The sequence below is a fragment of the Micromys minutus genome (assembly GCF_963924665.1).
Source record: "Micromys minutus genome assembly, chromosome: 19".
Taxonomy (NCBI): domain Eukaryota; kingdom Metazoa; phylum Chordata; class Mammalia; order Rodentia; family Muridae; genus Micromys; species Micromys minutus.
The window spans coordinates 38,905,986-39,049,732 of record NC_137954.1 but is presented as its reverse complement, the minus strand read 5'-3'; the positions used below and the strand labels follow the sequence as shown (position 1 = coordinate 39,049,732).

Sequence of the window (143,747 nt, the reverse complement as noted above, 5' to 3'; positions counted from 1 at the left end):
CTATTTCAATTTTCCCCTGCCTCCAAGTGCAGTCCCATTGTCCTGATCTCGAGTCATGGGTGCACCTGCGCAGCTCGCACAGTGGGAGTGGCTAATCTCGGGGGCGGGGGGCAGGAGTAAGTCAGGTGCTAGTCACAAGACCAGGCCGGAGTCCCAAGCATTTTCTTGGGACTGCCGCTACACCTGCTCTCCACAGTTCCTCTTTAGTGGAAGACATGGGCAGGATTCTGCCTGCCTTATTTCTTCCCAGAACACAATCAAACAGTATCCTCTTTATCCTTACAGAGTCAGCAGTCAGGATGATGGGACCCCCAATCTACAGCATCCTGCTCAGTCTGCCATCTTGGTGGAAATGGAGGCTCATGTCCCTGATAGGCTTTCATTCATGATTTGGTATCTGTGGCTCATCCTGTCTTACAACTCCTAAGTAAGTTTCTCAAGTTTAAACATCTGACCCTGGGTATAGTGGCATGCCCGGGTACTTTGTTGGCTGAGGTAGGAGGACTGTTGATCCCAAAAGTTTAATCTGGGAACATAATGAGACCCTGGAGAGAGGTGTGTGGCAGAGGGTGGGAGGAGGAGTGAGGGAAGGAGAGAGAAGAAGGGGAGGAGGAGGGAAGAAACACTTTGTAACATACAAATTTCTGGCCTCTCTTTATTTCTCTCTCTTGCTCACCGTCTCTGTCTCCTCCCTCTCCCTCTTGCTCTCTCACTCTCTCTTTTGCATGACAGGCTTAGGGCATTGTGACTTCCTTGTTGTGATTGGGTGACCATGACCTAGCTCACAGTGCCTTCCACATTTTCCTGCAGCCTCTGCTGCTGCTCCCCACTGGTTTCTGGAAACATCTGGACTTGCTGAACTCAGCCACTTACCTCGAGAGCTCTGGCTATCTCACAGCTGTTCCCTTCAGGACAGGCTAACCCGTGACTCATTTTGCAATTTGCCTTATCTGAAAGCCCAATCTATTTGCTTATAACTTTGACATGGATTCCTCAGAAGCAGGGTCCTATTCTGCATGTTTCCTCAATAGCAGCTGCAAAGCTAAGCACTTGGATTGCCTAGAAAAGCTTCCTGTGACACAAAATCAAACATCCTATGCCTACAACCTCAAAGACTGAATGCATTCTCCTCCTGTCTTAGTTAGGGTTTCAGTGCTGGGGAGAGACATCATGACCACAGCAACTCTTACAAAGGAAAATATTTCATTGGAGCTGGCTCACAGTTAGGAGGTTTAGTTCATTATTATCATGGTGGGAAGCACAGCAGTGTGCAATCAGACATGGTGCTAGAGGAACAGCAGAGAGTTCTACATCCAGACTGGCAAACAGCAGGAAGGAAGACTGCGTGCCATTAAGCCTGGCTTGAGCTTCTGAGAACCTAAAGGTCACACCCTAGTGACATATTTCCTCCAACCATGCCACACCTCCTATAGGTGGCAGCCATTTCTATTCCAATCACCACACCTTCCATTACAGCACTGACCTACTGGTACTTAGGGTGGTTACCAAAGTTACTGATCCTGTCTCATTGCCTTTGGTCGCTCCCTCAAGCACCCTGCCTGCCTTCCAATAGTCCCAGGTTACAGGTTCTGCTGAGCCAGGCTGTTTTCTAAGAGACATGGGTATACTCAGAGCATGAAGCATGACCTTCACTGTGCCTACCTCTTGTCCTTCCTGTCTCAGCCCTTCAGCACCTTCTTGGACTCAGTACTTCCCTGGGCTGCTTAAACTTGCTCAGGCTGCTAGTTGATTGTATAGACATTTCATAATCAGCCAAACTCAGAGGTGTGCATCCATAGATGGGGTGTGTGGTATGAGGCAGGTACATGATGGAAGAGAGAGGCATGGGTAAAGCTAGGATTCTTCTGTGTCCCACAAGGTTTGGGCTGCTGTCCCATTAACTCTTGTGGTTTCTCCTTTCAGTTAACCCATCACTCAATTAACCTAATCATGCTATTCCAACAGAGGCAGACATTGGGATAATAATGGACTGACTGTGTTCTTTGTTCTGTGGTCTAGAAACCTGACTGGGAGTGGGGAGGGAACAAAGAAAGAACACACACACACACACACACACACACACACACACACACACACTGTGTAAACACTGATGGAGCAACACCAATGTGGCACAAAATCCCCGGAACTTTCTTGTTTATTATGTACAGCACATGGGGAGGAGTTAGCCATTGTCAGCAGGAGATGTCTGTAGGTGCTGTTTCAGGCTGTAAACTCCTGAGGAGGGGAAAGCTAACATTGGTAGTTTTTGCACATACTAATCAATCCATTATTTATAAACACTTGGACCAGAGAAAGACTTCAGCAATTCTTGAGCTCAACCCGTATGGCTCTGCTAATCACTCATGGGTCTGAGACACAGGGTGCTTAACATGTTCACATCCATTTTGGCAATACACACTCACAACTCCCTTGGCTTTCCACTTGTCTTAGTCAGGGTTTTTAGTCCTGCACAAACATCATGACCAAGAAGCAAGTTGGGAAGGAAAGGGTTTATTCAGCTTACACTTCCATATAGCTGTTCATCACCAAAGGAAGTCAGGGCTGGAACCCAAGCAGATCAGGAAGCAGGAGCTGATGCAGAGGCCATGGAGGGATGTTACTTACTGGCTTGCTTCCCATGACTTGTTCAGCTTTCTTTCTTATAGAACCCAGGTCTACCAGCCCAGGGATGGCACCACCCACAATAAGCTGGCCCCTCCCCCCTTGATCACTAGTTGAGAAAATGCCTTACAGCTGGATCTCAGCATTTCCCCAACTGAGGCTCCTTTCTCTGTGATAACTCCAGCTTGTGTCAAGTTGACACAAAATTAGCCAGTACACCACATAACTACCATCATGCAGACATTGACCAAGCATCTATCAGTAGCCTGGCAACCCACTTTATCCTTTCTGATCAGAAGAACACCGAGGAAGCTAACGTGACCACTGATTTTATAGATGAGAAAAGTAATATATAGGGAAACATGACAAAGGCGCATGGCTGGAAAGTGATGGAGTCAGTGTCCATATCCAGGCACATTAGCCTTCATGTCCTTGCCCCATATGGCTTGGGACATCTGATCCTGAGTCATTTCCTGTGCCTTTGGCCTGTTAATCCCGTTTCCTTCCACCTTCACTTATAGGTCAAGTGTCTTGTTGTTCTTGGATTTCTTTCTCTGCCTTTGCTCTAGTATTGGGTCCCTGAATCAGGCCTCATGTTGTTAAGAAAAAAAAAAGTGCACCAGTCGACCTGCCCACAGTGACCAACTGTGCCACCCACAATGACACTGTGTGTTCTCCTTAACTAGGTGGGAAGCATGGCCCTCAGACAAGTCTCTCACACATAGCAGCCTCCACCCTTGAGTGGAATGAATTCCTTTCCCGTCAGCCAACACCACAGAAATTGGGAAGGAAGATGGGAAGCTGGTATTCTGAGGTTACTAAACTTTTATTTTTCTCTGGCTGAGCAATACTGAATCTTAGAGTCAGAAAGTCCCTGGGTCTTATGTGGTCCCCAGGCTCAGTCTAGCAGGCAAAGGTAGGAGACAATCCTGCCTGTTCTGGCTTTATTTCTATTGCTGTGATGAAATGTTCTGACAGAAAGCAACTTAGGAGAAAAAGCTTACACTTCCACCATTGGTGACTTTACATTGGCAGGAGCTTAGATCAAGTCAAGTCACATCCATTATCAAGAGCTGAAGGAAAAGACATACATCCCTGCCTGCCTACTCACTTATTTTCAGCTAGATTTCTTCTTTCTTTACTATTTGTGATAACCTGACTAGGGGATGGTGCTACCCACCATGGACATTCCCACAGAACAAGATGGTAACTTCTTATTAAGATTTTTTCCCAAGTGATTCTACATTGTATCAAGTTGACAGAACTAACAAGCACACTGCCTTCCAGAAGAGGGTGCTCCAGCGCCTACTCTCACCTATAATGTGTGAGGGTATTGCTTGTGCTCAATATTACTGGCTATACCTCTGTTTGGGAAGTAAGAAGCAGATAATAGACAGATTAGGGCAACCCAAGAGTAAACAAGGTCTCATGTCTAAGGACTCCCATAGTCAAGTGAATGAAATGTGAGTAGAAATGATGTTTTACTTCTCAACAGAGACTTAAACTCTCTGTCTCTCACGCCTCTTTATCTTTCTTCTCTCAGACTGACTTTGAATTCCACAATTTAAAAATATTAATAGCTATGGGTGGCAGAGGCTACTGGCTGCTCGAGGCTGTATGGATTGTATGGAAGGATGGTCCCAGTGAATCACAATTCCTGATGCTCCAGCCATAAACCAGACATTATGATAAGGTTAAGAAAAAAATCGACATGGTTCGTCTTTTCGTTAGTGGTTTTCCTTGAATTCTCTCCTCTGTGGATAAAAGTAGAGGCAACAGCCAGCATAGGTCAATTGCTGTTTGGGACCAAGCACTGTCCCTTGGGCACTGTATAGTCTACCGTTTAATAACATCGTGGGCAACAGCACAAGTAAGGACTGTTTGCGGGCGCGGTGACCAAGGCTCGGAGATGGTGAATGTCTTATCCGAGAATCCTGTGGCCTTGGCATTCACAGTCAGCTCAAGCCAGCTCTCTCTATTTACCTGCTCCTGGGAACCCATCCCAAGTTCTACTCGTTGAGGTGGGGGTACAGAGGAACAAGAGAGAATCCCTTGTTTTATTCATGAGCATTGATTTCCCACCGAAGCAATGATTTGTATGATATAGAAGGACGGGGAATAGGGAAAATGATGTCTTCAGTTCCTTGTGTATTGTAGAAAGCTATCAATGGGTTAAGTTTACCTCCAGTGAGCAGTTTCTACAGGAAAATTCATCCCAAATTCCAAACAATCACCTTGGAAACAGCTCTGGAATGGAGCCTGTGTGTAAATCAGAACATGTGTAACTGTGAAATCTGGTCATTGTGAACACACATCCAGTGGGGCTATTTTCCCTCACTCTTGCTTTCTCGCACCTCTCTCTGCATTGTGCTGCATAAAGAGACCTCTGCTTCCTGTTCTAGTAAGCTGGCAAACTCCCTCCCCCAGCCCTGCACACATTTTTGTAACTACCCCCGAGAGGCTTCCTTCATCAAGTAAGGAAAATCGAATTCTGTTTTCCTAAGTGACGGGATGTGTTTATCCAGGGACTCCAAGTGGGCTCCAGCACATGGCCAGATGGTTCCAGATAAATTCAGCAGAACGCCAGGCGCCGGCCCCAGGGCCCTCCACAACCATGTGACTCACTGCAGGCCGGTGCCAAAGACGTGCACTGAGTGTCCTGCCCATGCTGGGCTGCACATAGGGTACACACAGGCTTCTGCTCCTTGGCTGCCGTAGGTGGTGCTGAGGCGGGGGGGAAAAGGGAGGGTGTGTTCTTGCTGGAACTGTAATCCACCCTCCCAGCCCAATGTGAGTCACATCTATTTTTAGCTTACCACTCACCCAGGTGGGCCAGGTTCCTTGCTAACTGCTCTAAATTTTGCATCTTTATCTTCTACATGGAGTGACTGATAGGCTTTGGTGCCTGTATTTTAGCACATGTGCCTCTGGTAAAGGGGAAATTAGCTTTTGGGGACCCAGGGAACTTATGACAGGGACATCTGCTGATGGCTTTGGGAGCCTGTTGAGCCCATGGGCTGAGGGGCAGGGATGGCAACCAGGACCATGCCTGTCACTATGGCCCGTGTGCTGTGCTTGGGTAGACATGACTGATGGGTCTTGATACCCTCTCACTGGCTTGGACATTACTTTGGGGAAAGGTCATTGGTTGGTAACCACTTCTGTCTCTGAAACTGTGTGAGGTGGATGTGGTCAGGGTAGCTCTACACTGCCCTCTGTTCTCCTGGGTTGATGGGCATCATGTATGATTTACCTAATATAGAAAATTTACTCAGATCTTTTCATGGCCATTTTGTCCAGAATGTGCCAGATTTTCTCAAATTAAACCAGGGCCAGGCCTGCTTAGTATTTGCATGTGAGACTTCATTCAACCGGCTGGCTTGACTTCACTTGTTTTCTCCTTCTCCTCTTCCTTCTTCTCATCTTCTTCTTCCTCCTTTTTCTTCCTCCTCCTCTTTATTCCTTTTCTTCTTCTTTCTCTCCTTTCTCCCATTCCTCTTCCTTCACTTCCTCTTTTTCTTCTTTCTCTTTACTCCTATTCCTCTTCTTCCTTCTTCTCATCTTCTTCTCCTTTTTCCTATTCTTCCCCCTCTTGCTCCTTTTCTTCTTTTTCCTCATACTTCTCCTATTTCTCTTCTTGGTCCTCTTCCTTCTCCCCTTTTCTGCCTCCTCTTCTTCCTCCTTCTTTTCTTCCTCTTCTTTCTTCTCCCTTTCTTCTTACTCCTCCTCTTTCTCTTCTTACTCTTGGTCATTCTCCTCTTTCTTTTTCCCTTCTTCCTCCTTGTCCTCTTCATCTTCTTCCATCTTATCCCCATTCTTTCTGCTCTTCCTTTTCCTCCTTCTTTTCTTCTCCCTCTTCCTCTTCCTCCTCCTCCTTTTTGAGATATGGTTTTATGTATTTCATACTAGCCTCCATGGCTTTGGCCTTCTGGTCCCCCTCCTTGAACCTCCTGAGTGTTAGGATTGGAGGTATACACTACCATACCTGGTTTAATGCTGCAGTGTGGATGGAACCAGGGATTTTTGCTAAGCAAGCACTCTACTAAGAAAATTACGTCCTCATACCTTGACCAACTAGTTTAGTAGAATGGATAGATAATCTAACTTGGAATTCCCTAGACTCAGGAGAAAAAGTGAGTTTAAGTCAAGCATTTGGGAAGTAGTCTTGGGAAGAACCTAGCTGGAGCAGCAAGACATGTGAATAAGCAAGTGGCCACTGTGACCTCGCTGGGGACCTCTTGGTGACAAAGGTATTCTGTGAAGTTGTCAAGGGATAGTTAATGGATTGTTTGCTTTCTGGTTCTGGCCTGTTACTGACTGATAGATGCTCGGGGATCCTTAATACCCTACATCTTTGTCTGACCAGCTTGCCAACTGTGTGATCCGGACTAGAGAAGCCCTTAGGCTTAAAACTTCAGGCTCTTCATCAGGGATAGAGGGAAAGGAAAGAGTGGGTTCTGGGGCTATTCTCACAACCTCATGTCTAGCAACTAGCTGAGGAGAGAACCCCTGGCCTGGCTCTACCCCTGCTCTTTGATGTTGTACTAGACATACTGTGCAACTTCTCTGACAGCTGTGGTCCCTGTTCAGGATTGTCCTCTAAGGGCTTGCTACGGAGTGACATGAGGTAATGTCTATGAAAGGCTGAGTGAATCTCAGATGTCTTGGGAAGTCTGTGCTATTGGCCCCTTTCCCTCATTTTTCTCCCTCTCAGCCTTTTCCTCCTCTTCCTTTCTCTCCCTTTCTCCTCATTTCCTCTTTTCTTCCTCTGTCCCTCCTTCCATCCCTCTGTCCCTCCCTCCCTTCCTTCCCTTCTCCTTTCCTCTGAATACAGGAGAAATCTGAGTCTTTTCTTGGGGTTCTATGCATCATTAATAAAACAATTTAAGAATGGACTCAAACAGGACAATTTTATTAGAGTTTAAAGGAAACCATCTGTATCTGAGGCAACATGCAGAGAGAAATGGAGGAGAGAGGAAGAACGCCATGCCATTGAAATTGAATGGAAGAAAGACACATGGCAGACGAGACAGCCACATGGTGCAGAGGAGACCTTTAGAGAAATAGAGGAAATCCAAATGTTGGGAAAACCAATGTATTAAGTAAAGTATGCTTAGAAAAGAGATAGAAAAGTCTCTGAATGATACAGAAGAGCAAGCAGACTGCGGGTGGGATTCTGGGAAGGACAAGTATGGTATCTAATGAAAGGACTAATTATTCTATCTATTTAGTATGGCTGAAGGCGAAATTATCTTCCCTAAGGTGGTCCTTTGTCCAAGTGAACATCCAGATGTACTAGGCTGTTTTGTCTCTACTCAGGCCAGAGATTCAACTGTAGTGACCAGAAATATTTTACTCTAACTTACATAGACTTTGTCTCCTTTCTTTCCCTCCCCTCTCCTCCCCTCCCCTTCTTCTCCATGTCCTCCATATAATTCCAGGAAATCACTGACTTCATCTCTCCCTTTCCATTCAGCTACATGGAGCCATATGACCAGGTTGTTCCAGTAGAGGATTTCTTCTTGGCCACAGTAACTGGTTCAGAAGGGGCACATGACCCTTGCAGAGCCAAACAGTCTTTTTTGAGATTGATCTATTGGCCTAGGAGGTAAAACCTAAAATAAGAGTTTACTGTGTTGTATTAGAGAGAGGAGTCTTCCTGGAGGGTATATCAAGGAGTTAGGCAGGCATGTGCATGCATGTGTGTGCGCATGTGTGTGCACGCGCACACACACACACAGAAAGAGAGAAATATATATATATATACACACATATAGAGACAGAGACAGATGAAGAGAGACAGAGGCAGAGACAGATGGAGAGATACAGAGCAAGAGAATGGGCAAACCAGTAGATCCTCTTCACTGTGTCCCTGGACACACAGTTATTACATGTAGTGGTTAGTGTGTGTGTGTGTGTGTGTGTGTGTGTGTATGTGTGTATGTGTGTGTGTGTGTATGTGTGCGTACTCACACACACACACACACACACACACACACACACACACACACACGTACCCATGTACACTCATGTCCGTTGAACGAGGGAACCTTCACTGACAAATTGTTTCTATTAGATTGGCCTGAAGGTAAGTCTGTGGGGGCATTTTCTTGATTAATGATTAATACAGGAGGGCCCAATGCACTGTGGGTAATACCACCTCTGGACAGGTGGTCCTGGGTTATATAAGAAGATAGCTGAAAAAAATTCATTGGGAGTGTGGTGATTTGAATGAGAATGGCCCTAGGGGCTCATGTATTTGAATACTTGGGTTCTTGTTGGTGGGACTGCTTGGGAAGGATTAGGAGGTGTGGTCCTGTTGGAGAAGGTGTGTCACTGGGGGTTTGCTTTGAGATTTCCAGTTAGCTTTCTCTCTGTCTTGTGCTTGTGGATCAGCTATAAGTTCTCAGCCACTGCTCCAGCATCATGGCTGCCTGCTGCCATGTTTGCCACTATGGTGGTCATGGACTCTAACCCGCTGTAACTGTAAGCCCTCAATAGACTCTTCCATAAATTGCTTTGGTCACTGTATATTTTCACAGCAATAAAAATGTAAACAAGCCAGGGAGCAAGCTATTAAATAGCTTTCCTCCATGGCCTTCGCTATGGTTCCTTTTTTTAGGTTCCTGCCCTGACTTCCCTTCATGGTGGACCATAGAGTGTAATAAGCCCTTTTCTTTTCTTTTAAGTTGTGTTGGGTCATGGTATTCATCAAAACAACAGACAGCAGACTCAGATCCTACAACAGTGCTGTCTGAGGAGGATGTTCTTGCTCTGTGAATGGCTTTGTTTTAACCAGACAATGGATTTCTCTCATCTGTAGTAGGAAGCTGGACACACACATATTTGAAAGGCCTAGTGAGTGGTTGTGTGGGTTACATTTGTATATTCAAAGGATCTGAAAGCATCTACCAGATGAAATTGCCCAGGAACAGCAGGAACTTCTTTGCCACCAGCCTACCAGAAGCCCCTCTTCCACCACTAAGGAGCCCTCTATACCTAGTCTCTGCCAGGATTATTCAAATCACTCAACACATCTCTACACCTCCACTACTGAAGAGCCTGGAGCTGCTCAGGCTGACTGCTATTCCATATTGGCTGTAGTCAGAACACACTGGTCACTGTAGTAAAAGTTGGATATTCTTGTTTCCTTCCCAAGTCACATAAATGTGCAGTCTAGATGCCCAGATGTTGGATAGGCTCAGCAAACCTCTCTGGTGTCTTGTCATCTTTATGGTGTATATAATATTTGCTCTTTTCTACATTCATTTTAGGACCAGTCAGCCCCTTTCCAACCTTTGAGCTTCTTGACATTCCAAAGTCAAGGTCAAAGTTTAGCCAGTGATCCCTCACCCTTTCTTGTCATTGTCCCACAGGGATACAAGAGACACAGTAGGGCAGAGGGTGAAGGTTGGCTTCTTCCTCTGGGCCCAGTAAGTACTCTGAAGGTGAGAAAAAAAGCTACCCCGAGGCTGCTGAAGAAGATAACTTGTCTCTACTCAGCTCCTGAACACTGGGGGAGGAGCCATATTGTCCCTTAAGAGCTTTATGTGCACTGCCAGTTTGCAGATGTTTCCCAGCTGTTTTTCATTATCTGCAGGGGACTGAAGAGGAAGTGGGCGTCTGCAGCATTGGGGGGCGGGCAACACATTGCTTCAGAATCAGGACAGGCTTCTTTGAGGACATAAGGACTCAGATCCCAAGAGAGGGGTCAGAAAACACAAGGGAAGGGGGGTTGACATTAGACCATGTGGCCTGACAGGGAACTCATGTACATCTTCCCTTAGCACTGTCTGCAGGCTCTCTTGTCCTTTCCTTCACCTCACCATGGGCCCTGCAGCCCCTCCCCCCAGCAAAGGTCTTGCACCTCGATTGTGGCAGTGTGTGTGGGTTCAGACAGCTTTGACTGATCTGGGTGGCTTGTATAGGGCAAGCCACCAGGAGAAAAAATAGTCTGGGGCTGCAAATGGTTATGGCAAGCCTAGGGGAGTTGAACTTTCTTTGACAGACCCAAGACTCTTGTGGCCCAGCACACAGCTAGAGCTCCACACTCTTTAGTAATGCTTTCGCAGCTTGCCAGAATGAGGGTGAACCTGGGCTGGACCTGCAGAAGCCATCTATGGAGGAAGAGGAGAAGGTAGGGAAATGTACAGGCAGAAAAGGAATCGAAGCTTAAGCTTCATCTTATAACATATGACTCCAAACAGGTTGTATCATCAGATGTAGAACTTAAGCCCCTGGAACCCAGAACAAGATAAAGAGCTGGACACTAAGACACACTCAGCTGTTCTGTCATTGCTTATGTGTGGGTCCCACCCTCTGGTAGAGCCTTGCTGAGGGTGGTCTTTGCCTGTTCACTCCCTTCTCCCAGGACATGGAGCAGATCTAGAACGTAGTGGCATCATGAACACAGGTGAACAAATGGGCTGGAAGCCACTCAGGAGTGTGTGAGGCTCTGGCATTAGGGGAAGAGACTTGGTTATTGTGGACCTGAAGGTGGGGATGGAGTCTGGGTTAGTGAAAGCTTAGAGAAGCTGATGAGACCCACAGGCCTTGCTTTGCAATAAGCAAAGACCCACAATGGCACGCCTCTGTCCTTCTGCAACCTTGCCTTTAGCCACCCACCTGGCGGCATGGCAGAGGCTTTGGCAGCAACAGCAGAGCAGGAAGGAAGCACCAGCATTTTCTGAAAAGACTTTTTCATGGTCTTTGACGGAACTGTAAGGTAGGGGCTTTCTCTGTGGAGGTTGAGAATGTCAAAGAGGTTTCTCCCAGGCTCCCTAAGGACAGGCAACAAAGTGGCTGAGCCCAGGTCTCAGAGGAGGAGGAGAAAGAAAAAGAGGAGGAGGGCACACAAAGGCTGTGCACAACAGGGAGGTCAGTGGTCCAGCTGGGGTGGGGGGAGCAGAAGGAAAGGGAAGGCTAGAAAGGGAGGAGGAGAGTGAGGGAGAATGGAAGGTGAGGGCAGAGAGGAAAGAAGGGAAGGAGGATGAGGTTGAAAGGAGGGGAGGACGAAGGAAGGGGTAGGGGAAGGAAAAGGAGAAAGAGGGGGAAGGTAGAGAAATGGATGAAAAGGAGGGGAGTGATGGTGAGGAAAGAAAGAGAAGAGGGGGAAGAGGAAGAGGAAGGGATGGAGGAGGGAGAGGAAAGGGTAGGGAGAGGGGGTGTGAGAAGGGAAAGAGGAAGTAGGGTAATGGATAGAGAGGAGGGAAAGGACAGGGAGGAGGAAGAGGATGAAAAGGAAGGGGGAGGGGGGAAAAGAAGGGAGGGAGGAGATGAGGGGGAGGAGTTGGGAGGGAGCAGATGAGGGGAGGAGTTGGGAGGGAGGGCAGGTACAGGTCTCTGCCTGCCCTGCTCTCCAGCCACAGGGTTCCACAGATCAGACTTGTGTCCAGTCTGTCCTGGTGGGAAGGAAAATAACAAGGAACAGTTGAATAAATAGAACTTCTACTCAGCGATGGACCGCAGAGATCATATTTTCCATCTTGGCATGCTGAGGGCGCCTCTCTTCACATTGTAAAATGTATTTCTTTGAGACTGTCATACATGTATACATTGTGTTTTGATCAAATCCACACCATTTCCCTTCTCTCCAACTCCTCTCCCGACCGCTCCTCCCTCTCTCCGTCTTAACCTCATGGGTTCTTTCTTTTAACCCAGAGAGTCCATTAGGTGCTATGCGTGTGTGTGTGTGTGTGTGTGTGTGTGTGTGTGTGTGTGTGTGTGTGTGTTTTGTGTGCATGCTTAGTGGATGAGTGCATGTATGAGTGTGTATGTGTATGTACTGGGTATATGTGTATATGTGTGAGGTGGGTGGATAGCTGTGTGAATGTGAGTGTGTGTTGTGAATGGGTGGGTGGGTAATTGGCTGTGTGAGTGAGCATCCTCCAGAGGGAGAACCTGTCAGGGACTGCCTCCCTTAAGGAGACTCCTCCACCTCCACCCCTAACCTCTGTAGCCATCAACCCCTCACTTAGGAGTAAAACTTTCCTGGGCCCTCTTCTAGCCTTCCAGGGATCTGGTCTGGTCAAGAACCATCCAGGGACCAAAAGAAGCACTAGTGCTCCACAGACATGGAAGTTCAGAGGAGAGCCTGGCTCCTTGTCCAGCTTCAGCACTGTGTAGACTCTTTGGTGAGTGATGGATGCAATCACCATGACTACGAGAGTCAGTTGTCCATCACTCCTGGGAGATGTATAAGAACTAACACGTGAAGGGTTATTTTTGGCCCCACATTTTGTAGGTTACAATCCAAGATCAGACAGGCCCACAGCGTCAGGCTTCTGGAACTTTCTGGATGAGAATAGTGGGGTTATGACAGAGCAGACGGCTTACCTCATGGCCATGAAGAAGAGAGAGAGGAAGTGACCAGAGTGTCACAGTTGCCTTTAAGGGCAGGTCCTCAGTGACCCAAGACCTCACACCACCCCATCTCCTAAAAGCTCCACCACCTCCTGGCAGCATTGCACTGAGGACCAGGCCTCACCACACAGGCCTTTGAGGACGTTAGCCAAACTCTGGCTTTTTCCCTCACTTGAAGTCCAGCATCACAGAGTTGGAACCTCAGTATCACTGAGTTGCTAAGAAGACTTTCTCTTTGGTCAGGATGTCCTGAAGAGAGGGGTTTGCTCTGACCTAAAGTCCCTCTCTCAGCTTCATCACCTGCCTAAGCAATGTCCCATGACAGCGAAGCTCAACATGTCCAGGAGGGAGACGGCTGGCTATCTTCAGGAGTGGGATGTTTTCATGGAAAGGAGAGCATGTTTCTTTTGAAGCAGGGGTGCAGAAGGAGCCAGAGTCAGCTGCCTGTGCCATGCCAGTTAAGGTGGACTCAGATAGGCTTGAGGCTTTACATGGTAGGAAACTTGAACTGGTTTGTTCACAGCTGTGCCCTCTGGGCCCAGAGCATCTCATCTGCTCTTGGGAATCGGGGAAGTAGGGAGACAGAACACTCACTGTGCCAGCCTCTGGTTCCAAGGTAATTTTGCTAATGAGAGATGAGGGGGTTATAGAAACACCTTACAATTGGCTCAGATTTGGGGGTCAGTTTCCTACCACTCCCAGGTTTCCTGGCCCACCTCTTAGCTCTGAGGTCCTCCCCTACCTCACAGGAAGGTATGAGAATGATGAGGCAAGCTTGGAGACTGTCTATTAGGGGCGCATCTAGGAAAACAACTGATGGTCCTGACTATTGTGTTTCTCCTGGGAGGCTGGATCTGGGCATCTATCAGCAGGCAGGTTCCTGCACTCTATCTCAAATGCCCACGACCACTACCTTCTCTTTTCTTAGGAGAATTCAAATATGTGTCTTGGTGGAAAAGATGGCAGTGCTAACAATACCTCAGGTAAGATCTGGGAGGCAGGGTCTCCTGGGAAACAGCAGGGAGACTTCAAGGAGTACCAGATGCAGAGGCGCAGGAGCAGAGGAGAATCAGAAAGGCCTAAGGCAGCACCAGTAGGTTCAGGCAAATCTCCCTCTGCCCTGTATGCGTTTTGAGGTCATGGCAGCCACACCATCAACCACCTGTTAACAGGCAAGCACTTCCTGGTTCTCTGTCATTTGGAGTATCTGTGCCTTTCTGAAACAATACAGATACTGAGGCATCATGAAATCATTGGGCTTTATTACTGTGGGTAGCAGATACATTAGATAGATTTTTTTTTTTTTTTTTGTCCAGATCAATCTGCTTTTTTTCTTTATTTTGTCCTAGGGTAAAGAAAGCCATGGTTCTGGTGTTGTTTCGAATGCTGCAATAAAATAGCCCACTTATGAGAAGAAATTTTATTTCAGCTCACAATTCCAGATGGCAGTCCATCATTGCTGTTGGCTTATAGACAGTTCTGCTAGACTCCTCCCAGTGACCTAGCAACAGTTACATCACCACCTACTGCTATTATTTCCTGTGCTATTGCCAGGTATGTGGTCAGGCAGTGTCTAAGAGGGCTGGTCACTCCTCCAGCCCCTTCCTTCTCTCTCCCCCACCCCTGCCTCCCCTCCCCTGCCATGTGTTCCTGGCTGGCCTTTCTTTCTGCCCTTCTCTATTCCTGCTTTCTCTGGTCTCGTGACTCTGTCTACCTCTACCCCTTCTCCAAGTCCTGGTTCCCCTTCCCCCACAATAAACCTCTCTTATACTAGATCTGTCACATGGCATGACTCCTCGGGGGGACACCTTGGAATGGGCCCAGGAGGTCCCCCACTTACCTCTGTCACCACTGCCACATTGTATTTCACAACAACTGTGGGGACACTGGTAAATGTTGGCCAATCCAGAGAGGAACTTTAAACAGCTGGTCCTATCACATCCACCATGGAGAATAGAGAGGACGAATGCATGTGTGCTCGCTTGCTTGCTTGTGCTTGGCTTGATCTCTCTAGCCTTATACCGCCTACTGCTCCATGCCTAGGGAATAGTGTCGCCCACACTGTGCTGAGTCATTCCACATTGTTTAGTTAGGACAACCTTGTCCAGACTTTTCCACAGGCCAACCCAACGGAGACAATCTGTTGTTGAGAAAATCTGTCGTTGAATCATCTTCCTAGGCCATTCTAGGTTGTGTCAAGGTGACCTTTAAAGCTGACCTTCATAGACACTGTGGCCAGAACATTTGTATCATTCTCAAGGCCACACGTTGAAACTCCAGCCCCTCAGACACGTAGAGGGGTGATTAGGGGAGGAGATGAGGTCATCAGTGCCCTCACAGTCCTAGAGGAGTTCAGGTTTCCTCTCTCCTAACCAGGATAGGGTGGGAATGAGCCATATGTCTGTGAACCAGGAAGCCTCTCTCAACTGGCACTAAAACTGCTGGCGACCAGACCGTGGACTTTTAGTTCTCATTGTTTCTGATCCACCCAGCTTTGATTGTGTGAGGCAGCCTTAATGAGCTACGGTAAGAGCTCTGGCTGTGCATCTGTGTAATCCATCTTAGCCGCACTTTGAGGCCGCTGGCAGCAACCTTCACAGACTTTGAACATTCTTTCAGTACAGCTGAATTCTGCACTGTTAGCTCAAAATCAGGGTGCATGATTCCTGTCACATCTCTTTTAGACACCAGTAATTAAGGAAGTATTTGACTTGGAAAGCTTAGCAGAGACAAAAAAAATAATCCAAACTTTTAGGAAATCATGAAGTTGCATGAAGTTGGCCTGGCCTTAGAGTTGCTCATGGGGCACTGTGTGACTTTTAGTTTCTGAGAGACTGAGGCACTCCCTTCCTCAGTGAAGTATTCGGGCTACCCGAGTTTCTCTGTATGTTCACTTACAAGCTAAGAAAACATGGACGCTTGACAGGACAGTTGGTCTTAGACATTAATCCCGTGTACCCTACATGGCTCGCCAGCATCTTTGTACCCTGGCAGCTACAACTGTATTGCTCTTGGCAAGTGCCATTCTATTCTATTTAAAGGTGTCAAAAGTTTGATTGTGCTCGAAAAAATTATCACAGCCCCAGTCTCTCTGAGGCCCCCTTCAACCTCAGCCTGGTTTAATTTCTCACCAGCTATATCAGGTAACCTTGGCCTGGTAAGTGTGGGTTCTTACCAAACCCCAAACCAAACAAACATGCAATTTTGTGTATTACAGATCCTTGAGCAGCAAGAATAAAGCTGAGAGTATCTGTCTATATGGGTTCAGATGGCCCTTCTCTTAGCAAGTGCATATGACTACTTGATTTAAAAAGTTTTATTTTCAATTATGTGTATGGCAGCGCAGTGTGGGAGGAGGTTGGAAGAAGGCGTCAGATTCTCAGGAGCTGCAGTTATAGGTGGTTTTGGGTTTCCCAATGTGGATGCTGGGACTCAAACTCAGGTCCTTTTCAAGAGCAGCATGTGCTCTAGATTGCAGAGCCATCCCTTTTGTCCCTTTGAATTGGGTTTTAAAAACACAAACGCATGCTTTCTTGTGTGGTATCAATCAAGCAAAAATCTGGTTGTTTCATATTCTAACACGATGAGTTAAGATTTCCAGGGTTTTGCTGTGATACACCCTATTTTTAATTTTTAAGACAAGCCAATAATTTGACACTTTTCCTTTTATTTATCCTTTCCCACTGGCGACTGAGCCCAGAGCTTCACTCAGGGGGTGTACCACTGAGCTTGATCCCCAGTCTCATTCATTCTTCATTTCACGGATACCCGAGTACTGTGTGTATCTGGGTCTTGAAGAAATGCCTTCTGGGTAAGGAGACAGCTGGTCCAGGGGACACAGGCTGCAGGAAGAAGACCATTTCTTCAGTAGCAGGTACTCTGAGGTGCTGTGATGTCACTGGGGTAGGGAAAGCTTCCGTGGGGAGGTTCTTCAAGTGGACCTATATGAGCAAAATGGGGGAGGTTTGGAGCCAGGCTAAGACCTAGAGAGCAGCAGCAGTGGATGAAGGAGCAGGTATGGGAGCTGTCCACACACACTGCCTGCTCTGGGGAACATCAGTTGCTAAGGGATTACTTACTGTTCCTTGGGACGTCCAGCTGGCTTCTCTAAGGTCACACTTCTTGAGAACTGTTTCTAGCCCAGAGTGACTGTGTATGGGGTCCAGTCCCTAGCTACTTCCTGTGAACCGTGGGCTTCTCTAATGTAAAAATGGCCGGAGGACTTCTGTCTTGGAACTGTGCTAGAGCCCATCCTCCTCCCACCCAGTGCTTCTCCCCCACCTCTGCTTACCCCTTAGCACCCCCCTCCCACCCCGACCTGGCTAGGTATCATACCCAGTGGTGCTGTGGGCTCTCTTTGGCCCCTACCCCTCTCCCCTTTGTCCTTCTTGGCTTCCCCAACCCTGGTGTATTGCTTGCCCAACTCAACTCTTTTGGCTTCAGCTTGTATAGGATCAGAACCAAGAAGCCAATTGCAGCTAAATGCATATTGAGCAAGTGTCCTGTGGCCATACATGCCAGTTGTTCTCAGGCGGGGGACAACTGATCTCTGTCCAAATCCCAGGGCTTACTGAGAGGTGACTGTTAAATTCTACATGTACTTTGAGTCTTACTGTTATATGGCACCCAAGGGGACCTTCTTTCTGCTTTTCTACTATTTTCCCTTCCCTCCCCTCCCCTCCCTTTTCCTACCACCACCTCCCCCTTCCATCCTTTCCTGTCCCTACCCCTCCTTCCTTTCTCACCCCTCCCTTCCCTTGCTCTCCTTTCCCTGCAATCACTTTCATTCCCCCCTCCCTCTTTCTGGCAGAGAACCCTGCTCTAGGGTTTCTCTTTGTGTGTCTTCTGCCCACACTGGTTTCCTGGAACAGGTACTTTCTTGGGAGAGAACGTGCACTCCCTGAATGTCCCTAAATACCTTTGTTCCACTTCAGCTGCCTTGCAACACTGTAGCAACTGTACTCAAAGGAACATCTGTGGATACTTGAACTGAGAAATCGGGACTGGGTGTTGCTCAATATGTAGTCAAAATGTAGTCGTTCCTCCAGACAAAGAATGGGATCCATATGATGGTGGGTCAGTGGTATTTAAGACGTGAAGCGTGGTGAGAGAAGGCACTGGAATGGGTGCTGGGCCCCAACCAGGATCTGCCTACCTGTCCTCTTTCTCTCTCAGGCTCCACAAGGACACCATCTGCTTCCGGGCCCTTCTCAGAGTAGGGGTGGTGATGACCAGAGCCTTTCAAGGAGGCAAGTAGCAAGAAGCCTGCACTCAAGGAGCATCAGGTTACAGGGGTGGGATAGCAGGAGCCGGAGCTGTGATTGAACTCAGAATCTACGTTCAGGGCGAACTGTGCCTATTTTCTGCCTGCCCATGCAGGCTAGCTTGGTGTTGCTCAGGCTCAAATCCTTTTCTTCTGCTCATCACTGGTCCTTGGAATGCCATCACGTCAGAACCACTGTCTGCCCAACACTGGCTCTCATGGCTGGCAGGTTACCCAGAGTTCTCTCTTCAAGGCCAATTGTGGGGCATGTTGAAGCTGCTGTGCTACGAGCCTGGGCAGAAGCCCAGAGCTGGGTGTCTGTGCCGTCCCCCAGGGTTGCAAAAATCCTCTGTGGCTGGTAGAAATGGCTGCTTTTGTGGCCGGAGACTGGTGTGAATGGACACAGGAGTATGTGGCTGCTCGGGTGTGGCATCACCGACCCTGATTATTCGGAGAGAAAAGTGCAACTCCAACCGCAGCTGGTGTGTGAAGAGGTCTAAGAGAATGGGCGAATCGAGGGAGCATTCTAGAAAGTTGCTTTATGGATCTGAAAATCTGAACTCTGTTTGAATGTGCTCCTTCCTCTCTGAGGCCACCACTTCCGTGCCCACCTGTGTCGCTGGAGATGCAGAGTTGTTACAAGTTAGTCAATTCATTGTTCACAAGCTTGGGGAATCCAGACAAGTGTGCGGCAAGGCTTTGACCACAGAGATCTTTTAGATTGATTCCCAGTTAACAGTATCAAATGCATACATGTTTTATTAACAATAATTAAACAGTAGTGATGTCTTCATAGGGTGTGGTGGTAAATGAACCCCAGGTGTCCCTTCTCTCACCGCAGGGGACAGGAGGAGGCTCAGCAAAGGCTAGAGACTGATGTTTTCTAGACCGTCTCTTTTCCTCTGAGATCTCACTCTAGCCCAGACTGACCCTGTAGCCCAGGTTGGCCTTGAACTCATGGAGAGCCACCCACCCCTTTTATCCTAGCTGCTGCTTTACAGGAGTGAACTACCATACCTGACTTTTAGATTGTTATCTGTTTGTCTGCTTTTCGCCCATCTTTATCTGTTATGGCATCTTACTATAGATCAGGCTAGCCTTGAACTCACAGACACATGCTTGCTCCTGGCTTCTGAGCACTACAGTTAAAGGCATGCTCCATAATGTCTTTATTCTAAGGCTCTACGTGAGTTCTAGGGACTTGAACTCAAGTCTTTGTGCTTTACCAGCAGAATCAACTCTTAGCCCAAATCTTTAGCTCATTAACTCAAGTTCTTTACTTCCAGACAGTTCTGTGCTAGTTCTTTCCCAATACCCGACCCCCACCCCTTGAGGCTTTAGAGGTTCTTTATTTTGTCTTTTCGTTATATACTCTTTTTATCTTTGCTCTGCTTTCTCAGAGATTTTATTAGCTGTGTTTATTCTTACTGTTGGCTTTAACTTGAATTCTTTATTGATTGACTTGGCCTTTAAAGTGAATGTTAAAATAATGGTAAAATTATGGGATGGTAAGATGGCTCAGCAGGTAAAGGTGCTTTCCTGTGCAAGTCCGAGTCTGATCCTTGGAACCCACACAAACATAGAAGGAGCTAATTCTATAAAGTTGTCCTCTGACCTCTATCTACACAAGTACAAGTACTAGCTCCATCCCACCCCCCCCTCTCTCACACACACACACCAATAAACAAACCAAAACATCACCATCACCATTGACTATAGTTTTGAGCCTCGGGGTGGTTGTGGGATGGTCCCTGAACATGGCTGGTTTGGGCTGCGCTGTAGTGACCTGGAGGCTATTCGTTGTGCTCACCAGGGACCAGCAGAAGATGGTTTCTGAGGTTGTTTTCTTTGTTTCTGAGGCTGTTTTCTTTGGGGCTAGCTGATTTTTCTAGAAAATGGCTATCTCCCTGCCTCTGTGACCAAGGCCTTGCCACTGGCATCCTGGGCTAGAGGGTAGGACTGGTGTTCTGTGTCCAGTGTCCATGACTTCTTTCCTCTTTGGTTCTTGGCTGGCCTCTCTGGAACTGCTCCCTGCTAGGTCTCTGTACCTTTGCCTGTTGTGTATTGCTTTTCCCTGGGAATAAACGACTCATGTTCTTGTAGCAGGGGCGTGGAGCCTGGTGGAGGCTCCTTGTTAGACTGTGCCGCTCCCTGGTTCTGGGAACTCCAGGTTGTTGCCTGGGTGGAGGAAGCATCAGTGCTTCCATGAGTCTTCCTGGGTGCTGTGGCAACCACAAAGCTACTCATAAAGTCCTTCCCCTAGGGCCTTATGTCCCCAAACTTTCTGTGCCCCTCTCATGTCTTGCCCCCAAGTTGTGATTTTAGGCTGTAAATACCTCCAGATGTTGCTGGACTGGGATGTTTAGGTTTTTATTTTCCTGATGTCTTTGCAAAGCGTGGGGGTTCTTTCTAAAGTGATGGAAATGGGAGAGTGTTTCCCCCTCCAGGTTCTTAAACTTGACGCTCCTCTATATATTTTCCTTTGAGTTTAAAATGTAAAAATAAAGTGTAACAGGGCACTTGTTCCCCTGGAACTCCTTCCTACTTGGAAGAATCGTATTGGGCTCCAGTCTGGCAGTAAAGTCCAAAATCATCAGGGCCTTTCTTCTCCCACCCCAAGCCATGCCATGCCCTGTGATGTTGAGATCAAGGGCAGCCTGATATGAACTCAGAGGAGACAGGGCCTCAGTCAGTTCATGTTCCACTGTATGGTTGGTTCCAACTTGCAGGGGTTGCAACCTGCACATCACAAATGACCAAGGACACAGGCAGCTCACTTGAAGAATCAGTAGTGTCAGCCAGGTTCCAGCTGCTTCATGGCATTCCCAATCATCCTGGAAGCAAATCTCCGCACATGCGTGTGATAGAGCGTGGAGACCAGGACAGACGCAAACTTCCCTTCCCTTCAATGCTCTGGCATCTTGAACCGAATGAAAAGGAGGAAGTAACCTGGGCAAAGGCATTCATCTTCCCAGCATCCTGACTGTGGCTGCAATGTGACCAGCTGTGTGCCACTCCTGCCGGCATGTCTCTTCCTCTGTGATGGCCTGTGTGACCCAGATATGTCAGCCAAACACACCCATAAGCTGCTTTTGTCAGGTGTTTTATTGCAGCAGCAAGAAATATAATCAGTACAGTGTCTAATGCAGTGTGCCTCCCTGGGCCATTGGGACTGCACTCAAGCCAGTGGCCCCCCTCTTGTTGAGATTTCTTCCAGGGGTGGGTTTCTCCGAGTGTCCAGTAATGATTAAATCCAAGCTTGGTGGCTGAAGTTAGCAGAAATGTGTTTTCCAGAGTCTGGGAGGCCAGAGCTTTGAGGTCAAGGGTTTGAAGGGCCATGTCATTTCACAAGCTGCTTCTGTTTGCACGTGGCTGCTTCCTCTAACTGTCTGTCTTCTAATTCTTATTTATTTTAGAAAGTTTACTGTAGTCTTATGTATATGAATGTGTGTCTGAATGTATGTACACAACGTGAGCCCCTGGGGGCTGGAAGAGAGCATCAAATCCCCTGGAGCTGGAGTGACAGATCGCTGTGAGCCTCCAGGAGCATGCTGGGAACTGTACCCTAGTCCTCTTTAAGGTCAGCAAGTGCCCTTAATTGCTGGGCCATCTCTCTAGCTGCTTCATGCTTTGATTTCTTATGAGGACCTTATTTACTGGCTTTAGGAGTCAAGCAATCCAAGACAATCTGTCTCAGAATTCTTCTTTGTATCTATGGAGACCCTTCTATTTTATTTTGTTACAAAATAAGCCCATATTCTGTGATTCAGGGGAGTCGAGCCTGGGCATGTGTTTTGGGATCACTCCTGGCACACCCCTCCTTCCTACCTAAACATCTGTGGGATGAGTGCTCTGCAGCACCATAATATGTCTGTATATGCTCCATGCCACCAAAGGGAGGGACAATAACCTGCAGGGAGGAGCAGGCATTTAATAATCTGTATTCATTTGAAAGGCAAAGGCAAGGTGCAGTAAGATGGCTCTGTAGATGGGGGAGCTACTCAAAGGTCCCCAATTTCTGATCCCTTAATTTATGAATTTTTTTCTCTGTATAATGACATTTGTAACACAGACTCAATAGAAACTGAACCTCAGACTTTGATGTTGGCTTTTCCATGAGCTAACGGCACGTGGTCTGATCTGGTGTTTCTAAGCAAAGGCCATGAACACAGATGAATTAATTTAGTGAACACAGTGGGTAGACTATGTGGCTAAAGGAGCGTGTTCAGTAGGTTAGAGTACTAAGTATATTTTTCACACCTGCTATTTTTGAGTGAAGGTATGTTAGGGGATTGGAATCAATTGTAAGTTGGGTAATATCTGTATTTATGTTCCATGTAGTAGAGAGTGGGTACCACAGCCAAGAAGCTTCTGATGGACCCACACCTACAACCTCTGTTTATGCTCTCTACCAATGCCCGAATCACATTCCCAGCTTACAGATCTTGACATTGGATTTTCTCCCAGTTGGACTGAGATTCTTCTGAAGTTGACCAGTTGTTCTTCCTGACCTCCTGCTAAAATTGACCCTAAACCATCCCTGGAACAGCCAGAGAGCCTGGTAATAAATCAGGGCCTCATTGCTCATCTCAGGTGAGCATTTTGAGATTTGAAAGCCATATTTCAAAGAAAAGGCCAGTGTGATACATTTAGACAATGTCACCACTCAGAAAGGACCATTGTAAGGGGTGGGGCTACTTAAATTATACCAGTGAAAACACACCAGACACTAAAGGCACTGCTAAAAATAAGACAGCAAAGAAACTGGATGCAGGAAAGTGGTAGAGGGAGAAGGAGCCAGAAGAGCTGCATCTGTCCTCAGAAGGGCTAGCATGTTCTGTTTGGAGCCTGTTGCCTAGTGAAATTCCATAACGGGAGTGTCATTTCTACTGGATTCTGACTTGTCCAAAACCCTCCAGAGACCAAAGCTTTGTGCTATTTTAATATATAGGTCAACGGAAAACAGTCGGAAATCTGGTAATTGGTTAAACTTTTACTTGACCAGACTCTTACTTGAACAGACACATTTATAATCTAGTTAATATTTTAATAAATAATACCAAGAGTGGCCGAAAATGTAAGTCTGGATATCTGGGGGCCAGAGAAGAGAAGCAGAGAGGTCAGAAACCTGGCACTGGGGGGAACCTGTGAGTGCTCCTCTGGTCTCCCTCTTTCTTGCTGGCAAACAGGTGCCAGACACAGGCCTGTTTTCCATTTTCCAGACCCCAGCTCTTCTCTCTGGGGGAAGGTCACAACTAAAGAGCTGCAGGATGCATTTGTTTCAAAGAACACTTCCTGTGACATCTGAAAGTCACAGTTTACACTAAAGTGAGATGTTGGGCTATTCTCTCCGGCAATGCTGCAATTCTGTTGCCTGGACCAGCAGAGTGTTGGACTGTTCTATTTGGGACCTTAATGTTCCCAACTTTATCTAATGACAAGGGAGAGGCTTCTGGAGAAAAGTGAGTCCAGAGTGGAGACCTGTCAACCTCAGAGTTGCCTATCTATAGGGAAGAGTTACAGATGTGTAAACATAAATATGTATATACACATATACATCATACACACAGACAACATGCACACACACACACACACACACACACACAGGTAGCTGGAAAGTGTGTATGGCTGGAGGAGTAGCTTTAGATGTCATACGGACCCATTAAAAATGAGAAGAAAAACTGCTGACTCTCTAGGCCCCCTGGTTAGTCAGACAACGATGCTCTGGCTAAGGGAGGAGGGACATGCCCATCTCTGGACTATAGCACCTTGTATATATGCCTAAAGACTCCCAGAGTTCCAGAACATTACAAGACACCCACTTCATCTCCCTCAGAGAGAAAACATTCCAATAAAAACTACTCAGAATTGGTTCCTGAGAATGTTGACTCCGGATACAGTCTCTTACCTCGAAGAGAGTAACAGTTTATCCCAGAGGGAAATTTGTGTGAGCATAGCCAGAAACACAGGTTTAGGTTTCCCTAAGTACTGTGTTCCGACATGGAAGAAGTTTCATGAGCTTGTATAGAACCAGAGCAAAGAAAGTCACAAACCAAGGAACTTTCCCAATACACTGGTGGACACATGAAGTAGGAGGTTGCAGTGGAGAGATCCCAGCTAGAGGTTTCAGATGCTGGCTGATGACACCATAGCCCTCTGACTGGTGGAGAACAGGGCTTTGCTAAATAATAAATTCTAAAGTTCTTTCAGTTTAACGGGGTGTTGGGTTTGACACAGAGGTGGGCAAAAGGGCAAGGCAGACCAGGGTAAGTTGCAAGCAGCTAGGTCCTGGACCTACAGTGTTCAAACTCTACAGCACTGAAGTTCGAGTCAGTCAGTTAGCTTTTGCAGACAGCTCCTCTTTCCAGGAACTCCCATAATTTATATGCTGTATTTAAAAGTCAATCAATTAATATACAACTTTGGATCTTTCTTTTCCAAAGTGATGAGAGATTCCTTACAATAGGTATACGGCCTGTTTCTACAGACAGCCATTAAAGTAATTAAAAAAGAGTGATCTGCTGGAAAAATACCCGGGGTGGGTCGGGAGAAAGGCACTTAGAATTAGGAGGGGGTAATTGCTTTTGAAAGTTAGGAAGATTCTTGTCTGGACCATCAGTCTGTAAAAAAAATGGCCTCTGTTAGGTATGTTTTACAGCCTGGCCTGAACAATGCTGAAAGACTGGGATTGAGAACTGAAACCCAGGAAGGTCAAGTACCTGACCTGATAACCTATGCAGCTGGGGTTTGCTTCAGACCTCTGGCTCACCTTCTCTTCAGTCTAGAAACAGAGCCAGTGGCAGGCTCCTGCAGATGGCTGATTCAGTGGTTGACATTGGTAATGGGGGAGAGTCACACAAGAGGGTAGAGAGTGTGGAAGGGGTTCGTGTTGGGTGCAGCTGAGAGGCTCTAGAGCACACATTGAGATGCCCCGCACTCAACTTTTGCCAGCCGTGGGTGCTGGGCTCCTTTCTGGGGAGATGTCTCTATTGCTCAAGGATTGACTTCTGAGACAGGTGCTAAGATGGGCCTTCTCATCAGTAGTCGGAGCTTCTGAGAGATGGAGTCTCTTGGCTTGAAAGAGGATCATAGGGGTGGAAGGAGATAGTGGTGCGGTTGTACAAACTCTTGGTCTTAACCACAATGAAGAGTTGTAACGTGTCCCAGACTCAATAGCTCTAAGCTTAGTCAGAACAGTCCTTCAGTGAGATTCAGTGAGTGGGCATCTCTGTACAGGGTACAAGGACGGATTCGTTTTCTTGGGAGAGTGAAGGTGACAGCAGGTACAATGCTGTCCTAAGAATCTGAAAACCTTTCCCCACACACTGAGAACCATGTGCGTTTGATTGTGATTTGTATCCTTCCCGACAGGGTCTAGTAGTAGTGGTAGCTCACTCACAGGAGTAGCTTGGTTGTTGGAAAGAAAGAAGCAATGATACAACCAGGCTAATGGCCTGGCAATATATCTCATCAGGGGAAGATTATCTGATCCATCTCAGTGTCTCCAGGAAACGGGGCTGCAGTCTACCTTGCATTTCTCTCAAAATCTTGGCAGCAGATCTGACACATGCTTTGCATACCTTCCAAATACTAGCTAGCTAAAGATTAAAGCTGTGCAGGTGAGAAGAGGTGGGGTAATTTTGAGGTTCCCAGTGACCCTGCCCACGGTTGGAGAGGTGACTGAGGAAACGCTGAGATGAGGAGGAGGCTCACCCAGGGTGACAGTTGCTGTTTACAGCTTCTTGGCCATCCGTAACTGAAGGCAATGGAAAAAGCCCTTCACTGGTGCTTATAAACCATGACTCAGTGACCTCTCTCAGTAATGGCCTGACTGAGTATCTCATTTACTTTACCTGAGGGAAGGCTGAGGTGGCAGCTGGAACAGGACACTCTGGTGCCAGTTCCTATGAATGACTGTTGGGCACGCCTAATTGACCCCCACTCCCTGTCTGTGGCTACAGTATGAGGGTGGGATGTGAGCCTGGCTCTCCCCAGTTACTCACTGCTATGTCATCCACCCATACAACTTCAGATGGTCCTTTGTTACAGGACAGCTTCCGTAGGGCGTCCTCTCTCCAGAACCAATTATTTTTGTCACCATTGCTTCCTGTGGGGGATCACCTCTCACAGCACATAGAGAGGCTTCTCCTGGGAGCACCACATGGACCCTGGCAAGAGGCACTCCCCTTGTCCAAGGTGCTGAGGAGACAACGGTGAAAGCCGTTCTACACTAAAACCAGCATGAGTGGCTCTGGCATCACATAGCTCTATATGAGACATGTCTGCTAGAGCACTCTGTGGTGTGTAAAACAGTACTACTTACTCTGTTGGTACCCATGGTAACCTTGTGAAACCAGCAGGATAGGTGTTATTCACATTTGACCATAAAGGGTGCTCAGGAGTAGGAGGCCAGGGTCATATTCAAGCCCCTTCCTGGGCACGCATGTGCCTGTCTTGCACTTGCTCCGTGCTTCTCCACTGCTTGGTGATGAACACAGATAGCCTGTGTCCTTTCATTTTTCTGTCCTACTTTATCTCACTGTATTCTCCTTCTGGGCCTCTTAGTACGGTGTGACTATGCATTTATGTGTCCCTATTGATTTTCCTTTCTCAGACAAAGTGTGCAGATGATATCTTTTACTGCATGACCTTTCATTTCTGGATTCTATCACTCAACATGAGGTTTTTAGGGGAGGTTGGAGAAGAAAGGGTTTATTTTGCTTTCACTTCCACATCATAGTTCATCACTGAAGTGAGTCAGGGTAGCAACTAAGGCAGGAACTTAGAGGCAGGAACTGAAACAGTAGCCCTGGAGGAGTGCTGCTTACTGGCTTGCTCGGCATGAAGTTTTCAAAATCCATCCAAGTTGTAGGATTTTCTTTCTTATAGATGATTATGATCATATAACTGTCATATTTCATTTATGTACTTATCACTGAAAAAATTTTAATTTATATTATGTATGTGTATGTGTGTGTATGGTGTCCTAGATAGTGTTAAATGTCAACTTGCCGCAGTCTAGAACCAAATGAAAACAGGAATCTCAAACCAGTAATTGATTATCTTTATCAAGTTGTCTGTGGTGGATTGTTTCAATGATTAATTGATATGAACAGGGCAGCCCACTGTAGGCAGCACCATTCCCTAGAAAGGTGCTCTTTGGCTATGTGATCTTTCACTAGGCCTGAGATGGTAAGTGTTCCTTTATAGTTCATCCTTCAGTTCTGCCTTGAGTTCCTGTCCTGACTTCCCCTAGAGATGGACTGTGAGCCAGAAGGATAAACCAGATAAACCCTTTCCTCCCCAAGTTGCTTTTGGTTAGTGTTTTATCACAGCAACAAAAATGTAAGTAGGATAGTTTGCATACACACTTTTCATGGCACATGTGTGGAGGTCAGAGAACAACCTGAGGGAGTTGGTCCTCTCCACCATATGAGTTCCTGAGACAGAACTCAGGTTGTCGGCATTGACCAGAAGCACCTTTCCTGGCTGAACCATCTTGCTGGAACTTCACTTACTGTCTGATAGACATTTATGTTGCTTCCACCTTTTGGCTGTTAGTAATACCGCTACTATGAGCATTTGTATACAAGCCTCTGGACATACACAAAACATTCTATGTACACATCTCTTGGGTGTGTAGGAATGGGGTTGCTGAAATATGGTAACTAGCTTAGTTGGTTAAGGAGCCTCTGGGCCAGTTTTTGAATGGTCTGCACTGTCTTCTGTTTTCACCACAGGATTATGAGTTCCACTTTCCCCATTTCTCACCAGTGCTTAGTGTCTGAGTCAACCTAGTGAGTGTAAAGTGGTACCTCACTGGGAGTTGCTATGCTACTCTGATGCCTGCCCAGAGCATACTCTTCTGCACCCATCGCCCATTGGCTTATCTTCTTTGGGCAATGCCTATTCATTTACCTTTTACACTTCTTAAATTAGGTTACTTTTTGTTGCTGAATTTTAAGAGTTCTTGATGTATTTTTGCTTTAAATTCCTTTTCATACATATGAATTTTACACACACCATCTCCTTTTAAGGTTTATTTATTTATTTTTTGAAAAAAAATTGAAGAATACTAGATTTGAAATTTGATGAAATCTAATTCACACTTTTTCTTTTGTTTTTGTCTTCAGTGTGTGTGTGTGTGTGTGTGTGTGTGTGTGTGTGTGTGTGTGTGTGTGTGTGTGTCACATGTAAGTCACATTGGCCACTTAGGGTCTCTTGTATCTGTATGACTTTTAAATCAGCTTGTCAATTTCTACAAAGAAGCCAGCTTTTTCCTTCTTTCTGTAGACCTACATTCATGATAGTTAGGTCTTGCACCTATGAGGCATGCTCAAGCTGACAACAGAAGTTCAGAAATCCAGCTGCTGTGGAGCAAAGTGGAGGGTGTGGCAGGAGGAGACAGACTCCAGGGTGCTTGCTTTGGTTGGGTGTCCCCTACTCGGATGTGGGCAGATTAAAAGCACCGATACCTTCCAGAGTTCAACAGGCCTGCTTCATATCCTTTGAGAACATTCTCACCAAGGTGGGGGCAAGACTCTTTTGGGGCTAGTGAGAGGGAAAAATTTTGCTTTCAGTCCTGAATGTATTCTGTCTTAATTTTTCATACATCTAGCTTGGACTTCTTGGATGCTTATTATTTTGGAGGCTTCTGATTTCAAACAACTTCCTGAAAACCAAGGCAGAATTAAAACTCTTCAGATCTTGGGATGTGAGCCAAGGACTGGTTATGGGATATGCCCCAGAGTCACTTAGATGAGGAGGATGACAAAAGAGACCAGCAGAGGTTGATTTGCTTAACAAAGAAACAGTCTCACAATGAAATATTCCTCTAATAAAGAGCTAAGCAGTAAAAGGTGACCATGCTTGGAGGCTGGAAGGGCAGAGAAGAACTCAGTGCTCTTTACAGGATGTTTTTACTTCTGCTAGTTCATTTTAAATGTTAATATGTAACCTGTAATCATCTGAGAAGAGATTCTTAGTTAAGGAATTGCCTAGATCATACTGACCTGTGAAGATGTCTGTGGTGAATTATCTTCATTGTTAATCGAAATAAGTCTCTCCAGCCCTCCATGGGTGGTGCCATTCCCTAGGCATGTATTCTTCAACTATATAAGGGAAGCATACGCCTCCCTGCCAGCCAGTAAGTAGCACCTCCCATGGCTCCTACTATGTTTCTTTGGCTGTGAAGTAATTTGCTTGGTCAGAGATGGGATGTCAAGCAGGCCTGCTTTCAAGTTCCCACCTTGATTTCCTTCAATGATAAACTATAACCTTGAATTGTGAGGGAAATAATTTCTTCCCTTAAATTGTTTTGTGTCAGGTTGTTTTATCATACCAGCAGAAGTGAAACTAGAATAGTAGTTAATGCTGAGACTATGATAACCTACAAGGAAAGTCACAGAAAAAGAGATTGAGAAACCTTGGTACTTCCAGAGGACTTCCAGAGTGGATCCAGCCCTGATCTCTTCTTAGTACACTTTTCCTCATTGCCTGACCATGCACATTTACTTGGTTGTTCCCATGCATCTGTTTGGTCAACCATGCACACTTGTCTGATTGACCATACTGTAGTGGTGGTTTGAATAAGAACAAGATTCATATATTTGGATGTTTATCCACCAGGGAGTGGAACTGTTTGAAAGAATTAGGAGATATAGCCTTGTTGGAGGAAGCGCATCACTGGGGATGGACTTTGAGGTTTCAAAAGTTCATGCCAGGCGTGCGAATTAGAATGTAGCTCTTGGTTACTATTCCAGAGCTAGACTTGCTGTCATGCTTCCTGATATGATGATAATGGACTAACCCTCTGCAACTGTAAACAAGACCCAGTGAAATGTATTTTTTTATAAGAGTTGATCAGATCATGGTGTTTCTTCACAGCAATAGGACAGTGACAAAGAGACCACCAGGTACATCTACTTGGCTGACCTGTCATGCTAGAAATAAGGAACCTTGTTTTTCATCCGGTTGTCTTGCAGAAGCTCATCGCGTAAGATGTGATATTCTAAGAAGATAGAGGGGAAGAAGAGCCTGGGCAAAGGTATAAATGGAGAAGAATGTGAGTGAATTCCTAGAACCGTGAGACACCGGTAGCTGTGATGCTGCCCCCTTAGGGCTGAACTGTGGGGCCTCTCTTCATCTCACTCCTTGGGAGACTGTGCAGTGTTCCATGTTCTGGGTCCCAATCTTAAACCATTTACGGGAGGGTAGATGTGAGCAACTTCTTAGTGGATGGAAGATTTGGTTTCCTTATCCTCACGTGTCGCTGATGACAGCCGTGACTTAGAGCTGCCATGAGGTTAGAAAGAGCACAAGGTGGCAATTACCACCTTGTAATTAATTGAATTTACCAATTCCAATTCATTTACATAGAAAAAAACATTTCTCACCCAGTACGACACAAGTTGCCCCCTGTTCTGTAGACAAGAGGACCAGAGAGTCCTTCTATTTTCTAGTACAACTCCAGCAAGGGTGGTAATTTGTGCCTGGGGAATAGTTATAACAGGAACACAAGGTAGGGAGCCCTCAAAGAGGGGAACCCCTTGTACGGGCTGATTAAAAGAGAGACTCTGGTCTGAGGAGGAGCCATGCAAGGTAGCATTGCGGGTACCATAGCTAAGAGCGGACAGAGAAGAGGCACTGGAATGGGATGTGAAGGCCAGGCCATTGTAGACTGAACATTTCTTTTCAGTTGTGTTTCCTGTTCAAGAATAGTTTGTGGGTTGGTGTGGACGGGGAGGCCTGTACCAGCTGTCAAGAGACATGAATATTAGCAGAAGAATATAAAGCATAGCCAATAGGATTATAGTTTTCCCATGATTCCCTCCTCCATCTTTCATCCCAGGGGTCATCTATAATAAGGGTAAGACGGTTATTCAGGTTTTGAAATATGCTCTTTCTGTGAGAGCTAAGCTCAACTTTGCAGGACCAATGATGGCAGCTGCTATAATGATGCTGATCTGTGAGGCAGGCTGCGTCTTCTTTGAGACCCTTTGTCAATAGGGGAAGTGAACAAAAGTTGGGGGTCACAGAAATGGAGTTACTATAGACAGAGCTAGAAACAGAGCTTTAGTGCTCTTTGTTGGGGCAGTCTTTAATTCTGATCTCTTCGTTCTTGCTGTCACAGGTTTCCCAAATGGAAATACACCAGTGGTAGCTGCTGGGGAGAGAATAAGGGGGTTGAAAAGTGGTATCTTGGGGCTGCAATATAACAAAGACTGACATTAAAATATCAGAGAGAGGTTTGAGGACGGCATGTGCATTGTGCATTTGCCACCAGGTCCTTCCAGGCAATATCATTCCTTGGGCATGGATGTCTCCTGGGTTTCCTCCTCCCATTTCCTGTTGTGATAGGCAGCCATCTTCTTTGTGGGCAGGAAGGTGTCTGACATTTTGTGTTAGTATCCAGATAAGCTAAAACCGATCCTGTGGAAATATAAAAACAAAACTCCTATGCATCGTGAGGAGGTAATCAGGTTCCTTCGAGATTCTGTCTAGGGGGTCCTGCTATCTCACCAACAAAGGGCTTCAATTGTAGTATATGCCAATGAAGAGTAATGGGGGGATATTTTTGTGATTTTATATATTAAGAATGTTCAGTGTTGTTAGGGCCATTGCCAAGTGAATATTAGGAAGGTAAGAGGTTGTGTCTTATCTTTTTAGATGCACATTGAGGGTTTGGTGTTTCTTTTTGGTTATATTTTGTCCTTGGGGATTATAAAGGATCCCATATGGTGAGTAACTTCCCATGTAGAGCATGGGAAGTTTTAAAATAAAATAAATGCTGGTGAAGGGAGGCCATTATTGGTCTTGATTTGTGGTGGCAGGCCCATGATAGTGAATGAGTAGAGCGTGTGGGAGATAGATTATTTTAGAGATTTCTCCCATTTGGACATTGTATTTCTTTCCTGGTAAAGGCCATTGTTCAACCCAGACAGGCTCATTTGAGACCCAGTCGAGATAGGGACATCACATCTAACAGTAGGTCTTAGAATTGTGGGCAACCCCTGGAAGGGTATTTGTTATTGTTCTCTATCTGGACACATTCATTTTCCATGTTACTGGCAAGGACAACATCCAGGGCTTCTAAGATATCTCTCCTCAAGAAGCTTGTGGCCACTTTCACAATAAGAGGTTTGATAGGTTCAACATTTTCATTTGGATCCTCCATTTGAAGGCCTCTTTTATGGTAAATGTCTGGGGAGTGCCTCCTATGCCCATTCATTATTGCTCATGGATTAGGTACTAATGCTGTGGGACTTCAGATCATTTAAAAATAGTTTTGTCTGCTATGGTGTCATTTAGGCATTAAAATGGGTCTTTCCCAGTCTCTATACTGAATTTGGAGTTTGAGCCTTCTAAAATGTTAGTGACCCACAACATTTTGTGCGTTTTTTTCTCTTGCCCTTTATGTAAGTTTAAAGTCTTGAGGAGTTTGCCATCTTTATCATATGTAGAAGGACAATTATTTTTTTTCCAATGGAATCTTTATGGAATCGGAGACAGATGGTTTTGGTAGAGAGGCGTCCAAGCCTTTAGATGGGCCAGAGTTAGGACATTCACATCCATTGTCGCATCTTTCCACATTTAAAACATTTTCCTTTTGTTTAAGGGCCACTGCAAAGGTCTGGATGAGAGAAGAAACCTTATGTGAAGCCAGCCCAATGTCTTGAGTGGGAACTACTCACTGTAATCTTTACTATCAAAACCCTGACCCTCCAACTGTTTTAAGGTTATGCCTTCCCACATTACACTTTTAAGGTTTCTCTATCCATAAGATCAGAAATTTTTAGTTCTAGGTTCATTTTTTGTTCTAAGAACAAAATAAGAGAGGGATTTCTCCCCTCTACCCCCCCGAGGAAGAAAAGTGAGACATCCTGTTTTAGGATTTTGAAGGAGGTATTATGAAACCTCAGGCCTGATGGGCACAAAGATGTACTTCATCAAAGTACCCTGGAGGTCTGGTAGCCTGCTATACTCTTGTGGACAAGTTACCTTGGCTATAAAGTTCACTGAAGCCCTAAGGATATTTTGTTGGATCTGATTTTGTTTTTTTCCCAATCTGTTGGAGGCATTCATTCTTATATAAATCCTTCCATTAAAGAAATAGAGGGATAGGCAAGAAGGATCAGTCCTGTGGTGTATTAAGGGTAGCGTGAAGACTCAGGAGAATGGATTTGGTTCAGGGGTTATGAATATCATCCTCTCCTACTGCTTGTCTATGTTCTTTTAATTCATTGGTCTGGTAGGAGATACTAATCTAGGAGATGAGATCCAGTAGGCTGAACATTACCAGAGAAAATTAAGGTGTTATTTCTACTGTGGGCAAGTTTAAAGGTGTCCCTAATCTGGAATAATTGTTGGACTGTAGTTTGTAGAGGGGTAGCAGTCATGAAAACTTAAAGTGTTTTATGAGTGTCATTAGAGGGTGAGGCAGGAGGGATGTAAGACAGAAGTGGGGGATAAAGAGAGGTAGGTGTGTGGGAAAGGTTTGGGGGGTTATTTTCTGCCTAATGAATTCAATGGCTCACTTAAGGTCAGAGAAATCTGCCATAGGGAAGTAAGTCTTCAGGGCCTTCCTTGTCAGAGCCATCTCTGAAAGTAAGGAGTTTGGGTTTCTCCTTAGTTTCCTTCTGGGAGGGACCCCACACATTGCTGAGTAGCCACAGTGATGGGGAGGTAGGAGAAGAGGGTCCCTTCTTAGACCTCTAGCTTTCATTCAAGGTAAGACACCAGACCTCAGCTTCCTAGGGGTTGCTGGAGATCATTCAAGGAGTTAACTGAAGCACTTATTCCCAGAAGTAAATTCCTTCTGGGAGAGTTTAACACCCCCGCAGCTTGAGGAGGGCCCAAAGGCCCCTAATTTGGGACTCTTGGTGAGATGCAGACTTTCCCATGACAGAAAAGGATGAAGTGCTCAGTCAAAGTGGAAACATTTCTGGGACTGGAGGAATTCTGGAGGGTTCTACTGAGACCAGGACACAAAACTTGCCTGCAAATGTAAGAGGACCGTCTAACTTTAAACTGGTCATTGGGTCATAAGGTTCTCTCGGAGAAACTTAAAGAGTTGATTTTTGCCAATGACTAAAGAGCTGTTGGGGTCCAACCAGAGGACTAAGGATCTTCGGTCATTGCCAGAGAGTAGCCTCAGCTGAAAGACATCAGTTGCCCCTTTGTTGTAGGTGGTCTCTCACGATGGTTCGAATAGAAAGTAAATGGGGTATCTTAGTTAGGGCTTCACTGCTGTGAACAGACACCAGGACCAAGATAACTCATAGCTAACATTTAATTGGGGCCCACTTACAGGTTCAGAGGCCCAGTCCATTATCATCAAGGTGGGAGCATGGCAGCATCTAGGCAGGCATGGTGCAGGAGGAGCTGAGAGTTCTACATCGTCATCTGAAGGCTGCTAGGAGAAAACTTGTTTCCAGGCAACTAGGATGAGGGTCTTAAAGCCCACATCCACAATGACACACCTATTCCAACAAGACCACACCCCCTAATAATGCCATTTCCTGGGTCAAGCATGTACAAACCATAACAAGGAGTAGGGAAGAACCAACCGGTCCTCAGGTTGTAATGGCAAGGCAAGAGAGGATGTCTCACTGAGAGGAGTACTCACCCTCCCATGCATCTTGGAGGGTCTCTGTTTAGGCACTAGATGTGGGTCCCCAGGCCCTGATCAGTCACTGTGCACCAGCTGTCTCATGTAGAAGAGCTGGGGTTGGGCCTGGGGGAGGGACAGACTCTCCAGCAGAAGTGTGAGTACAGTAGGTATAAACAACCCTGAGCCTGTGTCAGACTGCTCATTTACTGAAACAGAGGAGCTCGAATATAGAGCTTGAGTCAGTGGAGAGGCGAGGAAAAGGGACAAGGGAGGAAGTGTTGCAGTATGTGTGTGTGGTGAGGTGGGGGGTAGGGACCTGCCGATCAGATCAGCTAGATTAACAGACTGCCGACCACACGATTCCTGGGAAGCCAGTTCTCTTTTGGAAAAACAGTTTGACTGTCTTTATCTTGATGTGGCCTTTGTCACTATGGAGTTGAATAGGCTCAAGCCTGATTTGGAGAGGGAGCAAGCGCCATGTTTGCTGAGAGCTCCCTGGGTTATGGGCAGTGCTCTATCATCCCCCATCCAGCTTGGGAACCCACTTATCACTGGTTCTATCACATGGCATGCTTTTTTGGATCTGTTGATAGCTACCCTACATTTTCAAACAAAACCTGTGAATTTCAATGATAGAATGTGGGACTTTTCAGGGAGTAGCTCTCGGGATTATCTTTTGGATAATTGATGTGGAAGACCTTATTTGGAATATAATGTGTTGGTTTGTTTGGAATTAATAAAGAGTATATATATATATATATACTAACGTAGACATTTTTGGGAGAAATTCTGTTTATGGTGTTTTTGTTATTTCAGACTTGTGTTGGGAGTAGAATTCAATAGTGTTTTTGGTCACAGGAATGGAAGATATGATAAAGTAAGTTCTCAGCCTAATTGTGTGTGTGTGTGTGTGTGTGTGTGTGTGTGTGTGGTGTGTTTTTGGCACAAGGTCTCTCTATTAAAAATTCTTATTTATTTTTATTTTGTGTGTATGTGTGAATTCTTCCATGTGTGCATGTGTAAGTTCCTACATGCATGTATGTATACCACTTTGCATACCTGGTGCCTATGGAGGCTAGGGGAGGGGTTGGATCCTGTAGAACAGCAGTTACAGTGGTTGTAAGCTGCTCAGTGTGTGCTGGGAACCAAACCCTGGACCCCTTCCAGAGCATCAGGTGCTCTTGTCCTCTGAGCCATTTTCAGCCCTTTTGGTTTGTGTTTGTTGGTTTGTTTGTGTTTTGTTTGTTTTTCACAGAGCTGTGGTTCCATGTGCTCTACCACGAAGCTACATCTTCAGTCCCATATCTTTTTTTAAAAACTATTTTGCTTGCTTGTTTATTTGAGACAGGCATTGTCCTGGAAGTTGCTACATAACCGCTGGTGTTTTGAATCCTCCCGACTGGACTCCTGAGCGGTGGCGGTCACCAGAGTACAGCACTTGGTCTGACACTGGAACATTGTGGGAACCTTCCTTCAATAAGTTCCTCATCTCTGAAGGATCAAAAAGTCCTTTCAAGGACTTCACACACGACAAAGCTGTGATGATAGCACCTCTTAGTAGCACAGCGGGCTAGTCAGCAGCGTCAGCCTCCCTGAGCAGCATGCAGAGAGCCCCACATGTCGCCAGGTTTACATATCATTTTGGGTGGAGACTGGAGTTTGAGAAAACACAATCTATCTTTTAATAATAGTAGAGGCAGAATAAGAATGGATGAAGACTGTAAGACGGCCCCCGCTGCTTTGTCACATGATAGGGTGACTTCTGGAGACAGTAAACTGTACCATGACCATTGCCCACAATCCCCCTCTGAGGCTGCCCTGGAGGTTCTGTGGGTTCTGAGAGTGTGTCAGGCTTTCTCTCTTCCCTTCTCTGTCCTTTGTAAATGTTAACGGAAAGAGAAAAGACCCTGTATATTAAATTATGCCTGAAGGTTTTAAACTTTAAGCCAAAAAGTCAATTTCTTCAAATTGAAAAGTAGTGCTTTAAGACCAACACACTCAATGCTGTTGCTAGGAAACCCATTCCCAATTTTCTACCCTTTAATCATCTTGGCGAATTTGAAAACAGTATCAAAGGGGAGCTAAGCTATTGGGCTTACATTCTGGTTTTGTGTTCCTCCTTTCAAGAATAATATGGTTCCCCCATCCCATCTTTGTCCTGCTAGTAAATCCAAATCGACCAAGCCTCTATCCCATGAGCCTTCAAACCCGTCATCTGTCCTGGCAAAGACTCTGGTTTTGGCTCCATCTGTCTGTCCCTCCGGGACCTCAGTCATCTTTCTCTGGACACAAAATCATTTCTGTCTTATGTCAGCCATGCTCCCCTCCCTCACAAGTGTGCCATGAGTTCTAGTTACATAACTCTTTAGCTCACGTGCGTCAGAGAATATGACACCACCATAGGTTTTAGTGTGTGTATGTATGAATTCATGTTGATGTCCCCAAACCTTTTCTTCTGATTCCCCAGCTCCCAAGCCTCCTTTAGCCCTGACTTGGTTTTCTGATCCTGGTACACTGACCTGACCCTGTGCCTCTTACACAGTGAATTCTTGAGTCTGCCCGGAGGCTGTTCTGCAGTTTTCCCAGGCACAACTTCCATCCTCCTCCTTGGTCTCCATCTCAGCATGCTGGAGCTCATCCTTTAGTGGACCAAAGTGATGGACAACAACTTATTAAGGAGTTCTCTAACAGTGTCTTTCTTCTGACTTTACATTTGATGAATAGTTTGTTGAGCACAGAATTTAAATACTTCCCAGGCATTTGGAGGCATTGCTCCATTGTCTCATTTCTTCTAAAGTTACTGGGTGTCTTAGGGTTTTACTGCTGTGAACAGACACCATGACCAAGGCAAGTATAATAAGGACAACATTTGCTTTTTTCCTCTGGCTCACCAATGACGATTCTATTGTCATCATGGGCCACCGCCCTGCTCGGTGTTACTGGTATTGTAAGAACAAGCCATACCCAAAGTCTTGTTTCTGCCATGGTGTCCCTCATGCTAAGATCCGCATCATTGACTTGGGACAGAACAAAGCAAAAGTGGATGAATTCCTACGTTGTAGCCACATGGTGTCAGATGAATATGAACAACTCTCTTCTGAGGCACTGAAGGCTGCCCATATTTGTGCCAACAGATACATGGTAAAGAGTTGTGGCAAGGATGGCTTTCATATCTGGGTGAGGATCTATCTTCCCCTTCTTTGCTCTCTTTTCCTTCTTCCTCATTATCTTAGGTAAGGTTTTACTGCTATGAGGAGACACCATGGCTACAGCAATTCTTGTAACAGAAAGCATTTAATTTGGGGCTGGCATGGCAGGAAGCATGGTGGCATGCAGGCAGACATGGTGCTAAAGAAGGAGCTGAGATTCTACATCCAGATCTTCAGACAATAGGAAGAGAGTGACACTGGTCCTGGCTTGAACACTTAAACCTCAGAGCCTACCCCCAATGACATACTTTCTCCAAAGGCCACACCCACTCCAACACGACCACACCCACTCCAACACAGCCACACCTCCTAATCATGTTACCACCTATAAGCCTATGGGAGACATTTTCATTCAAACCATCACACTCAGGCTTTCTTCTTCTCATTCTTTCCTGCTTGCTCTCTTTTCCCTTTACATTCTCTCTTTTTTTTTCATTCCTGCCCTTCTTTCTCTATTTTTCTTCTTTATGTCTGCTGTTTACATTTCTGTTACTCTCTGAGGGATTTTTTCTTAGAGGGCATGATTAGTTGTCCATATTAGGGAGGAGGTGCTGGGAAGCTAATTGGAATCTTTACATTTATAATTTGTTGAGCAATGAAGTTCCCAGTTCAGCAATGGCTAACCTATTTTTTTTCCCCCCAATGGCCTTATAAACCAGCACAAGATATCTTTGTTTAAGTCCAGCCTTCTATATGTTTATGCCACCAGAGCATTAGAGATTGAAGTGTGTTCTTCTGAGTGGATGTATTAGAGTCTAACTTCAAATACTCACTGTGCCTGTCCTTGATTGGAACCAGAGCCTCAGTTAAAAAATTCCTCCACAAGCTCAGGCCGCAGGCAAGCCTGTAGGGCATTTTCTCAAGTAGTGATTGTTGAGGGAGGGTCCAGCCTATTGTGGGTGATGCCACCCTGGGCAGGTGGTTCTGGGTTCTCTAAGAAAGCAAACCATGATGAGTAAATCAGTAAGCAGTACTCTCTCCACAGCCTCTGCATCAGCTCCAGCCTCCATGTTCCTGCCCTGTGTGAGTTCCTGTCCTGACATCCTTCAGTGACAAACAGCACTGTGTAAATGTAAGTGCTTTCTTCCCAGCTTGCTTTGATCGTGGTGTTTCATTGTAGGGATACAAACCCCCGACTAAGACGCTGAGACATCTGCCCCTTGTCCCCATAAAAGCAATTTCTAGTTTTCAAGTCTCTCTAAGGTCACAGCATCCTCAGCCATTATTTGTCCAAGATGTAAAATGCACATGCTCACTCTTGGCATTTCCAAGCAGGGCTGATGGACTTTCTAGGTGCCCTTTAAGTAACGTCAAGGCAAATCCTGGATGTAAGTTTCCATGGAAACTCGTTCTGGCACCACCTTCTGGTCCTTGGTCTCCACACAGAGCTTCTCGGGTCACATCTGTTGAGTCGAAGCAGGGGCTGAGATGACATCGAGGAGGAGACACTGGGCACGAATTAAAAACTCAACCCCGAGATGACTAGAGAGAGGCGGGAGAGATGACATCCACCTACATTTTACAAATGGAAATTCACATTTCAAACTGAGAAAAAAAAAAGCGAAAAAAAATTGGAATTTTCATCAAACCCTATAATTATAAAACCAAACATCTCTTTGCTAAAAGTCTTTGAATTCCACCAATCAACTACAGAAGGTTTCTTGGCTCCTCTCTCATTGAGGCTTGTGACATACTCTAAATTAATCAGCTAAACCTGGTTTGCGGCTCACAGACTTCTAGGAAGATGGCTATATTTTTAACTTGGTGACCTTGCAAGAGTTTCCTAGAGCCAGCTCAGTGCTGACATGCTTCTCCTGAGTCCCACCATCTTCTCATCTCCCCAGAGGAGGAACTAGAGCACCCCATAAAGTTACTAAATAAAAATAATCTTGACACCTGCAGTACTGTTTTCTTTAAAAAATGTGTTCTGTCAGAAAAGGTTTCCAAGTCTTCAGGTCAAAGATTGGTTGTATACCATGTCACAACTGGAGTATGTAACGTCCTTCCGACGCCATTGAAGGCTTTATCCCCAGTGAGGGAGGAGCTCAGGAAGTGAGTGGGACCATGAGGGCTCTGCGTTCATCTGTGGATTAACCCATCGAGAGGTTTATAACTAATTAGACTATTGGGAGGTGATGGACTCTGGAAAGTGGGAGCACAGTTGGAAGAAGTGTGTCACTGGGATGTAGGAGGAATAGCTGCCGCCACCTCTATGGAAAGGCTGGGGCCGCGCAGCCGCAAAAGCATCTCCTGCAGGAGGACCTAATTGAAGACTGCCTGAGAGACCAAGGGTTGCTGATGCAGACAATGCCATCCAATTGGGAACTGCTGTTTAGAAGAGATGCTTTCTTGGGACCAATGGGGAGTGGGTGGAGGGTGTGCAAAGAGTTTGCAGCGTTGTTCAGAGGAGTCGGCCGCGGCTTTTCTCACGAGCTCCTGGAGTCTGTTCTTGAGTCTCTGTCACGTCACCTTCCCCAAGGGCAAGTAGGGTCCGGGCAGTGAGTAGTCTGGGGTACAGGCAGCACCGGTGCATGCTGCAGACACCCCCACCCAGTTCTTTCCTATTACTCTTAGTCTGCTATCACGAGGTGACCAAGGTGAGCAGCTCCCCACCACAGCGTAGCAACAATGCAGCCAGCTGGACATGGGCTGCCGTTTCTGGAATAGTCTCCAACTACTTCCTCCTTGAAGCTGCCTCTCTTAGGTATTTTGTGACAGAAACAAAAGGTCGATTGACACAGGTCCCGGGTCCTGAGCTGTCCTGGGCTGACGATGTGAGGAGACAGCTGGGATTTGGTTTCCTTTTTGGGCTTCCGTGTCACTGACAAAATCTTCACCTCTGTCCACTTTGCTCAGGAGACTGTTTCAAGGAACACTTGTAGAGGCGGTTACAGAATTATAAAGGAAATTATTCTGTGGGTGTCACTGACCGGCTGGCCCAGGACACATTTTGTAATTTGTTTTCTTTGAAGGCATCATGTAGGGAATATTTGGCTGTGTCGGGAACCTAACTTGAATTGCTGCAGAAAATGAAGATTTTTTTTTTGTTGTTGTTGCCGCTGCTGTAACTAAAGGCAGACTTGAAATGGAAGAAGATGAGACCAAACTCTGGGGCAGGATTGTCATTCATGTCAGGAATCAGGAACACAACTGTCCCTTACCCACTCTCTGCTCTCTGCTTGGCTTCCTCCAGAGGGCAGCAGACAGACAGCTCCATGAACTAGCTGTGTGCAAGGTGGAAACCCAAGGAGGGTCTGGATTGGATGTATTCATCCTGTATCTCCCAGCGGAGGCAGCACTGGGAGGGTCTGCAGGCAGAGGACGGTGTTCTTCCGAACTGACTAAAGGAACTGGAGGGAAAGAGCTCCTGGAGGTCTGGACCCAGCGGAGGCCGTTGGCTTCTCTCAGTTTGGCTTCCTTCATACCTAGGTTTCATCGGGAGGGGTCATCTGATTGTTCTATTCGACATTGCTTAGGACAGCATTGCTTGTGTATCGAAACAGAGCCCTGAACAATCTGCACAAACAGAAGTGCACAGCATGCTTAGGGACCAGTGGAGGGGCAGCAGGAACCAGGGGCCAGAAGAGCCTCAGGAATAGATGTGACTCACCCGCCCGTCAGGTTCCCAGCAGGAAAGACTCTGATCTAGATACTGAGCATCACTTGGTTGGTACTTGGAGTTGTTGGGGGAGTCTCAGAGGAAAAGCCTTTAGCCAGTTCTCTAATTGTACTTTCCCGGAAGCTCAGCACTAGCTTCTGCTCCATTTCAGAAAGCTGGAAGCAAGGTTGCTCCATGGCTGCAATTAGGAACAAACCACACAGCTGTGAACCAGCGCCGAGGGGGTGAAGAACAGTATCCCTCAGCGGCTGCTGGGTGTTGGAATGTGGACTGTGGATGTCTCCTGAGTTATCATGACTTCTGGGAGCTGGGATGCTGAGCTCAGCTCCCATGGCCTTCAACTGTCTCTTTACACCAGAGGCTGGAGTTTTTGCTTCTCTAAGAGGGTATATCTATGTTCAAGTGTCCTTGAAGCAGGGTGCTCTGTGACTCTATGCGAGTGGTTGCTGAGGGAAAGTGCCCAAAGGAGGTGAAGGACAGGACAAGAAGCCAGGGTGTGGCCGAGGAGATCCCAGGATCTTATCAGGGGTCAGGAGGTCAGGGTGGCCAGTGTGTGCGTTAGGGAGGGACCATAACAGGGCTGAGGAGATTCACGAGGAGATTCAGCTCAGAATGTGGACTGAGGAATCTGGGAGTCAGGGTGTTCTTAAGGTTAACCCATGGGAGTCTAGTATGTGGGCTGTGTGGGTCCTATGAGGGTCCAGGCTATGGGCATGGGGTGTGAGATCCCATGGGAGTGTGAGTCATGATTGGAGGTTGTCTGGCCAGAGGCAATGGCCTAGAGTGTTGTGCCCACATTAGTTGGTCCTGGATATGGGCCACCCCAAAGGGGCGGTGCTCAGTCCTTCATTCGTCATCTGTGGCTGTGCTGTGTAACAAGTTGTCACTCAGTACATGTTTTGATAGCCTGGTCTGGAGTTTGGGTGTGGCTTGGCTGGGTCCCCTACTTGGGTTGGCATCTAGATGCTGGCTGAGGTTCATGTCTTTCTGAGCTTAGGGTCTTTTCATGACTCCTTTGGTTGGTTTCAAGAATTTGTTGTGGTGGCTGTAGGATTTACATCCTGTTTCCTTGACAACTGTTGGTGTGGGGTTGTTGGGAGTGCCTAGAGACTCCTAGGTTTGCTTGCTCCATGACTCTGTCATGAGACAGCAGCTGACTTTGTTAAGTTGTAGTCCATGGGGGATGCTGGGTAAAACACCATGAACTCACAGCTCACAGTGACAAAAGTTTTCACCTCCACAGTTCAGGGGGACAGAAGCCCCAGAGGACTTTATCAGCCTCGATGTTTGGTGAGGTCTGCGTCCTGGCCCACAGACAGAGTTTTAAATGAGGGTTGGTTTTAATGTCATCTTGCCATAAACTAGTCCTTGACCGGGGAGCCTCACATGAAGAAGTGTCTAGGTTTCATTATTGATGTGGGAAGGCCCACCCTGATTGTCAGGGATTCCTTCTGTTGTTATCAGTCCAGATAAATGGGGATGGTGGACAGAATACCACTTCTCCTCCTGCTTCCTTTGCCTCTGTCCAGCTGCAGAGCTGACTTGCTCCCTTGTTGCTGCCACTGAGTCCTTTGCTGATAACAGAACCAGTTTTCTCGTGAACTAGCGACTGGTGGCTCTCTGGGAACCTTGCCGGCTTCTGACACCAGATTGGGACTGCTGAGGTGCCCAGCCACACAGACCGAGTAACAACTCATTGTCAGCAACCGGTGAGAGGCAGGCATTATGGGTCTGCTGACTGCTCAGGAGCCCAGTCTTAAGTATATCTTCAACCTCTCAGGGGGGGAAATTCTGCTGTTGGTGCTGTTTTAGAGCTGACTTGATAAGCTCGTGGGACACGTAAAATCACCTATGGAGTCAGGAGTCCACCACGTGAATTTTGAAAGGACACAGAACATCCAGACCAGAAAAGCCAAGGAGAGACGGAGCCCTCTAAAGTGGCAAGAGATGGATGGAATGGTGATCCCACCACCACTCCATACTGTGACGTCATCGAGGGACTCACAGCCCGTGTCAGGTGATGCTGATCAAGACGCAGGTTCCACCTGCACGCAGGCAGAGAGATCACGCAGTCTCCCTTCACCGGAGGCCTTTCTAGCACTGTGACTGCAATACTCATGGGACCTCTAGAATGTGCACTTCCCAGAATCCGCAGACAGTGGCCCCAGGAAGAGTGTGGCTATAAACCAGAGACACCACCTTTACTATGGAGGACACTGGGAGGGGCACCCAGAGCATCCTCTAAGTGATGCTGGCCTGTAGAAACAAGGCCACCCAGAGTAGTCACCAGTGTCTCAGGTTTCCCTTTTGTGTAGCACAGCGTCTGAGGTGCACCTAAGCCCAATCCAGTCCCGGAGCACAAGAGAGCCTTGTAGATGGGTCTGCTAACTCTGCCAGGGAAGGAGACAGGGGGTCCCTCCTACCTCCAGAATCAAGCAGTAGAGTAGAATCCCAAATATGAGTGGTTGGGTGAGAAAGGCATGGGACTGGGATCTCCTTGCCAGTACAAGGGAGATTTGTCATGGCATGCCACCAGGTTCCAGAAGGCTCTGCAGTCACATGTGAGGTGGGGAAGGGTCCAGATCATGGTAACCACGACATAATAGAGAGTTTAAGTCCTTGCTGAGCAGAGGCACTTACTTCTTTACCCCTCCTTATAGCTGGCTTAGCACCCTTCTAACAACTAGAGGGCAAGTCGCTGCTTTGAAATTGTACAGTTGCATTTGGACTCGACAGAGAGAACCACACGTGGGATTCTGTGCAAAGTGCTGGTTCAGTTAACCTCAGTGGGTTAGGTGACCGTGGCAATCAGCTGTCCTTAAAAGTTGTCTTTTTGCAGCAGGGATGAGAGCTACGGGGCAGATGGTTCTCCTCAGTGCTAATCTCAAACTCCGCCCAAGAGAGAGGCAACAAGCACCTTGGTGTTCTGTAAGGCCAGGATCCATTCCCGCATGGTGCAGAGAGGGATAGGGTGTGAGCAAGGAAGGCTGCTCCTACTCCCATGTCATGTGGAGCGTGTGGTGCAATACCTAGAGCCTCTGATCTAGTTTTTACTTAAAGGAGGTGGGTGAGGACCACCCCAGCTCAGGTCTGCATGCCCATTTCCCACCTCACACCCAGCAAGTGTGTTCTCAGTAGCAGAACATCAGGAAGCCATGGAGAGCCAGGGTTGAGATTCTTTCTGGGGTGCTGCCTTCCCTTCTCCCCTCCACTGGAAGGAGGTAACATGTGGAAGGAGCTAATGATTTTGTTTTCTGCACATGACTTCGACAGGCTCTCCCAGTAAAATACAACGATCTCCAGATGTTTTTGTGACATCTAACTTTTCACATGGGCCACCACCAGATGGATGAGTGGTAAGAAGCATAGGGGTATCCAAAGTTGGGGCTCTGACCTGAGATCTGCTACCAGCTCAACAATGTCACCTTGGGACACTGGGATATGGCTCTGCTTACTTGTGAATCAGGGGCATAATGTCATAATTTCACGCTACCTTGGCGGAGTGGGCAAGAACACTCGGTATATAAGTATACCGAGTGTTTGAATACTCAGTTTGAATATTCAGCCCCCATTTAAGAAGCTAGGTGTGGCCAAGTGTGCACCTGCAGCCTCAGCTGTGAGTGGGCGTTTGTGCATGTGTGTGTGTGTGTGTAGGCAGGAGGTTACTGGGGGTGGGGAAGGGTAGAGACAGGATTGGATTGCCAAAGCTTGGCTACTGACAGCTGAGCTCTAGGTCCAGTGAGAGATCTGTCTCAAGGGAAGAAGTGGAGAGGGACACAGCAGAAACCTGTGTTCTTTGGCATGGAAGTGCACGCATGGGCACCCCTCTTTCTGGTGTGTATATCTGAAAGAGCTTCAGGTTGGGGAAGTCCTTGAGATTTTCGAGAGATGTACTTTAAAGTGCTTTGAAAGGTACAAAGCTCTGTAGAAAGCCGTGTTTCCCACTGGAGAGTTTCTGTAGGGATCCAAGCCAAAAGACCGCCCCCATCCCAGTGTGCGTCCCAGAAGGAGACCGAGTCTTACAATCAGGATCATTATGTATAGACCTCTCGCCCTCTTGCCTTTGCGCTGGCAAACAGAGCTCTGGTTAGTGGCAAGCCAAGGAGACGACGCTAATTGCTGGGTTTGATATTTGAAAAGAGAGATTATTAAGCGAGGTCTCAGTTCAGAAACTTCAAGAAGAAATGGGAGGGTGTGGTGAGGGTGGAGGGGGGGAGATTGCATTTCCTGTTTTTCTTTCTGATGGTGGTGGGAAACCATGGATACCCAAGGAGAAATTCCAAAACTCATTCTTTTTCCTGCTAGGAGCCCTGCCCAAAAGGTGACGGGTAGAAGTGGTCAATTCATTTATTTTGTAGCTGTTCAAGTGGGTTTAAATTTAATTTTTTTACTTTATGTGTATGAGTGCTTTGCCTGCATTTATGTCTGGGTACTGTATGTGCCTGGTGCCCTTGGAGGTCTGATGGGGGTGTCAGATCCCTAGACCTAGATGATTGTGAACGCCCATGTGGGTACTGGGAACTGGACCTGGGTCCTCTGCGAGAACAACCAATACTCTTATCCACTGAGCCATCTCTCCTCTTTTTCTTCTCCTTTCTTCCATTCCTTCCTTCCTTCTTTTCTTCCTTCCTTCTTTTCTTTCTTCCTTCCTTCTTTTCTTCCTTCCTTCCTTTCTTATTTTCTTTCTTCCTTCCTTCTTTTCTTCCTTCCTTTCTTCCCTTCTCTTCCCTTTCCTTCTTTTTTTGGTTGAGATAGGTTCTTTTTGCTTTACTTGGAACTTGCTGATTTGGCTAAATTTACTGATCAGTGAGACCCCGGAATCTACTTTTTTCTGCCTTCCCCATGATGGGATGACACCATAATGGCTTTAAAAAAAAAAAACTGTATTTTTGGACAGACTTCAGGTCCTCTTGCTCAGGCATTAAACATTTTATGGGCACCGGTGGTTCTCAACCTGTGGGTTGTGACCCCAATGGGGGGGTACACATATCAGATATTTACATTACGATTCATGACAGTAGCAAAATTACAGGTATGAAATAGCAATGAAATAGGGATGAAATAGCAATGGTGAGGGTCACCACAGCATGTATTAAAGAGTCACAGCATTAGGAAGGTTGAGAACTACAGGGCTAAAGCTGATTTCCCAGCTCTTTAGATTTTCATCTTTACCACACTTTAGTTTTACCTCAGTAACCAATGATTGAAAATTATAATTCCTTCTAGCTCATGGTTGATTTCCTCCCCCCTTTCTTTCTTAGAGTTGGAGTTTGCAGGAGTCCAGCTAAATGCTTGTAGGGCAAAGACAGCCTTCATAGGTGACATCAGCTTGCAGAGCAAGCCAGAAGCAACAGAGCCCCAGGTCTGGTTTTCATTTACAGTTTGGGTCCGTCCTACGGTAGGGAGGGGAGAAGAGGGGTCTGGAGGAAGGAAGGAGAAGGAGGAGGAGAAGAAGGCAGGGGAGGAGGGAGAGAGAGGCGGGAGCAAGAGGAGGAGCGGGAGGAAGCCCTGACTGTACCCCTGGACCCTATCCAGTTTGAAGTTCAGCCTTTCACCAAAGGCTGCTCAGTTCTCCAGGGTCCAGCTTCCAGCAAGGGCTGCAGGAGGAGCCTGTGTCCTCCGATCCTGGATCCTCTGTCCTTTGGTGGAGAAGGGTTGTAGGAAGAAAACGAGACTCAGCGATTGAGCGAGAGAAATATGCATCTTGGTGAATCGTGATTGAGTTTAGAAGCCCAGGGACACGCACCTTCAGGTTTGCTCAGGGTAAGTGTGAGTTTTTGCTTGTTTCCTCTGTGGCATGAAGGAGAAACACTTCCATCAGGTGAGTTAGTGGCTCTTACGATCACCCTGTTGGTCGTTTTCTGTACATATTTTAGGCTTCTGGAAGAATCTGCTGCTGTTTTTTTTGTGGTACCTGGGTTTCTTTAACCTGCTGAAGGTCATGGATTGCCTAATTGTGTCCAGGTTTGCTGTTGCTGGGAGCATCCTGTGTGTCCTCTGCCTGTGTCCTGTGTACCCCTGACTGTGGTGCTCTCTGCCTGTGGTTTGTTAAAAGTCATCTCTCCTCCCCCAGACCAGCTGCTTTGTTTGCAGAGGCATCTGATGAGAGCATAGGGCAACCTGCAGAGTGGACCCCAGGGAGAGCTCATCCTTTTGGGTTCCCCGAGGGTCATGGGTCGGGGTATACTTGTAAGTGCAGAGAGACTGGTCAGGCAAACTGCTGTCTTCCGAGTGTGGAGAGATACTGGTGTCAGTCGCAGGGCTGGGCCAGAGCTGCTCAGCCATCGCAATCAAGGCCGCCGCTTCATCTTTTCAGGAATCTGAAGTCACTGGTGCAGGACCTGTCATTTGGGGATGCTTATGGGAGCTTCAGGCCTAAAGCGTGCAGAATGTGGTATTAGGGCAACTTTCCCAGTGGATAAGGCAAGGCTCAGGGTTGGGCTGCCCTATGTTGTTCAGATGGGAGGCCTGTGCCAAGTTTGGAGGCCCAAGGGCTATTTCTCTGGCTATGAGGATGCTGGGTGGGGTTCGGGGCCTCTCTCACTGAGGATGGAAGAGAGTTCATGGATAGTTGCCAGCCCATTTGGGGACCTATTTCAAGCTACTATGGGATCAATGGAAGGGTGGGGTCAACGGGAAGGGTTCATTGGAGTACTGTAGAGAGGCTAAAGAAAAATGAATTTCACACAAGCCCGGGCAAACTTAGAGACTGGTGTGGACTTCAAGAGCAAGCCGCTATGAGCACAAGTGGGCACATTACACTCTAGAGGAGGCCACTTCTCTCCCTACCCAGATGAAAGCTGCAGAGTCTCGGAGCTTCAGGGGTACTCGTGGGACCCGAGGATAGTTCCCAACTTCCCAGAGGAAGCTGAAATATGGAAAAAATCAAAATCAAAATCATATTGCTCTTAAGAAAACAATATGAAACCAGCTGGTTGCCTTGGCTGCCACCACTGGGGGTTTTGGCTTCTTTGCAGGGCGATTCCAGTGCCGCCATCCTTGGCTTACTGGTGAAGTGGGAGAAGCTGGGATGCTGGACTACTTGCCAAGCCAACCAGAGTGGCTGGCTTCCAGCAGCATCCTTCCCCATTGCTGGAGCCATGGGGCTGATGACCCAGCAGTAGGGGACCCTGTGGACTTCCACGTGGGATAGGCTGACAGATTGATCCCTTCAGAGAAGACTGTTCATCTGTTACAATCTATTCAAAGCCACAGGGCAGTTGGCTCAGTCTTCAGTAGGATACACAGCTCATGGGGAAGGAAGGGAGGCCCACTTGAGGGAGGATGGCGAGGCGCTGTGACTGGGGCTGTCTTATGTTCAGGCCAGCTTGAGGGCACAGAGGGCCCACAGTAACAGTCTGGATCTTGCTCAGTTTTGCTGTGGGTTTCTGCTGAGGGTGAAGGAACGGGGGCATAGAACTCCTCTGAGAGAGATTTACGATTGGGAACAGTGGTCCAATATCTGGGTATTCTTGATCAGGCAAAACTTTGCATTGCTATAAAGGGAATTCTTCGCCCCCCCCCCCAGCAGTGAAAAGCCATTCAGCTGACACTGGGTGGGGAAGATGGTCAGGATGAGTGACAGAGTGGCTCTCCTGGATTTTTCCAGTCTGGGAACTAGAGGGTGTGGCCACAGAACCTTCCTTGGGGGTGACTGAGGTATCCTTTGGCACAAGAGTGTATCTTACATTGGAGGTGTGTACCACACCCCATTCTGGTAGAGACTGTCAAACCTGGGAGCCTAGTGATGTATCTGAGACGAGATAAGCGTGGTGCAGAGCAAGACTCGTCTGTGTCTCTGTGATTTGCTTCACCCTGCAATTACTCCACTTTGTGACTTCAGACAGCACAGTGTAATCTACCACTGGCCATAGAATATGGAAAATTCCTCTATTCACTCAGCTCCCGGGGCTGTGAACTCTGACCTTAGTTTTAGAGTAAAGCCTACCGACCCCAGTGCTCAAGGTCACAGTCTCCTCCGGAGACCACCTCCCTCCTCCAGAGAGGGTGGAGCCACTTACTAGCTCCACTTGGTTTCCCGCCTTTTCTAGACGTTTGATGACTTGGAGGAAGTGCAGCCGAAATCGAGCTGCTCTCTGTGCTGTGATGCCATCTACTTTTATGTGAAATTCCACACTTGGGATTGAAAATTCATCAGTGAGTTGTCAGTTGTGCTGCGTGAGATGCTCTCGCAGGCATCCTAACCACGTTAGTCAGAGAATAATGAGACTGCTGTCATTTCTTTGTGGAAGAAGCTGCGAACTGGTTGTCTTTTGGGGAAGGGTGGCAGGTGATGACTGTGTACCGAGAAGGTTTTTCTTCACTGACAGAACTACGGGCAAGAACTGCACATGGTGTCCTGGCTGTGGCAGGCAGGCAGTAAAAAACACATAAATAGTTCATGACTTGGGAAGTGACATGTAAAAATCCTGTTGGTAGCTCCGCCAACCCCAAAAGATGCTTCACATGTTTAGAATTATTAATTTTTATTATTTCTAATCATGGGCACGCACACGTGTGGGTGTGAATACAAGTGTAGGTGTCTGCAGTGGCCAGAGGCATTGGTTCCCTCTGGAACTAGAATTGCAGGCAGTTGCAACCTAATGTAGGTGCTTAGAAACTAAGCCCAGGTTCTGTGCAAGAACAGTGAGTGCTCTTACCTGCTGAGCCATCTCTCCAGGCTTCATGTTCTAACACACGATGTTAAAGTAGTTGAGGATGTTCCTGTTTCTCTGTTTTCCCACTTACAGTTTTATAAAGGTTCTTTGTGCTGTTCACGGTCCAAACCCCAATTATGTTGATAATTCTCAACAAAAAGCACTACCATCTAGACCAGGCCATGAGTGTCTTGTTGGGGAATGCCCGCCAGGTCCTGCTTTTTAAAAATAGAGACCCTTTTTTTAGCAACGAACCATGTTAGCTTCCAAATTGAAATTCTTCATGCATCCCCATCTCCCAGGTCTGTTTTGGGAGAGAAAGTTTGAACGGGTGCATAGCTGCTTCTGGGCATGCATTCTGGTCTCTTCTCTCTAGAGGGCAGTGTATCTGTTGGAGTGCCTGGAAAATCCAAGTTCTTGGCTGTTTCCAGGGTGGGGTTTCAGGGTGCAAGGGGAGTCAACCAGTTTACACCCCACCTTGTGGGTGGCAGTTAGGATGGGCCTATAGCTGCTTTGGCCCAGTCTCTGTGATGGGGATACATCTAAAATTCTGTTTTTCTTCTTTGCTTGTGTATGAACACAGAGAAATGAAATTATGCTTTTATTTAACACGAATCACTGCTCTCAAATAATTCCAGGCCAAGAGCATTGGGAAACTGGGAAATCCTAAAGGAGACCTAAGTTACAAGTGCTCCCAGGGCTATCATGGGACTAAAGCACACTCACATATACACTGTATAATCTCTTATTTGAACATGGGAGATGGTATTAAAATCCCCTGATCCGGCAGCTCCTAAAGAGTGCACAACCTTGCCTTTGCTGCTCTCCCCAGCAGAGAAACACGCCTGAAAGAATATCACAGAAACATCTCATTTTAAATATTTGTTAATTAAAATACATTGGTGGCTCTCCGAATTTCCATCCTTAATCAGAGGCACTAAATTCCATCTCAGAACACTGCTACCTTCTGTGCCTTGTCCCCCAACATGTTCTCGGCTTTACTCCTCAATCAGCCTTCTTCAATCTCGGGTGCTAAGCTTTGAGATCAGGTTGGCACAATTCATGACTTCTGTTTGGCTGCTGAGACACTGAAAAGAACGTTGTCTTGGTGAGCACTTTCTTCATACCCTTTGGGGACATGGGGTGTGTAGAGGTGAAGTGCTGGCGTGTGGCTCCAGTGTTAGGAGCAGTAAGAAAGCCAGCCCCACCCAATGTTCCGAACCTGCCTGATGGATTCCACCAGGCATGCACCCAGGACCCAGGCATGGGGGGTGGGGCAGGGATGGATAAACCTTAAGTTTTCCAGGTTTTCTTTGGAGTAAGTGTGGCAGAGAAGTCACCATTGTTCAAAAAACTCTGGAGGATCTGGGGTGTATATCTCAGTGGGGAGAGTGGTTCCCTGTGCCACGGAATCTAAAAGTGCTGACACGTGGGGCTAGTCTTGGCTACAGTGTGAGTTTCAGGCCAGACAGGGCAACATATGTGAAACTGTGTCAAGGAAAGAAAAATCAGGATGTTGGAAAAACAAGAGAAATGAGACAAATAGAGAACGCCTTGCCAAGCCACCAAGAGGCAGGGCACTCACCTTGCTAAGTCTGACTGCGCAGAGCACGGCACCATCCTCTCCTCCCTAACTTTAGCAGTCAGGAAACACCGAGAGCTGTTTGTAAGCTGCAGGTGAGCCATCTCTGTAGAATCCCCCAGTGTGCTCTGTGCCCCTGATTTCCACAGTCTCTGCGCGTTGGGAATCATCTGCTGGAAGGAAGAGCTCATGGGCCACTTTAATTTCAGAACTGACCAGCAGCTGTCGCTGACTGAGGTCGGGAGGAGGGGTGGGTGGGAACTATTCCAGGAAACTGGCTTTTTACTTCTGGAATCTTCTCTAGTTGAGTCAGCAGCCAGCACTGGCATCTAGAATCAGCTCAGCTGAAACCCACCTACGGCTTCACAGGGGATGTAGGATGTCAGAGACCTGCTTAGTCACACGCAGTGCATTCAGATTAGATATAGCAGTAGTCCAGGGGTCCCTGACAGTTTCCACAATTTTCCCAGTTTTACTCCTACATAATCACTCTCAGGGAGGTTACTGGTAGAGACAGTAAGGAGGTAGACAAACTGGTACGATATATACAGTTTATGATATAAACTCTGTCTACTCAAGATGAGTTTTTCCTCTTATACTTGAAAGCAAGCAAGAAAACGTAACTTTCCCGTAGGCCGTGTGAGAATGCCGGCTTTGATAATTCGGTGGCGGCACACATGGTTTTCAGAGGCTGGTGGAACTCAAGTCCCTTGCCAAGAAAGGGAGAAATGGGATAAATGTGGGACGTGCTTCGAGCTAGAGCCAACTGTGGCCAATGCCGTGGGTTGGGAAGGAGTGGCTGCTTGTATAATTGCTTGTGAAGCATTTTGTAGCAGGCCCTCTCTCTCTCTCCCTGACTGTTAAGCCCAGCCAGGCTCTGCCTAGTGGTTATAATTAGCTGGATAAATGGGCACAGCATCTTCTCATCTCATCTGGCTGCCACACAGTTCATAGAATGCCTTTTATGTTCCATGGTGGCCCTGGTACGGCAGATTCAGAGCTTCATGCTTATTCTCGTGTATCTCGGGAATATATTTCAAAGTCCGTTTCTAAATATCTGGACAATTAATCTGGTGTTTGCTCCTGCTCCCCCTTTAGGAGACAGGGACTTATGTAGCCCAGGATGGCCCCTAATTCACCATGTAGCTTTCTGGCCTTGAACTCTTAAAATGCTTGCAGTTGCCTCCCAAGTACTGCTTCTAAAAACGGAAAGGAGCTAACCTCTGAGGGGTTTATCATGTATCTGAGGGCCTCCCTGTCTTATCCACAGATGTTAGAGGTGGCCACACCCACTATCAAACGCTTCTTAGTAGCGCCCTATGATGGTTGCTAAGCATTTGGGCATTGCTCTATGAGGTCCCACTGGGAAGAACTAGTGCCTTTCGGTGCTGGTAGGTAACAAGGAGGGGGTTTGCTCATGCAGGATCATATAGGATCAGAGATGTTGAAGGAATTTGTGATCACAGAAAAGATGTAGATTCAAATTGTTATTGTTGAGTATTGTGACAGAACAGAAACGCAAGACCATAGTTGTCAAACAAATGGGAGAAACTTGATTTCTGATGCGTTTCTTTGAAGTGTGTGTCCCAAACCATTTGCTTTTGAAGGTTTCTGCAAAGGTGTGTCATATTGTGTGATAGCAAACCCTACCCTCTAAGGACTCACCGTAGGAACCTTGTAGCTGAGGAGTCTGGCGGGGACAATGAGGAAAAGAATTCTTTTTATGGCTGGGTGGTGGTTTCTCAGCCTATGGGAGGCAGAGGCAGGTGGATCTCTGAGGCCAGTCTGGCCTACAGATCAAATTCCAGGACAGCCAGGGCTACACAGAAAAACCCTGTATCGAAAACCAAAAACTGAACCAAACCAAAAAACCCAAAACCAACCAACAAAAACCATCCCCCCAAACAAACAAACAAACAAACAAACACAAAACAGGCCTTAAAGCAAGGGATGCAGCTCACTTGGTAGGATGATTACTCAGCATACACAAATCCCACGTTGTACCTACTCAGAGTCACTAACTAGTACCATATACACCATGGTGGTGCCTGATTATCATTCCAGAACTCAGGAGGTGGAGACAAGGTGGGTCTTGGAGTTCGAGGCCAACCTGGTGTGCAGAGTAAGTCCCAGGACAGCCAGGGCACCACAAAAATTCCTGTCTTAAAACGCCAAAATTTTTTAAATTAATTAACTAATTGTGTGCATGTGACCATGGACCTCAGAGACCAGTAAAGGGCACTGGATCTCATGGAGCTAGAGTTTCGTGCCTGATGTAGGCACCAAGAACAGAACTTAGGGCCTCTACAAGAACAGTGCCCTCTCTTAACGGCTGAGCCTCCTATGCAGTCTCTATTTTGATAATTTTTTAAAATAGTTGTTTGTTTATTTTATGTATGTGAGTACACTGTCTCCTGTCTTCAGACACTGTCTTTTGTACCAGAAGAGAGCATCAGATTCCATTATAGATGGTTCTGAGCCACCATGTGGTTGCTGGGATTTGAACTCAGGACCTCTGGAAAAGCAGTGAGTGCTCTTAACGACTGAGCCATTTCTCCAGCCCCCTATTTTGATTCTTAAAAGTCCAGAAATGAAGGTGGTAAAGGTCAGAGTAAGTGAGCACCCCAAACTTCTCCGCGATTTGACAATTCATTCCACAGTGGGAGGAGGGTGATACTCAGCTGGGCTCTGGCTGTGGCCCCAGTTTAAGCAGGACAGTGAGGTGTTAATAGAGGTTTCAGAACTCCATAGGAGAGCTGTCTGGTTTCATAAAGTGGGGCCTGGAGACAAAGCAAATGAAAGACTTCAAAATGGGAACTCTGGATGCATTTAAGTCTTTGTTTCAAAATTATTTCCTCGTGTGCCTGTGTGTGTGTCTTTCAAAAAAAAAAAAAAAAAAAAAAAAAAGATTTCCAGACATGGAAATGCTTTTGAGGAGGCTTAATGCAAACTAATTTCACAGAATTGCAAAATGGCCTGGGAAAGTCTGTGCGATACACTTATGATTTCAAGTTGAAGATTGTGTAGAGCAACCTTGACAACAGAAGGAGTCTCCTGAGACTTCTAGTGGGCAGCCACCATGTGGGAAAAGACAACTCAACTTTGCGAAAAAGAGAAAGAGAAATACAAGACTTAGACATGCCAACCAGAAAACAGAGGATACAATTAATAATGCACTTGGGTTTTTGAGTCCGTTGCCTTGAGGGCACAGAGTCTCTGACAAGGGACAGCCCACCCCACCCAACACAAGGGTCCCAGGCAGCTAAGTCTGACTTTTATGTTTTCATATTAGGAAGAAAAGAACCAGACATTCACCAACACCAAGGATGTTTGTTCTCCCTCCCCCGCCCCCAAGACTCTGGGAGTTTCCTGGAGGTCCCTGCCAAACCCTGCCTAGCCTGTACCGTTTCCTGGGCTTCGTTCCTTCCTTGGAGCTGTGGACTTGAGTCTGGATGCTGGTCCTGTCTTGTTTTATCTGTGTGGGCTTTTGCAAATCACCTTTCCTCATCCGGTCTTAGTTTCTCAGCTTTAACATGGTGGGAGTAGTGGACAGCCACTGGATTGCAGGGAAGGAGATGGGGAATCCTGCCTCTAAGATAGAAACCCAGTGGCTAATTGCTTCTGCCCAGTGGCTACTTCTCTCTTGTCCCTGAGAGTGATGAGTCTGGCAGTGGGAGAAGGGGGTGTGTGTGGCTACCTCTGTTCCCTCTCATTAAAAAGGGCAATCCAGGCCACTGCCTGGGAGATGATTCTTGATTCCCTTAGATTAGTGAAATTTCCATTAAAAACTCTCTTTTCTGCAAGTGCTTCTTCTCTCTCATCACCATGGGGATGCAGTCCTATGATGTAAGGGGCTCCTACTCCTTGGGGGAATATTTATTAATCTTTTTATTTACCGTTAACGCTACTGTTACATCCTAGAATCTTGGATTCCTGACAGCAAACCACTGAGACAATTTCTTTTCAGTTTCACACCTGGGGATCCAGCAGCTTGGTTGGTCACTAGCAGGATCTCAATGACACCTTAACCCAGGACATCAGCTCCTACCCTGCTTCTCAGAGGTGGAGAGGCTTCTTCCTTAACACCTGGATGGAGTCTGGAAAAAACAAAGCTTCTATTTGTGTAGTGTTTATCTTGTCTCTTGGAGCCATTGGGTACCTAGGGAGCTGCTCTTCGGAGATGAATGCTGGGAAAGCAGACATCTTGGCTCAGGTCACTCACGGAACACGAGCGTTTCCTTAGGGAAGCTCAGTTAGCTGGTGGCATCAACCGTCTTCACAGAGCCATGGCATCACTGCTCCTGACTTAGGGAGCACGGAAGGCTGGGAACGAGCTTTAGGGATGGCTCCAGCATGACTCACTATGTGACTAAGACATGGTAGGATTAATATATTCAAAGGAGTCCCCTGTGTGAGGGGCAGGGATCATTAGCAAAGCTACTCCACATGACTCACCCACCGTGAGCTCTCTGTCCATGTGGTTTACAGAGCCATCGGAGCATTTCCTGTCCTCAATGTGGACTCAACAGTGGTCACACAGCCCTTACCTCAGACCCCACCTTTCCCCTTCCATAGATACTATGGCTTATTGCCTCTTAGTGAGGTGGTAGAATATTCCTGTATCCTAATTCTCCCACACGATGCTCCTTGAAAGATGAGGCAGTGGCTCAGCTAGTGAAGTCCATGCCTTGCAAGTTTGGGGACAGAGTTGTATCCAAGATCCACATAAAAAGCCAGGTGTGGATGTGCACACCTGTTGTCTTGGCTCTGGGAGGCAGACACGGGATTCTTAGAGGCTTGCTTGCTGGTCTGTCTAGCCCAACTAACTCATGGACACTGTTCAGTGAGAGAGATTTTTGTCTTAAATCATGAGGTGGAAACCAATGGAGAAAAACACATGGCATTGACCTCTGGCCTCTCCAGGAACACATGCACACATATGCACACACTTACACGTACAATGCTACTTAAAGCTTCACATTTCCTGAGTGAATTAAATACTTATAATCATTGAACTGAAATGCTAGAAGGTCTGCATGCTTCAATCTTTTGATTGAAGTTGTGATGCTTAAAACTCTGATGGACTGTGGTGACAGGTGGTGGCATAGCTGAATTTGGAATCACAAAAGAACCCCGTCCCCAAGGCATAGATAGCTCTTTCAGAGATGGAGTTTGGTGCACAGTTTAGAGTTTTCACATATGTCAATCCAGCATCAAAGTACATCTCTAGACTAATTACAAAGCCGTTAGGCATTCTGTTCTATGCATTTTGCTCTATCATCAGTTGGCAGCCTCTACTCTCTTAACCCCTGCTCCTCCCATTTTGCTGTGTCCCATCTCCTCATTCACAGCAAAGCTCTGTCACCAAGTAGTTGGCCATAGTATCCTCTCCTATCAGTCTCCCAGTGACAGTTTTGGGACAACGAGACCGTCTCATCTGGGATAGTGCACACTTGTGTTTGTCTGGTGAGAAGCAGCCAGGGTGAACCACAGGACCAGAGGTGAGCCAGTGGGAGGAAGGTCAGGCTCAGATGCACAAACTTTGACCTTAGCCAGAGTCTACCATGCTGAGATACGAGTGTGGGGAGATGTGGTCTGAAGGCTCACACCAGGTTCCTATTTCCATAAAACTTTCCCTCAAACATCATCATTTTGCTACTATATGGCTTTCTTCTTTCCCGGGTGTTGGTTACAAGCAGAAACAACTGTGGTGTCATTTGAGCACTGGGACACAGAAACACATATTTCCCTAGTTGGCCCAAAGTCTATGGCCCTCTAAAGATCTTCCATATTCAATATCATTTCTGTCAACTCAGTGACTGATTTTCGGGGTGCATCATTACCTGTGTTTTAAAAAAACCATCAGTGGGGTAGGTGAGATGGCTGAGCAGATAAAGGTGCTTGCCACCTAGCTTGATGACCTCGGTTTGATTTCCAGGACCCTCATATTGAAGGAGAGGACTGCCTCTTCCAAGATACTCACTGACTCCCACATGCATGCTTGTGGTGCACCCGTTTTACCCTATCCCCACCCCATTAAGTAAGCAAATTAATTAATTAATTAAAATGGCTGTGATATTTACTGCCTTAATTTTCTACCTTGTTTACTTATTTTGTAGTTGCAAGCACATAAAATGTAGCATCTCAACTGTGTTCAGCTATACAGTGCAACTGCATTAGCTACATGTACCTTGTACCACAGATCTCTGGATGTTTTTGATCTTGTAGAAAGAAGTTGCTATAGCCAGAGCATCAATACAGCCTTCCCTTCCCCGTATCCCCATCCATTCTGTTTCTAGCTCTGGCTACATTAGATGCCTCATTTCTTTTGTTGCTATTTGTTCTGTTACACTTACAATGCCAATGCATTTAGCTTGCTTTGCTTATCCAATTGCCCTAATTGATTAGTACTTGCTATTTTCTCTTAAAAAGAAGCAACATCTTTTGTTGTTTGGAGATGGGATCATATGCTTATCAAGCGGGCCAGCCATCATTGAGCTCTTCCTGAGCAGGTTTGTTTTTTCCCCTTACTGCCTGTGATGTTTGCTTGGGTTGTCTGGGCATCATCTTTATTCTGTAGTGGTTTCCTTCACGTCCCAGTGAATTGAATGGTTTATTTTATTTAATCTGTATCATGACTATGTGCTAAAGTTTGTCAAATGAATTCTGTGATGATCATGTGTTTTCATTTATCTATCTATCTATCTATCATCTATCTATCTATCTATCTATCTATCTATCTATCTATCTATCTATCTATCATCTATCTACCTACCTACCTACCTACCTACCTACCTACCATGTTTTACACCATCCTTGCATTTCAAAAACATATCCTACTTGGTAATGGTGTGTCCTTATTTTAAGCTGCTTTTGAGTTTGGCTTTCTAGAATTTGACTGAGCACATCAGCATTTGCCAGGAATATTGACTGTGCTTTTCTTTTCGGGTCATATTTTTCTTATTCTCGTTTCAAGATAAGGCTGGCCATATGAAACAAGTTTGGAGGTGTTGCCTCTTCTTCAGTGTTTTGGGAGGGCTTTGGGCAGAACTTGGTTAATTCTTTCAACATCTGATGGGATCTCCCACTGAAGCCACTCACTCCTTACCCCCAGGAGGGTTTGGCTGTGGACTCAGATTCTACAGTAGCTACGTCACCTCAGAATTTTCATTGTTTTTGACATGGTCTTGGATACTGAATGTCTGCTCCCATTGTCACACCTCCCTGGTCTCATGAAGTCTTATTCTAACTGCATAATGGTGGAGGCTCCTGTGCAAACCGTGTTTGTTCTCCTTTCTCATTTCCCATAGGCAGACTCAAACCTTCCCCAAGACAAGGGATATAGAAGCAATTTACAAGTTTTTGAAAGTTTAATAGAATGAGACAAACACACACATACACATACACACACAAACACACACACACAGATACACACAGCAGGGGGGGACAGACACACACACAGAGAGAAATAGAGAAAGAGGGAGAGGGAGAGAGAGAGAGAGAGAGAGAGAGAGAGAGAGAGAAGAAGAAGAAGAAGAAGAAGAAGAAGAAGAAGAAGAAGAAGAAGAAGAAGAAGAAGAAGAAGAAGAAGAAGAAGAGAATAGATGAGAGCAGAGGCCCTGGATTATACTCCACATTGATTTAAAATAGATTTAGCTAGAGTTTCAGTAGAAGAGTGTCTTTTACCATTTAATACCCTAGTAGTGAAACATAACTTATGAAGTAAAGCCAAATATCCCTAGATTAAATGATTTTTAGTTTTTTAAATCAGACAGACTTTCTCCTTTAACTGTAGACCATTCTAGGTAATTCCTGCTATCAAACAGTACATTTTCAAACTCAGTACAAGAGAAAAAAGTGTGAATCTGAACTAATACAGATGTGTTGTTGGTTATGGTCTCTTCCCTGGGCATCTTTGAAGTGCCCTTGTTCACCAATGCCTTCCAGCCTTCTCATTTGCTCACTTGGAGATGCTGAGTCCCACCATCAAAGGCCATGGATCTCTAGTGGCAGGAATCCATGCTTTGGGGCACAGGGAAGAGGGGGAGGAGGAAGGAGACCTCAGCCTGGATGGAAACCTCCAAGCTACTCTATAAAGGAGTCTTGAGGAAGATTCCAGCCTCTAGCTGGTTCATTATTGAAGAGAAGAGGTTGAGGAGACTGATGAGAAGCCCAAGGGGAAGAGAAGCTGTTGGCAGACTGATGACACGGGCTACTGAACATTCAGAACCTGAACTTGTCTGGAAGTCATGTTTGCAGTCCCAGCTGGTGCATAGTGGGAAAGCAGGCAATGAGTACTCTGCCCCCCACTCTGGCTTCCTTGTCTCCCAAACCGAATCTCCCTGGGCTTGTTCCATAGTGATGAGATTTGAGTTTGGCATGCAACAGGGAAAATACTGGTCAGCAAGGGAGGAAAAGGCAGAGTTGGACACAGGTCTCACTGCCTCTGGCTAGGCAAAGCCTATTCCCATTAAGAGGACCACTCTCCCCCTGCATCCCTGTGCACATGAGGCAAGCCCCTTACTCTTTCATCATTTTCTGTCTTCAAGTTGCTGCCTGCTCCAATTTGGAAAAACCAGTCATATAGTGCCCGGTTGTATGTATGCAATGATTCGAGTTAAAGATCCTCGCTTAGAGGGTCAGTTAATACTATTCTCAGAAGAGGGTGCCCACTTAGCTTATTCCTTAGAAATCAGAGTTAAGAAAGCAAGCTCCAAATTGTACTGAGATCACGCTGAAGGTCCATTAAGAAAATAGAACTACACCTTTCACACTGAGTTTGGGAATGGCCAGACAGTGATGGGGGTAGGTTTAATGAGGTAGTGCATGTTTCCTTCCCAGAAGCCTCTCTGCTCAGCACAGAGGCTTGCAGTAGAGGGACCGCTCTGGTAGAAAGAGCACTGTGACTCTGACCTTCTGCTGTCTTCAGTTTGGACTCAGAAAAGGATAACCTTTAATTTTTCTTTTAACTTGCCTTGGTCCCCTTTTGGAATACTAGCCCATGGCTAAGCCCCATCTCCTCTTGCCAGGTGGCTGCTAGTTCATCACCCTGCAAACAGTGTGGCTTTCTTCTTGCCTTGACTTGATGTCTCTTCTTCTAGCGTCCACTGAGATTTACAGAACCCACTGTTTTTGTTTTTGTTTTTCTCTTAAGCTCTAATAAAATATCCCTCGCATTAAAAAAAAAAAAAGTCCAGGTAGAAAGTGAGAAGCCTCACCACAGAGAGATCTGTGCCCTGTTATCTGCAAGAGTCTGAGGTCCTGGGACTATAGAGATTGGTTCTGTGGCTAAGGGTTCTAGGACTGTAGAGATAGTTCTGTGGCTAAGAGCGCTTGCTGCTCTTGCAGAGAGCTTAGTTTCCATGACCAGAACCCATCTGTAAATCCAGTTTCTGGAGGGATCTCACACTTTCCTTTGACCTCCAGGAGCTCCTGCATGTATTTTCCATATACCCACCATGTGTTTTCTAGTCTCTCCTTCTTGACACTCACTTTGTTTGTAGAATAGACGACTGAACCAAGGGCCTCACACTCATCAGACAAATGCTTTAATGCTAAGCTGTATCTCCAGCTCGTCTTTTATGTTTCCCTTTGACACAGGGTCTCAGTGGGTTGCTCAGGTTGGTCTTGAATTCGTTCTGTAGATTAAACTGTCTTTGTATTTGTAAATTTGTGATCTTTCTATGTCAGTCTGCAGTAGCTAAGACTGCAGGCCTGCACCACAGGCACGTGGGATGTGTATGTGTGTGGGGGTGGTTTCTAGTCGTATGTCACTTAGAAGTGGGGTTCCATTCTGAGAACTACATTGGGTGGCTTTGTCCTTGAGGGGGTATCAGAGTGCATCCTGAGAGAACTGTAACATTACTAGGTAATAAACCTTGAGGGACCACTGCTGTCTACAGGGGTTTTGTCAAACGGATGTCATTATGTGTCATGTAATGTATCTGTTTGTATCCTAGATGTCATTATGTGCCATGTAATGTATCTGTTTGTATCCTAGATGTCATTATGTGTCTTGCAATGTATCTGTTTGTATCTCCCTGCAGGCCCACCTGCCTGCATATTTATTGTCTACTCATTTGTTGCTGGTTTAAACACTGATCACACATGAAACCTGTTCAGAAGTCTAAAAGCACACACACACACACACACACAAAGAAATGGATTTTGGAGAGCTAAAAACTGACCATTCTTTTCACCCTGTCCTTTCTTTTAGGTTCACACTTGGTGCCTAGACATCCAAAATGAGGAAACACCGGCATCTGCCCCTAGTGGCTGTCTTTAGCCTTCTCCTCTCAGGCATTGCCATGACTCGTGCCCAACAGCAAGCAGGTAAGGTTTAATTTTGTTCAAAATAATAATAATAATAAAGTTACTAGCAGTGTTTGAGTCTAGATAAAAACCATCCAGAGCTGGGCACGGGTCCTGGGAATGTTGAAAATCAGCAGCATGTAGAAAGGCTCTGTAGGTCTTTCAGATACAGCCCCAGGCAAGGTGGCTTTCCTTTTTTTTTTTTTTTTTTTTTTTTTTGTTAAAAGTTGAACTTCAAATCTTGAGTTGCTGGTAACAGAATTATCTTCACATTGGGTCTGAGTAGAGTCTCCATCATCCGAGGGACTTTTCCACATCTCTGGCACTGGTCTGCAGGAAGAAGACAATTGTGATAAAAATTCTTAACTTAAAACAAGAAAAACAAAAAGATACAAACTGCAGCTTCCTCGGTCTCTAACCATAGACACAGAATGATAGTTATACATGGGGCCACTGGTTCTTTAAAGAAGAGATTTCCCTAAAAATACTTTAAATAGTGAATCCCAATACTCCTATCAAGAATTTGCTTTCAGAATTTTAGGGCAGCAAGATAAGCTTTCTATGTTGGAACTGGAAGCCCTTGATGGGGTCTCCCTGTCATTGGTCAGGGATACTGAGCCTTTGGCATGCCTGACTACAAGTCTGGGCTCCTTAGATGGAAGGAAAGGTAGCTTACCTCAGTGGAAGAGCAGCAAGACCCAGGGTCCTCTCAGGTAAACCTAGGGTAAGTAGAGTTTCAGAGGGAGCCTGGATGCAGCTTCTGAAAGATTTTCTCAGAGCTTCTGATAGCCTGGTCCCAAGATGTCCGTCTCTATTTGTGAAGGAAGCTGAGCACCTTGAGCGAGCACAATATTGCACAGGGTATAGGCATATAGTCTCCTTTGCTATAGAGATATGTAGCAACTCCTTAGAGAACTCGTCTTCATGTTCAAAAACCCAAGAGAAACAAGACTTCTCCCTGTAAATATCCCTGGTTTCCCCCCACTGACAGAGTTACTTGTCACGTTACACGTTTTTGTAAGTTTTCTGAAGCCTTGTGGGGTGGGGGTGAGTTCACAAAGCATCAGTGGGCTCCTTATGCTTCTGTTGGGGCCACTTTCTGCTTCATACTGAGGAGTGAGTTGCTAATGATGGTTGTTTACCAAAGACAAAAGATCCCTTTGGTCTGGTCAGACGGACACAGGAGGGTCAAATTGTCACAAACAGTCATGCCTCAGCTCAGAGGCACCCAGGCTTATTTCTCCTCTTCTGGAATACTCTGCTGACCCCTGACTTGGGGCTACTCTGTATGGAACTTGGGTGATCACTGGGTATAGCAGCAGCTGCAGGTAAGTCCTCCAACTTGCCCTCATTTAACTGAGATGTGTGACTTATTTGGTGATAGCAGAGGCCTACTTTAGCTTGTTTAGGGAAAAGTGTATAGACAGGAGGTCACAGAATTGGTAGAAAAACCTGAACCAATGTCTTTTTTTAAAGATGTCACAAACGGTGCAGCGGCTGACATAGTGTTTCTAGTGGATTCCTCTTGGAGTGCTGGGAAGGACCGTTTCCTGCTTGTTCAAGACTTTCTGTCTGATGTTGTAGAGTCTTTAGCTGTGGGAGACAATGATTTTCATTTTGCTCTGGTCCAGCTCAACGGAAACCCACATACCGAGTTCCTGTTAAATACGTACCACTCTAAGCAAGAAGTCCTTTCTCATATTTTGAACATGTCTTACACTGGGGGAAGCAATCAAACTGAAAAAGGATTAGAATACATAATTCACAGCCACCTCACTGAGGCTTCTGGGAGCCGGGCCGCCGACGGAGTCCCTCAGGTTATTGTAGTATTAACTGATGGACAATCGGAGGACGGCTTTGCTCTGCCCTCAGCAGAACTTAAGTCTGCAGATGTTAACGTGTTTGCAGTTGGAGTTGAGGATGCAGATGAAAGAGCCTTAAGGGAAATAGCAAGCGAACCGCTCAGCATGCATGTTTTCAACCTAGAGAACGTTACCTCACTCCATGACATAGTAGGGAACTTAGTGTCCTGTATACACTCCTCTGTGAATCCAGAGAGGGCTGGGGACAAGGAAAGCCTTAAAGACATCACAGGTAATGTCTCCATTGCCAGGCTGGTCCCTGCCCTGCTGCTCTGTGGCTGTGAGCTTAGCAAATATTGGCCTAAAGCAACATCATGCCTAAGAGATGCTGGGGACTTAGGGAAGAGATGTTCTCAAGCTTAAAAACAAAGGCGTGACGACCCTCCTTCAGTCCCCTTCAAACCAGCCTCCACCTGTACCAAGAGAAGGTTTCTGAAACAGCCAACATTTGAACTTCAAAACCCACATTCTGATGCTATTCCAGGGTTAGTTTACCTTCCTTAAGAAGAAAGCCTTCCTCTGATGGGCAGGCGTCCACCTAGGAGCAGAGAGCACCAGAAGGCACTGGGCTGAGGGAGGAGAGGAAGCCTGTGATTGTTTTAAAGATTAGACAGTATCAGAGTTCAGTGTCCTCGCTGTGATGTGGTCCAAGTTTTTTGTTTTAGAAGAAACTGAGTTCTAAAGGTGGGTGACAAGCTGGGGAAAGAGCCAGTGCTGAGCTGTGGTATTCCTGGCCATGGTCTGCACTGTTGTGTCTTTTGTGCCCTGGGACTGTAACCATGAGTCCCTTCAGATTCTAATGCCCTGAGTCATTAGATTCATTAGTGGTCACCCTGGGTGTATGCAGAAGCAGGTGGCTATCACATTGTATGTTAACATTACACAGTGGAACGGGCAGACTCCAGTGGCTGGAGAGTCCTTAGATCAATCAAGACTGTTGATTTTCATCCCATTGATAAGTGCCCAAAAGACTGAGAGGGAAGAAATGTGTCAAGAATGTAAATGCTTCTTAGCAGCAATCTTGCCTCATAGCCAGGACTAGCATCTTCATCAGCCAGGGGCGGGAGCAGGGCCCCCTGTGCTAGAGCACAAGTCACAGAGAGCTCAAGTTCTAGATGCAGCCAGTGGGAAGAAGGGGGATCTTGAGAGAACAGATGTGGGGTAGGAAAGCATGCTAGAAGAGACTCATGTTTCTTCCAGGAGAGGAGGGCTCTGCATTCCTAGGATTCTGGAGCGGGAAATCTGAGCAGCCCAAGTGGAATATATAGGTGGATATAGGTGAAGGAGAAGAGCACCAGGTATAAGAGCCTGTGGTTGGAGCTACTTGGAACAATGGTTGCAGAGATGTGATGAGGGCTCACACTTAGAAAATGACTGTGGACTTGCAGCAATGCCCAGTAAAAGCTAGAACTTGCCAGCCAGGGGGACATTCACCAGTATGCCCCTCCCCTAGCTTGTTTCAAACTCCTCAGGTGCATTCAAAAGCTAGAGAACTTCCAGACAGAGTCTGGAAAGAGAGAACCACTCAGGTTATACAGAGTAGAAGCTACTAGGACCTTAGCCACACCATTCCACGGACTCCTGACAGGGTAGAAAAGGTAGTAAAATGCTGGAGTGAATGGGGGAGAATTCTGAGACTCACGGGACTATCCATAGGATACTTGAGTGTGTATCAAGGGTACACCCAGCATGTAGTAAGAGAGCGTTTGGAATCACGGAGTTGGGGAATTAAAAGGGTTGTCACTGAGGCTAGAGGGGCTACCTATGCCCTCTAGAGAAGAGGCTGAAGATGTGAGAGGTTGATCAACCTGCCTCCACACTGCATACTAAAGAGCCAGAAAGGTTTCTTTATACAGCTCTTTAGTATGCAGTGTGGAGGCAGGTTGACTGCCATGTGACTGGGGCCATGGAGAGAGGCTCAGCAAAATAGGTGGTATCTGGGTCTTGACTAGGGAAAGAGTGATCTTGCAGCTAGGACTCAGGAGACATGTACAGCTCAGAGGAGATGGTAGAGGAAGCCAAGTTCACAGGCAGCTTTCCCCCTCTGCCAAGAGTATGGCTGAGGCAGGAGGCTGGAGGTAAAGCATCTGTGGAAGCCAGGCTCCTACAATGAAGATGCTGAGGAGTGGGGTGAAGAGTCAGTAGAGAATTTGAGGCATGAGTCAAATACTCCAAGGAACATGTGTGAGTTCCTTGTCTCTAGGGGAGACAGGCAGAACAGAAGGCAAGCCTTTGGGATTATAATCAGATCAATGGGCACCTATAAGGAAATAGTTTTCATCACGGGGATTTAGAAAACTGCAGCGAAGAGAGGGGTGGTGGGTGTGAGCAGAAGGAAACCTGCTGCCGTGGACATGCAAGGTTTGGGTGCATAGGGCTTTGGGAATGACACATCCTAAGGAGTTTCTGAAGGCTGGTACTCCATGGCTTCTCCATAGTTTCCCTTGATCTCAGCCTTGGTAGGATTGGGGTCACCAAGGTCTACAGGAATGATTCATCTAGGGTTTTCTGCTTCCAGGCTGTGGGGGTCCCTGGCAGTGTTTTAAAATTACCAGGTTACAGGAAACAAATATGTGTTCTAGAGGTCACTCTGAATGGTATTCCAGTTTCAGAGGGAAGGACAAGGGGGATCCTGGGGTAGCTATGTGTGTCCACCAAGAGTTTCTCACCCCCTCCTTTTAGAATGATGACATACTCATTTGAAAACATGGTTAGTTGAGAATGGCACATTTCTAAAGTTAATGTCTTGGCAAACTACCAATACATTAACACAAATAAATAATGTAGCTGTTATATAAATGATAGAAACTGAAATGGTCACAACAAGAGCTAAGAGTATGACTACATATAGCTATATGTAGTATATAGCTTAAAAAAAAAAAAAAAGAAAAAAAACCTTTGTTTTTATGCCAAGAGAGCATCTCTGTCTTCTATGTCTAAGTCACTGGCAGCACCGGGTGCAGTATTATTAGTCTGTTGTCTTCTCTGATTAACTGCGCTCTGCAACTCTTTTGTATCACATCTCACTGGGTAATTTGTTCCATAGCAAGACTGAAATAAGATAAAACAAGAAGTGGGGATCATTATCGTAAGCCCTGTATAAAATCCTGGAAAAGGCACGTTGGTGGCCTGACTGAGTCTGCCGTAGGCATCTTAGACATTCCCTGTCACTGTTTCTGGTTCTGACGTGAGAGCACACACACACAAAGCTTTAAGGATCACCATTCTGCATGGATTTTTGCTCTGCTAGTTAGTCCTGGCTGTGTGTGTGTTTTAAAATCTCTTTGTCACTCTTTGGAAATGGGTACAAACGAGGTGTGAGACCTTCGTTCTAAAACAGAAGCTGAAGGCGATACATTTTCTTTACAAATTGTGTTTCTCACAGGAAATAAGGGTGTGATGTTTCCTGGGCACCCAGGCAACTGGGGCTTCGGAATCTTCCATGGACATCTTGAAATCTTTTCATAGAAAGTACCAAAGAGGGTATAACACACGAGACATGATGTAGACCACCATCCGGCTTCTACATTTTACACTTTCGGGCTGATCTGATTTCTCTTGGAATTGGTGTTGGCCGTTGGTGCGCCTCGCTGCACACAAGAACCCAGGACCCCTGGGTCTCTGTGTGGCTTCGGCTCTCGCGGCTAACAAAGCATGCTGTATGTGTTCCATTATTGTGTGTGTAAGAATATCATGGTTCTGACTCAGTGATGACAAATTATCCATCATTTTATGACCTACCACTGATGAGTTCAGCCTGCTCTCCCATCCAGAGAGTTCTTGAGTGGTATATACACCATTAGAAATTGCTACCAAAGAATGGTAGAGGTAGATATAAGGAAGACAGAATCATGTCATGTTATGAGTGAAGATCTGTTTATTGTCCATCTTGATCATAAAGATCCTTAAAAAAATGTTTAGATAGGGTGTGTAAGAAACTGGTCCTTCTGGGTCCTTCAAGGTCACTGGTTCAGATGAGGAAACATGGAGGTGTTTTACGGTGTATGCCATGCAATGGTGAGAGCAATTTTGATGATCTGTGCAATTCACATTCCCTGGCTCTGCATCCTCTCAAGATCCTTCAGAAATCTTGTATTCTGGGTGAAAAGTGGTGAATACTTTGGAATACAAACCAAGGTTCTGGTCTTATGTGGATTTTATACAGCATTTACTAGCACATAAGATCTCAGTGACTAACAAAGTGATTGTCCTCTTGTATCTTGAGTGGTAGCAACATTCCAAGTTACTACCATTCTCTGTGCAAAGGGTTCAACCCTGAAGGGGTTGTCCAGGTCTTTCAAGGAGGTAGGGAAGGAAGAGCGTGCATGAGCCTTGTACTCCCTGCTTCACCTCTCATGAGAACACTGCTGAGAGATAAGCTTTTCTCCAGTGAGAATAGAAACAGATTTTCAGGCACAAGGAAAAACTAAATTTATATATAAAATACCCACTGGCACTGAAAAATCTGAATGAATGGTTCTTTCTTACATTACAGTGTAATAACTATGCTTCAGAGCCCTAGAGTATGAATATTCATTCTCACACAGAGGCCCTTCTTGTCCCCAGTACACCTTTAATTCATTAAAACATTTGCTAGGGCGATTTTGCCCTCCTTCTAGTATAAGAGGGTTTAATTTTAGTGCACAAGTTGAGCCTTTGGACTCCCCTGTCCTGGTGTGTAGGCTCATTCACCACTCCCCTTTATCTGAGCCTCAATGTAACCCTCATTTTCAGTAATGGGAAGTTCAAGTTTCCCTCACTGGGAAAAAAGAGGTCTTTGGCAGCCATTTTTATGTCCTTCAATGATGACAACGCTGATTGCCTTAGGATCTCTCAGCCAATGTTGGTTCTGCTAGGCAATTCACTAGGATGTCATAAAATGAGGTTGGATAATTATGTCATGACTGGCTTCACATCACTCTGCTTAACATTGTTCTTCATTATTTGACTGAATACAGAGGCAATGCAAATCAAGCATTTCTGATCCCAGCCCAACATTTGGATTTCGCACAGCCAAGCACCAGAGAGATGATTGTAGGATATGACCTATCAAGTAATCTTAAAATTAAGACTTTAACTGTGTCTGAGTTTTGGGTCCCAGATACATGTGGGGTCATCCATTTTGATTTTCAAGAAACAAAACAAACAATAGTTGCCCAGGGAATTAAATAACCTTCTGGAACTATCAGTCACCTGGCCATGAATCTGGGTTTTTGTTTACTAAACTGGGCATTTGCATCAAAATCTTTATAATCATTCCAGAGAAAAAGAGCACAAATTATAAACAACTTTTGAATTTATGTCAACCTAATCATCTCTCCTGCAACATAGAATCCTATAATCAGATACAATCATACTTGCCTCTAAATTTAGAAGAAAAATCCAGAATGTTGATTTCTCTTGGAGTATGATGCCTTGAAGTTTAACTGTCAAGTAATCATAGACAAAAATTTGCTCTACACGTTCCTACTTCAGCCACCATTCCTGAGTCATTGCCTCTTATCCACTCAGAATGCAGAACTAAAAGAGACCTCACATTCCTTCACCGACATTGTGTTTTGTTTGTCCGTGTTTCGTGTTTCTTGTTGGTTTCCAAGGAAACACGTCTGAAAGCCGGGATGATGCATGTGGTCACTTGTTCTAATGCTTTCACTTTTTTTTTTCTTTTGCATTTCTTTCCTTTAAAGCACAAGACTCAGCTGACATTATTTTCCTTATTGATGGATCACAGAACACCGGAAATGCCAATTTCGATGTCATTCGAGACTTCCTTGTAAATGTCCTTGAGAGACTCTCAGTTGGAAATCAGCAGGTCCATGTGGGGGTGGTACAGTATAGCGATGAGCCTAGAACCATGTTCTCCTTGAACACTTACCCCTCCAAGGCTATGGTTCTGGATGCCGTCAAAAGGCTCAGCTTTGCTGGGGGGGAGTTAGCCAATTTAGGCCAAGCCCTTGACTTTGTAGTGGAGAATCACTTCACGCGGACAGGTGGCAGCCGTGTAGAGGAAGGGGTCCCTCAGGTGCTGGTCCTCATAAGTTCTGGGCCTTCTAGTGATGAGATTCGAGATGGGGTGGTATCTCTGAAGCAGGCCAGTGTGTTCTCGTTCGGCCTCGGAGCCCAGGCCGCTTCCAGGGCAGAGCTTCAGCACATAGCTACCGATGACAGCTTGGTGTTTACTGTCCCGGAATTCCGTAGCCTTGGGGACCTCCAGGAGCAATTACTGCCGTACCTGGTTGGTGTGGCCCAAAGGCACATTGTCTTGCAACCACCAGCTATTGTCACACAAGGTATGTATGCCATTTTTTTTTTGCCATTTATACAGGAATGGGGGTGTGTTATGTGGTGTTTGTCACAAAAGGAAAATGGGCACTGGAGTGATTCACCTTGGGAGAAGCCGTAAGTACTCACGGCCAGTCAATCAATCTGTGATGGCTTTCGTATGGCCTGTGTGTGGTCATCGCATGGTTCAGAGGAATCTAAAGATGAACAAGTGAGTGGAACACTCTTAGAACATGGGTCACTAGGAAAGTGTGTGGTCTTTAGGCTAACAATGTAACAAATGCATCTTAAAAGAGGCTTAAGGGATTCATCACAATTCGAGAAAGCCATTCCAGGTTAATGTCAGTGTATTAGAAGTATTCTCATAAATAGTGTCTTCCAAAAGGCGGTGAAGGGGAGTGGTTTCTGCTCCTGTCTCAGTGTACTGGATACAGGAGGGACATTTCTGAAGGTAAGGCTCAACCAGGCAACTGCTGAATGGGTAGTTATAGAACATCTTGGTCCTATGATTCCACATTTGGAACAAATTGTTTTGAATGACTTGCTTCAGCAGCGCAGTCAACTAGAATCACTTAAGGAACACAAGCCACCCAGCGTCATATGAGAGATTTATTACTTAAACACTGGCGGTATGGGGACACCAGAAAGGTCGTTGGTCTGAGGTTTCATCACAGATGGTGTCATTTTCATGACCCAAGACAGGCAGTGGAAACCATCCAGTACGTTGGTATCAAAGACTTCAGTATCCATAAACACCCAATTCACTTCTTCCTGACGTCTTCGAGTAGGGATGCACTCAGATCAGTCCTTGAACACAAGTCTGTTCCTCATTGTTCTTCAGCAGGGCGCAGGCTCAGTGAAAGTGGGCACAAGGACAAGGCTTCTGGGAGACTCTGGCTAGCAGCCTGGGAGTCTAGTTTTTCTGCATGGAACTACTTGTGTGTCTAGCTCTGTCTGTTAACTTTATAAAGAAAGAGCATGGACCTGTGGTATGACTGCTGTTATACATCGTAGTTCTTTTACCTGTTGTGTCCCCAGGATTCCAGGCTGGTTTTTCTTAGCCAAAGGGATAACTGTGGTCTTAAAAATAAATGTTTTGGTGAACATGCCACCGTATGAAATGAACAGAAGAACTCTTTAACATCTGAATGAAACACTTCAGAGTCCCCACTGGCTCATGTGTAGAGCTGCCCTCTGCTGCCCAGCGCTTTGTTAATTGGAGGCTCTAATAATAGTATGGGGCTCGGGAAGGGTGGTGGTGGTGGTGATGGGGTAATAGGAAGCTACCCATAATTCCTCAGTGTAAACTTCAGCCAGAATCAGGATACATTCCTTCAGATACATTCAAGACAGAGATGTGGTGAGAATGGCAGTTGTGACAGGAAGCTCAGGGCTCCAGTGCATCTTCACCTGACTTCGGCACCAAAATTGTGTGTGAGAACCTCTTTCCTGGAAAGGCTTTTGGTAAATCTGGGTTCAGAGGCCAGTCTGGGTGCAGCTTGTTGTGCCCCATTTTGTTTTCTCGCTTCTCAGATTCTGATGGGGGACAGGGTGCAGGAAGTGAGGTCAGCCTCCTGAGCTGGATTCTCTGAGGGGAAACATTGAAGAATGGGGACTCCATGTCTGAGTCCTGCCCAGCTGTGTTCTGAGCTGCAGCTATCCATCCAGCTGCCTTGCTCTGGCTCTGGTGGTTAAGGAAACCGTGACAGGGAAATGCACAGCCCACTGATGCTTCTCTGAGCTGTATACACTGGAAACAAACCATTGCTCTGTGCTTTAGGAACAGAATCAACACCATGGCTGCCTTTGGGAGGACTGGGGTTTTGTTTGTTTTTGTTTTTTTTTTGTGACCTTGGATAAATCATACAACATCTCTGGGCTCCGATTTCTTAAATTCTCATCCAATAATTTACTGGGTGAAGATATCTTTGCCTTAAGAGAAGTTTCAGAGTATGTATTTAGATGTGTGGTAATGCTGACCCTATATTGGATTTCTTGTAGTTAACAAGCATTTGGGCTTCTTCCCCACAGATATCACTGTTAGTCTCAATGATGAACTCCTAACTCTTCAGCAGATATTCTTGACTATTCAATATTTGCCAGTCACTCCGCCAAGCACTGGGGACACTGAGAGGAGAAAGATATAGTTATTGAGTCTGTCACATGTGAGCTAATGATGAAATAATCCATGTCCCACGTGTGACAAGCCACAAGGCCACCAAAGGGAGCTGTGACTGAGAGGCCATGGGCAGGAGACTTAAATTAATGGTCTGCAAAGTTATAAGACAGAAATGAGCAGGGAAAGAGGAGGAGAGGGAAGGGCACTCCAGATAAAGGGAACAGCAGACAGTGTGGCCTTGCATCAAAAAATGAGGTCCTCTGCCCCGACCTGACAGACAGAAGGCAGTCGGCTGGAGTGAAGGGGACGCAGACAGGGGCTTGAGGAGCAGCTGGCTTGGGAGAGGGAGAATCTGCAGATACTGTAGTTATTAAGTGGGAAGTCAGACCCTCCTATGGCAGCAACAGTGGAGTGCTGAGCAGAGAGCAGAGTCCTGAGGTGCTTTTTGGAGAGTTGGGAGACCACCTTCCCGGGGGCCTCTCACTGTGGCATGTTGGTGCTGCCACCCACGTGTGCTCCGAGGTCCCAGCTGTAGAGCACAGGCTTCCTGATTGTGCATCTGTTTGCTGGATGCCGCAAGGAGAGAAGGGAAGAGTGCCTCCACGGCTCAGCCAGGAGGGTCTGATGATGGGTTTGGGAACAGAGTGAGTGAGGGCTAGTGAATCAGAGAGCCCATGAGCATAGGCCCAAGGTGGGGTTGTGAGGCTGAGAGCGGTTGACTAAGGGAGAGGAAGGGATGAAGATCAGATTTGAGAACTTGGTGGGTGAAGAAGTTGGGGTTTCTGTTGACTGAAAGAGAAGAGGCTGAGCAGGTGGCAGGACGTGGGAGATTTCAGGGGTGTGTATGGTCAGTGGTGACCATCAGATCATAGGCGTGACCCCAGAAATGGGACGATGGGGGACATACTCATGGCAAGTACTGGGGTCTTTAGATGACAGTTCCCAAGTTGTTTAGAAGACAGAGGGAGAAGCGGATGAATATATGGAGATCCAAGGATACAAAAGTAACATGGGTGGGAAGGGTTCCTGGGGTGGGGACAGGGTGGCTGTGACAGAATTTGTTTGGCGATATTCACGGGAAGAATGAGGGTATACTTTCCCAACTCCCAAGCTTTGGGGGAGGAGGGATCCTGGGGTTTCCTGTTATCTATCCCAGGAATGAGGGCTGAAGAGGATCAGTCATGGCTGAGACTGGCAGGACCTTCAAGGTCACGTCCAGATAGACAATGGCTCCTCCATTCTGTGGAAGAGATTGGGGTAAGGGTAGTGAGGAAGTGTTGGTCATCCTTGAGAGAATTATGAGGTTTGATAACTGGGTGTGAGATGGTCTATAAAGCAGCTCGTCCATCTCACAGAGAGAGAAGTCCAGAGAAGGGACCTGGTCCTGAGAAGGCTAATCAGCTAGAGTCAGAAGCAGGAAGCACATAGGAACTTGAGTGCTCTCTGAGTGGTTTGGGACTTTCTTTTCAGTCCTGATTATACTTGCCTGAGCACCACTCCAGGTGTCTCCCTGTTAGTGGCTTCCAGAAATTTAAGCACCAACCAAACCAAGTGACCTCTTCCATAATCAAAGAGGACATGTCTTATGTCCTGGGAACTCCAAGGCACACTGTAGAACCCACAAAACTGAGTCCATGGTGGACAATTTCTATGTCCCCCACATATGGATATATGTTCTTCCCGTGGACCACTGGTAAAATGTATGGTGAAGTGTCAAAATGTGTGAGGTGGTAAGTGTGACAATTATCATATTAACCTGGAGATATGTTTGTGAAGGAGCATGCTGCCTCTCAGGTGGCCATCTCATGGATATTTGTCTATCAGTCTGCTGAGGGAGAGATGCGTGATACATGTGTGTGCTACAGATGTGGAGCATTATATGTGCAACATATATGTATGTATGCCTGTGTACATATTGTTCCCAGTGACATAAGAAATAAGAAGTCCACTGTATATACACATAAGCACTGGGTTTATCTGCAAAGATATCTTTTACAGTACCACCAAAGTTGCAGCCCCAAGAGACTGCATGTTCCAATCTGAAGGGGAAAGAGCTCCCTGATGGTTATGCCCATGTTTGTGGCCCAGGGAGCAAGGGTGGGTAACGTTGCACACACATTTGAACCAGCAGGTAACTGACATCTAGAATAAAAGCCTTTCACAGAAACGCCTGCCTCCTGGCAGAACTCTGTCTCTTTGGTGCAGAGAGCGTTAGAGGTGGCTCAGTCACACTAATGCCATTCCTTATGGTAGCAAAAGTGACCACGGCACCATATTCCTAGCCTCTGGTCCCTGTGACTAGGAATGAGCTGTGTCTTAGAATACATCATGAGAGGTGTCTCTAGTTCTCAGGAAGCTCTTCCTGCCTCCATTTCTAACGTTCTTCTGTTGGGTGTAAAACATCAAGCTGCTCTGCCCACTGTTTGGCACAAAGGATATACGGGTGCTTCTTTTTAACACACCCACCCCAGCTCAGCCCATCTAGAATCCTTACAGTTTCGGAGGAACCTGAGACACCAGGAATGGGCTTCGACTCTGGTAGAGGCATTGTTCCCATCCCTTGAGACAGTAGCTGGATGGACTCAGTTGCTGCCAGTAGTGATCTGGACAAGGTCATGGTCTTTCATGACCTGTCAAGGTCATGGACTTACTTTCATGGTCTGTCTACATGACCCAGATCATGGTATATCACTGACTGGCATTCCCACCCTAGATTGTGAAGGAAGTGAAAAGCTATGTCTACCCTTGGTGGGGTGGATGCTGGCTTCCTTTTCCAAGATTTGTGATAACCCAGCAAACCTTTGTTTTCGCTTGCCAGAGGAAGCCATACAATATAGAACCAAGGAAAACAAGAGCATCCCTGTTCTCTTTCACATTTGTGTGTGGATTTGAAGTCAGACTAGTGACTCAAAGAATTTCCTGAACAGACACAAGCTCAACTCGTTTAAACTATGATGGGCAATAAAGAGTCAATTACCTCTTTAGTGGTGCTGTATGAGCTAAAGTAACTTTCTTCTGTGAAGCTACTTTTGAAACACATTACAAGTACGTAGGGTTGGAAAGGAACTGGTCACCGCATGTGACAGTTCTCCCAGGGACATTGGCGAGAGCAAGGGAGAGTAGCCTGTACAAAGTGGGCTTTACAGTGTCTCTGTTGAACCTGACCCTGAGATCATTCTGGTTATCTTTTATTATTGCTATCTACAGTCATGGAAGTCAACAAGAGGGACATAGTCTTCCTGGTGGATGGTTCCTCCAGCCTGGGGCAGTCCAACTTCAATGCCATCCGAGACTTCATTGCCAGAGTCATCCAGAGGCTGGAAATTGGACAGGACCTGGTTCAGGTATCGGTGGCTCAGTATGCAGACACAGTCAAGCCCGAGTTCCTTTTAAATACCCACTCCAACAAAAAGGATGCCGTAACTACAGTGCGGAAGATGAAGGCTCTGGAAGGCTCAGCTCTGTACACCGGCTCTGCTCTGGACTTCGTTCGAAACAATCTCTTCACTAGCTCGGCTGGCCATAGGGCCACTGAGGGGGTCCCTAAGCTCCTGGTGCTGATCACGGGTGGTAAGTCCCTTGATGAAGTCAGCCAGTCTGCCCAGGAGCTGAAGAGGGACAACATCATGGCTTTGGCTGTTGGCAGCAGGGCTGCCGATGAGGATGAGCTGAAAGAGATTGCTTTCGACTCCTCCCTGGTCTTCATTCCTGCTGAGTTCCGCCCTGCTCCTTTGCAAAACATGCTGCCCACCCTGATGGCACCCCTCAGGACCCTCACTGGAACCACAGAAGGTATGGTGGCTGTGGTTTACACATGCAGGAAGGGGCTGGTAGGCAGAAACTTGGAGAAATGCCTGGTAACATACTGTTTAGTTGTTTCGTGGTGAAAACAACCACTTAGTTTTTCTGCAGGGTGGGAACAGTGGAGTTGTAAAAGCATCTGATTTTAAACTGTAGCATCACAGGGTCACCTGCCTGTACAGCTTCTGGTCACAGAAGCCACCCTCTGTTCTCTGAATGACATCTCTTATGTTTTTTTTTTTTTTTTTTTTTTTTTTTTTTTTTTTTTTTTTAGTGACCCTTTCCAGGAACCTCCCCTCAGCTAAGGGCTTTCCTTTCCTGAGCTGACAGGATCTCTACTCACAGACAATGTAGTGTCCTCAGCTCTTAGACCCTCTTTTCACTCTGTATATGGGATTCTCTTAAACAGGAAAATATGCTGATAGAGAAGCATGAAGACCCAACTCTCTCACTTAATACGAGTCACAGTGCAGTCATTTCTAGAGATACTAAAGCTCTCAGCCCATGAACTGGGCTAACACAAACCTTCATCCTCAATGAAGAGAAGATGAATATCCTGGCATCCAGCTTTTCCCTCTCATAGACCTCACACAGAAGGGCTGTTCAGTGCATGAACCTACTGCATGTGTGCCGGCTTGTTCCTCAGAATCTGGTGTTATGAGTCCTCAACTCTCTCTCTCTCTCTCTCTCTCTCTCTCTCTCTCTCTCTCTCTCTCTCTCTCAATCTTGAATCCACTCTTTTATAGACAAAGTTAAACACACAAGCCTGAACATAAACATTCCTATGTCCAGTTAGTCTGAATTACAACAGGCCATGGGGGAAAGCAGTAAGTCTGCATGCGTCTCTCAGGGTCCATAGGGATAGGACAATAGCCTCCACCCATGAATACAGAAATCCGCAGATGCTCAAGTCCCTTCCTTAAGATGGGATGGTGCAGTGCCCAAATGTACTTCATATACATCCTCCTATACATACAGGGACAAATGTGAGGCTAGTATTGTAGCCAATCACACAGGAAGTACTGGAAAGGGACAGAATCCTATTCAGTACAAATGCTCTTTGTTTTTCCCCCAAATGCTTTGAGCACTGGTGGAATCCCTAGATATGGGACCCACAGACAAGCTTTTCTTCATGGCCAAACACAGGATACAATCTCTCCATCACCCAGCTTCTCTAATGTCTGTGACCAAATACATGACAAAGTCAAGGAAGTGAAGGAAGGTTGATTCTGGCCCACAGCTTGAGGATGCTGCCCGCAGTGGTGGCAGAGGCATACGAGCAGGACCCTGAGGTAGCTGGTCATATTCATAGTCACCAAGCAGAGAGAGAGATGCTGGTGCCCAGCTGGATATTCTCCTTCTTACTCGTGCCCAGGAGGACCCCGGCTCACACAAAGATGGCGTCTCCATTTAGGGTGGCCCTTCCCACCTCAATAGCTCAACCTAGAAACTCCCTTTCAGACCTGCACAGAGGCATGTCTCTTGGTTGATTTTAGATTCTAAATGGTTGACATCTATTTTAACCATCTATGATGTTGACATACCCACGATGCTGCCACATCTCCTTGGAGCCTCTCCCCTGGGTGCCCTATGACCTAGTACTGAAATTACCCCTAATCAGAAAGGAGAACGGGGGTTGGAGGTAGGGGTGGGATGAGGACTCCAGTTGTAGGACCACATCCTTTAATTGGCAGACAGTCTTATAGAAGCTGTGCTCCTAGGTCCATGGGGGGTGATGTTTCCTGAACTTTGGTAGAAAGAGCTGTCTATGTGCACCCAGGTGAGCCCCAGAAGACCCAGGCAGCACAGGTGAGTGTCCTGTGACTGGCGGTCTGGAGACAATGAGCAACAGAAAGAACAGCACCCCGTGGACTTCAGTTCTAGGGAGGAAACAGTGTTTCAGGATTCTTCTGGCGATGTTGGTTGTAAACATTCTAACTCTAGTGCTTTGTCTGTCTGTGAGCAATCTGGATTTTGTACACTTGGCTATCAGTGTGCCTCACGAGCTCCAGTCACCGCAAGGGGAAAATATGCAGCCGCTTGCCATATTTTACCAGATGATCTGCTCTGCCACGTTGACTCCCTCCGTGTTCTGAGTGTGCCATGTGTGCCCTCGAGGGCACACATGGGAAGCCCTCTCAGGGGCGTGTCTCACTGTGTTTTCTGTGCTTCACTGCAGTTCACGTAAACAAACGGGATATCATCTTCCTTTTGGATGGCTCCGACAACGTTGGGAAAAACAATTTTGCTTATGTGCGTGACTTTGTAACCAATCTAGTTAACAGCCTCGATGTTGGAAGTGACAATATCCGTGTTGGCTTGGTGCAATTTAGTGACACTCCGGTCACGGAGTTCTCTCTAGACACTTACCAGACCAAGTCAGAGCTGCTCGCTCACCTGAGGCGCTTGCAGCTCAAGGGGGGCTCTGGCCTGAATGCAGGCTCTGCCTTGAGCTATGTCCATGCCAATCACTTCACGGAGGCAGGCGGCAGCAGGACTCGTGAACATGTGCCTCAGTTGCTGCTCCTGCTCATGGCCGGGCCTTCTGAGGATGCCTATTTGCAAGCTGCCAATGCCCTGGTGCGCTCAGGCGTGCTGACCTTCTGTGTGGGGACCAATCAGGCGGATAAGGCTGAGTTAGAGCACATTGCTTTTAACCCCAGCCTGGTATACCTCATGGACGATTTCCGCTCCCTGCCAGCTTTGCCTCAACAGCTGATTCAGCCCCTAACCACATATGTTAGTGGAGGTGTACAGGAAGTTCCTCTGTCCCAGCCAGGTAAACTTCCCAGCAGTGTGGGCCCCTTTCCCTCTCTGGATGCCTCTCTGGCAGCAGCAGCCAATGAAACTCAGAGCCTGTGACTTGTGGAAGGATGGTGGGTTTGTTTGGGTTGGGACTGGTTAAAGACAAAGCGTTTGCAAATGTAGACTCTAAGTCTAGAACATTGAGCTATGCTCTGTTCATGTTGTCTCACATTTATTGAGAAGGTGAACAGTCTAGAGTTCATGGGGGAGAGGTGGGGGGAAGGGAGGGAAGGGATAAAGAAAGGAAGGAGACAGAGAGAGACTGATTTGATGATTGATTGATTCTATTACATGATTATGTATTTGCATCCTTTGAAGCTTGAATTCCTTCTTTATTTAGACTCTGCCATGTTTCAAAAGCACCTGCATGTAACAAAGAGTCTGTGTCACTACTATGGTGGCAGGTTATCATTGTTCGGTCCCTTGGTGATGGATACATAAGACCTACCAGCTTGCCGCCTTCACTCAGACGCTTTTAGTCACAAGCCTGAACCAGTGTCTGTCTCACTAGAGTAGTTCTCAGAACTGTTTGAGATGCTATTTACATGAAGGTGTGCCCCCTTGCTGCCCCCCATGTTTTCTATGGCCCAGTTTTGGTAAATTGAAAATGTTTGCAGAAGTCTGGATTGCCCACCCCTCAAAGCTCCACAGGTGACATTTTGAGTCTTAACTCTTGACCTTACAGGTTCAGAGGTTCAGTCTATTATCATCAAGATAGCAGCATGGTGGTGCTCAGGCAGACATGGTGTAGGAGGAGCAGAGAGTTCAACATCTTGTTCCAAATGCAAACAGAAGACTGGTTTCTAGGCAGCTAGGACTAGAGTCTTAAAGCCCACGCCCACAGTGACACACTTCCTCCTCCAAGGCCACACCTACTCTAACAAGGCCACACCTCCACATAGTGCTACTCCCTGGGCCAAGCACATTCAAACCACCACACATTAACCCAGATGTCAGTGGGAAGTTAGTCTGTTACTGGCCTCTGTCACAGGAGATAGAGGATAGTTTTCAGGGAGAAGTGTAGAAAGGAACAGTTTTCATGCTTTTATCTGTAACAACAAAGAAACATTGTCTATTCTCAATAGTCTAACCTGCTGCAGGAACAGGGTAGGGTGGGCAGGCTCTCTAGCAACTTACTTTGTCAAGAATGTCTAGTGGTGGACTGATAGAATGGCCAGACCAGTGCTATTCCTTTGCAAATTTGTGCTGGTCTGGAACAGCAGAGGCCATTGGCAGGGGCTTTGTTCTTCTCCCTTGATGGTACAGTGATGCCATTTGAATTTGGTGAACTTCCACATCACATGGCAGTTCAAGGCAGAATGCACTTGGTGTCAGGGTCTCTTCACTTACTGTGTCCATCTGTTTCCCTCGTAGAGAGCAAGCGGGACATTCTTTTCCTCTTTGATGGCTCAGTCAATGTCATGGGCCAGTTCCCTACTGTCAGAGACTTTCTCTACAGGATCATTGAGGAGCTTGATGTGAAGCCGGATGGGACCCGGGTGGCGGTAGCTCAGTTCAGTGACGACGTCAGGGTGGAGTCCCGTTTCAGTGAGCACCAGACTAAGGCTGAAATCCTTAATCTCGTGAAGAAGATGAAGATAAAGACAGGCAAAGCCCTCAACCTGGGCTTTGCCCTGGATTACGCGCTTAGGAACATTTTTGTGAGGTCGGCTGGCAGCCGCATCGAGGATAATGTGCAACAGTTCCTGGTGCTGCTGGTTGCAGGAAGGTCAACAGATGCTGTGGCCGGGCCTGCGAGCTCCCTGAAGCAGAGAGGAGTGATACCTTTCATCTTTCAAGCCAAGACTGCCAGTCCCGATGAACTGGAGCAGATTGTGCCATCCCCTGCATTTATCCTGACTGTAGAGTCACTCCCTAAGATCGGGGACCTCCAGACGCAGATTGTGAGCCTTCTGAAAGCTGAACAGACATCAGGCCCTGTATCAGGTATGGTTCAGCAAGCTGCCCCCGCCCCCACCATCCCAATCTCTAGCTTCAGATCTCTAGCAGAAGCTGCTAGCTCTAGGTTCTCAGATGAACCCCTTCCAGGGCTTATATAGAACATAAAAATTACAGGTATTCCTAGGCGAACAAGGAAAGATACTGGTGAATAGCTTTTTTTTTTTTTTTTAAGCACTAGAATATTTTGCCATCAGATGCCTTATCGAGGTTTAGATATCATTAGCTTATGTCTTGAAAAAGTTCCTATCTGATAATAAAGCCATACGCTGTGTCTATACTTATGGCTAAATGGCCTTCATTTGGACAGAGGGTCAAGCGATATGCTTTAAGTGGCTCTTATTAATGTATTTACATTCATTAAAAACTAAAGACACCAGAGAAGGCAGATGAATTCTGTCTGACCGGCTGCTGTGCCCAGTCCTACGCTCGTCACCAGATGTTCTCCTTCAATTTCAGGTGAAAAGGATGTGGTGTTTCTGATTGATGGTTCGGAGGGTGTCCGGAGTGGCTTCCCTCTGCTAAAGGAGTTTGTGCAGAGGGTAGTGGAGAGCCTGGATGTGGGTCCCGACCGGGTGCGTGTGGCATTGGTGCAGTACAGTGACCGGACCAGGCCGGAGTTCTACCTGAATTCCCACATGGACCAGCAGGGTGTCATCAGTGCCATCCGCAGGCTGACGCTGCTGGGTGGCCCGACCCCCAACACAGGGGCAGCACTGGACTTTGTGTTAAGGAATATCCTGACCAGTTCTACTGGGAGCAGGATAGCAGAAGGTGTTCCTCAGCTCCTGATTGTTCTCACGGCGGAGCGGTCAGGCGATGATGTGAGAGGCCCCTCGGTGGTCCTGAAGCAGGGCGGGGCTGTGCCCATTGGCATTGGCATCGGGAATGCTGACATCTCTGAAATGCAGACCATCTCCTTCATCCCCGACTTTGCTGTGGCCATCCCCACCTTCCGGGAGCTTGGGACGATACAGCAGGTCATCTCTGAGAGGGTGATCCAGCTTAATCGTGAGGAGCTGAGCACTTTGAAACCTGTTTTGATACCTTCACCAAGTGCAGGTGAGAGGTCGGGAGTGGATTCTTTCAGTTTCTCTCCACATAATCACCTTAGCTACTTGCTCAGACTGTGAGGCACAAAGCGCTTGGATCTTGTTTCCTCTGCCACACAGCATGTATAGAAAAGCTAGGAACTATAGTTTCTTTTTTTGAGATGTCAAGCAATAAAGTTAAGATTCATGTCTGCGGTCAACTTAAAGCATCCAAGCTAGCATATGCACATGACATAGATCCGGGCTCTACAGAGGGGCCTAGGGGGAAGGGACATTGCTGAGTGTCCAACCTAAGTGGCAAGCAGTAGCCTTCTGTCATCTAGAGGAGCCTGATCACAGGGGCTCTGCTCTGCCAAGTCTCTGAAATATTTTTATCTTTGGCACCCATGCGTGACATTTGCTTGAAGCTGAGAGGTGTCCCAACTGTGAGGAGGCCTTCCAGTCCTCGGCATAATAAACCTGAATGAGATCTAAGATCAGGAAAGAGACCAAGATGCTCTCACCCTCAGTGCAAGACAGCCCAGGGCCATACCCCCTTCCTGGGCACTCAGGCAGGGAGGTCACAGGGCTGAAGGAGACAGATGTGGTTCAGTATTTTCATGAGTGGGGAAGGGAGGGAGCAGGGAAGGAAGGCAGGGAGTAATGTATGTGAAAGTTAGAGTCAGGATTTGTACAATGGATTTGCACATCCTGAGGGGGTCAGCTTTTCCCTGGTATTCAGGAGAGAGCAGTGTGCTCTCTATACATTTACGTAAAGAGATTTAAGATGTTCACACTCACGTACATTTGGAGGAAATCTCTGTCTCTCTGTCTGTGTCTCTGTCTCTGTCTGTCCGTCTGTCTTGCTCTCTTTATCTATATCTGACATAGTAGAGGAATGTAGCATTTCTGAACCCCGTTGGACTATAGGGGTGTCTTTTATGATGCACCTCGAGGCCCTAAGGCTCCTGTATGTGTGTATGGGTGGGTGCATGTGTGTGTGCTCACAGAACCTCCTTCTTGTGAATCCAGACCTATGCCTCCACAGTGCTTGGTTCTGTTCACTCTCCCACATGTCTGAGTGGCCACTCGGTACTCCCCGCCCCCTTTCCCATCCAGCTTCCTCCACACCTGTCTCCCCATGCCTTGCTCTCAGCCACAGACCCTGAGTCTCACTTCCTAGGGAACGCTCAGAAGTTCCTCTGGGTCCCTCCCGGTGATGGTTCCACTTCTCAGAGTGATCCCCCTCCACTCCCACCCCGAGGTGGCCTGTCTCTACGTCCACCCTAGTTTTTGAACCTGCTCAGCACACCCTCTTCATGTCTCATCTGCCCTGCTCTGGTCATTCCTGCTCCATCCTCCATTGTTCTGGATGATTCTTCTTGTGATGAGCGCGTTGCTCAGACCCATTCTCTCAGGGACCTTAGAAGAGCCTGCACCACTAAAAGGTTTACATGTGCTCTGCACTGAGTCTCTCCTTCTGTGGAACTCATTGCTCAGCCTTCCTCAGAAAGTGCTTTCTCCAGAGTCCCAGTGGCTGGCTGGAAACACTGGTGCTAGGCCAGTGGGCAGTGCCTACCACAGCGGATGCCTCCTTCCGAAAACAACTCTTTGGTTTCTGCCTCCCTTGGGCTCACCTTTCTATGCCTCTTGATGGCTCCTCTGTCGTTTGGCATTCAGATGTGGAAACACACAGGACTTGCTCCTTCTTTGGGTGTTTTCCCTATAGTGCCTGATACTAGAGTCTCACCCACGGGGCACAGATCCGATGACAGACTGAGCCTAGGAAATAGCTCAAGGATGATTGGAGTCTATCTAGTGCCCTTGAAACTGAAGACCAAGGTCATGTCTGCTTTCAGGTGCTGGTAACAAGAAAGACGTAGTCTTTCTCATCGATGGATCCCAGAACGCCAGCCCCGAGTTTCAGCACATCCGCACCCTGATTGAGAGGCTGGTCGAGTACCTGGACATAGGCTTTGACACCACCCGAGTAGCTGTCATCCAGTTCAGTGAGGACTCCAAGATGGAGTTTCCTCTGAACGCCCACTTCAGCAAGGATGAAGTACAGAACGCTGTGCGCAGGCTGCGGCCCAAGGGTGGGAGGCAGGTCTACATTGGAAATGCCCTGGAGTATGTGCTGAAGAACATCTTCCAGAGGCCACTGGGGAGCCGGATAGAAGAGGGTGTTCCGCAGTTCCTAATCCTTATTTCTTCTGGGAAGTCTGACGATGAGGTCGACGACTCAGCGGTGGAACTCAAGCAGTTCGGCGTGGCCCCTCTCACCATAGCCAGGCACACAGACGAAGAGGAGCTGGTGAAGATCTCCCTGAGTCCTGAGTACGTGTTCTCTGTGAGCACCTTCAGGGAGCTGCCCAGACTGGAGCAGAAGCTGCTGACGCCCATCACCACTCTAACCTCACAGCAGATCCAGCAGATCCTGGCCAGTACTCGATATCCCACTTCAGGTAAAACCTGTGGAGGCGGGGCTGCTTGCGGAGGCGGGGCTGCGTGCGGAGGCGGGGCTGCTTGATCACTTATGCGCATGCTTATGTGTTAAAGCTTTAACACTAGTATATATTGTAGGATGAACACATACCCTCATATCTAGCTACTTTCCCTTTTCTTACACCCTTCTCTTTGCGCTCCTTAGATAGGTGGTTTTCAACTTCCTAACGCAGAGATCCTTTAATACAGTTGCTCACGCTTGGTGACCACCCCCTCAACTATACACTTATCTTCTTTGCTCCTTCAGACCTGTAATTTTGCAAATGTTATGAGTAATAATGTAAATATCTATGTTTTCTGATGGTCTTGGGCAAACCCTGTGAAAAGGTCATTCAACACCTCAAAGGGGTCATGAGCCTCAGGTTGAGAACCACTGTTATAGACAGTTTACCTTCTGTTTTCTCTGTCATATATATCTCTATGGTTTTATGTTTATTTATAAACCACAAATGAGAGAAAATAGTTCTTCTGAGACTGGTGTAACTCACTTAACATCTCTAGGGGTGTCTACTTTCCTGAAAAAAATATTTTTTTTTTTTTAGACTCTTACCCCAGCCAGAATGGCTATTAAAAAAATGAATAACAACAAATTCTGGTGAAAATGTGGACAAAACAGTGCTCTCATGTGTGCCTGGTGAGAGTGTAAACTGGTTTAACCACTATGGAGGCCTTTATTAAGGTTTCTCAAAAAACTAGATGACGTCTTCATACAATCTGGACATACCACTTCTGGGTGCTTCTTTGAGAAACTCCAGATAAACACACCAGAAGTGTGCATTTCATCACTCTGTGTAATAGTGAGTTAAGGAACCAACCCAAATGTTCAGTGACAGAGAAATGGAAGAGAAAATGTGTGTATCTCCTGCAGTATTTTTGATATAAAATAGACCAGGATCAGTGACCCTCCCCCATTAAAAGGTGTTTTAGCTTGCTTCCTTTTGTGTGCTAAACACCATGATTAAAAACACCTTGGAGAGAAAGGCTTGTCTTTATTTGGATTATATGTCCTGACTCCAGTTAGTCATTGAGAGAAGTCAGGGTAGGAGGTCAAGCAGGAGCAGAGACAAGTACCATGGAGGGATGCTGCTTACTGACATGCTCGTCAGAGACAAGTACCATGGAGGGATGCTGCTTATTGACATGCTCGTCAGAGACAAGTACAATGGAGGAGTGCTGCTTACTGACATGCTCGTCATGACTTGCTCGGCTTGCTTCCTTATACCGTCTGGCAAAAATTGCCTAGGTGTAAAACCGTCTACGGTGGGCTGGGGGCTGGGGGCTCTCACTCTGATCATTAATTGAGAAAATTTGCCCACAGGCTTGTTCACAGGCCAGCATTTCCTCTTTCCAGAGTGGTTCTAGTTTGTCAAAAACCAACCAGCTCATAAAAGAATTAAACATGGAGGGTTCTTTGTTTTAATGTCTTTCCTACCAGCCTAAGAATACCAGGAGACACTGCTAATAAGGTGGCTTTTTTCTGTCAGTGTGGCACAGAAAGATGGGGGCTGGAGCCGAAGGGCATACAGACTCTGCGCACAGCAGTCCAGTGATGACATTGACTTCAGCAGTCTCTCTCTTTTCCCATGAGGAAGATCCCAGTTTCTCTGCTCATTTATAATCCTGTGGCTATCGGAGTTTAAATTGCTAATTTTTAAATTAGTGGTAACCCAGGCTATAAGGCCAAAAACAAGCAAACAAACAAAAAGTTATCTTAGAGAAAGTTTTGGATGACTTAAAACATTTGAAGAAGTAGTTATGACCTGCGTTTAGAATGCCATTTTTTTTGTTTAATATGTGTGTTTGTATGTGTTTGTGCCCACATATGTGCATGTGTGTGTATGTGTGTGTGTGTGTGTGTGTGTGTGTGTGTGTGTTTATGTGTTTGTGTGCCAGAGAATAACTATTAAGAGTGGTCTCTCTCCTTTCCTGAAATCTGAGCATTGAACTCAGACCATCAGGTGTGTTGCTAAGCACCACTAACCTGGAAGACCCAACTTTTAATGGCTGACTTACAAAAGCCCAACACATGTGTTGGAATATCACTTCAGCGTTGGGTCACCATGGGTGTCATCTACACAAGTTTCAGAAACTGGCATAGTGGGAAAGTCAGAGAGGGGCTGCTCGAGCACTAAACTCCACCTTTTCTTTGGTCTACAGTGGTTGAAAGTGATGCTGCCGACATAGTCTTTCTAATCGACAGCTCCGATGCGGTCAAACCTGACGGCATCGCTCATATCCGAGACTTTGTCAGCAGGATTGTTCGCCGACTCAACATCGGCCCCAGTAAAGTGAGGATTGGGGTTGTGCAGTTCAGCAATGATGTCTTCCCTGAGTTCTACCTGAAGACCCACAAGTCACAGAACAATGTGCTTGAAGCCATACGGCGTTTGCGGTTCAAAGGAGGGTCTCCCCTGAACACTGGCAGAGCCCTGGAGTTTGTGGCAAGAAACCTCTTTGTGAAGTCTGCTGGGAGCCGGATAGAAGATGGGGTCCCTCAACACTTGGTTTTATTCCTGGGTGGGAAGTCTCAGGATGATGTGGCTAGGCATGCCCAAGTCATAAGCTCCTCAGGGATCGTGAGTTTAGGAATAGGAGACCGGAACATTGATAGGACAGACTTGCAAACCATCACCAATGACCCCAGACTGGTCTTCACAGTTCGGGAATTCAGAGAGCTGCCCAACATAGAAGAGAGGGTTATGCTTTCCTTTGGACCCTCTGGAGCTACTCCTCAGCCTCCTGGGGTAGCTTTACCTTCTCCTTCCCGGCCAGGTAGGAGCCATTTGATGCATGGTTATTGAATGTGCTGTCAACTGTCTTAATCAAATAATAACCCCTTTCTTGGAAATAATTTCCTCCTCTCAGGGTTGTGTCTGCAGATATTAGAAATGAAATATTGGGGGATATAGTTCATTTGAAACTGTAGAGGAAAGCATGTCTCCCAAGCTGTATGGTCATCAATCCTTCAATTTCCTTGAGGTTAAATGATGGGCGGCTGAAAGGCTTGAGGTAGCTGTCTCAAGGTATCACATTTATTGACTAGAATCAGTCAGTCTGTGCCCCACTGGACATGGCTTTGGAGTCAGGGCATCCCTCGTGGTGAGTTACATATTGTGATCAAGGCACACTTTATTCTTTGGACTGATATGGTCACCAGGATTGTCCTACTTACAGCAGCCTATCCATGTTTCAGATTTTCACCTATGAGGCTCTAATCCAGTCTCTCCAGGTCCCCTCCCTTTGCCTTGCTCTTCCTCTGGGCAAAGCTCATTCAGACACTCAAGCAGGGCTGGCTTTTCTGAAGGACCCACAATCCCTGTTTGTTCTTTAACTGTCACTACAGAGCTGGGTGGGCACATTCTGCAATCTCCCACTTTCTTCATGCTACAATTCGGGGTGCCTCCCACACTGTAGTAGGTCTCCCCTAGTCCTTCTTCGCTCTGCCCCTAAACACCTTCCTTCGTCCCTGCCAGAAGATGGATAGTTTTTACTTTTTGACCAAAAGGATAAGGGTCAGTGACGTTTTCTGACCACAGAATTCTGGCTCCATCCCTGTTAAACTCGCAGCACTGGTCCCTGTTGCTAGGTAACTAGGGCTTGATTGCTGAGTTCTTATGCTTCCTTTCTTCTTTATTTAGGTGACTTGTCATTTTTCTTTCAGTTTTCAGTGTACCTTCTGTAGGATGGGGCTAGAAGGGCATGTGGTAGAGAAAAGGCTCCTCATGAATAAACATAGTGGAAGCATTAGTTACTTTGATTTGAATTGTGTGCATTCATGTTTTTTCTGGAGGCCTGGGCTCTCTTCATCTTCCTTGTGATTCACTTGTAGAGAAGAAGAAGGCTGACATCGTGTTCCTGCTGGACGGTTCCATCAATTTTAGGAGGGACAGTTTCCAGGAAGTGCTCCGTTTTGCATCTGAAATTGTGGACACGGTCTATGAAGACGGCGATTCCATCAGAGTGGGGCTGGTCCAGTACAACTCAGACCCCACAGATGAATTCTTCCTGAAGGACTTTTCCACCAAAAGGCAGATTATTGATGCCATCAACAAGGTCATCTACAAAGGAGGGAGGCACGCCAACACCAGGGTGGGCATTGAGCACCTGCTGCGGAATCACTTCGTGCCTGAGGCTGGTAGCCGCCTGGATGAGCGGGTCCCTCAGATCGCCTTCGTGATCACGGGAGGAAAGTCAGTGGAGGATGCTCAGGATGTGAGCCTGGCTCTCACCCAGAAAGGTGTCAAGGTGTTTGCTGTGGGCGTGAGGAACATCGACTCTGAGGAGGTGGGGAAGATAGCCTCCAACAGTGCCACAGCCTTCCGGGTGGGCAGCGTACAGGAGCTGTCAGAATTGAGTGAGACGGTGCTCGAGACTCTGCATGACGCGATGCATGAGACCCTCTGTCCTGGTGTGACTGATGTTTCCAAAGGTAACTGTCATGTACACAGCTTCACTCTTCCCGTTGATGCTGAGAACGGCCTTGGTGCCATCCTGTGGGTTCCGCGGGGCTCATGGCTGCTTTGGACGTTTATTCTTGTCCTCGGTGCTCACCTACTCACTGTTCTAGAAGGTTCTAACAGGATAAGAGTCAAGGCCTTATAAGTTTTACTTTTTTCTCCCACTGTTTTATTCTCCAGACAGTTTAGACTTCACTTATCTTTGAAAGCGTATTTTTTGAGACATAGTGTGTTTTGGAGCCTAGACCTGGAATTCATGAAATTCCTGAGGAGGCTGGTCCCGGGTTATACGTGTGCCTCTCGATATGTTTATTGGATCAGTTGCCTGGATTGGGGCATCTGTGTTCTGAAGTGCTTTCCTTAAGACACCAACTTCAGTAAATATCAAATGTACACTATTTTGCCCAAATAACTAAACTGTGCAAAGAGCTAACATATGTTCAAATAGCCCACAATTTTGGTTCCGGGCAGTAAAAGAGAGTCAGATCTAGCTGCTTCTCTGGGCTCACATGTGGAAGATCTCATATTGTTGTCTACCTGCATTTCTCTTCGACAGCCTGTAATCTGGAAGTCATTCTGGGCTTTGATGGATCTCGAGATCAGAATGTGTTTGTAAGTCAGAAGGGCCTTGAGTCCAAGGTGGACATCATCTTGAATAGAATCAGTCAGATACAGAGGATCAGTTGCAGTGGCAACCAGCTGCCCACTGTGCGGGTGTCCGTGGTGGCCAACACACCCTCTGGGCCAGTGGAGGCCTTTGACTTTGCTGAGTATCAGCCAGACTTGTTCGAGAAGTTTCGCAATATGCGCAGCCAGCACCCGTATATCCTCACAGCTGACACGCTGAAGTTGTACCAGAACAAATTCAGGCAGTCGTCACCTGACACTGTGAAGGTAAGCAGACTAGGGCCAGGAGCCCTGTGCAGGGCTCTGAGCTTCTTGAAGTCTGTCCTGAGTGATTAGCATGCATCACAGTGGGTGGAACAGGGCTGCTAGCATGTGCCTTCGAAGAGAGTTACTTTCTTAAGGACTGGTTATTATTCTATATTCCTTCTTCCTCTTGTTAGTTTCTCTTAGCCTCCCCCTTCCCCACATGTCACACACTACACACATCTCTATACCATGCACAGACATAACATACATGCTCATCACACAGCACAAACACATGACAGACACATACATGTACACACATCCCACTATACTGTATAGTATATAAGACATACACACTCACCACAATGCACATACACATAATGTACACATACATGCACACACCACACTGCACATATATAAAACAGACACACTCACTATAATGCACATACACGTAACATATGCATACGCACCCACACATTATGTCCTACTATGTACTCTTTTTTTTTTTCTATAAACTAAGGCTGCCAAACAAAATACCACAGGCACGGTGCCTTAAACCACAAGAATTTCTTTCTCCCAGTGCTGGAGGCTGGAAGGCCGACACCCAGTCAGACCTGGGCAGGGCCGCTTTGCTCTGAAGCCTTGCTGCACGACTTGTAAATGGCAGCCTTCGCCTTGGGTCCCCATACGGTCATCCTTTTGGCTGCTGTGGCTCTGTCATCTTCTCCTAGGAGGTCACCAGACTAGATCAGGAGCTACTCAGAGATCTTACACAGCTTGACTGCTTCTTTAAGGTCCTGCCTGCAAGTGCAGTCGTATCCTAAGCTACTGGAAATCAGAATTTCAACCAGTTTTTTGAGGGAATACAGGTCATCCTAGGACACATACATGTACACACTCACACATGCAGACACACAATTTCTAGAAACAAAGGGATGACAATAAACCACTTTTCTTGTCATTGTTACTTGTAGTTTTAAAAGATCAATCAAACATGGATGCACATTCCTATATTTAAACATTGCTCTTGCCCCTGGCCTCCAGTCTCTTCAGCTATAGAGGAGGATCTTGAACTCCCCATGACCACTCAGTTCCCTTCCAGCTGTCTATGATGCTCCCTGGCAGCGTAGGTGAGCCCCGGTTCCTCTGTTGCTTACAGGTAGTCATTCATTTCACGGATGGAGCAGATGGAGACCTGGCTGACTTACACAGAGCATCTGAGGATCTGCGGCAAGCAGGTAGGTTCCAGGCTTCCTCACTGTGAGAAGTAAGCCCCTCTTCACTGTCCAAGGCAGACTGGCCACTTTACTGTGAGAGATCTGTCAATGGAGTCCTGGGGTGTGGGTTATCAGAGGGTCTTGTCCTGCCATTTTGGCCCTTCCTTCCCTGGTTGGGCTATAACATAAGGGTACTAAAGATACTTCTGAGCCAGGAATAGCTGTGGTGTTAGGTCAACTTCAGACATATTGACCAGGGGAAACACCCACAATGCAGTAGGCTTTTGCAAACGAGTTCAAGGCCATCACATACACCAGGGATGAGCTGAGCAGAATGTCATCCCCAAAGCAGTTTGCATTTCTCACAGCTTAGTATTTAGAGCACTAAATTAATATAATGTAACCAGTATTAATCACTTAACTTAGTATACACATAATTAGTATAAAATAAATCACACAAGCACTAATCAAGCAGACTTGCCAATGGCTGCATAAGCACCCTGCTTGGATAGATGAGCTTTGGAATATCCTAGCTGGCTACCAAACAGTTGCCAATGCCAGAGGCTCTAGAGCCATGGTTCTCAACCTGTGGGTCATGACACCTCTGGGGGCTCTAAGAACCCTTTCGTACGGGTAGCATGTCAGATACTCTGCATATCATATCTTTACATTATGATTCATAACAGCAACATTACAGTTATGAGGTAGCAACAAAAATAATTTGATGGTTGGGGGTCACAGCAACATGAAAAACTCTATTAAAGGGTTGCAACATTAGGAAGGTTGAGAATCACTGCTTAGAAGTTCAGGAAGCAGAACTATCCAAGCACATTATCATTCAATAAGATGTATTTATTTATCTATTCAACTATCTATCTATCTATCTATCTATCTATCTATCTATCTATCTATCTATTGTGTGTGTGTGTGTGTGTGTGTGTGTGTGTGTATACCAAGTAGTGTGTGCAGATGTCCTCAGAGGCTGAGGAGGGCATTGGATCTCCTGGAACTGGAGAGACAGACAGTTGTGAGCTACTTATTGTGGGTGCTGGGACCTGAACCTGGGTCCTCTTCCAGAGTGGAACACACTGTTACCCATTTGAGCCATCTCTCCAGACTTACCTAAGCCCTTTCTATTTATTAGCTTATCCCTTTCCAGACAACAAAGAGGACACTTCTGTGGTAGTTGGATGTGCTAATACTTCATTTCTGCAGAGTCACAGGTGACATGTTACAGATGTCACTTCAGTTACTCAGAAAGAGTTCAATCTCCCAACTCTTCTAAGAAGCAAATCGGTTTCATTAAACCCATGTAGATCACAGCAAAACTTTAACTGTGAAATTTTCCTTAAAACTACAAAGTGGGGGAGGGGCTGGTGATATCTCTCAGTTATAGAAAGTATGCATAGCACTCATTCCTCATGTTCCCAATTTGGTGGTTTGATCCCCAGGACCACCAAGCAGTGAACAACATGGGCCAGAGATGGCTCGTTGGGGAAAGCAACAACTGCCTAGTCTGTTAACCTGAGTTCAAGTTCCAAGGCTACAAGAGAACTGAATTCCTGAACATTGTCCTCTGACTGTCCCGTGTGCACAAGGAATTCATATTCCCCTCCCAAAATGAATAAGTGTAACTGAACAGCAACAACCACCACCCCACCCCCACAAAACACCTAAGAGCAAAACTAGAGTCAGGAAAAAAGAAATCCAGCTCTCAAATGCCTGCGTGACGTGTATTAAATGGTTCGTCTCTCACAGGTGTTCAAGCCCTGATCCTGGTGGGTCTTGAACGTGTGGCCAACCTGGAGCGGCTGATGCAGCTGGAGTTCGGGCGGGGCTTCATGTATGACAGGCCCCTGAGGCTCAACTTGCTTGACTTAGATTATGAACTGGCGGAGCAGCTCGTGAGTCTTTGTCTCTTTTAAAGAGTTTTACACACACACACACACACACACACACAAACACTGATTTAGGTTTTTGGCATCTCAAGACAGAAAAGCCAGATGTCTTAGTGGTCTGGTGATGGAGGAGGGGCATATGGATGTATCATGGACTCCCTCAAGGCTTGCTTTATTGCTGAATGAGTCCTGGATATGACATCTGCCTTTTCTGTGTGATGGAATCAAGAATATACTGGGAAAGAGAGACAGGGAGCACTTCCAGGTGGAGAAGTCCTATCCCTGCCTCCCTTTCTGTGCTCTGTCTGAGAGCACTTGCCTCCTGGGATGGGGTGGGGCTTGTAGCCAGTGGTTCTCAGTTAGTGATTACAGCTGTAAGAGTCAGAGGGAGTGCTGCCCTTTCTTCCTTAAAAACTGGGACCTTTTATTGGGTAAAAGCAGCATACAGAGGAGCGAGTGCACATGGTCAGCACTAATTCACTGAATGGCAGTGTGTTTGGGATGTGTAAGGTCAGGGGCTTGGCAAGGCGGGGTGGCTGGTGACCCAGATTGTGGAGATCCTGGCTCAGAGCCCAGGGTCCCACATGCTGCCTACCCATGGCTTCTCCAGGGACTCCCCCAGGTCAGTCCTGATTTCCACCCTCCAAACTATGGCTCAGAGGAAGGCGGGCTGTGGATTTCTAATTTAGAATGCTCTTTGACCTCAGGTTGCTTCAATGTGTTGGTTGGATTTTATATTTGCGGTTTGGACATAAGGAGATTGTCTTAAGGGTTCACTGCTGTGAAGAGACACTATGACCAAAGCAAATCTTATAATGAAATCATTTAATTGGGGCTGGCAGACAGGTTCAGAGGCTTAGTCCATTATCATCATGGTGGGAAGCATGGCAGCGTGCAGGCAGACTATATGCTGTTGGAGAAGGAGGTAAGATCCACAGGCAGCAAGGAGGAGACTGTGTTACTGGGCATAGCCTGAGCATAGGAGACCTCAAACCCTGCCTCACAGTGACACACTTCCTTCAACAAGGCCATCCCTCTTAATAGTGCCACTCCTCCTGGCCCAGGCATCCAAACACATGATTCTATGGGGACCATACCACTCAAACCATCACAGAGGTTGTACTGAAAACACAAATCTTGAATGTCTGTATTGGAAACTTCTAGAAACTGAACCTAGTCTAGAATATGAATTATTCTAGCTGATTTTTATTTTCTCTTCCACCAGTGACTTCCCACCCTATGTGGAGAGCTGAGCCTCAGCGGTAGCCAGCCTCTGAGCGAGTAGCATTAGGTAGCTCACTGTAGCAGATTGGGACTAATACCAGGACCTCGGTGTTTTTCTGTTTTCTCTTCTTGATATTGATTTACTTTTTCCTTGGCAGGACAATATTGCTGAGAAAACTTGCTGTGGGGTTCCATGCAAGTGCTCTGGAGAGAGGGGAGACAGAGGGCCCATTGGCAGCATCGGGCCAAAGGTATGGCAATGGGACTCTTCATACCCCAGGCTAGACTTCACACCACAGGATAGACTTCACACCACAGGTTAGGCTTCACACCACGGGCTAGACTTCACACCACAGGCTAGACTTCACACCACAGGCTAGACTTCACACCACAGGTTAGACTTCACAACACGGGCTAGACTTCACACCACCGGCTAGACTTCAGGCTCTGACTTTATTTGGTTGGGTGACTTCCCGAGTACCATGGATGGATATGAGAGAGGCAGAAGGGCCCTGGCCATATTGCCAGTTCTAGGCTCCAAGGTACTGTTTTTTAATCAATAGCCTCAGTGTCTTGGTGGTGATGGAGATGGCCCAAGCACCTGCCACGTTTCCCTCTTCCACTGGATGGGACAATCTTCTCTTTGACATGAGGGTCTACCATAAGACAATGTGAGAACTGGAGCATGCACACTGGCAGTCTCACGATGTGCGTCAGTGGGACCCTTCACGGTTACCTTGAAGGAGTGCCACAGCTCTTGTGGAAAAGAAAGAGCCTGAAATATCCCAATGGAAAGATCATCACTTAATAGAGAGTGAGTGGGAACATGCTCAGCTCTGGGCAATGTCCACTGCCACACCGCGTGTCACCACTGCTCCACTGAGCGGAGGCACTGCTGAGACGCTTCATGCAGAACACAGGTGACAAGGGAACTCGTGTTCTTTATTTCAGGGTATCTCCGGGGAAGATGGCTACCGAGGCTACCCTGGTGACGAAGGTGGACCTGTGAGTAAATGCGCCCCCTCTCCTGCCCCTTGAGGGTTTACTGGCTTCTGTTCTTCCCATGTAGGAACTGGATGGTGGGATCTGTAGCCTGTCTGGTGGCCGGGGGCTTTCTTGTTGGGAGAAAAGTTTTCTCTTAACTTGCTTAGCCATTTTCCTTTCATTCCCGTGCCAAGAACAGTGAGGATCTTTGAATGCGTCAAGTATGTGTGTGTAGAGTGCATGAGGAAACTTGGTCTGTTTCTGAGTGGAGGAAGGTTAGACTGGGGACCACCAAGGATGGTGTGCCCAGTGCTCACCACTAAGTATATAAGCAGAAGCCATTGGTGGTATGTATTCCTAATCTCAACCTTTGAGAGGCTGAGGCAGGAGGATGAGCCTGAGCTATTATGTAGCAAGATTCTGGCAAGTCTGTGAGGCTCTGGGACCCTAGAACAAGGGCCATCTATGGGATATGGGATAGAGGAGCTCCTGGGAGAGTAAGTGAGGTCTCTAGGTGTCTAAACCAGATGTCAGTGCTGACCTTGTTGTCATAGGACAGCTGGAAACCATGACAGTACAGCACAATGGTCAGCGGAAAGAACAGTACCCCCTGGACACTGCAACCACCCCAGAGCCCACTCCCCACTCCATGAAGTCTTGCTCAGTCAGGCTGGGGGACTGAGGATGTTGGCACATGTAGCCTCCTTACAGCGAAGCCCTCTCTGTGCTGCCTGCTCTTCTCTGAGATCGAGTTAGAAGTAACGCCAGACAAGAGATTCCTGTCTGCAAAAATACCTTTGTTCTCTTTACAGGGTGAGCGAGGTCCTCCGGGTGTGAATGGCACACAAGGTTTCCAGGGCTGCCCAGGCCAGAGAGGAGTGAAGGTACAGTATGGATTCGTATGTAGGAGAGTCACTGCGGAGCATGCAGGGAGGATGTGAGCTCTCCATGTGCCTCGGGGAGGGAGGGTAGCAGGCTGGGGTTCTCCATTCTCAGAGCTCAGTAGCCATGGTCTCTTGCCGAAGGTAGCTCTGCATTGGGTGGGTCAGGAGTCCAGAGCACATGCTATCACTGGGAAGGAGCCTGGGTGGAGACATAGCTTCCTGTAGAAACGTTTATCATCCGGGAGTCAGTCATGAAGTGCAAGGTTCTGGTCGGGCCCTGGGAAGAGCCAGGGAAGGAACTGCTTAGGATTCTAGGTCGGCTGCTTGCTGACCTGGGGAGCAGGGGTGGAAGGGAAGGTCAGCACACTGCAAGTTATGAAACTGGCTTCTGTCTTTAGATTTAGCTCTTTTTCCCGGGGAGAAAGGCCACCCAAGTGTTCAAGGCAGTCACTTTCCTGGCAGTGAGAGAGGAGGCAAGTCAGAATGTATGTTTAATGTATAGAGCCCTCAGAACCAAGGGTATTCAGACACAGGTGAAGGGACATCCCTTGGCTTCTGATCTGTGGAACTGGCTCTGGATCACTCATGTTTGCTCTGTCCCCTTACCTTCCAGGGTTCTCGAGGATTCCCAGGAGAGAAGGTACTTAAGTTTGCTTGTTTTAATGAAAATGCCCCAGATGCTTCTTCTCCCTCGCTGGGATAACTTGCTCCACTCACTGTCTGCCATTGTCTTCTCAGGGTGAACTGGGAGAAATTGGCTTGGATGGTCTGGATGGTGAAGAGGTAAGTAGCTTCGCCTTCCATGCCCTGACTGCTTCTGTTCCCGAGGTCCTGGTCACCAGCAGTCCATAGGAGCTGTCACATTGCACAACCCACTCTCATTATCTTTACAGGGAGACAAGGGGCTGCCTGGCTCATCTGGAGAAAAGGGGAGTCCTGGAAGAAGGGTACGTGTGCTCTTCTCTCCCTGTCCCGGAGGGGTTGGGAGACATAACACCTCCTCCAGGGACCAGTTAGCATCCTTCCCACGGGTTTCCTGGTAGATGTATGAGTGATGTCCCCTCTCAGCTGTGAGACCCTAGATGCTATTTCTTTGTTGGGAAGCATGCCCCACAGGGTGGAGACTGAGTTTGTTCTGTTGTAAACACATTTCTCAATGCCTGCTCCTGAGAAGCTCTCCAGGAAACATTTGCAGACTAGCTAAACATGTCAGAAATAGTGCGACATGATTTGGGAACTGGAGAGATGGCTCAGCGGTTTAAAAACATATATTGATCATACAGAGGACCCCAGTCCAGTTCCTAGCTCTCAGATTGGATGCCTGCAACTCCTACTCTGGGGGAATATAATGTCCCCTTCTGGCCTCTGCAGACACTGCACTCAGGTACACACAGACACATTGCATACTTAAAAAGAAAATAAATCTTAGAAAAGTAGTGATCTTTTCAGCTTCATGCTAAGTGGGAAATTGGCAATGGGTGTTCTGATGAGACTTACAAAGAAGGAACATGATTTTGATGAATGGCATAGAGGTCTAAGGTGCAGCTTGAGGGTTATAGTTAGTAAGCATCACCGTATTAGAGATTATGGTCAGAATAGCAGGCACACAAACAAAATAGTGGGACAATAGATAAAATCATTTTCTTCACCATAGCAACCACACACACACATACACACATATGTGTGTATGTATATATGTGTGTATATGTATGATAGCATCATGTTCTAGATCTCAAATACTCACTAAAACACTTGTCAAAAAAATCCACCAGCAATATCTGGTTTTAAATATCTGCTGTGTGATTGATTTAGGGTGACAAAGGACCCAAAGGAGACAAAGGCGAGAGAGGAGATGTGGGGATTCGAGGTGACCCGGTAAGGAAGATTTCTTTATTTTGGATTTCATGGGAGGAAGCTTATGAGGGAAGAGAAAGGGGGTCATTTACATTTTGAAATTGCTTTTTGATGTGCTGATAAAATGCATGCTTTATCTTGTCCTTTCAATATGGAGTTCATAGGAGATGACTCGTTTCCATTACAATAAGCATTTTCAGGTCACTGGGTAGGAGTGTATCTGAGGGTCTTCCTGAGACACCCTCTGCACACATTTGCCTTAGAATGTGTCCTGTGCAGCTTTCTGGTTCACAGATTTGTAAACACTTTAAGTAAAGGACCATTGCTGAGATGGCCTGTTCTGCAGTTTACTCCCTCTATGGAGAGGATGGAATGTGAGGCTGAGTGTCCCCAGGAGGGAAGGATTTGTGCCACCCCAATGGGGCCATGATTAGGCTCTGGATAGGAGGTGTCTTTGAGAGCCTTCCCCTCAATCTGTTGCTAAGAATTCTAATGGCTGTGGCTTTCCTTATATGGTGATCATTCAACAACCCTGCTGTTTTCAGGGTGACTCAGGACGGGACAGCCAGCAGAGAGGACCCAAAGGAGAGACGGGTGACATCGGTCCCATGGTACAGTGATCCACACCCAGAGGCCTTCTGCACTCAGAGCAGCACACTGAATGTCAGACCATTCATTTCTCACCAGCCCCCATTAACTACAGAGTCTATAGGACCAGCAGCGCTGTCCCCCAACACTGAGCATCAGGGATGCTCACTGGCAGCTGCTGTGCCCTGCAGCTGTGTGCAGAGAGCTCCGGTGAAGCAAAAGTCTTAAAGGGGTGATCATGACCCTAAGCCTGATGCTTTCTAAGAGTGCCTGGATCTCTGTCCTCCTGTGGACAGACCCTCCACTGGGAATAGAACTTTCTGCCCCGTGGCCCCAGCAACATACTCTGGGGGTTAATGTTCTTCTCTGCAGGTGAAAATTTCATGTTAACCTATTTTCCCCCCACATCAGGGTCTCCCAGGCAGAGATGGTATCCCTGGCAGGCCAGGAGACCCTGGGAAAGACGTGAGTACTTTGGAATGTTGGGTTCTGCTCAGTGACAAGTGATTGGGACATAGTGTCTGACACTCTGCTATAGTGCAGCTCCCTACTGGGGGCGTGTAGAGCAGTTCCTAAAACTATCTGCCTGCTTTATGCTGTACAGACACTGTACTAACAACAGGACCATTTGCATTGATATAAAACAAGTAGGTTTTTGCTTTTGACTTAACGTTGCTGTCCTAGATGGTTTACTGGCTCACAGTTCTGAAAGGTTCAGGGAGGCCCCAGAACGTGGCACAGGTGGCTAGTAAAGGTTTTCATGCTTGTCTTCCCATGGCAGACAGTAGAAGGCAAGATGTGGATCTTCACACTGAATCTGTTGCTGATAGGACATTTTCATTCTTAGCTTCCTCCATCACCCACCGCTCGCCTTCCCTCAGCCCTTTCTCCCTCCTTCAGGCCTTTGTCCTTTCTGTAGAGAACGTCGACCACTTTAAATAAAAGGTCTCTGGTGTTTTCAAATATTTGGTTGCCCACTAAGTAGCCCAAACATCAGAACGGAAATGCTAATGCTGGCTGAGGGGGACATGGGAAAGGCTGGGGAAGCAGATTCCCGGTGCACTTTAATTGCTTCTATATTTGTGCCACTCACAAAAGAACACTTAGGCACAGTGTGGTCTAGCTTTTGTGTTCCCAATACATTCTGGAATGTGAGTCTCTGAGTATCCTGTTCTGTACTCACTGAAGGAAGGAGGAAGCCGAGGTGAAGTACGTAACCCTTTATGAAGCTGCTTGAAAGCTGTCAGGGCCCAGGAGAGCGGAGGGCAGGGTCCTCATAGCTGGGAGAAGAGGAAGAAGAGGCAGGAAGTTACAATCCTTAGGGGTGACTAGGACGGGTCTCTGCTCAGAAATGAACTGCAGAAAGCATGGTGGGGGCAGGGTTGGGACGCGGTCTTCAGCCTTACTAGACTCCATGGCTGACCACCACAGAGAGTTCTTGAGGTATGGGGCATTTCAGGGGAGTGACGCCCTTGCTCTCAAATGGCTTCTAACTTTTTAAAGACAAACAAATAAATTGCTACCTTCAAAAGCTTAAACATCGGACTGGAGAGCCAGCTCACTCAGCCAAATGCTCACCAAGTGGGCTTGAGTTTGTTCCTCAGTACGTGTGAAAGAGTCTGAGGTGTGGTGACAGGTTAATATGATTGGACCTCACAGAGATAAGAACTGTTCCATACACTTTTGTAACACAGCTCTCAAAACGGTCTTGGGATATGACCACTTCTGGGTATTGTCATGTTCACTACCACGGATGAGGCAGAAACTCCGGTCAGAATCAGGGCCTCTTTTAGTTTCAATTTAGAGTCTCACTAAGTGTGGCAGGAGATGGAGCACAGTAGGTTTGCCTCGGGGTGAGGACCTTTGGTCCCTTCCTGGAAGACTGCTATGCCAGACACAGACCGAGATGTGCTCCAGGGTGTTAGACTGCTTCTTAGCTTCCTCTTTTGGCTTCTGCAGTGAGCAGTGAGGCAGGAGTCTGATGGAGGAGCAGGGCTGAAATTCTCTAAGCAGGACAAGCAGCTCCCATATTCACAGGGACCCCAGGAAACAGGGCCTCACTGTGCTGACCTCAGAGTGGCCAATTGCTGGGCCGATCCCCTGGGGGTAGAGAATGTGACTCCTAGGCTGACCAAGCCCCTGGCTTTGCAGAGACAGCAGATCCCCTCCCCCAACTCTCCACTAGAACACTCATGAGGTAGGGAACCCCTGGGTCCTACAGCAGCAGGATCACAGTTTCAAACTAGGGATCACCTCTGGAACATCCACAAGAAGCTGCCAAGACATGAGTCCAACTTTCAGGTTCATGTGTGTGCACTGGGGTTGCTCTTGTTGTGTTTGGCCTGGAGGGTTGAGAGCCCAGCACTCCCTTCACCGCAGTGAAGCATCTCAGTTCTGCTAAGCTAGAGCAATGGGCAGGTTCTCATTCTTCTCTGGGAACTGGCTGGGATTTTGCAGTCAGAAGCCATTATTTTCTTTGGCAGGTCAGAAGTCATTCCTAACCCATCATTGGAGTAATTCACAGGCACAGCATAGAAGTAGAAACTTCTGGGGATTGGGGAGGAGGGGTGAGCACACCAGCCTCCTAGGCACAGGGACTATTTCTGGCATAGAGTTTGCACTACAAAGTGGATACATGTGTCAGGATTCAGCATCCACACCACCCCCTCAAGTGTGTGCCTTCTTCCACAGGGTGGCTTTGGCCGAAGAGGGCCTGCAGGAGCTAAGGTAGGCCTCTCAACTGGATTGGTATGTCTCTTGTCTCTTACCTAGACTTCTAGGAGTCTCCTGGACACAGTCAGCCTAGGGAAGGGATTAAGATATTGTCCCTGGCCAATAGCTTATAGAACCCCTCCTCCTTTCTCTATCATTTTAAATATGATATTATTATCAGCCTCTTCTATGATAGAAGGTGTTTTTTGTGGTATCCAGAGTTGGGGAAGGGAAGGAAAGGCTGACAGGTGGAGGTCTGGACAGCCCTCTGCCAGGCATGTCCGTGTATCTGGCCTTCTTGCCTGTGCCAGAGAGGATTCAGTCCACGATATCCCTATTTATCAAAGCTGTCCCATGGAACAGGCTCAGAGGTGTGCCGCTGCCCCGTGTTAGGTTTTGCCCACACTGCCACCATCTGTACCCTGTTCCCAGTCCAGAGCAGAGAGCTAATTTCGTTTACCCGCTTATCTCGTTTCCAAGGGCAACAGAGGAGGTGCTGGCCAGCCAGGCTTCGAAGGAGAGCAGGGTACCAGAGGCTCACAGGTCAGTATCCAGGCGTGACTCGTGCCTTAGAGTATCTCCCAGACCCTTGTTGCTTTGTCTTAAATTGAGGTGATGGCCACGTGACACAGTTTCTGCCTCTAGTAACAATTCCACAACATCAGAGCATTCACCGTATTGCATAATAATCTTAAAATGTTTTATTAACCCCAAAGGAGGGATTGTATAGTCACTCTCTATTGCTGTCTATCTTTGTGGCCACCCATCAACCCCAAACTGTTGTCTTCCATCTCTGCCATTCCCACATCTCCCCTCACCCTTATAGCTCACCACACACGTCACCCTAACCTCTGCCACCTTCAACCCCTATTGCCCTCTACTCCTATTACCCCACCCCAGCTGTAGCTAATTCCTACAGTCCCTCATCTTTACTGCCCCTTCCCACCCCTGTAACCCTCAACCCTGATGCTCCCCACCTCTGGCCAACACTGGTCCTCCTGTCTTCATGACTTTGCCTATTCTGGACATTTCATATAAGTGGTGTCAATAGGTAGGTTTTATGTTTGGCTTTTTTTTTTTTCATGTAGTATAGTTTTCTGAACTCTAGACATGTTATAGCACCTGGCATAATTGTATTCCTTTCACTGGCTGAGTGATATTCCATCATATGAATGAGGAAGTGTGCTTTTCAATTGCTGTTTGTTTGGCATGTGGGTTGTTACCACTCTGATTACTGAGACTCAGATCAGCAGCACTCACCTGTGACATGACCTTTGTTCCTCAGGGCCCACCTGGTCCCATTGGTCCCCCAGGCCTGATTGGGGAACAAGGAATTCCCGGACCTCGGGTAAGCATCTGAGTGTGGTAACCAGAGGGAATTGGCTGATAGAGCTGGTGTGGGGGTGGCTGGTGTTGTGGAGTTGGCAGGAGCCACCCTGTGACTCTGTGGGCATCAGTGGGCAGTGCCAGGTATCACTGGGTGCTTGGGATTTGTGGGTGACATTGGCCTCTGACTGGGGAAAGTTAGTCTGATGTACACCCCTCTTCTTGGCTTCCAGGGAGGTGGAGGTACAGCTGGAACTCCTGGAGAACGAGGCAGAACTGGTCCTCTGGGGAGGAAGGTTTGTCTGGGGAACAGTAGGGCTTTGCTAGATTGGGTGCTGCCACCTGCCTACTGCCCGTCCTCTCCTCTGCCTCTTCCCCTTCAGCCTGAGCCCTGTGCACCAATGGTCAGAGACACAACCCCAATTTTCTCCACTGTTCACACATGTGTGTGACCATTAGTGGTGGTCCAGGCCTTTAATCCCTGTACTGGGAGGGCAGAGGTAGGTGAATCTCAGTGAATTTGAGACCAAATTGGTCTACATCGTGAGTTCTAGGACAGCTAAGACTATATAGATGTCTCAAAATACCCCTTCCTAAATGAGACAGTAACAAACGGGTAGATATAGAGCCACTTGTGGTGACTCAGGCCTAGAATCTTAGCACTTAGTGGGGACTTGAGGCAGGAGGATTACTCTGAGTATGAGGCCAGCCTAGTCCATATGGTGAGATCACACACACACACACACACACACACATACACACACACACACACACACACACACACACACACACAAATATAGTCAGTATTTTGTTTTATTATTGAATTTTAGAAGTTTTTAAACAATATCTATCTATCTATCTATCTATATCTTTCTATCTATATGTGTGTAGTTACATAAATACCATACTAGGATTGTAAAAGTCATTGGACAGTTTGGTGAGATTTGGTTCTCTTGTTGTACCACATGGGTTTTGCCGGTTGAACTCTGGTTGTTAGGCTTAGCAACAAAAGCCCTTTAACTTCCTGAGACATCTCGCTAGGCCCTGCATTTAGCATTTTAAAATATGTGTATAACAGTACTCACTTATAGGGCAAAATGTGATAATTTCATACACACATATAATGGTAAGGTCAGAGAAATGGGCATTTTTTTGTCTTGGGGGCACTTGAAACTCTTTATTCTGAATATGAAACAAATAGTTGTAAGCCACAGCCAACCCCCAGTGTTCACTAACTAGGTCATTCTCCTCTTGTCCAAACTGCATGCTGGTACCTGTTACACAGTTATTCTCTGCCCCACAATGTTCTCTCTGTCCCTACCAGTCATGGCGTCCACTGTCATTGCATTAGCCTTTGCTGCTTCAGGTGTGAGACAGCATGTGGCATTTGTCTTGCTGCGCTTGGCTTACTATGATTAAAATCTGATTTCATTACCCCTTAACATCAGTACAGCAAGTGTGCAGCTTGGGTCCCCATGAGCTGCCTCCACTCAGTGTGTCATCTTTGTTGTCCCCATGTAGGGTGAGCCAGGAGAGCCAGGGCCGAAGGGAAGCATCGGGAACCGTGGACCCCGTGGGGAGACGGTAAGGCCGCCCAGTGCTCTCTGCGACTCACTGATTGGGATGAAAGATGCAGGAATCATCTGAGACCAGGAGAGGTTTGCAGCCCTCTGTCTGGACTATTGGGAATATGGCTGACCACGGTGAAAGCTGCACGTTTCAAAATGAGTTCTATTTCCCTGGCAGCTTTGTGAGCGAAAGGAAATCTAAAGGCTGTTGGCAGTTTTCCTAAAATGAGTCACTCTTCCTGAAGACTCTGTAAAAGGACCAGACACCATTATAGTCCCAAGCTTTTAAATACTGCTATGACTTCTCACCGCGCTCCTCTCACTGTGGGACCGTTAACAGCATTCACTCTGAATGCCTCACATGACGATGGGCACAGGCCTGGGATGCAGAGCCCAGGCGTTTGGAGGAGGGCTATCTGGAAGGGGTGGCAGGCTAGGACAGGAAGGGCTTGGGGACCAGAGAGTAAGACCCACACATTCAAGACTTGGGATGTCTCTATGAACATGACTTTTCTCGGACCCGTGGAGGAGGACACAGAGATAGAAGGCTTCTTTCTCTTGACCTTTGGTCCCATGTCCCACCCCCCTCTGTTGAGGGGGTAGTGTGACATGGTGGCTGGGAAGTGACTCATACAATAGCTTGCAGTAATGTCCTCTCCGTTTCTCTTAGGGAGATGACGGGAGAGACGGAGTTGGCAGTGAAGGACGCAGGGGCAAAAAAGTACGTATCTGTTGAAGCTTCTAGAGACGCCTCCGTTGTTGAGAGTCAGCAAGGATGGCTTCTCACATCTTGTATCTTATTTGATTTTACATGGCTCTAAGTTGGGACCTGATGTTGAAGTGTTTATTGTCTTTTACAGGGAGAAAGGGGCTTCCCTGGGTATCCAGGACCAAAGGTGAGTGTCCCAAGTAGTGGGGTGTTGGAACTGTTTCTGGATAGGTCTGGGCTTTTAACATGAGCTGAAGTCAGAACACCTCAGCTTTAGTCTTGTGTCAGGCACTCATAACAGGGCCATGCTGGGAAAGTCTCTGAGCTCTCTGAGATGCTCCATTCTGTGTGGAGAGTAAGTAGTGCTTGCTGGCCATGGTGCTTGAGGTTCTGTGGACAGTGGAAGAATCTGAGACCTGTAAATGCCACAACCCATTTGGCAGTAATGCCAGTGACGACATAAAGCCAGGCTGTTTGTAAATGGCACCAGTATACTGGAGCCCTTTGTAGATGTGAACCTGTTAGCTCTTTGGAAATAAGGTTCAGATGCTCTGCTGGGCCCTACCCCAGGGACTGCCCTCCCCCAGCAGGACCTTCTGCTGAAGACCTTGATGTGTCACTTCTTGGCTCTCTTCCCAGGGTACACCTGGTGAGCCAGGGGCAGACGGACCACCAGGACCCAAAGGCATCAGAGGTCGGAGGGTAAGTTCGCCCATACCTTATTGCAAGTGGGAATGAGCCAGCTCATGGCAGGGTGATGGGATGCTGAGACTTTTAAAAACCATCCTCTCCTTCCTCAGCCTGATCACTGTCAGCCCCGGTGGTAGAAAGGAATTCCTAGTTTCAAACCAATGTCTCCACAGCCCATGAGAGCTGTGTTCTGCATCTGTCCTCCTTCAGCCATGACCTATTGTGGGGAGGACCCGAGAACCCTTTCTCTGGCATGTCTCAAAAGTCACGAGCCCATAGATTACCCCATCATGGTGGCAGGGGCACTTAGGTCTGGGGCTGGATAGTGCCATGGCTATTCAGATGTGAAAAAAATCAGGGCTTAATGAGGCCTGCTTAGGAAGTCTGTAGCCTCCTAGGTGAGCCATGCCTGGACTGTGGGCTCCTCATTCCCCGGTTGGTGAGATCACTCTTACTTTAACCACTGTTGATTCTAGATTTCTCTCGTCAATGATCGTTCACTTCCCCTCCAACATTAATTGGACAGAATCTCAATTCATGGCTCAGATATAAATAATGCTACTATCAGTTGTTTTGGGCCAGAAATACAGTGAATAACAGTAATTAACCAGTGAATTCGATCAGTAAAGACAATCTATCTAGATCATTTTGAAATTGGCTAGTGGTGTCTGGGAACACTTACCTAACTGGTTGGCAGTTACCAATTCTCTGGGACACTCAGAACAATTTTATCAATGGTTTTGGGACAACCATCTATCTTACCCTAGCCTGCCAGACTGTACAGTGTGGAGACTCAAAGAAGCTCTTTGGGATCCTTTATTTTTAACTCTGAATTTTGGAGACTTCTCATAGTGATGGGTAGTTTGTAATAGATTCCTTCGACCACCATTCCCCCCAAGAGCTAAGAATGTTCCAACTTTTACCTCCTGTAGGGAAATTCAGGACCTCCAGGGGTAGTTGGACAGAAGGGAGACCCTGGCTACCCAGGCCCATCTGTAAGTATTCATCCAATCTCTAACAAGTCACTAAGTAGGGATAAACATTGTGGGTACCTTACATCTGATCTCTGAAAACTCCCAACCATCTTCTTTCCTCAAAAACGTTCCCTGCACATGTGTTATCTGCTTACTAAACATTTAACCTCCCGACACTGCAATGGATAAAAGCACACCTGACTTTTTAAATAAGAAGTTTTGAAAAAAGTTCTATGGGGGCTGGGAGTGTAGCGCAGTGGCAAAGCCTGCACCTACCATAAGCGAGATTCTAGATTTTGTTTCTAGAACCATAAACAAGAAAACAAAATAGCATTTTTTTGGTGGAACTAAGAATTGAATCCAAGGCCCCATTTCTACCAAGTGAACACTCTCTCAATGAGCTATAAGTGTGGTTTATATGCTACTCTGTGATTCAGGGAATAATATTTGCCTTTATACTTTTCACAGTATGTTTGTTTGGAGAGAGCGAGTTGCAGCACAACTGTATCATGTAGAAGTTGCACATCTAGAATAAGTCTGGGTTTGGGAGCACTTCCTTCTTTATAGAATCCCTAAGGGAGCCACTGACTCAGTGTTTAGATTCCATCAGTCACGCTTTGCCCAGAGCCCAGGAGGAATCTCTGTCACGGGTACTACTGTTTCTGTATTTGGTTTTCCCCTCTTCTGAAATGCATGGGGTTCAAGGAAGAACCGACAAGACAAATCAAAAGGGGGCCAACCACTCCATGGGGAGAATTTGAGGGATTGGGTTCTCCAGGCAGGGAAGAAGGCTGAGCCTTTGGATGTGATGGAAGCTGACTGAGGGACGATGGGGTGTGCTGAGCCAGTTACTTTAGGTTACTAGCCAAGAGAAACTGCTTCGGGGGAACCAGCAGGTTAGCCTCAAAGCTTGACAAAGGTTGACAAAACATGGGGACAAAACACAGAGGTCAGTCATGAGTCTGTCTAGAGCCTAGGAGATGAGGTACTTTTGACATGGTGGGGACAATGTGATACCTACGCTTCCTCGGAGGTGGGCTACGCAGAGCGAGCATCCTAAGCTGTGTCCCCAGGGGAAGCTGTTGAGAGGGGCCCAGTTGGTTGTGGTTAGAGTCATGAGTGACTTGGGTGAACAAGGAGCTACCAGGTAAGAGGAATGGAGGTTCTTTACAGTGAGCTCACTTCTAGGGAGAACACTTTGTCTTCAGAAGTGTGTTTTTTTCTGTTCCTGTGGTGGAATCCATTTAGACAGAGAGGTTGTGGACGCTCAGGCTACGCAGTGTCTGTTGAGTAACTCTTCCTTCCCATTCTGTTCCTGTGGCTAAAGAATGGCCTTTTGTTTCTTTATTTTTCTCTTTATTATTACAATTCTTTTGTTTGTTTTTAAAAGATTTATGTTGTGTATATGAGTGCACTGTAGCTGTCTTCAGACATACCAGAAGAGGGCATCAGATCCCATTACAGATGGTTGTGAGCCACCATGTGGTTGCTGGGATTTAAACTCATGACCTCTGGAAGAGCAGTCAATGCTCTTAACCACCGAGCCATTTCTCCAGCTCCTTATTATAGTTCTTAACACACAGTCATTGTTCGGGCCGTGATTCGAGTGCCTACCTTCCCTTCTCCCTTCCCCTTTCTCTTCTCACACCACACTGCACATGTTTACTTCCTCTCTCAGACTTTTGTTGCTTGGTTTTACAGGGTCACAAGGGCAACCGAGGCGACTCTGTTGATGTAAGTAGTGTGTGTCCAGATTGAACTGTTGTTTTACACGCCTGTCACCCGCTCTTCCTAACACTTTGATTTTCTCCACAGCAATGCGCCCTCATCCAAAGCATCAGAGACAAATGCCGTAAGTACTTTCGATTGCCTGTGGCACATCGCGCCTTTACTGCCACCGTTCTCAACCTGCAGACCTGGCTTTCATCCTCTGTTTGTTTCCTTTATAGCTTGCTGCTATGGTGAGTATTAGCGACTTCACATTCTTCAGAGAGATGGATCCTCTGTGGTGAGTAGAGCTTATCTCTGAACCTCCCATTTTCCACAGGGCCCCTGGAGTGCCCTGCATTCCCGACAGAACTTGCCTTTGCCCTGGATACCTCTGAGGGGGTTACTCAGGACACCTTCAGCCGGATGCGAGAAGTGCTTCTGAGCATTGTAGGAGATCTGACCATTGCCGAGAGCAACTGTCCAAGGGGTGCCCGAGTGGCTGTGGTCACCTATAACAATGAGGTGACCACAGAGATCCGGTTTGCTGACTCCAAGAAGAAGTCTGCCCTCTTAGATAGCATTCAGAACCTCCAAGTGGCCTTGACATCTAAGCAGCAGAGCCTGGAGACCGCAATGTCATTCGTGGCCAGGAATACATTCAAACGTGTGAGGAGTGGATTCCTCATGAGAAAAGTGGCCATTTTCTTCAGCAACAAACCCACACGAGCATCCCCCCAGCTCCGAGAGGCTGTGCTCAAGCTTTCCGATGCGGGGATCACACCTTTGTTCCTTACAAGCCAGGAGGACCGACAGCTCATCAATGCCTTGCAGGTGTGTGTTCCATGCTCTGGTTCCTCTTCCCTCTCATCTTTAAGAAAGCTCTAAGGAATGCCATGTTTTCTATGTAGCATGTGTGTGCTTTGGCATCTGAAAAATCTGAGTGGGTTGGGGTGGTTGAGATCTCTTGTGAGGTGTCTAGGGAAGCCTATGGCTTCGGCATCTGCACCAACATCTGGAGGACTGTAACTTACATTCTCCAGGTCCCATCATACACGGCAGTAGCTCTGGCTAGGTAACAAAGATCTCTATTCTTGCTGGCCAAGTAGAGAAAGGTTCTTGGTGTGGGTGGATTCTGTCTCTCAGTGGAGTTGGGACAGTTCTGGTTCCTCTCTAAGTGGCGCAATTTGAATTTTATATGACCCTTTTCTGACTTCCTTTAACATGCTGCTAAGCCTTTTATTCATGTTTACCTTCTGGGTTAGAAGATCTTGGAGTCTGTGAGGGTCTCAAGTATGAAGAAGCTGCTGGGCCACTAGATTCTAAGGCTCATGTACTGGGCAGAGCTCACCCCACTCTGTTCTGGAGGAGACTCTTCCAGAGCTGGCCATTAGGACCTACAGCCTCTCAGTGAGGTCCTGAACATATGAGTGGCCCCAGGACCCTCCCCACCCCACACTGTGCAAACCTTTCCTTAGCTAGCTCTCCCAGCCAGTCTACACAGAGGACATATCCTGTTCTCACTTGTGTATCTTTAATTACAACTGACCAGTAGTATAGTCAAAGCCACTTCTAGTGACACTAGTCAAGACACATGGAAAATAGATACAAGGGATAGGAGCCCCTGACCAGACTTAGGTGTCCTTAGTCCCTATTGCCACCTGCCTTACACCATGGTATGTAACCCCTTTCTGTGTCTTGGGGTTCTCTCTTGTGAGGTGAGGTTGTGCGATCTGGGCTCTGTGCCTTGCCACTTGGGAGTACCACTTTCTGTGTGGCTTACTCAGTGCCACTGTCCCTCAGAGTTTATTCTGCCAAACTGCCTGGTTTGGAGCCAGACACTAGGTTTGGAGTTCAATGTTAAACTTGGGCTTCTGGCCGTGAGTTCTTGCAAGAGAACATCTTTGTTCGTTTTATTTTGTGTGAGCTGAGGGACCCAGAAGCACATATGACTCCACGGGTCAGAAAGGAACCCCCTTGCCCATTCACATCAGTTACTCGTTACTTGGATGCCACATGCCCATCACTGTGATGGGCAGGATGTTTTCATCTCCAAGGAGGGATATTCTTGTTTGCTTTGTCGATGTCTAACCCGGAGAGATCAGGGAAGGGACAGATCAGTATTTGCTGCCACTGTTAAAGCCACCACCATAATATTTCAACCCCCATCACAGGCATACCAGATTCTTCATTTAGTGTCTTATTAGTCATCTGAGCAACCAGAGTCCTCATAAGATACTATGCCACGGGCATGTTCATCTCACTGATTTTGTTCTGTTGTTGCTCCGTGTTTTCATGATGCTGCTTCTGTGTGTGCGCGCATCCTGACATCTTCCTTTGTCCAAACAGATCAATAACACAGCAGTAGGACATGCCCTGGTTCTGCCTGCAAGAAGGGATCTCAAAGACTTCCTGAAGAATGTCCTCACCTGCCACGTTTGCTTGGGTAAGCTGTTCGTCTATAAGGGCATGGGGATCTGTCCAACCGCAGCCACTGAAGTTGTGACTACAGAGGGGCATTTTAATGAAGAGCAATAATGTTAGATTAAGACTTAAGACTCACTATGTTTACTAATGTAAACGCCACTCTAGATTTATATTGTGGGATCTAGCGCCTACACGCTTGTCTCAGAAGTACTTTTAGAACATCTATCTTTAAGGCACAAGGAACGGGAATATTTTAGTCTCAGAGCACTATGAAGACTTGATGTCAGTGACAAGTTTCATCTAGTGAGGTAAGGTGAGAGAAACTGAAATCTGGATACAATTAGGGCCACTGCATTGTGAAGCATAGTCAAGTATGTATCCTAAGCTGCCTCAAACTGGTGATTCTCCTGCCTCTGCCTCTCAAGTGCATGGATTTTAGGGTGTGCATCCTTTTCTCCACCAAAGTTTCTATCTCCTGTGATGATTGTAGTAATCTGACTCCTAGAAGGTTGAGATGCTGCTGGGACCACATGGTAATGGACCACTGTGCTTTTTTTTTTCCCTAGACATTTGCAATATCGACCCATCCTGTGGATTCGGCAGCTGGAGGCCTTCCTTCAGGGACCGGAGGGCAGCAGGCAGCGATGTGGACATAGACTTGGCTTTCATCTTGGACAGTTCAGAGGCTACTACTCTGTTCCAGTTCAATGAGATGAAGAAGTACATAAGCTATATGATCAAACAACTAGACCTAAGCCCAGACCCCAAGGCTTCCCAGCACTTTGCCAGGGTGGCTGTTGTGCAACAGGCAACCTATGAGTCTGTGGACAATACCAGTGTGCCACCTGTGAAGGTGGAATTCTCACTGACAGACTATGGTGCCAAGGAAAAGCTGCTGGATTTCCTTAGCCGGAGGATGACCCAACTTCAGGGAACCATGGGCCTGGGCAATGCCATTGAATACACTATAGAGAACATCTTTGAAAGTGCTCCAAACCCACGGGACCTCAAAATTGTGGTGCTGATGCTGACAGGGGAGATTCGGAGGCAGCAGCTGGAGGAGGCCCAGAGAGCCATCCTGCAGGCCAAGTGCAAGGGTTACTTCTTTGTGGTTCTGGGCATTGGCAGGAAGGTGAATGTCAAGGAGGTCTACAGTTTTGCCAGTGAGCCCAATGATGTCTTCTTCAAATTTGTGGACAAATCAACTGAGCTCAACGAGGAGCCCCTGATGCGCTTTGGCAGGCTGCTCCCTTCCTTTGTCAGCAGTAAGTATGTGCCACACCTAGTGTGTTCTGGCTATGGCGTTATTCTGGCTCACACTGTCAGGTCCCAAGGCTGGGCGAACAGTCATAGAGAACACATCTTTGTGCTGATGTGACCTTGTTCATTCAACCAACAAGTGTGTGTGTGTGTGTGCGTGTGTGTGTGTGTGTGTGTGTGTGTGTGTGTGTGCGCGCGCGTGTGTGTGTAATATACATGCACGTATGCTCGGCCTTGAGTTAGGAGCTAGAATCAACAAGGCACACACAGACAAACCCCTTGTCTTCCTCTGCTCATTTATTATTCTTGTTTCATTGATGCTTTCTATCCATAAAGCACTGATGCTGTCCCAAAGAGTCCATGACTAGGTTTGCAAATGGGCCAGACACACACTGACTATGCAGGACCTAGTATGCTAGTGTGCCATAAGGAATTCTGTCCTGTCAGGGGGCTTGAAAGAAGCTTCTAGAAGGGTTTTCATTGATTTGGGATTTGCTGCCAAACCTATGCTTGCCCCTGGGTAGGACACACACCCCCCCATTTTATCTTCCCTTATGAACTTTCTCTTCAGTAGCTGCTCAGTTATCTTAAGAACTAGTTTTCAATAGTCCCCACCTTTGGATACTGGGCTTAGGGCATCTGTTAACTGGCTATGGGTCTTTTGTCCCTATACCTGTGATCTCTTGAAATTGCATACTCCACGGGGATAGTTCAGACCTGACATAGTTTCCAGTGAATGAGCTCAGGTCACATATTAAACCTAGGAGTGACCTCCACAGAACAAAGGCAGCATGTCCACGATGAATAGTCATCACTCAGGAGAAAGTTGAGGACCATGAACAACACTTCCCATCATGAAGGCCTGTCCTGTGAAAGATTTAAGGGAAGATGTGAAGCAAAGGGAAGCCTCAGCTTTACCCGGGGACCCATGCTTCTGCCTTAGGAGGACTAAGCAAGAGTGTGCCCAAGAATGCATCCAGAGAACCCTGAACATAACAGGATTGATGGTGTTCAGCAAGTGTCTGGAGCCTGTTCTCCTCTCTACACAAAGTTTCATTCTATCCTGGTCGGCTCTCTCACATGGAGGGCACGTTACCTTTAAATAAATCATTCAAGTAGTTATGTCATTAACTCATCAACACTAATTTTAATTTCCGTATGATTCACGTGAAGTTGATATTTTCCCCCTCTAGGTGAACATGCATTTTACCTGCCTCCAGATCTCAGGAAACAGTGTGATTGGTTCCAAGGGGACCAACCAGTGAAGAATGGCGTGAAGTTTGGTCACAAACAGATGTAAGTAGTTATGAGTGTCATACCAAATGTCACTAGATAATAAGCACTAGATATAGGGGCTCTTCAACCAATCCCTAGCTTCATGGGTTGAGACACTGAAATGTAGAAATGTAACTTCCCTAAAATAATGTGAGTTCTTAAACATTCTTTTGTATTGGTTAGCTTCTGCTATGTAATGAAGTACCCAGAATTTAGAGACTTAGAACAAGAATAATTTAAAATCCTTTGGGTTAGAAATTTCTGACTATGTTCAGCTGAGTAGTCTGCCTGCCTGCCTGCCTGTCTGTCTGTCTGACTATTTGTTTGCCTTTCTACTGGCCTCCTTTATGTTGATGATGATATATTTCTCAGCTATGAACAGGCTAGTCTAGCCTGGTCTTTGGGAAGATTGTCTGTGCTCTACATGATTTCTTATCTTCCAGTGGCCTAGCCTGGGCTTATTCACAATTTGACCAATAGGGTTTTCATGAAAAAGGGTCTAAATATCAGTTCTCTTGAGACCTAGGTCAGGCCTAGTACATTGTTACTTTAAACCACATTTGATGGGTCAAATATGCCCAGAGCCTAGACTGAAGTGCAGCTAGAGTGAATGGAGTTGAGAACTGTATTGCATGATGCATTCCTTTATCCTGCCTCTATCCTTTCGCTTTGTCTTTTTGTCTTTTTGAGACACAGTCTTACTGAGTAATTAATGTTGGCCTGGAACTTACTTGTAACCCAGGCTAGCTTCAAACTCGTGGCAAATCTCCTGTCTCATCTTTCCAATGTGTTAGGATTAGGATTATAAACATGAGCCACCTAACCTCACTTAATGAGTAAATATTTTATGATGCAAACAAATAGGACTGATCTTTGTTGTTCTCAACTCAGTTGGTTGTTAAATTAGAACGTTGTTAAATATTTATTTTTTCCCTTTTACTTCCCACCGTTTTTATCCATTGAAAATAGGATATCAGACTTATGTATAATTAAGGTAATCATTTCGAATAATTCTATTTTAATATTCTGTTCAATATTTTCTTAGGGGAAGGTTCTGCAAGTAAGAGTTGTAGTATATGTAATATTATAGAAGGTTTACAGAAACCAATATCTTCATGTTGCTAATACAGCAAATTTCCTATAGATCATATAGGGTTATGACTTTATAGCATGCAAAAGTATGGGTACATGTAATGTTTGATTTGTTTTTAACAGAAACGCTCCACATACTGTTAATTCAAGTTTTACACCCAAAGTTGTGACCACAATGAAGCCAGTGACAACAACCAAACCAACATTAGTTGTAAATCTGCCACCTGCTAAGCCAGCCCCAGCTAAGCCCGCCCCTGCTCAGCCAGTTCTTGCTAAGCCAGACCCTGCAAAACCAGCCCCTGCTAAACCAGCCCCTGCTCAGCCAGCTCCTGCAGCAAATCCAGCCCCTGCTAAACCAGCCCCTGCTCAGCCAGCTCCTGCAAATCCAGCCCCTGCTAAGCCAGCCCCTGCTCAGCCAGCTCCTGCAAATCCAGCCCCTGCTAAGCCAGCCCCTGCTCAGCCAGCTCCTGCAAATCCAGCCCTTGCTAAGCCAGCCCCTCCTCAGACAACTGCTGCTAGATCAATCCCTGCTAAGCCAGCAGTCCTTGCTCAGCCAGCCCCAGCTCAGCCAGTCCTTACCAAACCAACTGCTGTGAAGCCAGCCTCTGCCAACAAACCTGTGGCCACGAACACAGCCACAGTCAGACCTGCATTAGCAGCGAAGCCAGCAGCAGTGAAACCTGCAGCAACGAGACCCCTTGCTGCTGCTGTAAGACCAATTGCTACCAAGCCAGAGGCCCCCAGGCCACAGGCCAAACCAGCTGCCACCAAGCCAGCCACTACAAAGCCCAGGGGTAAGAAAGCCTGGTTAGAGACACCATCTTTTATGCCCACGTTTACTACTCCAAGGACATGGCCCTGGAAGCTGGTTTACAGGGTAGTCTGCTGATCCGAGGTTGGAATAACTACAGGGTAGACTTTTAAGATGTTAGCCATGCATAGGATTGTCCGCATACTGCTTTTGCTTATCTCTGTATTGTAAAGCAGTTTTCCCTCTTACAGACTCTCAAGGATGCTGGGGTCCTGAGGAAAACAACTCTTTTCTGTACGTTCAGCCCTGCTTCCCTGAGCGTAGCTTCTCTGGTTCTCTGGCTCTTGCGATATTTCTGCCCATCTTTCATGATGTTCCGTGAGCCTTAGGTACAGAGGTTGTGTTTAGATGTCGCCAATTAGGGTGGGGCACCCCACAGTCAGTTGTTCTCTGAATTTTCTCAGTGTCACTCATTGTCTCTGCAGCAAAATGAAACCTCTTTGATGAGGGGTGAAAGCTATGCTTGTCTGTGGGCATACACATAGGCATTTAGAAATTACCATCCACCTGCAACTGGCTGGGCCCTATGACGCTCCCATCTACAAAGTTCAAGCTTTAGAACCATGTAATAGAGTTACACAAGAAACGTTTCATAATATTTTAAGTAAGCTTATGGTTTTATGTTGGGCCATATCCATAGCTATCCTTGGTTGCATGTGGGATGTGGGCCATGAGATGGATGCTCCTGACTTGTAGTGAGAAAGGAGAAGCCTGCTGTTTTGTTCAGCAGAGTGGCATCTCTTCCTTTCTCTTTCTCTCTCTTTTCTCTTTCTCTCTCTTTCTTTCTCTCTTTTTGTTTTTCTCTTTCTTTCTCTCTTTTTTCTCTCACTCCCTTTTTCTCTCTTTTTCTTTCTCTCTCTTTATTTCTCTCTCTTTCTCTCTTTTTTCTCTCACTCTCTTTCTTTCTCTCTTTTTCGCTCTTGCTCTCTTTCTCCTTTCTCTTTCTCTCTTTCTCTCGTTTCTCTCTCTCTTTCTTCCTTTCTTTCTTCCCCCCTTTCTTTCTCCTTTTCTTCTTCTCCTTCCTTTTGTTTTTTTTAAAAATCTGGAACAAGACTTGCTCCTCTTCTTACACAGCATGGAAAGATCTAAGCTGGTAATGTTCCTTCCAAAAGGGACATGGTCACAGAAAGGTGTCCCACACTAAGTATTGTGGCAATATCAGGGGTTAGTTCAATAAAGTGAGAAATTACACCTTAGAAACTCAATTCTTCCTCAGAGGCTGACCATCATGCTCATTCTGACCTAAGAAAAAACACATTCCTGATTTTAGTGGTGGGGGTGTCAGTGAGTGGGTGAGTTACTGGGACCCAGGGGGTATAATTGTTAGCTTTTCTAAGAAGATGTGGGAACATTCTACAGAATGTCAAAATCTATACAAGAAAATGAGTCTAGAATATATATGCTCATGAAAAATTAGAAACTATCTTTACCTTATGAGCAGACAGAGAGCTGAGACAATACATTCTTGTCATAGCCTACAATGCCATGATTCTCCACCTTTGAAATCCTAAAGCTGATCTTGTACCGTACATGTGACATCCTGTTAGCATGCCGGAGCTTACATTTCAAAGTCTCTTAACAAGCGATTTTTGAAAAATGAACGTAGTTGCTTGTGTACCTTGTCGATGCATATGGATGCTTTTGAGTCCTTACGCTGCTACATGCCAGGCAGGCTGACGGAGGGTGACTCTTGGGAAGCTTCAGGCCAGCTGTCCACCAGCATCTCCCAGATCTCTTCTGAAGCTTCCCACATGTGTTCCAGTTGCGGAGTTTTACTTTTTAACTCTGCTCTCTGATCTTTCAGCGAGAGTGGCCCGAGAAGTCCAGGTCTCTGAAGTCACCGAGAACAGTGCCAGACTCCACTGGGAGCAGCCCGAGCCTTCCAGTTCCTATTTCTATGACCTCACCGTAACCTCGGCCCATGACCAGTCCTTGGTTCTGAGACAAAACCTCACTGTGACTGACCGTGTCATCGGGGGCCTGATGGCTGGACAGCTGTACCATGTAGTAGTGGTCTCCTACCTGCAGTCTCATATCAAAGCCTTGTACCAAGGAAGTTTCCATACGAGTAAGTACTGATGGTTTGAGAGCGCTTGGTTCTCCATTTCTACATGGCATGCCAAACAGGATGTAGAGCAATGATGCCCCGAGTCCATGCTGAAGCACAGACACAATTAAGTAGAATCCATCAGTCTTGGGTACTGATTGAAAACTGAAACCACAGCAGCAGCATGGGAGATGGCGTTCCCCTGCGCCATACACCCTCACTTTGGCTCTTGACACACTTTAATGGGGAGACCAGATTTGCTCTGCCTTGACCTACCATATCTAGGTGGCACCTAGATGATTTGAGAGCACTTGGTTCTTGACTTCTACATGGCACAAACTGGGTATAGAACAATGATGCTTGAGTCCCAGGCATCCCAGGCACCTGGGAAACAGAGGCCTGAATCCTGGTAAGGAAGATGATGGGATCTCTGTTGTCACTTCCGGTCCTTGTTTCCAGCTCAACCAATAGAAGCCAGGGAGAGTTTAGAGTCGTGGGGCATCTGAAGCTAAGGAAGACAGGCTAGCAGACCCTCCCTCCTTAGCCCTACCTGCTTGTACTTGGCTGACTTGTATACGTTACTCAGTCCTTTCCTCGTAATCTCTTTCCTGCTTCCTTACTTTTTTCCCTTACATCTTTATTTAAAAGAAGAAAACCCACAGAGATACATGTGCAGATTTTTAAAAGCATTTTGGCATAAAATTATATGTATATATTTTTGTCAGTACTTGATTTTTTAAAAAAGTTTGATAATATGCATTGAAATCTTACTAGTTGATTTAAGTTTTTTAGCAAGGGTCTCTCTGTTGCTTAGCACGTCCTGGAACCCTTGGACTCAAGTGATCTTCCCATTTCACTTCCCAAGTGGCTGGAAGTGACTACCATGTCCTTCATTTCCAGGCCTTCTGAACCACTCTTGTCTCACTCTGAGCTAAGTCATTTGGGGTTCTCTTCCCCTTATCGTTTATAGCATCTCCTTAGTTCAGCATGGTTCACATGGTGGAATCATTCTCGAAGAAAGAAAGGCACACCAGTAGCCCCATGTTAGAGGAAGCAAGATTCTCCTGACTCCAGGATGCCATTCTTCTAGATCAGGAACATCTCCCATCCACCTGTTAGCAGGTGGATTTAACAATATATTGAGTTCGAACCCCTCCTATGTTTCAGTAGCACCCATGACTCAAGAGATCAATCCAAAAAAGCAAGCTTGGCATTCTCTGGCCCTTTTAGTTTCTGAGTCAACTACTAGTTGCCTAGATTTTGTTTTTTCTTATAGAGAAAACTCAGCTTCCACTTCTTCAAGCAGCACACCGAGCCTCTAGCTCAACCATCAACCTAATGGTGAACACAGAACCATTGTTCCTCACTAAAACAGGTAAGTCATGGCAGTGGTAGTCCCCCTAATGCACTTCTGAAAATATTCTCTTAAGAATTACAAACCCTTTGAAATCAAGGTCAGTTGCCTGAGACTAAGTCACATGACTTCTATGGGGTAAGTTTCAAAGGGACCCTCAGCTGCTGGGTTTCATCTGCATCTACACAGTCTCAGTTTCAAAAGCAGAGAAACTGCTGAGAGATTCTATACAAAGCCCAAAGAAATTTAATGCTATGATGTAAATACAAGCATGTAAATAAAGTAGGTAGGTGTAGTGAGAGTTGGCTGGGGGAGGCGAAGGCAGAGGAGGGAAAGGAGGAGGAGGAAGAAGATGAGGAGAAGAGGAAGAAGAGGAGGAGGAGGAAGAGGAGGTGGAGAAAAAGGAGGAAGAGAAGGAGGAAGAGGAGAAGGAGAAAAAGGAGGAGGAAGAGGAGGAGGAGAAAGAGGAGGAGGAAGAGAAGGAGGAAGAGGAGAAGGAGAAAGAGAAGGAGGAGGAAGAGGAGGAAGAAGAGGAGGAGGAAAAGGGGAGGAGGAGGAAGAGGAGGAAGAGAAGGAAAAGGAGAAGGAGGAAGAGGAGGAGGAGGAGAAGATGACTTCACTGTTCATCAGCTTCTGTTGCCCATACCAAAGACTGCAGACTTTTGTCTCCTGCCTGGTTCTACCCCGAGACTCCCAGTCTATTCTTGGGCTGTTCTTAAGCTGCCATGGTAAGAATGGCCCAACATAGATGCTGACCTCAAAAGAAAGACACACCTTTGTGGCTGGGATTTCTTGGCTTTTTCTTTAAGATACTGTCATAGGGCCAGGGATCACAGTGTAAGCTTGAGAACCCAAATTTGATCCCCAGAACCCAGGCAAACGTGGAAGGAGAGAATCAGCCTCACAGTATTTTCCTTTGCTCTCCACACTCGGCACATCCTCTCTCCTATCACGAACGCCCACACAAGAATAACAAGTAAAATATAGAAAAAAAAAACCCCACCAGCCAAAGAAGAGTCAGAATGCATTCACTTCGAAAACACAGACAGGTGCTAGTTTCATCTGAATCCCTTTTCTTAGCTTTTGCCTCTGAGTGTGGAAAACGTAAAATTTCCAGCAAACTCTTGTTTCATTGAGAGACTTGGAGGAACTCCTAGATAGCAAGCTTCAGGGATAAGTTTGTTTCTTTATGTGTGGCTCAGAAGGATGCAACTGTATAAACAGTGTTTCGTTAGTGTAAACAACATAATCTTTAGACATGAATCTGGGTCAGGCTGTTCTGTTTTTAAATGTGGTGTTGCACTTCCAGAATTAGGGAAGGATTTTCTACACAGACATGAGACAGTCTGACAAAGGGGGTGATTTGGGTTTTGTTTTTAACTGGAACCCACATTCCTATCAAGGCTGCAGAGCATTTGCTTACAGGTGAACCAAAAATCTGTCTCCTTCACACTGATGGGGATGAGGCATTTAACCTGCCGATACAGGTGAATGTGTCTGCTTGACATAGCTTCACAAGGGGAGCGGAATCTGACTCCATGTCTCCCATCTAAAGTCTGTCCTTTTGGTAGAGAGAGGACTGTGCTCCCATAAGACCTTGCCTCAAGATGCCGGTAGACCTCTAACATCATAACTTGCCTTTCAAGATTCTAGACTTTGAAGCATTACATTTGAAATGGTTAGGATTTGTATTTTAAAAACTAAAAGCAAACCTTCCTTAAAACCTCCACTCTGCTTGCTTCCTGAGCTCAGCCCTCAAACATTATAGTGCAGCCACTTTCAAGTAGTAAGGTTATTGCCTGGTAAAGCTACTTAGGACCTAACCAGTCCTTCAGTTTTATCTGACTCAGGAAAGCAAGGATGGGAGCTCTGCTGGCGGGGGAGAGGAACTTTGAGTCAGATTGGTAGCTACTCCCACAGACATGCAGATTATCTGATCCTGAGCTGTTGTTGAAAGAAGGCTCAGACTTTCAGACTTTCAGATTAAAACATTTAACATGCACTCCTCTTTCCCTGCAAACTCCAGCGTTTGCCAGAAAGTTCTGTAAACGGAACCTTGCTGTTTGCAAACTGTAAATTTACTTCTGTAGGCATCTAGAGGACCTAGCTTTATTTTGCAGCTGGGATACAGCAGGAGTGTGTATTCAAAACAAGAATTTCCTTAACTGGAGAACAAAACAAAACAAAACAAAAAACAAGTTTCTGGCTCCTACACAGCCTTGCCTTGGGGTATTTCTGCTGTCTGAAGAGTCTGAGCTCCACACCAGTTTTATGTGAGAGGCCAGAAAAATAGTTGGCTACATATATGTCTGCATACATGCTTATCATAGAGAACATGTGTTGAGGGCCTGGCGAGAAGGCCTGGTGGTTAAGAGTGGTTGCTGATCTTTCAGGGGTCAGAGTTCAGTGCTTGCACCTGGGTCAGGCAGCTCACAACTGCCTACAACTCTAACTCTAAGGGGTCTGTTATAGGACACAAGCATAAACAATGAAGCGTATATGTTTATTTCTTCCAAAAGGAATGCCCGTTTACAATCTACATGCACTTTCAATCTACTTTCTTCGTGAAACGTATAGCCTCACATTTGAAGTTCATTCTAACAGGATTTAATGCCATTTACCAAGGGACAGAAGAGTCCATGGTTTGGAAATCCAGTTTCTTCTCTGGACAGTGTACACACAAAGAGAGCAGATGTTCTAGAGGGTGAAGTGGGGGGAAGTTAGTCACTTTATTTTTGTGATTCAGGGAACAGCCTAATAGTTGAGAGTCTTGGTGCAATTTTTGTTTATTCTTTGCAAACCCGAGACTGACTGCTAAGTCAGTATAACAATGAGGAGACAGAGGCTCGGGTGGGTGGAAACCTTCCCACGAGGAAATTCTTCTGTATCATAGCATTGAGATCTGACCACAGGCTCCAATATGGAGTCTGGAGGCCGAGGCGTCACGCAGACTGACGATGCTCCTTTCTCCTCTTGACCTTGACCTTGTAGATATATGTAAGCTGCCCAAAGATGCAGGGACTTGTGAGGACTTCAAATTACTCTGGTACTATGACTTAGAGAGCAAAAGCTGCAAGAGGTTCTGGTACGGAGGCTGTGGGGGCAACGAGAACAGATTCCACTCACAGGAAGAATGTGAAAAGATGTGTAATCCTGGTAAGTGGCCCCTTCCTCCCTTGGGTTTAATTTTTCTATTACGCATAAAAGAAGAGACGGGAGTCAATGACCTCACCACTGAGAAATTGCATTGCCTGAATTACGATGATTATGAAAAACCTGAAGACAGTTAAATCACACCCTCAGATGAGATGGGCCAATGTTCCATTAAAAAGATAAAAGTTTTAATTTTACACACACATAAAAAAAATTAGTGATTGGAATGACTGATTTGTTTCCTGAATTAGCAGTTAGGAAATACAGGGCCAAGCACATCAGGAGCATTAGCACATCCCTGCCCGGTTAGAAGTGCCACCGCCACGTGATTGTTGGAATAGAATCATGACCAACAACAGAAGACTAACAATAAACACTTATATAGTCATTTTGAAACAGTGTTGCTTTCCATGAACGGTGATGTTGACACCGAGGGTATCTAGCCTCTCTATCATAGTGACCATTCAAGTCATAATGAATGTCACAGGGCCTGTGTGAGTTCAGATTTCAGACAGACCAAACCTGAAGCGACAAGGATCACAGGAACCAGTGAGGAAGGGGCACAGACGGGAAGTCGTGGGGTCATGCTGTGGTAAATACAGTCTATTTTATGTCACTGACCTCTCTTCTTTTTCTTCTCCCTCTGTCTCTCCCTCTGTTCTTCTCTCCTTCCCTCCACACTCAATGCTTTCCAAACCCAGAGTTAACGGTCTGACGAGAACCTAAGCACGGCCTTCGGGCAACACGTACCTCTGGGAGAAGGAGGAGGCAGCCATTTCTAACTTGGTTTTTATAGAAGCTCTGGGTAGATGCCCCAGCACGGTGCCTTTTCATGCTTTGATTGACACTCAACCTCGGGAGAAACCCCTCTGCACGTGACCTGTCAATATGGTGCTAAACGTGTCTGTGGACCCTGCTCTCTGTCTCCAGGCAGTTCAACCGTATACTTGGACCATTGTGTAATAGCTAGCCACTGCCGGCGTTTATGTGAACATTCCTATAAATTCAGATTCCCTCTGGAGTTCCATGCTACGCCTGTGCCAGGCAAACCCTGTGTCTGGAACATAGCCTTCACCTCATGACTACTCTGTACATTTCTGCTTGGTTCATTCCTCTGCAGCTGCATGGCTTAGATGGAGAAACAAGAGTCTAATCTTCTTATGGCCCCGGTTTCCTGGATTAGACTTTGAGCAATATTCTTCTAAATCCTCTGACAAATGGTCTAATTAGAAGAAATCAGACCCCTTTCCTGTGTGCGTTGCTGGGACAAATGCCTCCATTAAAGGATTCAAAGAAAGTCATACTGGAGAGTCTTTTTGGTGGTCCTCTAAGGTGGGTTGTTTTTCAATGCTGTTGTCTTGGAGCTTGGAGGTGGGAGTCAATGTTTAAAATTTTTAGGAAATTTATACAAAGAAACTTTTAAATAAAGTATATTGAATGTGTCATGAGTTTTGGTGTTCCTGGTTCTCTTGTTTCTGTAGCATCCACTGTCAGAATTCCCCCAAGGTCCAGACTCTGGTTTCATCAAAAGGGACAGAAGACCCCACGGGACAGTGTTCTGGGAGGCCAGTGGAGTTGGCCCTTTGTGGAAAATCCAGGAAATACTGCTTATTGGGGCCAGGCTCACTGTACTCCATCTCTCTGTAGAGCCCTAGATAGTTTGAGACTCAAGAGAGGATCCTCATCCTCTCTCCTAACTTTTGGTTGACCCCCCCCAACATCAGCTTCTGGTCTCTCTACAGTGATTATTTTTTTTAACCTAGGGATTAGATTGTTCCTGTCCAACAATGGCTGGGATGAGATGGTTCTCTTTAACTCCACTTCCTCCCTGGAATCTCTAAGACAAAATATGCTTTACTGTTGTGTTCCCCCTTTCTTCAGAAATCTCTCTCTCTGTGCTAGAGAGGTGGTTCAGTGGTTAAGAGCACACGAAGACTGTGTCATTCCAGTTCTGGAGAATGGAGTCCAACACTTTCTTCCGGTCTCTAGGGACACCAGGAATACACATGGTACATAGACAAACCAACAGGAAAAATATCCATAAAATAAAATAATTTCCATCTTCCCCCACACCTTCTTGTGAATGTATACACACACACACACACACACACACACTATGGCCACCACCATCATAATCAACACTACAAAGTAGATACACTTTCAGAGGATTTAAAAAAAAATCTCACTGGGGACGAACTGTACTTTTTGGACATATACTTCGTCTCTGACAGGTGCTAATGGTAGGACTCAGACAGGATCTTAGGTGTGAGCAGAATCCTTTGTTGGGCTCTTTTGGGCCTAGCTGGATCTGGATGCAAGGCCTAACGCAGCTTCCTGAGCCTGACTCGAGTTTAGAGTCCTGCCTTGGGCCGATGTCTTCTGACTCCGCATGAACTGCTTAAACCTTCCTCTGCCCAGTTACCACTGGTGCGAAAAAACATTATTGGCCCCCTTCCCAGTCCTACTCGCCATCCAGCTCAGCCCTTGAGAGACCCGGCAGGACCTGTCGGCCAGAGGCCAAGAGCCAACAATCCTCCTTGTAAGGTTGAGGGTATATCTGCTGGTGGATCTGCAGGGAGGACAGAGAAAAGGGGGACAGTGGGGTGTGAGAACCTGGGAAGTTAGGGAGACTCTAACCTCAAAGGCCATTCTCAGTATACCCACCAGGTTCTCAAAGGTGGTTTCTAAGTTCTCAGAGTGGGCAGACAGTTTAGAAACAAGAGCAAGAACTAAGCGCTGTGCTGACATCACTATGTATACATGAAAAGTCTCTTGGGTGAAGGAGAGTTCTACTGAAAAATAGCATTGGTCTTGGGAGGGACTGAGGACTTCATGATCCAAGACACTGGGGGACTTGAATTCACCTATACCTTGAGTCTAAATGACACCTGATTATCAAGGAGGCTTTAGAGGATTTTCAAAGCTTTGGGGATGTTTCAAAGGCCCTCACTGACCCGTCCAGAAGGTCCAGTTATTCAGGGTCCTGAAGAGGCCTTCGTCCTGAAAGTCATGGGGGCAAGAGAGAAAGGAAGCCAAGTACACAAAGAACGACAAGAGTCAGTCTAGATGGTGTCAAGGCTTCATTGAGGGCTTGGTGCTTACAGCTTATATGGGCTGGGCAAAAAGGGGGAAGCAGGGTGCAGTGGAATTTTTACAGCATCTACGTGACAGGAAGAGGGTGGTCCTGCAAGTTACAGGTTAACAGTCATGTATGTGTTTCAGAATATCTTATCTTGCCGCCTAGCAGCTAATCTCGGCAGAACCTCATAGTGGTATTCCTCGGAAAGGTCAGGCTCTCATGGGTAGGGGTGTAGGTACAGCATTAACCAGTTCTAAGGTGGCTGCTGTGCAGCCATTTTCTTAAGCATGGTTCTCAGGCATGGCTCCCTACACCTCACAATCAGGTGGTCTGAAAGTCTATGTTGGATGACTTTATGTCAACACGAGCTAAGGTCATCTGAGAAGAGGGAACCTCAATTTAAAAAAAAAAAAAAAACCTCCATAAGATCAGATTTTAGGCAGTCCTGTAAGGCACTTTTAAAATTAGTGATTGATGGGGAGGGTCAGTCCCACTGTGTGCTGGTGGTTCTAGGTTTTTTATCAAAGCAGGGTGAACAAGTCATAAGGAGCAAGCAAATAAGCAGCACTCCTCCATGGCTTCTGCAGCAGCTTCTGCTTTAGAATCCTGCTCTGTTTGAGTTACTGTCCTGGCTTCCTTCCATGATGAACAGTCCTGTTGAAGCATGAGCCAAATAACACTTTCCTCCACAACTTGCTTTGGTCATGGTGTTTTGCCACAGCAATAGAAATCTTAAGACAGAGTCTAAATCAAGATATCGGCAGAACTCTGCTGCCTGCAAAACAGGAGAGACTCCTCCCTGAGTCTCTTCTTGCCTTTAAAGGTTGCTGTAGCCCTGGGTTTGCCTCAGCTTGCAGACATTACCCCATCAGCCTCTTTCATAATTAGGGATTCTTCCTGTGCACCTCTGTCTTCACATGGCTGTCTTCTCATGAGAACAACAGACAAGTTTGATTAGGTTCCCCGTCCTGTGGTCTGACCTGATCTCAGCTAATGACATCTGCAGTCATCATTGGCCATGGGAAGACAGAGGTGCATAAGAAGAATCCCTGCTTTCCAATAAAGACATCCTAAGTGACTTGGGGTCAGGAAACCATTCTTTTCATCAACAGCACCATCTCATCACCTTCAATGTCTGCTCACACCTCTGGGAGCTGGTCCGTTTCATTGCTAGACAGTGGCTCCACAGATGAGACCACAAGTCCCACTGTTCCTTTGCCATGATTAGTGCCTGAAACCATCACTACTGAGTCTTAAAACTGGAATCACCTACCCATTTAAAAGGTTAAATATAAGATCCTAGGTGAAGCCTTTCTGTCTTGGCTTCATACAGGCTTTGCTCCCCAGTAAAGGCTCGACTTCTGGCTCTAGTGAGAGCTGACATCCCAGTCTTTTCTCTTTGCTCTCCAGGCACATAGCGTGCCATGGTGGACTATTTCCTGGAGTCTAAATGGGTGGTGTTAGCTGGTGCCTGTCAATTGCTCTTTTTCTTGGCTCACGCTTGTGACCGGTTTCCCCTGCCAACTCCTTTGCAAGGCATATATTGGCTTTCTGGAAGGCTCTTAGTTTAATTAGCTTGGGGAAGAATCTCCTTTTCTCTTCCACACCTCTGTGTAAGGCAATGTCAGCCACAGGCTCTCGATGCTAGGGTCCTCTATCAGGCAGGTCACCCTCTGGTGGAGCCTAAGAAAGTTAGCTCAAGCTCATACCTTTCTAGGCTCACTCAATCTATAGAAAACTCATGTGACATTGCCACATAAACTGGCATTCCATCTTTTTGTTTAGTACCATAACACCCTTTGTGCAAGTAAAGGGGCTGGGCATGTGGTCAGTTGAGAAAGGAGTCTATCCTATGACTCAGAGATGAACAGCTCTTGCCTACCTGTAGAACTTTAAATGTCCTCTGTGGGTCTCCCCACTTTTGTGGATTATTCCACAAGTAGAAGGAACAGAGGAGTGAGGGGAAGATGGGGGGGAGTGGGAGTGCATTTGGAAGCCCTGTGAGTATGTACAGTGAATAAACCACACCAGATCTGAAGTCAATGGGCAGATCAACTTTATTTAAAGTGACTGAAAGCTTATAAAGTTGGGGGGCGGTGGGGGCGGGAAGGACTTGAGGGCAGGGGAATCCGGGATAGTCAAAGGTCATTGGCTGGAATGCCTCATTAACATGAGAAAGCATTTCCTGAATCTCTGGTGCTGGCTGAACTGGTTCTTATTGGAAAAAAGAAAATTGATCCTGTAATCTAATTGAGGTTACAGGACATTCCTCAGGTAGAGGCATGTATGGGGTCTTAGAATTCTGCCAGAGAAGGTCAGAGAGGAAGAAAATCCGCTAATGAAAGGAGCCTCCCATACTGTGAGGAGCCCAGAGGCTATCGGTGGACTTTGACCTAAATTAGCAAAGCTTTCCCACAGTCCTCTTGGCTTTGAGGAAGGATCAGCAGGATGCCTCTTCTTTGCTGACAGAAGAGAGACATATGGGGGAAGCATATGTCTTCTTGCAGAAATCCTGCTTTGTCCTTACAAGCCCACTAGGACCTTCTTTCCCAGCCCTCTTCTGCCTCAGCAGTGACCTGGAAGACTCAGCTCAGTCCTCTGAGCTTTGGTGATTGATAGTTCTGTAGAAAGTGAGACTGTCACACACCCAGCACCAGCCCGGAAAGAACTCAGTAGCAGAGAACTCTGGACCCTAGCAATTGGCTGAGCTCTGCATCTTCCTTCTTGATTTATATAACATGGCTATAAAATGATTTGGGGAGGGAGTTATTGTTTGGGTACCCCCAAAACAGCCCCAAAGTGTTAATTATGAGTCAGTTCTTTGAGAGACAAAGGAGCCACAAGAGAACTGGGGAGTGTGAAGTGAGACAGAGGTGAGACCAGGATGAAAAGGCGGTAGACAGCTCCCACTGTGCACACGAGGGGTGGTCAACGGTTTGATTGTACATGGGGAGTTCTGAGAAGCACTGTAGGACCTTGCAGCTTAGCGGTGGTGTGAAGGAGCAGGGTATTTTACACTGATTCCCAGGAATAGCTGTGCATCTGTCCTAGAAAATGAGCTCACTGGTGGTTCCTGTGTGTTTGTCCACTGGCCACTGGGCCTGTGTGTAGGGTCCCGGAAAAGACATGTAGATGAATATGGTGTCTACAGAGCACAGGGCAGTGGTGGGACCAGTGGGCGGGACCACTAAGTTTTTGATATTCCCAAATGATCTGTTTCAAGTAAACTCCATTACTTTAAGATTCATTTCCTCCTGCTGCAGAAAGAAGTCCTCTCTGATCTTCATACCTGCCATTGCCATTACTTCCCCCTTCACTCTGATTTGGTCTACCGCAGCTGTGTGCTGCCTTTCTGCACCTGTTCCCATCTGTGTGCTGCCTTTCTGCACCTGTTTCTGTCTGTGTACTGCCTTTCTGCACCTGTTCCTGTCTGTATGCTTCTCTTTTGCACCTGTTCCTGTCTGTGTACTGCCTTTCTGCACCTGTTCCTGTCTGTATGCTTCTTTTTTGCACCTGTTTCTGTCTGTGTGCTGCCTTTCTGCACCTGTTTCTGTCTGTGTACTGCCTTTCTGCACCTGTTCCTGTCTGTATGCTTCTTTTCTGCATCTGTTCCTGTCTGTGTGCTGCCTTTCTGCACTGTTTCTGTCTGTGTGCTGCCTTTCTGCACCCATTCCTGTCTATGTGCTGCCTTTCTATACCTGTTCCTGTCTGTGTGCTGCCCTTCTGCACCTGTTCCTGTCTATGTGCTGTCTTTCTATACCTGTTCCTGTCTGTGTGCTGCCCTTCTGCATCTGTTCCTGTCTGTGTGCTGCCTTTCTGCATCTGTTCCTGTCTGTGTGCTTCTTTTCTGCACTTGTTCCTGTCTGTGTGCTGCCTTTCTGCATCTGTTCCTGTCTGTGTGCTTCTTTTCTGCACCTGTTCCTGTCTGTATGCTTTGTTTTTGCACTTGTTCCTGGGTTGTTTAAGAGTTCTGGGAAAATCACACCCACCATTTTTCTTGAGTTAGAACAGCATTTCACAGAAATTCAGGTGGTCAACTGAGTGGGCTGACCATTCTCATCCTGTGCTTCCATACTTCCAAGAGCATCTCAATGAAGAAATAATTTCCCACTTTCAAGAGGCTCAGCTACTGTCACAGGAGAATTGGTTCAAGCCATGTCCCTACCAGGTATAGCACTTTCTATAGCCATTTAAAAGATTCCGAGTTACCAGGTATCTTAGTTTGGTTTTATCACTACGAAGAGACACCACAACCATGGCAACTCTTATAAAGAAAAACATTTCATTAGACCTAGCTTACAGTTTCAGACATTTAGACCACTGTCATTATGGTAGGAAACTTGGTGGCATGCAGTCAGGCTTGGTGCTGGAGAAGGAGCGGAGAGCTCTCCATCTTGATCTGCAGGCAGCAAGGAGGAGACTGTTACTGAGCATAGGTTGAGCATAAGAGACCTCAAAGCCCACCCCCACAGTGACACACTTCCTCCAATAGGGCCACACCTACTCCAACAAGGCCACACCCCCTAATAGTGCCACTTCCAATGCCATGCATTCGAATACATGAGTCTGTGGGAGCCATACCTATTTAAATCACCACACCTGGTATGAATTGATGACTGGCTTTATCCATAACTGGATCAATGACCCCTGGATGAACCCTATGATTCACTACCAACTCTATGATTTGAGTCTATCTAGCTGCTCTATGGCAGGCTTCGTTATTGCTAAAAGTTCTCTTTCCCAACAACTGCTTCAAGACCCACTCAGAGCCTGTCACCATCTGTACAAGTAAATGCAGTCCTGACCCTGGATAAAGCATTGCCCTTAGGAGAACAATGACCCCACGAATCAAAGGTGGCTGCCATTTTCCAATTTTGTTTTCTGGGAGCCATATTGTTTCATGGTGACTATTTTGCTTCCTGGGAACCATATTGATATCTGAGTTTCTGTTGTTTCTTTCATTTAAAAAAAAACAAGCTTTATTTAAATCCATTGAGATGAAATACTTTATGCACAAGGCATTAATTTATATATACTTACTGGTAATTTTTAATTTATATTTTTGATATGTATATATCAAAATTTAATATATACCAAATTTTGTCATTTCACCCCCATTATTCTCTCTCACCTCCTCCCCCTTTCCCACTAAAATATTTATTCTTTTCAGCAAGTATTCTTTTGTTTTGATGTCCCCTTTGTAAAAAAAAAAATAGCGTGACTGACTGAATTTAATTTTGTCACTTGCATGAACATGAATGTTCCTCCTAGAGCTCCCATTAAATGCCAATGGTCCTTCAGTGAGGAGTGGGGTTCCATGACCACCCCCTACTCATACAGTCTTGTTCAGATCTTATGCAGGTAACTATAGATTCATAGAATTCATGTATGCAATGGCACTGTCAGGTGCAGAAAAAGCCCATTTTTCAGCATCCTTCCAAACTCCCTCTTCTTTTCTGTTTATAAATATACAAACATGCTGTCTATACCAACTAGTTATTTTAATCTAAAAGCTCTCTTCATGAGAAAATGATATCATTTGTGAACTCAATTGTCTCATAATGTGACCTATGTGTATATACACAATTATGTACCTGCCCTAGTTTTATTTTTAATGCTGTAATGAAATACACTCACCAAAAAAATTTAGGAGATAAAGGGGTTTCTTTCTGCTTATAATTCCAAGTTACAGCCCATCATTGTGGGGAAGTCAAGACAGGAGCTTCAAACACTAGCTATATCACATCTACAGTCAAGATGTGTAGAAAGAAATGAATGCATGTTCACTCTTTGTGCTCATCTTAACTTTAACATATATCAGGACCCTATGTCTAGGGAGTGGTGCTGCCCACAGTGGGGTATGTATTTCTACACCAGTTAGTTAAGATAATCTTCCATAAACATACCCACAGGCCAACCCAATGCAAATAATCCTTTAACTGAGATTCTCTTCCCAGGTAGTTCTAGGTTGTTGACAAAGCTAATTGTCACATCATCCATTCATCCATCCATCCACCCATCCATCCATCCACATGTTTCTGAAGCATTAACAGCATGTTGGGCACTGGAGATGAAGTTCTTCTGGAGCAAAACAAGAACCAAACCCAAAACACAAACAAACAAATAAACAAAACCAGATACTTCTGTAAAGTGCTGGCACATAGGAAGTGCTGAGGGTAGCCACTATGGCAGGCTTCTTTTTCATTGCTCATGTTCTGTTCTTATATACAGTTGGGAGACCTGTTATTCTCTTTTGAGGGAAACCCTGACTACCACTGTAGACCTTTCTATACCCTGGGATGCTCAGAGATGCAGACTTCTGGAAGGAGAATCTTTTTGCCACATACACTCCTTGTGTACTAGATGCAATCTCCCTTGACCAGCAGCTGACTTTTTCTTTCATACCAAACTTGCTTCACATCTAGTGCACATTCCAAAGTAGGGTGGTGGACTCGTCTACCTCAGACTTGAAGTTTCCATGGATCTTCCAACCTGTACAGTTGTTTGACCCAATAAAGTTTGTTGACAGATATTATGATCTGTTCAAGAGGCTCAGCACTGATTCTGTGTGGGCGTGGGGGATAAATGAGTGAACACTTGAGCCCTGGATTCCTCCCCTGAAATGCATGAAGATGAGCAATGATGTGCTGCTGAGGGGTGGTGGTGGATAACTGTGGGAATTATGTGTGGAAAGGGACAGAGTGGCAGCCAGGCTGTGATGTCACCACTACACCATCAAATCTCTTTAGGCTTCACTGAAGTGACTTTTATTAAATACTGAAGGAAGTAGAGGAGGCAGACAAGAAGGAAATGTAGAGTCACTGTTCTTCACAACAGGAAACTCAAGAACAAGGATCCTCAAAGAGTAGCAAGACTGGTTAGGTTCATGGTGGAAAGGCTGCAGGCTTCATTGGGCGGTACAAAGAGACTGGCTTTGCTCATTGAAATATGATCTGTCAAGCAGCATGGGGAGTTCATGGACACTGAAGGATGCTTGGGTGGGCCCATGTATGGGAGGACAAGATGCCAGGACTGCACAGTCACAGACAGTCATGAAGCCACTGCATAAATTCGGGAAAACCCATAGTGACATGTGATGAAACACCAGTGTGGTAGCTGGGTTCATTCTGATCCAACAGATGCAGTTATATAAGGTAGACCAAACAACAGGTAGGCCCAAGACATTTGTGGGATTGTTTGTGTTGGTTAGATCTGGGGAGAGTTTGATAGGAGCTACAGGGCTCCTCCTGATCCCTGACTTTTAATATTCTTTACTTCTATCTGCTCTTCACAATGAGACTGCATGAGTGTTGTATCTTTTCTTGATCCCTGACATGTTCATGACACTAGTGTCCCCTTACTCTCTTCAGGGCAGCTTCTGGCTTGGCAGCAAAGAGCACGTCCTGTGTTGAATTTTCTTTTTAAAAGAAAATAATATCTCTGGGCTCAGGCACTGAAGCCATGGGCTGCCCTACCAGCTGATGTGACCTCAGTGTGCACAAGTTGCCCTCATCAGTAGCACTGAAATATGGTACGGCCATGGATGCTTCATGTACAGCATCATAACTAAAGTTCGTCAGTGGAAGCTTTTAGTTTAGCTGTGCAGGTGATAATTCAGAATGTCAGAGTGGTCCAGCTCACCCAGTTATGATATCACACACAAATCATTACAGCCCGGCAGCAATCCCATAGTTCCAGTAAATACTGGTCCCCGAGTGAGCCCAGCTGTTGTTCCTCAGAGGCCTGGGCTGTCCTACTGGAGTCAGAGAAGCCTGTATCTTCTACCAGAGCCAAGTTTACCCCCTCTTATCAGTTTTGCTGGGACCTTCTGTTCTTCTCTCAGACAGAGCATCACTAACCTTCCCTGTCCTTCCTCTGACATCTTCTGCATCCTGCCAAGTTGTTCTGGCTTCTTTCAGAAGGGTCTGGAGAAGCAGGCTGCTAGAGAATGTGTTTCTGGCTTGTTGAGAAGTGACCTGGAACCTCTTGCAGCCCAGCATGCTCCCCTCCACAGTTTGTGCTGTGAGCATGGAGGATGATGAATAAGCCTTTCCTTCAACATCTCTATGGGATTTTCAAGGGTGTTCTATTTTTTTATTCAAGTGTGTTCTATTTTTTATTCATCTCTACAATTTTTTTACCCAATTAGAAAAGAGACTTAACATAAATGAGGTAGCACCTGCCTTTTGGTAAGAAGCTAATAACTGGACCTTTGAGATACATTTGAAATTTATTCCTCATAGGGATTTATTTGGAAAGGTCGTTTCATAGTTTCATGTCAGATTTCCCTGGGTAGCGTTCCAGCTGGCCCCGAAGCTTCCTGGGAGGCAGGGGGGCAGGATTCCACCTAGCTGAGTGTGGCTTCTGAAGAACTTGAGAGCTTCCATGGCTGACTATGCTGAGGAGCCATGGGTCCTGATGCTGGGGTGGTGAGCCATGGTTCAGGGCTAGTGGGTCATGGTAAGGGGCTATGGGCTGAGAAGGCAGATGGTTGTGGTGCAAGGCTGGTAGGATTTGGTGCAGGGAAGTCTCTTTGCTTTGCTCCTTCTCTGTTTGAGTTTCCATGATGCCTGTGGGTCCCTTCCTCTCTTGTTACTAGGGACTGGCAGGTGCTCTAAGGCCCATTGCATTCCTAGGGCATCTTTGCCATTTCCTCGGAATCTTGTGCAAGAGTTTACCTTCCCTGAGCTCCTGAGGCCCCACATGGATCCAGTTCACATACTAATTCTGTGATCTGTGTATGGGTATTTAGTTGCTATGTCGCAAACACCAGAGGGGAGGTTCTGTACAATCCACTTGTGGCATCTGGGGGGGGGGAGTGATGAGCAGTGTCAGGGGCGTCACATTATGAGGACATCTTTGAAATAATATTCAGGTTGGGAATTAGGCACTGTGATCTTGCCTGGAGTCAGAGGTTTCTGGAAAAACCTTCCTGTGGCCATCGTGGTCATCTGATGGAAGACATTTGGGCATCTGCAGAGGGAACTAGCCACACATGTTTGATTTCAAAAGAATGATGGATTTCCAGTATTCATAAAAAAAAATTCCCAGAGATCTTGGGAACAGAAATAGCAAAACAAAAAGAAATTGGTGGTACTTATATACCTGAGAAAAGGTGTTTCTGCTTTTGGAGGCTAATGTTAGAGCACACGTGTGTGACAGCTTCTCTGCCCAGGCCAGTGAGCTGAAGTTGCCTGAAGCAGACTCTCAGCCAGTTTTTCCACCGAGAACCATAGAGAATTAAAAAAAAAAAAAAAAAAAAAAAAAAAAAACCCACCACCACCACCACCACCAACAACAACAAAAAACCAAAAAACCCAGAGCACCAAGAAGCAAGCCTGTGTGAGAGAATGTCAAGACAGGCACATAGAGAGCAGCTGAGTTTCGGTCACACTGACCACTGGGGAGCTGGGGTCAGTGGGTCAGTGGGTCGAGGAGCAGGAAGCTGAGTGCTTACCTGTTTATTCTCAGATCTTTGGTTGGCGGTTAACCTGATGACACCAACTCCCTCCATTTGTTGGAGAAGCTGCACAGCACTGTTAAGAAAGGGGTTTGGGTGGAGAGGCAGGGGATGTGGACCACTGAGGCAGACAGTGCAACTAGAGACACATGTCACACCACAGACATGAGGGAAGTAAGAAGTGGGCTGAGGAGGGAGTCATGAATGCTATTGACCAGTCAGGTTGGACGTGAACCTAAAGAAATGGTAACGGAGACAGAATTAAGATGATGAGAGACTACATTGCTCATCCTTTAGAAGAAAGAAAGGGGTTCCCTGGCTGTGAAGGATTCTGAGGAGGCGCCAAAGCCTGCTGTATGCCTGACACTTCACCGGTAAGGAACCACGTTCAAGTGAGATGCAGCAACTGAGCCCAGAGCCTATCTGTGATGTAAACTCTGGCTGTGGTTCTGGATGCCTAGGTCCCTGTTTCCCATCTAGTTTTGGAACTGAAACAGGTTTTTGAGCGGCCCCATTGTTGCTGAAAGTTATGCTACAGTTCTCACATCTTTTTCAATAATGGGAAGGAGTCGACAGGTTCTAATACAATGTAATAGGAAGCCAAGGAAAATCTGAAGCCAGGAGGTGGCATTCTGTTACTTGAATAGGGTCCCACGGCCATTCCTAGGCCAGGCATTAGGAAAAAGTGACTGGAGACTGGCCTAGAAAGATGGCTGCTCTTGCAGAGGCCCTCGGTTCAGCTCCCAGCACAGGGAAGCTCACACTGATCTGTAACTCTGGAAAATTCTACACCCCCTACTGACCTCAGTGAGTACAAGAGATATGTTACACATACATTCATGTGAGCTAATACCAAATCTCATAAAATGAACAAAATATGATTTGTAGTTTTCTTGGCTCAAGCAAGCCTGAATCCCAAGACAACTCTGGGAATCAGCAGGGCCCTGAAAAGAGAATTAGGCTGAGGGTGGTGTGAACACTCGCGAACGCACCTGTGACATAACAATTTGTGCCATCTAACAAACTGTGTTAATATGCCCAGTGGACCAAGCTTTGGTCTACCCAACTCATGATAGTCGCCAAAGAAGTCAAAACATTAGAAATCAAACTTTATAGTTTTGTTGAAGGGGGAACCTAACGTACAGCCTTTAGATTCTTAGGGACCAAGAGGATCAAGTCTTTCTGTGACTATCAAACAATTAACTCTGACTTTGAGCAGCCCCTGGAGTTGGATACTGGAGGACCTGGGCTCACCCTCTAGACACATCTTGACCTCTGTTAACTTTCTAATGGTCTTCACTATTGTCTAGACCAGACCTAACCCTTAACAGAGTGGAAGACAGGAGTGTAGTATGCATGTGTGTGTGTGTGTGTGTGTGTGTGTGTGTGTGCACCACATGTATGTATATATGTTTGTTAAGTGTGGTGGCACATGACTTCAGTCCCTTGGAAGCAGATGCAGGTACAGCTCTGTGAGTTTCACGACAACCAGGACTACATAATGAGATCATGTTTGAAAAAAATTACTTTTGTTTTTCTTTGAAGCCAAGAAGGCTTTGGCAACAGGGTTCCTGCCTGTCATTTACCCCTGACAGTCTGCTGAATCTCCCATCTCAAGGGACGTATACTACTCAATGTAACAAAACTGCTTTAAGAGAAAAACAGATATTGGCTACCCCCAGAAGCAGTACTTCTGCACACTTTTGCTCAGAATAAAGGATGACAATAAAGACATGGTTTAGTCCTGGTCTAGTTCTGTTACCCTATTCTGTCCCTCCTTCAGGATGTATTCCAAATGCTTTCTTTCTAAAGGGTTACCCTGGGGGAAATCTGGCACCAATGATTAATCTGTGCAAACTGTGACCAACTGGCTTCACAGCTTTGATTTGAAAAATAAATGCCCAGAGGAAATTTAACTCGGGACACTGCCTTGGGCAGACTACATCACAGATATGGCTTCTGATTATTTTCTCTCTTGACATTTTGAAGTCAAATCCTGCTTTCCTCATAAGCATGTTCATGAGGAGGTTCTGGGGAATTTGTTGTCCTAAGGAACTCTTGAGAGGGACACGTCTGCATCTGGGGTCCATATCCCAAACTCCCAGTCAGTTCACGGACTTTTTCATGCCTTTTAAGGACGTGGGCTCTGTCCCCCACCCCTGGGAGTGTCTGTCTCTGCATTCCAGCCTGCACGTGTGGAGCCCTTTGTCTGCCATTGAGGGGGAGCTTCTGCCAGCATGGCAGTAACGATGGCTAAAAATAGCAGGGTGGACTTTGGCGGCCGCCCGTTTTCACCAATGGAATATAGGGATGTCTCATTGGGACTCTGCTAATGCCCTTGTTTGGCAGAAGCTATTACTCACCCTCGCCCAAACTAATTGCTGGTGTTAGAGAAATGGTACCAGCATGGAATCTCAGAGTCCACCTCCTGGGATTCCCTAAATATTACCTCCTGATTATACTCCAGAACCAGGAGACATCAGCTTTCTGACAGATTACGCCAATGCTGGGTGAATGAAATAACGATGGACTAGATAAATGAAACTTCCAGCAGCCAGGGCAGCCTCTATTGTTACCATGACCACCCTGTCTCAGTCCTTTAGCCCCCCCCCCCTGTGAGACTCACTAAGGATGCTTAGGTAGAGCCACAGGCTTCAGTGCCATTAACAACCAAGCAGGTTTCACAGAGAAAGAATGTCAGAGGAAGGATGGGCCAGTAGGGACCTCTGTTGTTTGAGACCAGTGGGACACTTCATTTTGGAGGCAGTCAACTTTAAAGATTTTAACATACTGTAGCCAAACAAATGTCTTCTGGGCAGATATGGACCTCTGGACACTGGGTCACAAACTCTGGTTTTAGAAGCACTGAGTTAAAATTCATTTCCAAGGAAAGGCTTCTGTGGGTGGTCTGCTGTATATAAAGGTAAAAAACGTTGCGTCTTTGGCATGGAGATGGTTCACTGACTGTCACCATGTCATAAAGATCGCACACATGGCAGGGTCTAGGGAGTGTTATAAACTCATCATGAGAATTTACAGGTTGCTTGAAGGCCCAGTGGGCCAGGCGAGAAAAGTCTGTGGAGTCCCTTACTTACTGCAGGTAGGCATTCTGAGTATGCCACTAGATACAGACAGAGGACTGTTCTGTGATATGAGGCAATTGCTGAAGAGTTTTTCCATAAATCAGTAAGCACAAAGAAAGTTCTAGAAGTAAACCGGCAGGTCAGGCCACCCTTCTCAAGGTGGCCTCTTTTGAGCACCATCATAGTCATTGTAATGTATAAGCCTTTCTAAGACCCAGCTGGCCAGGTACCACAAGTTGTCACCGTGGTGGCTGCTTGATTGACTTCTCACTGTGGCTCCAGGGAAAACAGTGGTCCAGGCATCCCTGTCGTCACTCCCCAGTGAAACATCAGAAGCACTGACTCAGCGCCGCGGAGACAACAGGCACACTGGATCTGGTTCTGTTCCTACACACCCCCAGTCAATCCTGTGGTTTGGAACCTTAGAGCTGCTGCTGTGGCCTGGCACTGGGAGGGGCCTGTCAGCTGTCAATCATGCACTAAACTGCTCTCATTTGACAGTTCTCATCACTTAAGGAAAACCTTTTAGGAATGCCACTAACAAACATTAATATCCAGTTGACTTTTCTGGTGAGTTTTCCTATTAGTGCTTCCCACTTGGGCAGACAAACTCATACTGGGTCCTTCTGATATCAGCCCCTTAACTTCTTATCACATCCGCAGTTGAACTTTCGATCCATCCCTCATTTGCTCTTAGTTAAGTATATCCACCAGCACACTGCAGAACACTTGCCTTTATTATGTAAGGTACTAGAAATACAATGGGGCTGGGAACTACTGTGCACGGCCGCCACTTAACGTCTTTAGTTTACGGCCGAGTGGCTCAGGGATAGAGAGGAAGCGCTCAGGGGTTAAGAGCACTAACCACTCCTCCAGGGGATGCTGGAATGACTCTCAGCATCTATATGGTGACTCACAGTTGTTTGGAACCTCAGTTCCAGGAGATCCGGTGCCCTCTTCTGGCCTCTACAGATGCCAGGCGTGCAAGTGGTGCACAGACATACATGTAAGCACAGACACATGTGCATAAAGTATTAATAATTTTAAAATTAAGTAGAAAAGGAGTGAGTGGTGCCTCTTGAAGCTGGAGAGATGGCTCAGTGGTTAAGAGCAGCCACTGCCCTTGCAGATGAGCTGGGATTGGTTCCCTGAACCCACATGGTAGCACATGACTGTAACTCCAGTTTCAGGGGATCCACTATGCTTTTCTGACCTCTTTGGACACTGCATATATGTGGTGTGCATACACATGTGCAGGCAAACACTCATATATACTTTGTAAAACGAGTAAATGGTTTCACCAATTTCTCTTTGTATCTCTGTATATGTGTGTGCATGTGTGTGTGTGTGCGTGTGTGTGCACCCAAGCACAGATGTGTCTGGTGAAATGCACATGCCACAGGACAATTTTTCAGGCATTAACTCTTTTGTTCTATCTGGTGGGTCCTGGAGATTAAACTCAAGTCATTAAGTCTAACTTGCCGAGCCATTCTGCCAGTCTCTACTTTTAAATGATACATTTTAATTTTGAGGATGTTATTTCTGAAAATCTGGGCAACTTCCATTTATTATTTCCCAGCAATTGAGCGTCAGCCAAGGTTTTAACTGTAGTCCATCTGCTGTGGGCTTCATGACCTAGAGACTGTTTCGACATCATAAGGAAGGCTAAGCCTGAGATCAAAGGCACCCGCCGCCATTGCAGAAGCTTGTATGAATTAGCCATGATTCATCTCCAGGAAAGTATTTGTTTCTGTGTTTGCCATGGAAACCCTGCCGTCCAGCCTTGGCATTGGGTTGGCATTTTCACATACATTATTTCCTTCGACTTCCCAGCAGACCGTGAGGAGGGCAGACGATGTGGTGATTGTGAAGACTGTGTTAGAGTCAGGCACAGGAAGCCCACTGCACAGATTGGGGAATCAAGTTTCCAGAGATTCAGGCTACCTTTGTCAAACATGTAGAGAGGAGACGGGGAAATGGTGGAAGGGGGAGGCAGACAGATGGAGAGACACTCAGAGAGACAGAGACACACAGGAATTCACACATTGCCAGATTTCAAATACATCCAACAGCTGAGCCATGTGGTCAGAGGAAGGCTGAGAAAACAGCCCTAACATGTGCTGGTCCTCTCTTTGGTTGCTGAGCAGCATTGACTAGCAGGTGTGACTGTCCACTTGTGAGAGTCCCTCCTCAGAAGTCCTTGAGACCAGGGACTCGGCTTCAGCTTGTCCCACAGCTTTGAGTGCAGGCTTGGGAATACAGGAGGTGACCAGAAGCATTCTGTCACCATCACTTGATAACCTTTTCTTTTGTAACACCGCCCCTTGGCATACCCTGGGCCACCCCTCCCCCTCATACCCCCCATTCCTGCCAAAAGCTGGAGCCATAAGTTAAGCACATTTCTAAAAATAGTTTGAACTGTGAAGTATGGAACTTTTTAAATAAAGATAAAATAGGGAGGGAGGCTCTCAAGATTACCCATATACCGTTTGCAACTATTTGCAGTGTCAACAACTTGAGAACTGACTGTATATGATGCACTTAACAATATTTTATTGGTTGGCATTTTCCTGCATGTATACAATGTATTTAAATCTTTTCTACCCACACTGCCTCCATCAACCTCCCCTAGGACCTAAGGAAGTTATATTGATCAAAATTGTCCCAAGCTTTGCAAAAGGTGTGTGGCGTGTCTAAGACAGGGGAGTGGGGGTCATGGAAGGTGTGCTGGAATAGTATTGTGGTTGCCTCACACACAGCACTGGGGAGAAGTCTCCACCATGCAGGTTCTTCTGCTCAGCTCAACTGATGCTCACTCTGAGTCAGAGACACATAGGATAGATACGGAGCTCATGTGAACTGCAGGAAACCAAGTGTGCTCCCGTATGTCTGAAGGCATTCGAGCCAGATCTGATCATAAGACTCTGCTCTCTGGTTCTCTATCAGAGGTATCAAGGGATCTAAGTGTCATTTTGAATTCAGGGTTTGTTTGAAGTCATCTCTATCTCTGTTGTGCTTAATGGAAGATCTAGTGAGAACCCCCCCCACACACACACACCGCCCAGCAGCCACTGCCCACAGAACTCACTTCCTCCTTTGGCAAGCATGACCTTGGGAATGTGGTTGCTTTTTACAGCATCTGTTCTCCATTAGGGCATCTGTCGGTTTCTGACGACGTGATACAGCCAAGTGGGGAGCTGTGTGTGGAGGACGTGCACTGAGGTGTATGACTTACTGTTCAGTGGTGACCAGAGGAATCCCTGACTCACTAAGCCAGAGTTGTGGTTGTGGGTTGTGGAGCTCTGCTCCCGATTGTAGTCTGGACAATGATTTGGTCAGTGCTGTGGAAAGAAACATGGTACTGAGAATTTTCACACTGAAGGATGTCATGAAGCTGAGAGGAAGGAGAAGAGATCTGTATAGATGGACCCTGATTTATAAAAGTGCTATATCCGGATGTGGTAGCACCTGCCTCTGCTCTCAGCTTGAGGCAGTTAGATAGATTAGATTTCTATGAGTTTGAGGCCAGCCTGGTCTACATAGGGAGTTTCAGATTAGCCTGGGCCACATAATGAGACCTTGTGTGCCAGCTAGTATTATGTCAAGTTAACATAAGCTAGAGTCATCCATGGGGAAGGAATCTCAACTGAGAAATGGCTCCGTAAGATTGGGCTATAGGCTAGACATGTTCTTAGTGATTGGTGTGGGAGGCACAGATCATTGTGGATTGTGTCGTATGTGGGCTGGTGATCTTGAGTGCTATAAGAAACCAGGCTGAGTAAACCATAGAGAGGAACCCAGTATGCAGTGACCCTCCATAGCCTTTGCGTCGGCTCCTGCCTTGGTTGAATTTCTGCCCTAACTTCCTCCAACGATGAACAGTAATATGGAAATGAAAGCCAACTACTTTTCTCCCCAAGTTGCTTTTGGTAATGGTGTTCCATCACAGCAATGGGAAACCCAACCAAAACCTCAATAAACAAACAAACGAACAAACAAACAAACAAATAAGACAACTGATCTATCTCCAAGTATAAGATGAAGGTCGGCACTAAGTAAGTAAGTAAGTAAGTAAGTAAGTAAGTAAGTAAGTAAGTAAATAAATAAATAAGACAACTGATCTACCTTCAACTATAAGATGAAGGTCGGCACTAAGTAAATAAATAAATAAATAAATAAATAAATAAATAAGACAACTGATCTACCTCCAACTATAAGATGAAGGTCGGCACTAGCATACTGCAGCATTGACTCAGTTTAGTCAGAAGAGACTGAAGCTAGTTTACAATGAACCGGGCAGAAAGAAAGCTAGTTGGATCTTATAAAGGGAACAGTGAAATAACCAGGAGAAAGGCTGATTAGAACATGCCATTCTGCCTGCCACTCTTTATGACCTTACAGATCTGTAGCATGTGGAGGACACTGTGTCCAGGTGTAGGAAGTCTGCCAAGGTGTGTTCTGAGAGTATGGTGACAGGATCAGAGTTGCTGCACATAACAAGGAGAAGATGCAGAAAGGAGCCTGTGGCTCAATCTTCTGTCTATGTGTGAAGCTTTCCTGTGGGGGAAAGAGATTCCTGTTCTCTTAGGCAGAAGGGATGGAAGCACATGGGATGCTGGTAGGAAATGGGCTGAGCTGCCTAGGGTTTGGCTGTGTGCTTTGTACCATGTGAATCCTAGTCCAGACTGTCACCATGAGGTAGGGGAGACTCCAGATGGGGTTTTCATCATGTGGTTTTAGTGCTCGACAGCCAAGTTTGCCTAGGAAATGCTCCAAGGTAGAGATGAAAGCCATATTGAGCTTTTAAGAATACCGAGGCCTGGGCTGCAGGGTTGCTGGAAATGTCCCAGAAGTCATGGGGCAAAAGAGCAGCATGCTGGGTGACCAGACAGAGCCAGCAGAATGAAGCGGTAGGTGGTTCCCGAAGGTAGACGTGTTTGATTACACTCTGCCACCTGGTAACCTTGTGATCTCGATGCTGTCAATAGAAAGGTGGCCCTGCAAAGTTGCCCCTCTCTCAGACTTCGGGACCTGTATGTAAACACGTCACCTTACATATCAGAGGGACCTGAGGTTGAAAATGGAGTTGAATCTATCTTGAATTATCTGGTGGACACGATGTAATAACAAAGGACCTTAAAAGTGGAAGAAGAGGGGTGTGGAGATCGGTTAGCTGGCCAAATGCTTGCCCTGCGGGCATGGCACATGTTCAGATTCCAGAATCCCAATAGGAAAGCCGGCCACGTTAGCACATACATTTAGAGATGAAAATGGGAGAATCTTGGAGGTTCACTGGCCAGCCATTTTAGCCGGTCTGTCAGCTCCAGCTTCAGCGAGAGATTCTGCTTCAAAACAAGAACAGCTGGGGAAGACACACAAAGTTGACTGCTAACCTTCACAGGTACGTGCATGGGCACATGTATCTGTACATGTAAGTGGACACCACACACTTTATGTGAAGTGTGGAAAATGGAGGACGGAGATGAGTCAGAGAACCAGCTGTGATATTGGACCAGTCTAAGCTGCCGCACTTCTGGCTTTAAACCTGGGGCTGGGGGCCAGGAGCCAGGAGAAGACAGAGGGGTGTGTCATCTTCAAGAAGGTTCCTAGTGGCACTGTAATCTTCATCTTCTGGGTGATTTTAGACTCGGCCTCACAAACCTGAAGAATGATACATGTGTGTTCTCATGCCGCCAAGTTTGTTTGTTTGTTAAGCCAACAATTAAACTGCCTAATGCATTTGGGATAGTTCCACCCCGCTGAGTCAGCTTACATTGCATGTACCATAGAAATGCTGTTGTCTGCTTTCTAGAAATATTGACAATAAAATACCAGTTTCCTACCTGGTGCAAGGCACATGGTCAAGTACAACAGTTGGTACCAGTGAGGAGAGTCGTATGAGTGAATTTTCCCAACATCATTTAGCTGTTACAGGAAGCCATTCTGTCCCTGTCCTCTGGGTAAGCTGCAGCCATTTCTGTTTTGAAACCAGAGCGGCTCTGGTTACCCATACTGGACTCTGACAAGCCTGGGAGATCACTCAGTGGGTACCGTGTGAAAGGGCACATGAAGCCCTGCCCCTCCCTGAGATACAGAGGCAGTGAGTGATTGCTGGGCAGAGGGAGGTAGACGTTTCTTTCTCCTCCATACTTTAGTCACACGTAAGTTGCCTGTGTTCTGGTAACCCATCACCTGTGCTCAGGAAGTAAACCACTGGCCTCCCAAGCTGATCCTCGGGGTAACTGATTCTTTGGTTTATGGCTGGTGCCCTAACCAGAGTAAGTACATGCTTTGCTCACAACTCCCCAAAGAAAGATAAGAAATAAACTTATTGGCCCTGCCACCTAGTTTTGATTAAATGCCTTGCCGGCCAAATCAGTTCAGCTGTGTGTGATAGCTGCAAAGCATTTTCTAGGTAAGAGGTGTAAAAGAAACTTTCCATC

The 143,747-nt window shown here is 46.5% G+C and overlaps 1 protein-coding gene and 1 long non-coding RNA gene across 5 annotated transcripts; one reads left to right on the top strand and one right to left on the bottom strand.

Annotated features, from left to right (window-relative positions):
* Positions 1-47,375: 47,375 nt before the first annotated feature.
* On the top strand, positions 47,376-123,130 carry COL6A3 (collagen type VI alpha 3 chain). 4 transcript variants are annotated; one of them, XM_080933075.1, is made up of 43 exons: positions 47,376-47,450; positions 62,143-62,258; positions 69,787-70,389; positions 75,708-76,292; positions 78,481-79,080; positions 80,481-81,053; positions 81,525-82,127; positions 83,956-84,561; positions 86,759-87,373; positions 88,431-89,030; positions 89,615-89,952; positions 91,088-91,166; positions 92,904-93,049; positions 94,426-94,518; positions 95,219-95,272; positions 96,064-96,135; positions 96,749-96,775; positions 96,874-96,918; positions 97,029-97,082; positions 97,948-98,010; positions 98,535-98,600; positions 98,989-99,042; positions 101,269-101,304; positions 101,770-101,832; positions 102,575-102,637; positions 102,849-102,911; positions 104,137-104,199; positions 104,854-104,904; positions 105,044-105,079; positions 105,532-105,594; positions 106,515-106,577; positions 108,258-108,290; positions 108,372-108,408; positions 108,506-108,517; positions 108,604-109,097; positions 110,613-110,709; positions 111,257-111,955; positions 113,144-113,246; positions 114,441-115,111; positions 116,933-117,196; positions 118,452-118,550; positions 121,521-121,685; positions 122,384-123,130. In XM_080933075.1, the coding sequence occupies exons 2-43, from the start codon at positions 62,171-62,173 to the stop codon at positions 122,395-122,397; spliced, it is 9,153 nt and encodes a 3,050-aa protein (XP_080789201.1). In that variant the 5' UTR covers positions 47,376-47,450; positions 62,143-62,170; the 3' UTR covers positions 122,398-123,130. The 4 variants fall into 4 exon arrangements, with proteins under 4 accessions (XP_080789201.1, XP_080789202.1, XP_080789204.1 ...); XM_080933076.1 differs by lacking the exons at positions 69,787-70,389; positions 78,481-79,080; XM_080933078.1 differs by lacking the exons at positions 47,376-47,450; positions 62,143-62,258; positions 69,787-70,389; positions 78,481-79,080 and adding an exon at positions 71,748-71,845.
* LOC308433218 lies at positions 51,214-52,111 on the bottom strand. The gene is made up of 2 exons (XR_013975436.1): positions 51,930-52,111; positions 51,214-51,432 (listed from the first exon to the last, which is right to left on the bottom strand). It is a non-coding gene; the product is annotated as an uncharacterized lncRNA (long non-coding RNA).
* Positions 123,131-143,747: the final 20,617 nt, after the last annotated feature.

Excerpts from the sequence above, each read along its gene's own strand:
- COL6A3 (XM_080933075.1), top strand. The coding sequence starts at position 62,171 with ATGAGGAAACACCGGCATCTGCCCCTAGTGGCTGTCTTTAGCCTTCTC. Across the intron at positions 102,912-104,136 it reads CTGGTCCTCTGGGGAGGAAG|GGTGAGCCAGGAGAGCCAGG; the intron begins GTTTGTCTGGGG and ends GTCCCCATGTAG. Across the intron at positions 110,710-111,256 it reads CACCTGCCACGTTTGCTTGG|ACATTTGCAATATCGACCCA; the intron begins GTAAGCTGTTCG and ends TTTTTTCCCTAG.